The 118,457-nt window shown below is 38.8% G+C and overlaps 1 protein-coding gene and 1 long non-coding RNA gene across 11 annotated transcripts; one reads left to right on the top strand and one right to left on the bottom strand.

Annotated features, from left to right (window-relative positions):
* Positions 1-7,959: 7,959 nt before the first annotated feature.
* On the bottom strand, positions 7,960-96,801 carry CD86 (CD86 molecule). Of its 10 annotated transcripts, none has more exons than XM_060198292.1 (8): positions 96,318-96,413; positions 49,526-49,570; positions 48,977-49,014; positions 30,520-30,864; positions 29,024-29,335; positions 24,047-24,184; positions 10,978-11,028; positions 7,960-9,597 (listed from the first exon to the last, which is right to left on the bottom strand). In XM_060198292.1, the coding sequence occupies exons 3-8, from the start codon at positions 49,008-49,010 to the stop codon at positions 9,506-9,508; spliced, it is 972 nt and encodes a 323-aa protein (XP_060054275.1). In that variant the 5' UTR covers positions 49,011-49,014; positions 49,526-49,570; positions 96,318-96,413; the 3' UTR covers positions 7,960-9,505. The 10 variants fall into 10 exon arrangements, with proteins under 10 accessions (XP_060054275.1, XP_060054277.1, XP_060054274.1 ...); XM_060198294.1 differs by lacking the exon at positions 96,318-96,413 and adding an exon at positions 64,696-64,762; XM_060198291.1 differs by lacking the exon at positions 96,318-96,413 and adding an exon at positions 64,209-64,622.
* Positions 54,083-55,093, top strand: LOC132540237 (uncharacterized). The gene is made up of 2 exons (XR_009551444.1): positions 54,083-54,272; positions 54,887-55,093. It is a non-coding gene; the product is annotated as an uncharacterized LOC132540237 (long non-coding RNA).
* Positions 96,802-118,457: the final 21,656 nt, after the last annotated feature.

Genomic DNA, 118,457 nt, shown 5'->3' on the forward strand with positions numbered 1-118,457 from the left:
TTTTTTTTTTTCTACCAGAGTTACTGCTGGAGCCCAGCAACTGCACAATGAATCCACTACTCCTAGTGGATTTTTTTTTTTTTTAAATAGAAACTGAGAGGGAAGGGGAAGATAGAAATGTTAGAGGGGGTCGGGTTGTGGATCACTGAGTTAAGTGCACATGGTAGGAAGCACAAAAACCTGCAAAAGGACCCAAGTTTGAGCCCCAGCTCCCCACCTGCGGAGGGGTCACTTCATAAGCAGTGAAGCAGTTCTGCAGGTGTCTATCTTTCTCTCCCTCTCTATCTTCCCCTCCCCTTTCTCTGTCCTATCTAATAAAACAGAATAAATGACCACCAGGAGCATTGGATTTGTATTGCAGGTACTGAGACCCAGTAATAACCCTAGAGGCAAAAAAAAAAAGAGGGAGAGATGATAGATAGATAGATAGATAATAGAAGGACAGATTTGCAGCACTGCTTTAGTGCTTGTGAATTCCCCCCTCACTGCAGGTGGGGACCAGGGTCATTGTGCTTGGTAATATGTGCATTCCTATTCAGTGCACCACTGCCTGGCAGAGAGATAATTATGCATCTGGTGACTGACAGGTAAAAATGGGACAATTTCTGATGAGAGCAATAGTTACCTTAAAAATAGTGTTGTCAGGGCTTTGGGGTGGGGGTGGTGTGGCATACCCAGTAGGGTGCACATGCCCAAGACTTTGGGTTAAAGTCTGTGATTCCCAGCTGCAGGGAGGAGGTTTCATGAGCGGTGAAGCAGTGCTGTAGGTGTTTCTCTCCACCCCCACATTCCCTCTCAATTTCTCTTGGTCTCCATCAAAAATTTAAAAATGAAGAAAAAAAGGGGTGGGGGCTTGCTACAGGAGAGGTGGATTTTTCCTGCAGGCACCCAGGCACTGAGCCCCAGCAATAACCCTGGTGGCAATAAAAAGAAAGAAAAAAAGAAAAATAGGATTGTCTCCTTAGCATATAAAAATAACAGGATATAGGAGATTAAGATATTAAAATTATTAATTATATAACTTCAATTAAATTTATCTGGGCATTTTGCTCTTTACCTGGCAACCCTTCTTATCAAGCACTGTGTCATTTGAGTCTGTATAGTCTTTAAGTAGCAAGGCATCTCTGCCTTCTGAGGGAGAGTTAGTCACTTTTATAGGCACAGAGGATTCAGGCCACTCAAAGTCTCATTAAATCCCCATCCTGATCTTCAGCTGTGCCACCACTCAGGCTACAGGAAATAAGCGTTTTGAAATGCTGTCAAGAGATACTCTGACAACTTGTTCTGCTTAAAAAATGTTGCTTAATAGCACTGAGCCTGTGATTTTCTCTCTGCAAAGAATCACTAGTGATTACCAACAACTACCTAATTTCACTATTTTCATTAAGACTACTTACTCCTTTAATCTCTCAACTACCAGAGACTGTAGTTCTTAAACATGTCAGCACATTGGAATCACCAGAGAGCTTCTAAATATACCAGTGCTGGTGTCCCAGCCCCAGAAAATGAGATGTAATAAGTCTTTGGTCTAGTTTAAGGAAGCTTTAAGAAATCCTCAGGTGACTTTAATGCTAGGGTGCTATACCAGTCAGTGCATTCTCTTGTATCTTTATCCTGTTATAGCTTATTACAGGCATGTTTCAGCTAGCTACCACCACAGCATCCAAGCAGAGTTGTGAAATTATAAAATCTACCTACTTCCCAGTACCTTTCTGGCTATCAACTCTCTTAGCTAGGTTTCCTTAGAAGCACAGCTGCAGGTACAGAATCTTACCCAAGTGACTTGCTGGAACTGTTTTCAGGGAAGAGAGAGGGAATAGTGGCAAGGATGGGGCTGGGGGGAGGGGGCAGGTTATACCAGCAAGACCTACTACCTGTAAAATTTGATGTCATGGGGAAACTCTAAAATATAAATTCTACTGCAGTTGGTAAGACAAACTTTTGTACCCTTATATTGGTTGATCATTGGCTAAGACCTGCTCACAGGGTGAAAGAAGACTAGATTGCAGATTTTTTCTAATTAAATAAATTTATTTTTATTCCTTTATAATTAGTGATTTAATGGAGTTTTACAACATTTTAAGAATTCACAAAACAACTGATAAGAGGGTTGAGTAGATTTTTGAAGAAAACAAAGTCTCTTCTTACTCAGCTTATCTGATTCATACTTAACCTGAAGATGGAAGCAGTAATGATGATAACATGCAGACTCTATATCTGATGCAAATCTTTTCCTGGAATCTCTTTCTTTTGTTATTTATTTATTTATTGGAGACAAGGGGATTTAACCCGGGTCCTTGTGCAAGGTGATGTGTATGTTCAACTGAATGTGCCACCACCTGGCCCTTTTTATTCCTTATTGAGGTTCAGTTCATATAACATTATAGTAGTTTCAGGTGTAAAAATAGCAACTATGTTCATTTCCATAAACTACATATGGAATAATGTATTTGTATATTTCTGACATTTTGTATACTATTAAATGATCACCATGATCATTAACTTTTTAATAACTTTTAAATTTTTTATTAGTAATTTAACAATGATCGACAAGATTTTGGGATAAGAGGGTTACAATGCCATACAATTCCCACCACCAGAGGTTTTTTTTTTTTTTTTATGAAATGAAAAGACTGGTAAGACCATAGGATAAGAGGGGTACAATTCTACAAAATCCCCATACCGGAACTCTGCATCCCATACCCTCCCTTGAAAGCTTTCCTATTCTTTATCCCTCTGGGAGTATGGGCCCAGGGTCATTATGGGGTTGCAGAAGGTGGAAGGTCTGGAATTGCTTCTCCACTGAACACAGGTGTTGGCAGGCCGATCCATACTCCCAGCCTGTCTTTCTCTTTCCTTAGTGGGGCAAGGCTCCGGGGATGCGGAATTCCAGGACACATTGGTGGGGTCATCTGCCCAGGGAAGTCAGGTTGGTATCATGGTAGCATCTGTAATTTGGTGGCTGAAAATCTTTGAGATATAAAGCAGAACAAATTGTTTAATAATCAGAAACCTATGAGTTTCTTTCTATTCAGGGAAATAGAAAGTGATACAAAGAAGTGGAAAGATATCCCACTTCATGGACTGGAAGAATTAACATCATCAGAATGAATAGTCTACCCAGAATCATATACAAATTTAATGTGATACCCATCAAGATCCCACCCAATTTTTCTAGGAGAATAGAACAAAAGCTACAAATGTTTATCTGGAACCAGAAAAAACCTAGAATAACCAAAATAATCTTGGGAAAAAGAAACAGAAATGGAGGCATCACACTCCCAGATCTCAAACTATATTATAAGGTCATTGTGATCAAAATTGCCTGGTACTAGAACAACAATAGGTACACAGATCAGTGGGATAGAATGAAAGCCTAGAAATAAACCCCCACACCTATGAACATCTAATTTTTGAGAAGGGTTTCAAACTATTAAATGGAAAATGAGGGTCTTTTCAATAAATGGTACTGGAGAAAGTGGGTTCAAACATGGCAAAGAATTAAACTGAACCACTATATCTCACCAGAAACAAAGGTAAACTCCAAATAGATTAAGGACTTGGAAGTTAAACCAGAAACTATCAAATACTTAGAGGAAAATGCTGTTGGAACTCTTTCCCATCTAAATCTCAAGGGTATCTTTGATGATACAGACCCAATTGCAAGGAAGACTAAAACAAAAATAAACCAGTGGGACTACATCATTGAAAAGCTTCTTCACAGCAAAAGAAACCATAACTGAAACACAGAGACCCTTCACAGAATGGGGGAAGATCTTTACATGCCATACGTCAGACAACAGGCTAATAACCAAAATATAAAAAGAGCTCACTAAAGTCAGCAGCAAAAAAGCAAATGGCCCCATCCAAAAATGGGGAGAGGATATGAACAGAATATTAACTATACAAGACACAAAAGGCCAACAGACAGATGAAAAGTTGCTCCAAGTCATTGATTATCAGAGAAAAGCAAATGAAGACAACAATGATATACCACCTCACCCCTGTAAGAATGTCATACATCAGAAATGATAGCAACAACAAATACTAGAGATGTTGTGGGGATAAAGGAATACTTCTGCATAGCTAGTAGGAATGTAAATTGATGACTTCTGGTATTATACATAATTATAGTTTTTTTTTCTTGTGGAGAGAAGTTTTAAGATTTATTTTTTTTAGAAGAACAAATAACAGATGCTCTCACTTATAGAGGAAACTTAAGAAACAAGGACAGAAAGGGAAAACAAAGTGAAACATGGACTGCATGTGGTGTATAGAATTAAAGCAAAGGATTCTGGGGATGCAGGGGGAGGGAAAATTTGGGAAGGGCATCGGAGTCCTGACACATGATGGCAGAAAAGAATCCAAATTGGGAATTGAGAGTGTTTTGCAAATATCTATCACAGGGAGATGAGAAATTGTACCCATCTATCAACAAAGGACGTAAGCTATCAACCTCCCAAGAAAATAATTTGAAAATTTTTTTACTCTTTTAACAACTTTCAACTACATAATACAATATTAATTGTAGTCACTATGTTGTATATTACAAGGAATACTTGTTTCTTTAGAATAAATTATTTCCAAGTACCAGTAGTTTTTCCTGATATTATCAGATTTTTCCTTGTGATCACATACACTTACATATTGGTATAAAATGATTTATATTTGAAATCATCTTCTCATCCTGATCCAGTACAATTCTTGTTCACTGCTGTGATACTATAATACAGAAGGAGGCAATACAGGAAATGTTTTCCTTCTCACATATCCTTTCTCAGAAAGTTAGCAGTCTAATATGAGAGTAAGTCAAGAAACATAAATGGATGAAATATAGGACATAGGAAATTATGTTTAAATCGACTGTTGCTCATCAGACCCAGGTTGCCACTTGCTCCGATTGGAGAAGTTTTGAAAATGTCTGTCTAGGGATAGTATAGGACTCTATAACTACATATACTTTTTCTTGTAGAGAGGGAAGATAGACATAGGGAAGACTGGTGAAAACTCTTTTGTTATAAGACCCATAATTATGTTGGTATATGAGTAAGCCTGAAAACTGATACAATACAGAAGTGTGTGTTTGATCTGAAGGATAACTCTAAAGACTCAATCACTCTCAATCAGACTTGTCAGAAGCTCTATACTTAAGATGTTTAGACTGCTTAGCAACAGAACAAAACCAAATCTGCTTAAGTAGAGGGAAAAAGTACAGTGCATATATATGTGTGTTTGCATCTACGCACATATGTACATTTGTGAAAGGATACATTTTTGAAAGAGTTACTGGAGGTTGGCATTGCCTCTAGGTGACAAGAGAAAAGGAATGGTAAACTTTAATTTCACTATCTCTTTTTCCTTTTGATGTTTTGGACAGAATGAAGGGTAAGAGAGACAGCAGAATTGCATCATTTGGGTGGTGATTATCATATTTATCATATGTGAAAATAAAGACCTGAGAGGGGAAAGAAAAGGTGGAAGCTAAAAAGGGAGAGCCTTGTCTAACTTGGTGATGGCCAAATGGGGCAATAAATGCTGAGGGCAAACTCTAAGAGTAGTCTGAGATGACTACTGGTCCCCATCTGCAGGGGTAAATCTTCATGAGTGATGAAGTAGAGCTGCTGGTGTCTCCTCTGTCTCTCCTCTATCTCCTCCTCTTAATTTCTCTCTGTATCTACCCAGTATAAATAAACAAAATTTAAAAAAAGAATATTGATATGTTAAAATGACTTCAGAATGGCAAAATGGAGAATGGTGAGTCACAAAAGCTAAACAAGTAATGGGGGGAAAGAAAAAGCTGGAGGCAGAAAATGTATTTCACTTTCCCTCTGACCAAAAACCCATTTTACTGATGATACTGTAGGCTGTGTCATTCATAGCAACTGGCCTTATGATATGATGGAAGATTTCTGCAAAATTCAGTGATGGGTCCTATAGAAGCACCATATGGAGGTCTGAAGCAATGTAGTGTGAAATGTGGTATAGGCTCAACCTGTAGCTAACCAAAATGCTGTCCCTTCTCTAACCAGAAAATAGGAGACTACAGAATAAAGAGATGCTGTGGGTGATGCTTTCTTTTCTTTTTTTTATTTAAGAAAGGATTAATTAACAAAACCATAGAGTAGGAGGGGTACAACTCTACACAATTCCCACCAGTGGGTGATGCTTTCTGAAATTCCCCCACCCTACCCTCAAAATCTGCCACATAATAAGCAAATCAGTGGGTTAATCACTTTGACCCCTGTGTGTCCAGACTTCCTCACTAGCAGAATGAGTATATCTCAATGCCTACATCACAGGATTAATGATGAGTTAAAAAGTTTTAATAGTGCCTGGTAGAAGGCAGACACTAGTAATACCTGATAGTACTGTAATTGTACCTAATCATCTTTTAACTTTTCTTAGCATTCTTCCCCTAGACTTTGGACACAGAACTTCTAGAGAACAGGTATAAAGATATGTTTTCACTAGGGAACATGCAAATATTTCATTCAATACATAGCAGTCTCATAACAGAAAGTTTTAGTTAAGGACTCTTCAAGCTTTTTATGAACTTTTCCATAGGGGCAGTACCAGCTTGAGATTTTTTTTTTCCTCCAGGGTTATCACTGAGGCTCAGTGTCAACACTACGAATCCACTGCTCCTGTGGCTATTTTTTCTTTTTTTTTTTTCTTTTTTTGTTTTTGGATATGACAGAGAGAAGTTGAGAGGGGAGGGGAAGATAGAAAGGAGGAGAGAAAGATAGACACCTATAGACCTGCTTCACCACCTATGAAGTGACCCCTCTGTAGGTGGGGAGCCGGGGGCTGGAATCGGGATCCTTAAGAGGGTTCTTACGCTTCATACTATGTGTGCTTAACCCAGTGCACTACCACCTGGCCTCCAGATTTTTTTTTTTTCTTACCAGAGGACTGTTCAACTCTGGATTGTGATGGTGTGGGGGAATTGAACCTGGGAATTCAAAGCCTAAAGCATGAGAGCCTCTTTGCATAACCACTATGCTATCTTCCCCACCTGAGCTGCACCAGTTCGTACAAATGAAAATGGAGATATCTTATGATGCAGCAACATTACTTCTAGGCATATATCCAAAGAAAAGGAAAACACTAACCCAAGCTTTGCTTATAGGTAGAATATAAATGACTAAAATAAATTAACTTTCAAAAAAATATGATAGCCTGTCACTTGGACTTTGTGAGAAATGTGATGGCTGGAGGGTGGAGGTTAGGATGAAGGAGTGGCATAGAACTTTAGTGGAGGGTATGGTGATTCACCATACCACATGTGGGTATAAAATTATATGCATGTAATCTTATAACTCTATAAAATACTGTTAAATCACCAATATTTTTATCAGTAATTTTTTTAAAAGATAGTTTTGAAGTTGTTGGGATCATAACTGTCTAGAATCTGTTGGTGAATAAGTTAGGCATACCCCTGACAAGCCTAAACAATTTTTGATTTGTTTTATTTTCCAGAATTTCCCTAGTGCTTATCACATATCATATTTTTAATTAGGATATAATTGACATAGAACATATTTCTTCTAATGCATAACAACGATACATATGTTCATGCTAAATTTAGTTACTATCTATTATAATACATAATTATAACTTTTCCTTGTTAAAAGAGCTTTTAAGATTTATTCTCAGCTGCATTCAAGTATACTTCAATATACTTCAAGTATACAATATACTTCTATGTACTGATTTTGCTTCAGTTGATTTATCATTGGATTACAATGCTATATAACCTTAGGGGTATTTATAACTTTACATCTCTATCAATGTAAAGACTCATTCACCTACCACCAAAGTTCTGGTGTCATCTCACTATCCAAAAGACTTATGTACCCATTCCTCCCACTTCCTTTTAAGTTTCACTCTGTAAACTACTATAGTTTTTCAATGAATCTATAAGTTAACTTTTTAATATGCATTGATTTTATAATCAAGTTACTTTCAAATAATATTTTAATTAAGCTTTTGTTTGATTTACATATAGTCATTTGATTAAAAATGACACAATATAAAAAGTTACAAACTCAAAAGCAGGTATCATTTCCATAAGTCCAAATTTCCCTTCTCTCTTACCAGATCTATAAACCACAAGGATTATTTATATAGTACAAGAACTTTTTCTGTAGCTCAGACCTTTCAATGTGCTCTTTCAGTTTGGACTACTGTTGCTCTATTCCTTAGAGATATTGCCTTACAGTTAGGCTCGCTTAACTTACATCTACTTAGTTATTCCCTTCCCTGTGCTCATTTCCCCCAGTGTTAACACTGAAACATAAAGTCCTTAGATACAGGCCTGCTAGTCTTCCTTTGATACAGCAAAAATCTTCTTACATCTGTGGGTTATAAAAGCCACTAGTGATTTACATCTGTGCTCTCCAAATTCCATTTTATTATCTGAAAGAGACTGTTGGCCTTTTCTATTTATTTCACTACTAAAATGACAGCTCTGCCTTCTCAACTCTGCTTCCAGTTAGATGAAACATCTCAATTTAGGTATCATCAAAACTGCTCAACTAGGGAAACTGTTCTTTGTCATAAGTCCCTTTGAACAGAATATTGCTTATCCAAGACATAACAAGGGATTGAACAGACTGGATACTCATGTACATCTCTGTTGGTCAAGAGATTTCTTTTATTCCTCTCTGGAGTATGTGTTGGCTTTTGCCTAGTTGACTCTATGCTTTCATCACAGTCTTTTTAAAAGGCTACATGATACACAGTGCTCTAATGCTTTATCCAGAGCTCTCTATTAAGGCATAGTTATAACATTACTGGGTAGCTGATTTTCTTCAAAACTAGCAACAGCCTACATAGAAATGGCTCTAGGGCCTGTCTTTGTTTCTCCTAATTTCTCAGATTTTGAGCTGGTTTGATAATTGTTACTAGCATATAAGACTACCACTTTCCTTACAGACCCTCACTGAACAACAAGGAATCCTTAGTAGAGGGAGTAAATTATTAACACAGCAAAGTTAGTATAAAATATACTGTACAACACTAAAAGGCCAGTGTAACACTATAAAATCAGTTACATAAATATATAATTCCCACCCACACTAAATAGGCAGTTTTTCGTTAACAGATACATATGATAGACTGAAGCACAACCTTAAAATTTAGAATAATGTATAAAGTATTACTCTAAATACATAGTCCATGATTTTTGGAGTACTGCATAAATAACAATTTATAAAACCTATTTGTTACTCCTCAAACATTAGTCTTGAACCAAAAACAGCCAGGTGGTAATGATCCACAGGTGTGCTTTAAAATGAAAAAGAAGTCAGTTTGTTTTGTGGCTTAGGGAACAAAGCTGGGATTATAGGTAGTCTATTTCACATAGGAGGAATAATAGAATTCTTATTACTATTAGTGGGAATGTTTTTCCTGGGAAGGTTTAGAGACATAAGAAAAGGAAATTTTGAAAAATTTGAAAAGGAAAATGTACAAAAAAAATATCCACGTGGACTTTACTCTTTAATTAAGAATGTGTAGCATTTTTGTGGCTTTCAGCTATCTTCAGAATATTAATAATATGTTGGGCTTCAGTGGGTATGTCAGGTATTTGCACATCTATTCTGGAAAAAAAAAGAAAGAAAAAAATAGGTGAGCTTTCACAGTACACACATCTACTTTTTCTATGTATGCATATATATATTATCATATTTATTTATTATTAGATAGAGACAGAAAGAAATTGAGGGGGAGATAAAGAGACAGAGAGATACCTGCAGCCTTGCTTTACCACTCGTGAAGCTTCCCCTCTGCAGGTGGAGACTAGGGGCTGGGACCAGAGCCCTTACACACTGTATTGTGTGTGCTTATTTGGGTACACTATTGCTTGCCCCCCCTTTTATATATTTTAACAGCAAGGAAGAAAATAGAAGACTACACTGCAATAGGAATGAAAGGAACCAAACTACTGAAGAGACATTCATACTTCCTTTAATAACTGCCCTGTAATTTTTTTCTGGACTTGCTCTTGTCCTGATTCCCCAATGCCTTCCTGTCACAGGATCTTCCAGATAAGTTATGAGCCAAATCTGACAGGGCAGGCAAGATCTCAGCACATTGCATCACCAAATCAAATACCTAGACACATAATGGCTGGTATATCTAGGCAGGAGCTGGGAACTCTGGGGTCTTTGTGACCAGACTTTTTTTTTTTTAATATAGAGAGTAAAATAAGATCACGATGCAAAGAGGTTTGTTTTGACCTGATGTTATGAAGAAAAAAGTGCGGGGGTGCAGATGACACTCAGCAGTCTGCTATAATCCAATTTGGAAATGGTGTTTTTGTGGAACTAGGTCTTTCAGATGCGCAGTTTCACAGATTCCAGGCTGCTTGTTTATTCAGAGAAAGAGGGATAGATACCATAGCACTTGAGGTCCACCTCCCCCAGACTATGATACCCAAACCTGGACCATGTGCTGGATAAGGATGCACCCTAACTGGTGAGCTACCTCTGCAAAGCTAAAAAAGGTATTTAAGAAAGTATTGTTTGAATCAATATTTTATTAGTGATTAAGTGGCAAAAGAAAATTCTGAGCAAAGGGCACAGTAGATGCAGACACTAGCTCAGTAGAGACATATTATTACTCCTTGCTTACTTGTTTCAGACATATAGGTCACCTACCAGACCAGGCACTGTCCCAGGTACTGGGTTGCCAGGATAAATAAGATGCAGTTTGTGTTCACCACATCAAACTCCCTTGATATTGACTTGACCATTACTGAATGTCATATTCCTTGGACACTATACTTTTAGTACTCTGCCATCCATAGATGGGCAGCTAGGGCATTTCCACATAGGCCCTACCTAGCCTCACTTTCCTCTTTTCCATTAATTCACATTTGCTGGAGTTTCAGCATCCCTCTGACTCAAGCCTGTTCAAATCAGAGAACTTTGGGGGTTCTTAATTCTTTCAACATTGTCTAGATTCAGAACTTACCTTTTTGGGAACCGTTATTCTCTCTCTCTCCTCCATCCACTTGAATGGTTTCTGAAAGAGACCAAAACCAACCTCAAATAATGTTATTTCCTGTGCATACTTACTAAGTGAATGTTCAAGGAGGCTCTAAAGTCCTAGGATGCAGAGAGATAAATCACAGTGGCCTTATATGTGGAATAGATCACTACTTCTACAATACAACTTCAGGAAGATTGTGAAGGAGCTCCTTTTATCTAAGAAGTAGAACCCTTCCCTTGTTTACTGTACCTTCCATTCTGTTGGAAACTGGTCTTTCATTGACAGCTTTATTCTTTGCTAAAATTAAAGGTATTACTCGGGGAGTGGACAGTGGAACACCCAGCAAAGCATACATGTTTCAGTTAGGAAGGACATGGGTTCAAGCCTCTCTTCCCACCTGCAGCAGAGTGGGAGATAGGGGAACTTCAGAAACAAACGTTTTCTTTCTCTCTCCCTCTCTTTTTTCCCTTTCCTTCTCAGTTTCTCTCTGTCTCTATCCAACAGATAAGTATTTTAAATGATACTATTGGGGGGCAGTAGTGCACAGGTTAAGTGCACATAATATGAAGCACAAGCACTGGCGTAAGGATCCCGGGTCTAGTCCTGGGTTCCCCACATGCAGGGCCGGGGAGGGGGGGGTGTCACCTCTCAAGCAGTGAAGCAGGCCTGCAGGTATCTATTTTTCTCTCCCCATCTCTTGTCTTCTCCTTCTCTCTCAATTTCTCTCTGTCTTATCCAACAACAACAATTATAACAGTAACAACAATGGAAAAAGGATGGCTTCCAAGAGCAGTGGGCACTGAGCCCCAGCGATAACTCTGGAGGCAACAACAACAACAACAACTAAGAAGGGTAACACATCTATTAATTTTAGCGGTGAGAAAGGCCCCTAATCCTTGTCTAAAAGATTTTAGAAAATGGAGGAAAAGGAAATATTGAAGATACTAATGCATAAATAGGCTTGCAAGCTGGCACTATTAAATATATTCCATGTTTCATGGATACCTCATGTGAGAAGTCTCTAGCTGGCTAGAGCTTTCAAAGCCAAAGCGGCTTTGTATGTATGAACTTACTACTGATGGAGTATAGTGTGTAAATTCCTCTAGGTAATTGCTGTGATAGTGCTATTGTCCCACTCATTTTCATAGTGTGGGAGTAATTATGGACTGTATGAATCCTTTCTACAACATGTCTAGCAATTTTTTTATATTTATTTTATTTATTTATTCTCTTTTGTTGCCCTTGTTGTTTTATTGTTGTAGTTATTATTGTTGTTGTCGTTGTTGGATAGGACAGAGAGAAATGGAGAGAGGGAGGGGAAGACAGAGAGGAGGAGAGAAAGACAGACGCCTGCAGACCTGCTTCACCGCCTGTGAAGCGACTCCCCTGCAGGTGGGGAGCCGGGGTTCAAACCGGGATCCTTATGCCGGTCCTTGTGCTTTGCGCCACCTGCGCTTAGCCCGCTGCACTACAGCCCGACTCCCTGTCTAGCAGTTTTTTAAATTTTATTTATGTATTTTCCCTTTTGTTGCCCTTGTTGTCTTTTTATTGTTGTAGTTATTATTGTTATTGTTATTGATGCCGTTGTTAGATAGGACAGAGAGAAATGGAGAGAGGAGGGGAAGACAGAGAGGTGGAGAGAAAGACACCTGTAGACCTGCTTCACCGCCTGTGAAACAACACCCCTGTGAAGCCACCGCCTGCAGGTGGAGATCCGGGGCTCCTACCAGGATCCTTCCACCGGTCCTTGTGCTTTGCGCCACGTGCGCTTAACCCGCTGCGCTATCACCAGACTCCCCTCTAGCAATTTTAAAGTCTTACCATGAACAGTGCTTGTGTTTGTTTCAGCGCACGCATGTGTATGAGCGTGTGCGTGTATGAGCGTGTGCGTGTACGTGTGTATGTGTGTGTGTGTGTGTGTGTGTAAAGAATTAGTTTGGGTGGGGGGAGGGTTGGGCGGTGGTACACCCGGTTAAGCACACATATTATGAAGTGCAAGGACCTGCTCAGGGATCCAGATTCTAGCCCCCACTCTCCACTTGCAGGAGGGATGCTTCAGCAGTGGTGAAGCAGGTCTGCAGGTGTCTTTCTCATCCTCTCTCTCTTCCCCTCCTCTCTCAATTTCTCTATCTTATTCAATAAAATGGAAAAATGGCTGCCCTGGAGGCAAAAAACAAACAAAAAATAAGAATCAGTTTAAGGAAATATAGTTAATACATAACAAAATTCAATAACTTTCAGCATATATTTTGGTGGATTTAATAAATACACAGTCATGTAACTGCCAACATAACCAAAATACAAAACCTAAAACATTCTCTCTTGTCCCTTTTCAGTCAATCTATGTTCCCTACTTCGTTCCCTGGTAAGCTCTGATCTGTTTGTTGCTACAACTGCTTTGCTTCCTCTAGAACTGCATGTAAATAGAATTATATAAAGTGTAGCCTTTTTGTGTCTGGCTTCTTTTTTGTTTGCTTCTTTCTTGTTTGTTTTTTATTAGTGATTTAATAATGATTAACAAGACTGTAAGATAACAGGGGTAAGATACAGTTCCCACCAGAAGAGTTCCATGTCCTGTTCCCTCCATTGGAAGCTTTCCTATTCTTTATCTCTCTGGAAATCTATACAAAAATTCTCTTTGGGGTGTAGAATGTGGAGTTCTGGCTTCTGTAATTGTTTCTCTGATGGATATGGATGTTCTTAGGTCAATCCATAGTCCCATCCTGTTTCTATCTTTCCCTAGTGGGGTAGGGCTCTGGGGTAGTGAGACTTCTGGACACATTGGTGAGATTGTCTGCCCACAGAAGTCAGAATGTGCACCTGGCTCAGAACATAACGCTGGTGAAATTTCTTCTTACTTTTGTTTGCTACTAGTAGTCCACTTCTTCCTACAGCTCAGCAGTATTCTTTTATATCTATTCACTGGCTGATGGAAATTCAAGAAATTAGATTTTCAGTATTATGAAGAAAATTTCAGTGGTGTGTGTGTATATTTGCATAGACATGTTTTTCTTCCGTTGGGGTAAATATGTAGGATTGTTGGTCTTATGAAGAAAATTTCAGTGGGGTGTGTGTATTTGCATAGACATGTTTTTCTTCCTTTGGGGTAAATATGTAGGATTGTTGGGTTGTATAGTATGAGAATTTCAGTTTCACATCATTTCTAGCAGTTAATAATTATCAGATTTTTTTAGTCTAGCCGTTCTTTGTAGGTGTTTACTAGTATTTCATTGTTGTTTTAATTTGTATTTTCCTAGTGGCTAATGATATTGTATTCATATGACTGTTCATTGTTCATTTGTATTTATTATTCTGTGAATTGTCTGTTCTAGTCTTTTGCTGCTTTCCTTTTCAAAAATGGATTGTCCTCTTATTACTGAGTAGTAATATATAACTATATATTCTGGATATGACTTTTATCTATTTCACAAACATTTCCTCCTAGACTGCAACTTGACTTTTCATTTTCTTGCTGATGCCTATGGCCAGACATCCCTGAACACTCCTGATTTAAATTTCTTTTTAAAAAATATTTGTTTATTCCCTTTTGTTGCCCTTGTTGTCTTGTTGTTGTCGTTATTGTTGTTGAATAGGACAGTTAGAAATGGAGAGAGGAGGGGAAGACAGAGAGGAAGAGAGAAAGATAGACACTTGCAGACCTGCTTCACCACTTGTGATGCGACTCCTCTGCAGGTGGGGAGCAGGGAGCTGGAACCGGGATTCTTACACCGGTCCTTGTGCTTTGTGCCACCTGCACTTAACCCGTTGCACTACCACCTGACTCCCTGATTTAAATTTCTTAACCAAGTTAATGAGCAGAGGTCTTTTAATTTTGATGCTACCTCATTTTTATCAATTTTATCTTTGTGTGATATGGCTTGTGCTATATCCCATCTAATATTTACATAACCCAGGGTTATGAAGATTTTATCTTTTGTTTTTCCTTCAAATATTTATATTTTATGTCCTGTACTTAGATCTATGATCTACTTCAAGTTATTCCATTGTTTATGTTCTTATTTTTCTAAAGGATCTAACCGTTGCAGCATTTTTTACTGACAACACTGTCCTATAATATCTGCATGGAATTGTCTGGGCACTTTTGTCAATAGCAGTTTGACCATATATGCTGTTTTTCTATTTACTTCTTTCCTTTTATTTCTATCTTTCTAATTCTCCTTCTTTTTTTTTTTTCCCCTAGCACTGCTCAGCTCTAACTTACAATGGTACAGGGAGTTGAACCTGGGATCTCAGAGTCTCAAGTATGAGAGTCTCTTTGCAGAACTGCTATGCTGAGCTGGTTTTAAAATTCTGTTTTCTTCCACTAATTAATGTGTCATGCTTCTTATGAGTATTGCATTGTCTTGATTACAATGACTGCAGAAAAAATACCCTCAAAATTAAGTAGAAAAATTGTCCAACTTTTTTCTTATTTATCAAAATTGTTTCAGCTATTAGAAAGTTCTTTGCATATTCACATAACTTTCATAATTAACTCTTAATTTCTACTAAAGATCAATTTGCAGAAAATTGGTATATAACTATTTAGTCTTCTGGTTTCTTGAACATGAGATATTTCATCATTTCTTTCTGTCTACTTTAATTTATGCTAAATTTTTGTAGCTTCAGACTCTGTACAGTTTTTGGTGACATTTATCCCCAAATTATTCAATATTATTGATGCTACTTTACATGGTATTTACTTTTTTTAGTATCCATTAAACTACAGAAATACAAATTATTTTTATTTTTGTGCATTGACCTTGTGTATAATAAGTATACTACACTCACTTTACCACTTCAGCATATGAGGTGACAGAATAAACCTGAGGCTCCAGGTGTGCAAGCCTCGTGTTCTGCCTGGATCACTCAGTGATGTTTTAAAAATTAATTTTATCCTTAGGTTCACCTATGAACATGATCATGTAATTTGCAAAAGAAAGGTATAAAAATTAAACAAAATATCCACAGGAAGGTTTTCTTTCCCTTTTTTCCTTTTCAAAATGTATGCCTTTTATTTCTTTTTCTAGATTTGTTGCATCGGCTAGGACCTCTAATATAACACTGAACAAAAGTAGTGACATATCTGTCCTAACTATGAATAGATAAAGGCCCTAGGTCAGATTGATAGGCTTAACAGCTAATGGAATTTATATACTTTCTTCATATTTGGGAAATACTCTCTGTCTTAATCCAGCTTTCTAGTCCTATTCTCAACTCTGATACCATCTCCCTGACAATACTTTTAGTCCACCTGCATGTTAGCTAGAGGGCTCAGGAAAAAACTACTAAAATCATGGGTCCCTTGGAACACACCTAATATAGATTCCTATCTTCTTCCTACATGAGGACCTCTAATTTCATCTGCTTTATTCCTACCTTTGGGTTCCTATTTATTAAAGAATTGTACTGTTTTATATCTCACCACCTTTCAGCCACCAAGTTGCAGACACTACTATGATGCAATCCTGATTTCCCTGGACAGATGACCTCACCAGTGTGTCCCAGAACTTCATCTCTCTAGAGCCCTATCCCACAGGCTGTGACCTGTCAACATCCATGTCCATCAGAGAAGCAATTACATAAGCCAGAGCTCCCATCTTCTGCACCCCAAAAAGAATTTTGGTATGGACTTCCAGAGGGATAATGAATAGGGAAGCTTCAAGTGGAGGGAATAGGACACAGAACTCTGGTGGTGAAAACTGTGTGGAATGGTACCCCTATTATCTTATTTATTTTAATTTTAATTTTTATTTATAAAAAGGAAACACTGACAAAAACCATAAGATAAGAGGGATACAATTCGACACAATTCCTACCACCAGAACCCCATATCCCATCCCCTGAATCTTGTTAATCATTATTTAATCACTAAAAAAAAAAGTAGTGACACCTTTGCTTTATTTCTAATCTTAGACTAAAAAGCATTTAGTCATCACTATATTGATGCTAAAGAGGATCAGTATGATGCTAACTAAAGTGTTTTGGTAAATGTCCTTTGTAAGGTTTATTAGATGTCCTTTATCAGGCTATGAAAGTTCCTTGACATTCCTATTTTTATGAGATTTTCCTTCTTAAAATTACAAAAGAGTAATTAATTTGGGGCAGTAGTGCAGCGGGTTAAGTGCATGTGGTGCAAAGAGCAAGGACTGGCAGAGGATCCCGGTTCGAGCCTTGACTCCCCACCTGCGTGGGCGTCACTTCATAGGTGGTGAAGTAGGTCTGCAGGTTTCTATCTTTCTCTCCCCCTCTCTGTCTTCCCCTCCTCTCTCCATTTCTCTCTGTCTTATCCAACAACGACAACATCAACAACAATAACTACAGCAACAATAAAAACAAGGGCAACAAAAAGGAAATAAATAAATATTTTAAAAATCTTTTTTTAAAAAAGTGTAAATAATTTTACCAAATGCTTTTCCTGTGCATTGGGATGATGATGTAGTTCTTCCTTTCAGCCTATCAATTTGGTGAATTTTATGGCTTTATTTTTAATTTTTAAAATTTATTTATTTATATAATGGAAACACTGACAAGAACATAGGATAAGAGGGGTACAATTCCTACCACCAGAGCTCTGTATCCCACCCCCTCCCCTGATAGTTTTCCTATTCTTTAATCCCCTGGGAGTGCGGACCCAGGGTCATTATGGGGTGCAGAAGGTGGAAGGTCTGGCTTCTGTAATTGCTTCTGCTCTGATCATGGGCGTTGACAGGTTGATCCATACTCCCAGCCTGTCTCTCTCTTTCCCTAGTGGGGCAGGGATCTGAGGAAGCGGAGCTCCAGGATGTTTAACCTACTTTATATTCCTGGAATAAGCCCTACTTGACTTGCATATCTTTAATATACTGCTATATTTTAGGTTTCTAATTTTATAAGGGATTTTGACATCTATGTTCACAAATGATGTTTGTAGTGTTCTTTCAATGTAATTTTTAAACTAGCTTTGATGTTACAGGAGCTCCTATTTCACAGCAACTTGGAAACTAAGTGCAGCAAGTTGGTGTAGGAGAAACAATCATAAGTTTCAATATATCTTTTCTCTTCTCTCAGAATCCACAATTTTCTGATACCCACTGTTTCACATATTTTGTCTGATTTCTACCTGCTTATGAGATGAGAACAATTCTTATAGCAGTTAATCTTTCATAAGACAAGTTTGTCTGCAATAAAAATTTAAAAGTTTTAAATTTTACAAAATCCTCTATTTTGGAGGTCTGGGTGGTGACACACCCAGTTGAGTTCATGCATTACCATACACAGGGATTGGGTTCAAGGTGCCAGTCCAACCTTCAGGGAAAGCTTCATAAGCTTCATGAGTGGTAAAACAATGCTGCCAGTCTAATCTTATCTATCCCTCTATCTATATCTATCTATCATCTCTATATCCTTCTCTGTTTCTCTCTGTCCTATCAAATACAAGAAAAAAGAAAAAACTTAAAGAAAAATCTCTATTATTTTTTTAGAAATACAATTAGAAATAATAACCCTATAATATTAAATATCCCTGTATACCTTCTAAGATGTCCTTTGGAAAAAATTAAGCATGATTTTTGATATCTCTTCAGGTACTTCAGGGCAGTAAGTACTCATGTCCTCCCCAAGGATTTTGATTTTTATTTTTTCTAAACATCCTGGGTTATTATTATTCTTTATTTGATTAAGCCTCCAGACACTTTGTAAATCTGGGTAGGTTCTATTTTTGTGAAAGCTACATTTGAAAGCAATGATGGTGTTTATAGTTGAATATTTCAAATGTCTGTAAACCAACACAGGATACTTAAATTATTTTAATACTCATAGCAAAATCAACACTATTAAAAATAATATTTCTATTTTAAAATGAAAGACAATAAAGGGGCAGGCTCCAGACTTTGGGATTTGATTATAAATTTAGCACTTTGAAGGGCATATGTGATATCATCACCTTCCTATTTTTAAACCTTTGAAGGTTTTTAACCAAATGATGGCTTAAAAAGACACATTTTGTAAAAAGCATTTGCTCTTTAAAAAAAAATATCTGAAAGAGCTGCAAACTTGCCTATATTTCCCAGAGGGAAGAAAGTTAAATAACAATAATCATTAGTTACTAGAAGACTATTACATATGGATTTCAGTGATAAAAGACCCATATGAAGAAGTAAAATGTCAGGAGGAGCTATTTTATCATTTCTCCACAATAGGTAGAGAATAACTGCTGATTCAAAAAAAAAAAGTCTCTGTGTTTTAAGGTTATATTTTCTCATGCCACCAAACTTGGTTATATCAAGGAACTTTGAAAGCTCAGGGCATAACAAATACCACGTTCGATCCTTGGCATTCCAGCATGTCAGAGTGATGCTCTGGTTCTTGTTAATAAATAAATATTTTCTCATGCCTTGCCTGCCCTCTGATTAAAACACACACACACACACACACACACACACAGAGAGAGAGAGAGAGAGAGAGAGAGAGAGACAGAGGGAGACAGAGACAGAGACAGAGAAGAAAGGAGGGAGGAGAGACCAGAAATCAATTAGAGTAACTATGGCATTTCCCCTCTATTCATTCAACAGCTGAAATAGAGTAAATATATATGGATGAGATATAGCAAAACTATTACTAGGGGATGTGTGGTGGCTCAACTGGTTGAGTGAACATGTTACAATACACAGGGACTTGGTTCAAGACCCCTGTCCCCACCTGCAGGGGAGAAACTATGCAAGTGGTAGAGTAGGGCTGTAGGTGTTTCTCTGTCTCTCTTCCTCTCTATCTCCCCCTTTCCTCTAGATTTCTGGCTGTCTCTATCCAATAAGTAAATAAATAAATATAATAAAATTGAAAAAACTATTACTGACCAAACATGGAAAATGATTTTGATGTCAAGTTACTTAGTCTGAAGGCCATCTCCTCTGAATGAAAAAAAAAAAAAAAAAGATAGATATTGAATTAGGAGAAACTTCATTTGAGAAGGAATTCCTTTTAGTTATCAGCAAACTTGTATATATGCAGATGGATCATCACTGTTTTCATGTTAGCAGAATTTAGTTCCTTGTAACTGTAGGATGGAAATCCCCACCCATTCCATACAGCTCCTACCACCAGAGCTCTGTGTTTCCATCCCTTCCGTTGGATAATTCACCCAGGGTCATAAATATGGGTTGACAATTATTTCTACAACTATCTGTTCATCTATCTCTCTATATATATCTATCTTTTTTATTTCTGTGGTCCTGCCTTATCTTCCTTTTTAAGTGACAGCTACACCTTTTACTACTTCTGAATGTCTTTCCTTTTTTTCTCTGCTCTCTCTGGGCCTTGATGGAATTAGGTTTCAGAGCCCTCTAGTCATTTTTGTCTAACATTTCTCCCCCTCTGGGAGGCCACCAATATTTTTTATCATATTTTTGGGTTTTATGGTTTTTATGGTGGGGATATTTTTCTTTTGACTTCTGATCCTAACCACTCATAGCTCAATTTGACCATATACTATGAATTTCTTGAACCTTCTTCTCATGTGCACATACACATCATTTTTTTCTCCATACTTATATTCCTCTCTCATCTCTTAAATTTTTCTAGTGTCTCTTAGGAAAATAAATGTTGTTACTTTATTTTTCTTTATCCCTTACTCTTACAAAATTATATTATTATTATGAGAGAAATATGAAAGCATCATTCAGCCATAAACAATGGCAGGGACCAAAACCAGGGCCCCATGTATGTAAGACAACCCCTTTCAAATCTCTATTCTTTTTTGTTTCCTTTGTAAACTAATTATCCTAATGTGAAAAAAATTATAAAGTAGCTTATTCCCAAACAGAAGATTACTTCTGTGCATTTAGCTAGTTCTAAGTGGCAATGAGATTAAAGAAAAAAGAATCTGAAAATTCTCACCTTAAAGTGTCAAAACCTAGGCAAGCATCATTTATTTATATATCTGACCCTGTTCCCTAAATTCTGCACATTTATGTCACAGAACTCTCTCAACATAATCTGTACTTTGGAAGTTTAGATGCTTCTGTCATATGCTTTTTAATAATTTATTAAAATTCACAGTCACTCTTCAATTTCTTTTAAAATGCAACAAAATAAAATGACTGTTGAGGCTATATATCTATTTTCTAGATAAATCTTAAAATCAGCACACTGAAATCTTGATGAGATGCTGGCCAGAAGCATTACTTGCCTTGTGCTTTTTTAATATAAGTGAGTGCCAACCAAACTTCTACGGGAAGCAATTACCGAGGAAACTACAACATTATTCTATCTTTTATCTAAACACACCAAACCACAAAGAGGCCTAGGGTTAGTATAAAGTCAGAGACCACTTTGTCCTCCATGAAACACAGGCCACTTTTATAACAGAAATCAGTGGGAAGGCTACTCAGTTCAACGTATTTTAAATACATGGTAAAACTGTGGAAACAAGCAGGGGTCCAACATTATGGAGCCAGCTAGGTAAATTAAAGTTTATCCATATGATGAAGTCGTCATAGCCAAAGGATGAAAAAGTAGGAGATATTTGGATGTATCAATAGGGCTATGTGTGGCTTGGAGGGATAGAGAGGACTGGACCTGGAAGAAAAAGGGGTCAATCATGTACAAATGTAGACAGATAGTTGTAGAGACGATAGTCAATCCATGTATGCAACCTTGGGAGAACTGCAGTGGTTTGCAATGAAGGGACTTAGGATTCAGAACTCTGGTGGTGGGAACAGTATGTAATTATACCCCTGTTAGCATGTAATTTTGTAAATCAATATGGAACTGCTCATAAAAAAGTTTTAATAAAAAATTCTCATAGCTATTAAAGATGATGCTATAGAACAAAATTTCATGACATTGGTCAGGGAGAGTGCAAACTTTATCATGTGTGAGGGCCTGAGTTCTAGCTCCTGGTCTGCACTCACACAGGGCAAGATTCACAAACAATGGAGTTGTGTTACAGGTGTCTCTTTCTCTTTCTCCCCTCCAAATTTCCTCTGTCTCTATCAAGAAAATAAAAGGAAAGGAAAAAAAAAAGACTGGTGGGAACTGTGGAGTCATTGTGCAGGCACTGAACTCTAGTAGCAACTATAGAAGCAATAAACTAAGAAACAAATATTCATGACATTCAAATATTTCTCCATAAATTTAATAGAGAGAGAGAGGCACATGCAACATTTTCCAAACTGAAAAATAGGGATATACTAAACTGTTGTCTGTTTAGTTATTTTTCCATACTAGTCAAACTATATGCTTCTTTATTTTCAGTATATTTGGCAATGAATATGTAATACTTGGTAATCAGTGAGTGATTTTAAAAAAATTATTAGGGGCTAAGAGGTGGTGCACCTGGTTGAGCGCACATGTTAACAATGCTCAAGGACCCAGGTTCGAGCCCCCAGTCTCCACCTGCAGGGGGAAAGCTTTGCGAGTGGTGAAGCAGGATTGCAGATGTTTCTCTGTCTTTCTCCCTCTCTATCACCCCTTCCCTCTCAATTTATGATTCTCTCTATCCAAGAAAGAAATAAATATAATAAAAATGTATTATTGATTTAATATTGATTTACAAAATTATAAGATAACAGGGGTCCAATGCAACGATTGCCACCTCAACATGCTTCAGCTCAGACTGTGTCCAGAGACTTCAGGTGTGAAATGACAACCCTTCAGCTTTATTACTCGGGTGAGAGCTTTCCTTTCATAGTATTCTCTAATTCCATCCCAGGTGGATCACTTTCTAACAAAGTCCCAAAACCTAGATATAGACTAGGTTCTGTGAGAGAGAGCATATGTTCACACGTATCCATAAACTAGTGCAAAATATATACCTGAAAGCAGAAGTACACTAGAGTTTGCAATGGGTACCCCCCTAACACTTCCTCTCCACTATTGCAACCTTTGGGTCCATGATTGTTCAACAATTTGTTTGGCTTTGTATGTTAACTCTTTTCAGCCACCAGGTTCCAGATGCCATCAGGATGCTGGCCAGGCACCAATGTGTCCTGGAGCTCCTCTTCCCCAGAGACCTACCCTCCTAGAGAAAGAGAGAGGCAGACTGGGAGTATGGACTGACCAGTCAACGTCCATGTTCAGCGGGGAAGCAATTACAGAAGCCAGACCTTCCACCTTCTGCAACCCACAAACGACCCTGGGTCCATGCTCCCAGAGGGATAGAGAATGGGAAAGCTATCAAGCGAGGGGATGGGATATGGAGATTGGGTGGTGGGAACTGTGTGGAGTTGTACCCCTCCTACCCTATGGTTTTGTTAATTTATCCTTTCTTAAATAAAAAATAAATTTAAAAAAAGATAATGGGTCGATTTATGACTGTATCCAATAAATAAATAAATAAATAAATATAATAAAATGTATATTGATTTAATATGGATTTACAAAATTATAAGATAACAGGGGGTATAATTTCACACAGTTCCCACCACCAGAGTTCTGTGTCCCTATTCCCTCCATTGGGAATTGCATTACTCCCAGAAGCACAGATATGGGTTGACTATTATTTCTTTTATAAAATTTTTAAATTATTTTTATTTATTTATTGGATAGAGAGAGCCAGAAATTGAGAGGGAAGTGGGAGACAGGGGGGAGAGAAAGAAAGAGAGACACCTGCAACACTGCTTCACCACTTGCAAAGCTTTCCCCCTATAGGTGGGGAACCAGGGGCTTGAACCTGGGTACTTGCAAATTGTTATCGTGTGCACTCAACCAGATGCACTACCACCTAGCCCCATTGACTTTTACTTCTATAACTATCTATCTATATTTGCCCACTTATTTTCTGTGGTCCTGCCTTCTCTTCTTTTTAAGTCACGCCTACTACTTCTGAGTGCCCTTGCCTTTTTTTTTTTTTCTTAAGGAAAAAAACAGATAACCATCTCTGTCTGGAAACCAGAAATACAATTACAAACCTGAAACTAGAAGTATTGTCTTTCCTAGAAGTCCAGGGCAACATTATTATCTGTGGAATCCCATCTATATGGACTCCAAATCCAGAGAGGGCATCTGACCAGGCAGCAGCAAAATGCAATAAATGCAGTCTGCAGGAAGGTAAGTGCTAACTCACCCCGTTCACCAGAAAGGCCAGATTGCTTTTTCTTCCTTTTCCTCAGAAAGAGCACCATCACACACATGGTGACCAAAATTGCAGGCACAGCAACTTTCCAGAGGATGTTTTCTGCATCAGGAAGGACTGTCTCAGGTAGCTCTATATCTGGAAATGACCATATAGTTTAAACCAGTCAGGAGGGTTGTTTATTAAAACTTTACAATTATTGTCACTCTTTCTCTACCTACTTCTCTATTAGAGGAAATGAAGATCCACTATATAAGGGCGTAGAAGCTCCTAGTCTCTTTATTTTTATAACAAATTATTCTAAAAATGACCTGGAGAGTGGGGGTGGGGGTGGGGGTGAGAGAGAACTCATCCAATAGAGCATGGCCTTTATCAAGTGTGAAAGCCTGGGTTTAAGTCCTGGCACTACAAAGGAATACTTAGAAGATGCCAGGAGAGGCCCATGGATGGTGGGGCAATGCTATACTTTCTCTATTGTCCTCTACTTTCTTTTTCCCCTTTCTTACTAAATTAAAATAAAGAGGGAGAAAAAAAACTGAAAGAAAGAAAGCAAAGATAGGCAGTCAGGGGATGAACTCAAGGTCAATTACATACAGGATACCACTGAAGTATTTTATGGACAGTTTTTTCCTCCCTCTTTCTTCCTTTCTCTTTATCTCTCTTTCTATCTCTCTCTTTTGTCTCCTTCTTTTCTTTCTCCTCCTTCACCAGAGCACTTCTTAGCTCAGGGTTATGATGGTGCCTGGGACTGAACCTGACACCCTGAAGCCTCAAGCATGAAGGTCATTTGCATAGTGAAGAAGTTATGCCCTACCCCCCTTGACTCTGCATAAAAAAAAAATAATAGAAACAGAAAAGAAAAAAAATGGTGGAGTGAAGAAAAGATAGTCAAGGAGTTTTACCCTTCAATTCTTTGTTTTCAAAGACTCTTACTGTTATCAAATGACTTGCATTTCTCTGAAAGGTGACTGCAGATAATTTCACTCAGAAATGCCATATAAAGAAATAAGGCATATTAAAAAAAAGTAGCCAAACCATTTCTAAGACTTTGTGAAAACTATATTGTGGGGTAAGGGAAGAGGGGAAAGAGAATAGTGGTGATGGTGTGGTGTGGAATTATATCTCTATAATCTTATAAACTATTATTAAATCACTGATAAAAATAAATCAAAAAGAAAAGAATCTCCCAGTCTGGGACCTCAATGGCAATTAAGTACCAAGCCAGTGTCTCAGGGCAAATGAGTTGCCTTTCTTTCTTAATGGCTATGATAACAATGGCTAGGATATAGAAGAGATTCAGCCTGGCCCTTGGCTCTAGGGTGTTGACTAAGGGATCTAAATGAAGAGGTTAAATACCATCTGCAGTGAAGTGTACCTTTTTTTTTTTTTTTCAGCCCTATAGCTAATTAGGCCCAGGAAGTTTCCATGGTAATAATTCTTCCATCCACTAACATTTCTGGACCAAGCTCCAGACATTTCTCACTAGGACAAGTTTAACATCTCTCTTGCAGGTTTCCACTTTTCTGTGTTTAAAAATGTCTACTGCCAGCACAGCATACTTCATCCATTATAACTTTTTTTTTCCACCAGGGTTATTGCTGGGGATTGGTGCCTGCACTACAAATGCCCTGTTCCCGATGACCATTTTTTCCTTTTTAATTTTCTTTCTATTTTTTTAATTAGGTAAGACAGAGAAAAAAATGAGAGAGTATGGGGAGATAGAGAGAGGGAGAGAATGATAGACACCTGTAGACCTGCCTCACCACTTGTGAAGTGGACCCCCGTGTAGGTAGGGAGTGGGAGCTTGAACCCAGGTCCTTGCTGCATGGTAATATGTGTGCTTAACCACTTGCACCACAACCTGGCCACCCAGTAAGCCTTTTAGCATGTCTTACCTACTAGAAAACAGGCACAGAACCTGCTGCTGGGAAGTCAGGATGTCCTTACATGAGGAATCTAAGTATTAGTGTGTTGAAAAAACATTTTTCGAGGGGTGGCATAGAACAGAATACCTCTCACTTTACAGTAATTTATGGAGGCATTTCTGGTCATTAATCTCAAATACAGGAAAATGGGGTTAGCTGACTTCCCATTACCATAACCACAACTTGTGGGCCAACGCCCTGCTCCTGGAATTTTAAGAGAAGGAGTTGTTAGCATTGTAGACCAGTTGTCTATCCTAGGCTTTTTCTGTAATAGCCTGTTTGGCATTCCCAGTAAAAGCAGGCATACTTGTGAACATGGAGCCTGCTACCTTTTAGGATATTCAAGAGGATTCCTTGACTAGATGCTTAGTCTGCCTCATCAGGACATAAAATATGGATATGAAGAGGAAAGACCCTTCTTCTTGAGACAGCCAGAACTGAAATGTTTCTGATGGATGTAGAAAGCTGGGAAGGTTTTTGACAGTAGTTGAAAAGCAGCTGAAAAGTGAGACATCATGGAGCCCTCCTACTAGAAAAACTCAATTCACTTATAGACTGGAAGAGCTATGGCAAAAGGTCACAGGAAGTGCCGTATATGATGTTGGTGTCCTAAGAAAGTGAAGGACTTTGGTAGTAGTTTGGGAGAGACTTTTGTCAAGCCAAAAGAGGCCACAGAAGAATTGCTGGATGGCATTACCATTAATGGACCCTCAGAGACAGAGGTGCCTTAGAGAATAGAAATAAGTACTAGGCAAGAAGACTGATCCACTGGCATGTGTGGTTGGTAAGACTGACCCAAGAAGGAGTTTATAAGAATGTGTTCAAATGCCAAGTTGTGTTTGAGTGTTAGGATACCAACAGGAAAAGAACAGTCAAGTCAGGAGAGGACAAACCAAGGGGCAGATCTAGGGTGAGGCCAGGGCAAGAGAAGGCATATGGAAAGGAGGGGTTAAATTTTTTAGGGACAACCTAAGAGCTCATAAAGTACGTGACCTTCCTCCGGGGCTACTGTACATCTTCCTTTGGTGGGAGGAGGACCAGAGAAAATATTTCAAAGGTGAGGGACCCTTTTGGATAATAGCACCCCCACCATTTAAAAACAGCCACAAGACTAGGGAAGGGAAAAATATTTTGATTGAGGAATCCCATTCTTAGTATTATGCAGTATTATTTAATAAAGCTTTTCTATTCACATCGTTTTCTCAGCAGCATTGGGCAGTGGACTTTCCTGCCCTGTTTCAGAGTCAGAACAGTCAGTGATGGGGGAAGGATGGGTACATATTCTCCTTTATTTCAGGAGAAAATTCACAGCCACAGCTTCTTAATGGGGGTTTCAAATATAGATGCTTTCCCTTCTCCTATTGGCAAGTATTACTTAGTTTCAACATTTTTCTCAAGCTAGACTGGTCCCTGAAATATATCACTAACATACTAGAAGCATTTCCACTAAGGTTTTATTTGAGCCTCTACCACCCCAAATCAAAATTTTTCTCACTGTTCAGAAAGTCACCACAAATCTGAAGGGCTATCATTTCTTTATCATGCTTATTCAGTTCAATTATTTCTCTTTATTTTCTTTATTTATTTACCAGAGCACTGCTCAGCTCAGGATTATGGTGGTGCTGAGGACTGAACCTGAGAGCTGGGAAGTATCAGGCACAAAATTCCATTTGTGCAGGCATTATGCTATCTTCTCAGCCCCCAGTTATTTATTTTGTGGTATTTAAGGATCCACTTCCTTTAGGAAGATTTTACTGACTGTCCAGGAACTTGCCCACCTCTGAATGCCAACAAAACATCAGTAACTCTTAAGTTAACTTTAGTAATATGTTTCAGTGGGATCTAATCCAGATTCTGATTTATCTTTTTGAAATTCAGTTTTCTATGTGTGTACATCATAGAATTCTGATTGGAAGGTTCTCAAAGGGAGACAGCATGCTTTACATCCTTTAGCTTTTATCCTTGCAAATGCAAATCTCTGTCATGGTTCTAAAGTCATAACAGGTGTTATACGTACAAGTGTAGTGTGTGTTTGTGTGTTCTAATGAGTGGGAGAACAATAATCTGAAGGAACCCTGAATTTTCCACTCATAATAATGCCAAATTTTGGAATGATAATTCAAAGATTTATATTTAAATTTGTTAGAAGTTAGGAGCCCATAAAGTACCTGTCCTTTCTCCTTGAGTACTGTACATCTTCCTTTGGAGGGAGGAGGACCAGGGAAAATATTCCAAAGGTGAAAAACCATTTTGGATAATAGCACCCCCACCATTTAAAAACAGCTAGGTTAGTTTCTGGTCTAAAATTATGCTTTCTCAAGTGCAGGAGAGGTTCATAGTTAATCCCTGCAGTGCTCAGATGAAGTAGGTGTCCTCTTCCTACTTTCTAACAATCAGATGTCAGGCTTAGAAAAAAAAAAAAAACTAGTATAGACATGGACCCTTCTGGAATATAACTAAAATAGGCCTACTTACTATCTACAAAACGGAGACCCCCCCTGCAACTCATCATCTGAACTATTCCAGCCTTTAGGTTCATGATTGTTCAACAATTTGTTTGGCTTTATATGTTAACTCTTTTTCCAGCCACCAGGTCCCAGATGCTAAGAGGATGCCAACTGGACTTCCCTTGTCAGAGGACCCCACCAATGTGTCCTGGAGCCCCGCTTCCCGAGCCCTGCCCCACTAGGGAAAGAGAGACAGGCTGGGAGTATGGATCGACCTATCAACACCCAGGTTCAGCAGGGAAGCAATTACAGATGCTTCCACCTTCTGCACCTTATAATGACTCTGGGTCCATACTCCCAGAGGGATAAAGAACAGGAAAGCTATCAGGGTAAAGGATGGGTTATGGAGTTATGGTGGTGGGAATGGTGTGGAGTTGTACCCCCTCTTATCCTATGGTTTTTGTCAGTGTTTCCTTTTTATAAATAAAAATAAACAAAAAAGTCTAGTATAAGTTTTCCTGGCAAGAAGAGAATGTTTGATGATCTGTTTTGGCCATTTGTGTATAATACCCAGTATAAAATACAGTCTTGGGAAGTAGCTTTACCTATGATGAGAGGTGGGGAGTGAAGTTGGGCAACTGTTGGTTCAGGTTGCAGGATACAGGAGATATTTATACTGCTTGCTCCATGAGGTACTGGAAAAGACAAGCTGATAGAGACATCATACAATCCTGTGATGTTATTTTGAGATTTCACCATAGAAGTTTCAGGCACATTAGTTGAGTTCTCTGTTTTTATCAAAAACCACATATCAACAGGGTCTGGGTAGCCATGTATAGACGAGCAGGTCAAATTTATGATGTCAGGATTTTCTGTTATATTGGAAAGAGGCTTTATCTCAGGTTGACTGTAGTTAGCTGGAAGTAGAATAAAGATATGAGAAAAAGAGAGGAATAAGTCTAAATGTAAATGCATCTAGAAAAAAAACAGCAAATAACTAGGTACCTGATATAAGAGCTCACTGGTAGCACACCTGGGAGCCTTAACATCTCTAAAGTGTGAGCCTCCATCCATGGGGAGAACTACATAACAACCCATTTGTTTTTCAGTAATGAAGTTTCAAGTTATGTTTACTATCATTTGTATACTTAGGACCTTCCTAAGTCAATGTGGGGGGGGTGAGGGGTGTACAGCTTTCTTAGAAACAGGAGGGCTGAAATGCTAAATCCTGAATGCTACTCAGGAATAAGAAGGAGCAGACTTTGATTCACGCAACAATTTGGATGTAAGTATCCATTATTAAATGGTATCATGCAGTATGGCTCCATATATGTGACATTCTCAAAATGACATGACGACAGGAGACAAAACAGGGTAATGAGTCTGGAGAAAGAATAACTATGTAAGGGTAGCATGAGGAATATTTTTTATCATAGTGGAAATGCTTTGTATCATATTTAGAATGGTTGTTATGTATCTATACATGAATTAAAGTTAACAAAACTATACCAAAATAATTTTATGGAAGTACAATATAAAAAATTTCTAGTGTCATAGAATTTCAAGTCCTGAAAAATGAGTTACTGGTTTGTTAGCTTTGGAGTTATGTGCATCACGTTTATTTTCTTTCTTTCTTTCTATCAGGCTCACAGCTGGGAAGAATAATAATTTATAAGCATTGTCCAAGAAGCTGAAAGGAAAATCTAAATTACTTCATTGTCACTCTTGCTGGACATTTCAGACAAAGACATGAGCAAGAAATCTTGGATCAAAGAAGAAAATGAATATAAAACATATTTGAGGCCTATGCGGTTGCATAAACTTAGTAGTGGAGAAATAGCTCATAATTTTCACTTGACCACATCCCATCTATTTGACTATCTTTAGTTTGCTCTAATGTAGATTTTTGCTGGTCCTTTAGAAGCAAAGTATAAAAACATACAAAGACTTTTCAGTAGCTCTACTCTCAGGTCTTGTATTCTTTTCCAGTGGGATTCCCAGAAGTGCCTGGTCTCTGCTTTCTCCCCCTACCCAGGTTTCTCTGCTTATTGACATTTCATGTGAGGATGTCAGGCATCTAAACATACCATTGACTACATACCAATCACTGACAGCTCAGAAATCATCTGGTGAATGAGCATCAATCCTGTGGACCTTTTATGATGGATAAAACAGTAATAGGTGCCTCTGTCCTTGATTTGAACATTGTGGAGCTGTAGGGTCCAAGTATTCTGGTCAAAACTTGTGCGACCTTTATAACTGTCATGAACATTGCTAGTTTTCTCAATGCCATTATATAGCTCAAAGAGAACCTGATTTTTTTGGTCCTGCAAAAATAGTATCATCTCATTCAGGCTTCTGTTTTGAGGATTTTTAAACTGGCATGGCAGCTCTCCGGTCTCATTAAAATAGGCCTGAGTCTTCACCGCAGCATTCACTCTCCTTGCTGGAAGAGAGAAGGTGGAGGTTAAGGGAGGAGAAACAAGAGGGAAGGAACAAGTTCATTTTTCCTTTACACATAATTCAGAGGCTACCTTATCAGGAAAAGACATGAAGAACTAGATGTTAAACTATGTAAATGTGCATACATTACTGGCATCTGGAAAGTGGAAATTTTGTCCTCATAGTACAACTTAGTAAATGTGTGACCTTGTACAAACTGCTACTGCTATCAGGATCAGTTTCCTTATCTCTTTATTGGAGAGGTGGACTAAATGTTCTAAGAGGTTTTCCAGTACTCTGGTTCTGTGAGTTTAAATCCTGAAATAGGGAAAACCAACAGTTAGACAACACTTGTACCCATCTGTTATCTTCCTATAGCCAGAATGTTGATGTTCTTTAAAGTAGCTGTTACAGGCTTCATTACTTCTACACCATTATTAAAAGCTTCCTTTTCCCTTCCTTCTCCCCTTATTCCTTTGGTTTGCCAGGGTGAAAATCTTCTCGATAATAGCAACAAATTTGTTGTTTCTCCCTTTCATTAAACCTCAGTAGTTGGAAATCACACTGAGTGATATCTTTGAAATTCATTGTTTTCTTGATAGAGCCACTCTCATAACTCCTGTTGCTGCCACAGTCAGTGCATCTAAGAATATAAAACAGTTAGGAAAGGACATAGATAATCAACTAAAGTCTCTGTTCTCATTGATCTTTTGAAGGAATTTCAGGAATCAGAAAGAGAACCAGGTAAGCATAATGGCTATTTTGTAATTGTCATAGTCAAAGAGCATTGAAGGTGCAAAATAAAATGCTGGAAATCAGATGTAGAAGTGAGGAAGAGCTTCTGGAATATTAAGAAAAACCTCCATGTACTACAGACTTGCTTTTCCCAGTATGCTTTGCTCCTAGGAAAGTTCAGAGAAAATCTTTTATCCTTGTGGCATAATATGCCTTGCGGGTATATTAAAATGAGAAATGTGGCAACCTAACTTTTAGCTTTGATGATGCCTTCTCCTTTTGGAAACAGACTTTTTTGTTTCTAGAATGAGTAATGTTGGTTTACAAGACTGTATACTTTGGGGGTAGAATTTCACCCTTATCAAAATATGTACTGTCACACACCACCAAAATGAAAATATTGCTCCACTGTAGTCCATTGGATCCCCTCTACCCTTTCAACTTCTGACTTCTTCCTTTTTTTAACCTCAGTTCTGTAAGCAGAGTGTAAGGAATTTTGTTTGACTTTTTCCCCTCACTCTTTGAATGTAAGGAGCTTAAAGAGGGCTTCATTGGATCTATTATAGATCACAGAATTATATGAGACCAAGAAATAGTAGGAGTGGTGGGTGATAAATGCCAGGTGGGGGAGGATGCTATTTATTAGTTAATATTAAGTTAGATGCCTCACTGGGGAGGGAGTGACGGTGGAATGTAAATATAGCTTCATCATTTAGGATTTTGTTTAAAAGGATGTTGACACTGGGGCTGAGAAATATCTCACCAGGGAAAAATGAATGCCTTGCATGGGTACCATCTGGGTTCAACCCCTGGCATCACATAGGAATGTCATGACAATGAGGTGCTAGTCTCTCTCTCTATCTCTCTCTTTCTGTCTCTTTCAAAATATTGGCCCAGGAGCAGTGAAATCATGCATGTGTGAGACCCCAGGTTGACCAAGAAAAAAAAAAAAGCTGTCACTAGGAGGAATAGGAAGATAGGTTAGTGAAACAGATGAAAAAGATTTCATTTAGATGTTATTTGGGTATCTGGTAGGAGCAATTAGTAGTAATAAATTCCTAAAAGAGAATAGAAGAGCAAGTAACAGTGGCACGTACTTGGTAAAAATGAACTGTATCTAGTCTGGCCCCATAAGAACACACAATCAAGGTGTTAGTGGCAGTCTTGAACTCTAAGAAAGAAAGACTTGACTTGAGGCATTAGTGGTGGTTGACATAACTTTGAATCACTGCCTGTTAACACTACCCTCACTAAAACACTATGAAGAACTTGAAAGTACCAAATGCAGCATGTGTGCAGGATGTATATTTCCATACTGGGGGTGAAGGGGGAACTATCTACATATCTGAAGAGTGAAAACAGAACCTAAGAAAAGTTTACTGTATTCAACAATTATTTTACAAGGCACTCCTGGAAGTAATGCTACCTTATTTCCCTGACCTCTGAAAGAAAACACAAGAGTGCCACCTACTGTCGTTCTAGTTTTATCACTGACTTGCTCTATGATGTAGGGATAGGCTAGTAGAGAAGCCAAACACACAGTTGGAATTTTTGCTAATTAACAGTCAGTGTTGGCACTAAGCAGCTGTCAGTTGTATCTTCTGGACCTGGAAATGATTTCAAACTTGACTTCTTTCTTCTTGACTTACAGTTGCTCTCAGTAAAGCCTGATGGTATCTTTCTCCTACCCATCTACTCTCTCCACTCACAACTGCTCTGACCCAGATCCTTTCTCCTAAACAGTATAAAGACTTTTCTTCCATTCATATAACTGCTTCCTTCTTTACTTACCAAACAAACTGTGATCTATGTTCTAAAGGTATTGCCACTATGCTTATATCTATACTATTCACAATCCTGAAGGAGTAGAAACAACTAAAATGCCCATGTCAGATGCCTGTATAAAAAAGTTATGGGGATGGTCCAGGAGGTGGTGCAGTGGAAAAGGCATTGGACTCTCAAGCATGAGGTCCAGAGTTCAATCCCTGGCAGCACATGTACCAGAGTGAGGTCTGGTTCTTTCTCTCTCTCTCTCTGGTCATTTCTCATGAATAAATAAATAAAATCTTTAAAAGAAGAAGAAGAAGTTATGGGGTATATATGCCATGGAATACTACTGAGCATTAAAAAACAAAAAGATGATATTGTGTCCTTTGGGACAAAATGAATGGAACTGGAGATGATTATTCTTAGTGAAGTAAGTAAAGATGTAAAAGACAACTATGTAATGCTTTTGCTCATATGTGCAATATAGAAAACTGAAAGACATAAAATTGCAAAAAAAAAAAAAAACTGACCAAAATGTCGCTAAGACTTTGTGAGAATTATGATGGCTATCCTTGGGAGTAAGGGAAATAGGACTTTGGTGGTGGTTGGATGTGGAACTATATTCCCGTCATAATCCTATAAACCATTATTGAATCACTAATAATTAAAAAGATATATAAAGGCATTGGAATCACCTAAGGGTTGGTAAGAACTTTAAACTCAGGTCCAACCTCAGACCACAGACTGAGACCTGCCTTTCGACGGGAGCTCCAGTTAAACAAGTTGCCATAAGAGAATCACTACTTCCATCTCCAGAGTGAAACAGAGAAGATAATGATAGGAAGCAAATGTTTCCACCCATTCCTGCCCAAACTCTTTCTCTTCTCTCTTCAGCCTGGGGTGGAAAACACGTTGAAGCCCATCTGAGAGGAACTGAAAGTACTTCACATTTTATACTCCACAGCTTCTCATCAACCACTGGTTTCCCTGACATGACTCAGAGATACAAATGCTAATCCCCTTTCTAACTATTTGTGGAAAGATTAAGCTCAAATTCTACTTTCCCAAAGTATTTTTAAGGCCTTCGCCATTCTGATGTTAGGCCACAAGGTTAGTATACTCACTGTGGCTACATTTGTGCATAAGCACTTAGAATTCTTTCCCTTCTACCATGTGTGCATAATATAAATGGTCTTGATTTACTTAAAACTAGTTGCTACAATGATATCAGAAGTCAAGAATTTTATCACTCCCTGAGCAGTTCAAGAAATCTGTTTCAAAGAATACTTTAGGACTTCCCAGCAATATACTGCTTGGATGTGCTACAAAAATCTACTAATCCTATGAGGTCTCCAACCTCAGCTGGAATTTACATCTCCCCTGAGCATTACTCCAAACATACCTTCTTCATGTGATTATGCTTATGGGCATTCATATTATTTTTTCTTTTGCTAAACTTCTTCCAAAGCTTCACCAGGCCCTCTGGAAACCTCATTCCATTGTAATAAATTTTCTTTGATCTAAACATCTTGATCAAATGCTAGCTGCCTTTAAGGTCATGATTTCACTAAACATAGTTATGTCCAAAGGATGTCACTTGGCCAACATCACTGCTTGTCTTATCTGACCTCATAGGAACCTTGAGCAGTGCCATTGGTCTTTTTCAATATTGCCTTCTCTCAATGCTATTTGCAATCCATATTTGACACTACATTCTTACATATTTTAGTATTATATTATTATTATATTTTAGTATTATATGCAGAGTCTTTTTTATTAGTGATTTAGTAATGATTGACAAGATTGTGGGATAAGAGGGGTACAATTCCACACAATTCCCCCCACCAGAGTTCCACATCCCATCCCCTCCACTGGAGCCTTCCTTATTTACCCCTCTGGGAGCATGGACCAAAGATCTTTATGGGGTGAAGAAGGTGGAAGGTCTGACTTCTATAATTGCTTCCCTGGTGGACCTGAGTGTTGACAAGTCAATTTATATTCCCAGCCTGTTTCTATCTTTCCCTAGTAGGGTAAGACTCTGAGGAAGTGGGGCTCCAGGACTCGTTGGTGAGGTCATCTGCTCAGGGAAGTTAGATCGTCATCATGGTAGCATCACATCATATGCAGAGTCTTTTTTTCCCCCAACCAATTAGTATTATACTGTGGATGGCTTCAGCATGAATGAGTTCACCAGCAACCTTGCGTCAAAGTTCTTTGATGATCCTTTCTATTACAAAGACCCTCCACTCCCCAAGAGCTATTTCAGTTAGTCCCTCTTTCACAACATAATCCTGATCCTTTTCACTAAGAATGGCTCTGTCCCTAGAACCTTCAACCTCAGTGTCCTTATTCCTATCCACAAGATGTCTTCCTCAAAGACATGCTCTTAAGCACTCTACCTACAGCTAATCTTTTACTTCAACATGACCCCAGCTCTATTCAGTCTAACTCCTATATTGCAGTGTTTTTCAAAAGAACTCTGCAATGATGGGAATTTACTTATGCTGACCAATATAGTAACCACCAACCACTATGACCAATGAAACTTATATGATAATTAGGGATGGCAAGTAATGGATTGTTAATCTTATTTAGTTTGAACTTAAATATAAATAGTTACACTTGGTTAGTGGCTATCATATTTAATTAGCATGGCACTTGTATATTTTTTTCATTTTCTATTTGTGATTAATAATTGGTTACAAGGTTGTAAGGTTACAGGTTATAGTTCCACGTCACACCCACCACCAAATTTCTCTGTCTCTACCCTCCTATCTCCCAAAGATAACCACCATTGTTCTCACAAAGTATTAGAAACAGCTTGTTTGCTTCTGATTTTTTATATATTTGTTTCTCAGGTTCATGTGTATCAGTTCTCTAGATTCTACATATGAGTGAAATTATCTGGTAGTGGTGTTTCATCTATTATTCTATTAAGCACAATCGCCTCTAATTCTATCCACTTGTCCAAAAGGACAATTTTTTTTTTTCATTGCAGAGTAGTACTTCATGGAATATATATCAAATAACTAATTTAGCCAGTTATCCGTTGATGGATTTTTTAGCTACTTCCACTTGCAAATAAAATTTTCTTCAAAATATTTATATATTAACATCAGAGAAGAAAGAAAACCAGAGCATCACTCTGTGGGATCAAACCTGGGACATCATGCTTTTAAGTCCAATAACTCTAGGCACTGTGCCACTTCCTGGATCTACCTGCCAACACTCCCCCCCAAAACACACTTTTTTTTTGCATGATTACACAGTAGGTGTTGTCCCAAAGATTCTCAAGATTTGAGGCTTGCGCATATACAGCTCAATTACTCATTTAAGTGTTTTTCCCAAGCAGTGACAGTTTTCAGGTCTACCATGCTGTGTTATTATTCTCAAGTTGGATAGTTTCTGGTACCAGTTTAAAAGGAACTTTTGGGCTGGGGGTGGGCGATCACAGTGGTGGTATGCTAAATTTTCATGCCTGAAACTCCAAAACTCCCAGATTTAATCGACAGTACCAGCATATGGCAAAGATGAACAGAGTTCTACTGTCTTTTCTTTCATAAACATAATGAAATCTGGGGCTGTGCACTGGCTCAAGTCCCCAGTCCCCATCGGCAGGGGGTAAGCTTCACAAGTGGGTGATGCAAGTCCTGGTATATCTTTTCAATCATCTGCAAACAACTTCAATAACTTACTCACTCTTTGATGCAAAATCCATCCTAGAAACACACTACATTTGTTCTACGTATCTGTTCTTACAACTGAATGGCACTGTGGGAAGATCTGATGCTGTGATAATTTTCTCTCTCTCTACCTCTATCACTCTCTCTGCCTCTAAGTGAACAACCCTCCCACTGAGAGTAGTAAAATTGCATATGAACATGACTTTAGGTCATTAAAAATAAGTACATAAATAGAAAAAATTAACAAAGATGTTCAGGGAGATAGTACAGAGGTAGCCTACCTATCAGCCTTGCATGTCTGAGGCCCCAGAGGTTCTGGGTCCAATATCGTATCACCATAGTCCAATCTCTGGTATCACCATATGCCAGAGTTGAGCAGTGATTTGCTCTCAGTCTTATGAGATAAAAAAATGTTAAAAAGGGAAAAGAGCATAGAACACCTATAAAACAATGACCATTAAACTAGAAACTCCTTAACTACAATAAAACTAAAGAAAACAGTGGAACAATGACTTCTGTATGAATAAGACACACAAGAGAGAAAAAGGAAAGGTTATTGAAATATTCTGATTCAGTGGAATAATACAGTTTTAAAACTTGTCAAAATAACAAATTAGCTAGAAACTTTAGAAAGCATGTATGCACATAATATTCAATAAAACATGTTCAGAGATTTGCATGTATAATAATATGACTTTTTTACTCTCTTATCTTTTACTTTGTAGTATTAAAGTGATTTTGAATCAGTGTAAAGAATTGAACACTTTTCAATAGAGATATGGAGGTGGGAGGTGGTGCACCTGGCTAAGCACACATATCACCATGGGCAAGGACCTGGTTCAAGTCCCTACTCATGCACATCTGCATGGGAATGCTTCACAAGTGGTGAAGCTGGTCTGTGGATTTCTCTCTCTCTCTCTCTCTCTCTCTCTTTCTCTCTCTCTCTCTTTCTCCCCCTCTTTTTGCCACCAGGGTTATGGCTGGGACTCTGTGCCTGCACTGTGAATCCACCACTCCCAGTGGCCATTTTTTAAATTTTAATTTTGACAAAACAGAGAGAAATTGAGGGGGGGGAGTTAGAGAGGGGTAGAGAGTGAAAATTCTGGAAACAATTCTAAGATCACTTCTCACACACACAAAAAAATAAGTAAACCACAGTCTCTCAAAAACTTACTATTTCCCAGTGGAAATTTCCAGAAGAAATTCTCTCTTTCTTACCAATTTTACTCTTACTTCCAAACAACCCCCCACTTATTCTAGTCAATGACTATATTACATTAAATTAAATTGTCTGATACCCAGTCTATCTGGAAACTATGATATGCTAAAATGATAATTTGGTTTTTTCATATGTGTGTGCATATATGTATATACATGTATGTGTATATGTTTTAAGAACCCTGAATCAATACCTTAATTGAAAGAAGTGATTCCATGGACTTTTGGAGGTGTGGCTATTGACTAGCAGCTGCCTCATTTTTTTCTCTTCCTAAGCAACTAGGAAAAGGAACAAAAATCACTGGAAAACTCAACAAAATACAACCAGGATCTCTTCAAACTCACCAAGCCACAGGTGAGTAGAGACTTGTGTGGCTCAGACAGAAAGGGGTAAGGAAGCGATTCCTGAAACTAAAAGGTCATATTCAGGGTTGGCTGGTGCCAGACTGGTAGCTGAGGCACACACCACTTCTGGGTGTAATTAAAAAAAAAAAGATAATTTAAAAGAAAGAAAGAGAAAAAGAAAATTACCTAAGCCACAGATGAGTGCAGACACATGTGGCTTGAAAACTGAAAGGGGGTGAGTGAAAGATTCCCAGAACTAAAAGTCAGGACCGAGATGGCAGGCACCAAATTATATTGGTGGCTGAGACACACCACTTCTGGGTTTGAGTTTAAGCAACAAAATTACTGTAATAATAATAATAATAATAATAATAATAATAATAATAATACACCCTAAAAACTCAATTTACAACTATGACTTCTCGGCTCTCCATTGCTGTTGTCCCAGAGAGGCTGGAACAGCAGCAGGAGACCCTATATTTACATTAAGGTCACAAAACCAGCCCAGTGACTAAAGATAGAAATATTCCCTCTCCCACCAAGATATATAAACAAGGAATTGAATACCTTAGCCACAGTGCCTCCTGCTGACACAACAATGAAATCCACACTAAATGAAGAAACAGAGAAATACACAGATAGCAATGAGAGAAACCCGAAATGACCAGACAGAAACAGATCTAGAAAAAATGATGGAGATAGAGTTCAGAAAACTCATTATGAAATCAATTCAAGAACTAAGCAATAAATTACAAAGTATAGAAGAAAAAACAGAACAACAGGGCCAAAAGGACTCTGAATGTAGTTGATGTTGAGGTAAGAGGCCTCAGAAGTTGATTTAACCAGGTGGAGGAGAGAACATCAACACCAGAAGACACAACCAACACACTGAATTTAAAACTCCTGGAGAGGAAAGGTTTCAGAAAAATGAAACACTTCTCAATGAAATAGCAGGTTCTATCAGAAAGGTGAACATCAGAGTTATTGGATTCCTGAGGAAGAAGAGAGCAAGGGAAAGAAATAAAGAGAGAGAGAGAAAGCAAAATCAAAGAAATATTAACAGATTATTTTCCAAAACCCAAGCAATGTTCAAAATGTAGAAATCCAATAATATGAACACACACTAAATTTCTGAATCCAAAATGACACACACCAAGACCCATTATTGTAAGATTATCCAAAACCAAGGACAAGGAAAAAAAATATTGCAAGCTTCTAGGGATAGGGAGAAAGTCACATACAAAGGAAGAACCATCAGGCTTTCATTAGATTTCTCATCACAAACCCTAGAGGCAAGGAGGGAGTGGAATGGCATATTCAAAGTATTAAAAGATAAGAATTGCCAGTTACAAATTATGTATCCAGATAAATTATCCTTGAAATGTGAGGGAGAAATAAAGGTATTTTCAAAGATTCAGGAACTGAAGAAATTTGCCACTACCAATGCTGCCTTGCAAAAAATCCTGAGAGGTGTCCAACATGAAAAGGAGAGATATATTTGGAGATTCGACTCCCAGACATGGGAAATGAAAATAAGATTAAATAAATGGGATTATGTGAAACTAAAAATCTCCTACATTAGGATGACCAGGCAGGGAGAAGATATTTACACATCATACATCAGACAAACAATTGATATCAAACATCTAAACAGAAATAGTACAGATCTACAAAAGAAGCAAAAAGAACCCAATAAAAAAAGTGGGCCAAAGAACTAAACAGTTTTCTCCCATCCAAGTACTAACCAGGCCCGACCCTGCTTAGCTTCCGAGATCAGACGAGATCGGGCGTGTTCAGGGTGGTATGGCCGTAGACGAACTAAACAGTTTTCTAAGGAAGAGATACACATGACCCACAGACACATGAGGAAATGCTCCACTTCATTAAAATTATGAGATCTCACACCTGAGAGAATGGGTTACATCAACAAACCAGGAAATGAGGAGAGTTGGAGAGGTTGTGAAGAAAAGGGAACCTTGCTTCACTGCTAGTGAGAATGCAAACTTGTACAGCCCCTTTAGAAGACTGCATGGAGAGTGCTTAAACAGATAAAAATGGAAGTACCTTGTGATCCAGCAATACCACTTGAGCATTTATCTAGTGGACACTCAAGCACTAATTAAAGGGACTTATGCACCCCTGTGTTCATAGCTGCATTATCCACAATAGCCAGAGAGTTGAAGCGGCCTAGATGCCTATCATCAGATGACTGACTGAAGAAGTTATGAGATATATATTCCATGGAATATTATTCTGCAGTCAAAAAATATGATGTGTCTTTTGGGACAAAATGGATAGAACTGAAGGTGATTTTGCTTAGTGAAAAAGTAAAGAGAAGAAAGACAACTACCAGATGATTTCATTCATATGTAGAATCTAGAGATCTGATTTACGTAAACTTGCCAAAAACAAAAACAAAACATCCAAAGAAAACAGACACAAGCAAACTGTTTGTAAGATTCATAAGAACTTGAGGAGGTGGGAGGGTAGGGATACAGAACTTTGATGGTGGCTGTGGTGTGGAACTGTACATTGTAATCTTACAATCTGGTAACAAACTATTAATAACAAGTAAAAAAAAATTAAAAAGAGAAGTGTTTCCAACAGAACAATTAACCCCCATGATCTGATCTTTTTATTTGTTTTGGAAATTAAAAATGGGTCTTGACTACTCACCTCTAGGTGATAGTTTTAGTGACCATTATCAACAGTAGCGGAAAACAGTAGTTAAAGTAACCACATAAGCAAGGTTCATACAATCATCCATGTAGGGGAGGGAAGGGCAACTACAGTGTCAAATTTCCAAGACTAGGGAAGGGCACAAAAGGTATGAAAGAGAAGAATAAGGAGAAAGAGAGTCATTTCACTGTACTCCTTAATATCTGCCATCTAATGAATTATTCAATCCTGCGTTTTTGTTGTGGATTATCTGGGCCAATTACATCTCCTTTCTCCCTTTGAGTACCTGCCTTTATTTGGCCAGGTCCCTGATCACCTGTCCAGTAAACTGAGGTGTGCCCTGAGAAGAAAATCAGATGAAATTCAAATAGATTATTTGTATTAATTTAAAAAATAAGAATGTAATTTTTTTTAATAGTTGTATTTAATGCTTTGTGAAATAAAGGCAATTCTCTTTTAACTTATGCCACCACTTTCCTATCCCATTTTAAATATGTACTGCCAAAAATAGAATCACTGTACGTGTGGGGCCTCATTTCTGGGCTCTCAATTCTATTCCACTGGTCAGTGTGTCTGTTCATGTTCCAGTACCAAGCAGTTTTGATGACAATGGCCGTATAATACAGTTTGAGATCTGGGAGTGTGATGCCTCCTGTTCTGTTCTTTTTTCTCAAGATTGTTTTGGCAATTCTAGGTCTTTTCTGGTTCCAGATAAACATTTGTAGCATTTTTTCTATTCTCCTAAAAAATGTGCTTGGGATCTTGATGGGGATAGCATTAAATTTGTAGATGGCTCTGGGTAGTATATTCATTTTGATGATGTTAATTCTTCCAACCCATGAACATGGAATATCTTTCCACTTCTTTGTGTCTTTTTCAATTTCTTTGAGTAGTGACTCATAATTTTCAGTATACAAGTCTTTCACTTCTTTGGTTAGGTTTATTCCTAGATATTTTATTGTTTTTGTTGCTATAGAAAAAGGAACTGATTTCTGGATTTCAATTTCTTCTAACTTAGTGTTTGCATAGAGGAATGCCACTGACTTTTGAATGTTAATTTTATAGCCTGACACCTTACTGTATTGCCTGATGATTTCCAAAAGCTTCTTGCTGGATTCCTTAGGTTTTTCCATGTATACTATCATGTCATCTGCAAATAAGGAGAGTTTGACTTCTTCTCTTCCAATCTGTATGCCTTTAATTCCTTGCTCCTGCCTGATTGCTATGGCAAGAACTTCCAACACTATGTTGAATAGTAATGGTGATAGTGGGCAGCCCTGTCTAGTACCTGATCTGAGGGGAAATGCTTCCAGTTTTTCACCATTGAGTATGATGTTGGCTGTAGGTTTGCTATATATAGACTCCACTATCTTCAGGAATTTTCCATCTATTCCTAATCTTTGACAAAGGGGCCCAGACTATTACATGGGGGAAGCAGAGTCTCTTCAACAAATGGTGTTGGAAATAATGGGTTGAAACATGCAGAAGAATGAAACTGAATCACTGTATTTCACCAAATACAAAAGTAAATTCCAAGTGGATCAAGGACTTGGATGTTAGACCACAAACTATCAGATACTTAGAGGAAAATATTGGAAGAACTTTTTTCCGCATAAATTTTAAAGACATTTTCAATGAAACGAATCCAATTACAAAGAAGACTAAGGCAAGTATAAACCTATGGGACTACATCAAATTAAAAAGCTTCTTCACAGCAAAAGAAACCACTACCCAACTCAAGAGACCCCTCACAGAATGGGAGAAGATCTTTACATGCCATACATCAGATAAGAGTTTAATAACCAACATATATAAAGAGCTTGCCAGACTCAACAACAAGACAACAAATAACCCCATCCAAAAATGGGGGGAGGACTTGCACAGAATATTCACCACAGAAGAGATCCTAAAGGCCGAGAAACACATGAAAAAATGCTCCAAGTCTCTGATTGTCAGAGAAATGCAAATCAAGACAACAATGAGATATCACTTCACTCCTGTGAGAATGTCACACATCAGAAAAGGTAACAGCAGCAAATGCTGGAGAGGGTGTGGGGTCAAAGGAACCCTCCTGCACTGCTGGTGGGAATGTCAATTGGTCCAACCTCTGTGGAGAACAGTCTGGAGAACTCTCAGAAGGCTAGAAATGGACCTACCCTATGACCCTGCAATTCCCCTCCTGGGGATATATCCTAAGGAACCCAACACACCCATCCAAAAAGATCTGTGTACACATATGTTCTTGGCAGCACAATTTGTAATAGCCAAAACCTGGAAGCAACCCAGGTGTCCAACAACAGATGAGTGGCTGAGCAAGTTGTGGTATATATACACAATGGAATACTACTCAGCTGTAAAAAATGGTGACTTCACCGTTTTCAGCCGGTCTTGGATGGACCTTGAAAAAATCATGTTGAGTGAAATAAGTCAGAAACAGAAGGATGAATACGGGATGATCTCACTCTCAGGCCGAAGTTGAAAAACAAGATTAGAAAAGAAAACACAAGTCGAACCTGAAATGGAATTGGAGTATTACACCAAAGTAAAAGACTCTGGGGTGGGTGGGTGTGTGGGGAGAATACAGGTCCATGAAAAATGATGAATGAAATAGTGGGGGTTGTATTGTTAAATGGGAATCTGGGGAATGTTATGCATGTAAAAAAAAAAAAAAAAAGAAGTAGAAACGCAAAGCAGAAATTGACTGAGTTTGGAGTATGGCACCAAAGTAAGAAAGCAGTACACTAGAGTTTGCAGTGAGTACCTCCCTAATACTTCCTCTCCACTTTTCCAAGCTTTGGGTCCATGATTGCTCAACAATTTGTTTGGCTTTGTATGTTAACTCTCTTTTCAGTCACCAGGTTCCAGGTGTCTTCAGGATGCCGGCCAGATTTCCCTGGATTGAAGACCCCACCAATATGTCCTGGAGCTCAGCTTCCCCAGAGACCCACCCTACTAGGGAAAGAGAGGGGCAGACTGGGAGTATGGACCGACCAGTCAACGCCCATGTTCAGCGGGGAAGCAATTACAGAAGCCAGACCTTCTACCTTCTGCAACCCACAATGACCCTGGGTCCATGCTCCCAGAGGGATAGAGAATGGGAAAGCTATCGGGGGAGGGGTGGGATATGGAGATTGGGCGGTGGGAATTGTGTGGAGTTGTACCCCTCCTACCCTATGGTTTTGTTAATTAATCCTTTCTTAAATAAATATAAAAAAGAGAAAAAAAAATAGAATCACTGGTTTTTCTCACCAATACAAAACTCAAACAGCTACTACTTAGGGGAATAATTTTTAAAATTTCAATAGCAATAACTTTCTTTTTAATTTTTTTATTATCTCTATTCATTTATTGGATAAAGACAGACAGAAATCAAGAAGAAGAGGGATAATAGGGAAAGAGACACTTGAAGCATTGCTTCACCACTCAAAAACTTTCCCCCTGCAGGTGGGGACCAGGGGCTCAAACCCAGGTCCTTGCACATTATAGCATGTGCATTCAACCAGGTGTGTCATCACCTGGCCCCGTGGTAACTTTCTTTTCAAGTGCTGATCACTGTTCAAACCATTTCAAAGACAAGGTAAAGGCAAAAGAGACTTGATAGGGCTCCTCAACTTTGTTTACTTTCATTACTCAAAGTTAAAAACCTTTGGGAGGAAATGGTATCTCAGTTTATGTTTTCTTTTTGTTCTCACCAGAGTTTCACTGATATGGTAATATTTTTTGAGAAAAAGGGAGAGAGGGAGAGAGAGATTGAAAGAGAAAGAAAAAAGAGACAAAGAGAGGAATCGACTACAGCATAGAATTTCCTAATTATTAAACAAAATTTTCTGCTTTATATCTTAATGCTTTTCAACCACCAAGTTGCAGATTCTACCATGACACCAACTTGACTTCCCTGGATAGACAACCTTACCAGTGTGTCTTGAAACCCCACGTCCCCAGAGCCCTACTCCACTAGGGAAAGGTAGAGACAGGCTCAGGGTATGAATATACCTGTCAGTGTCCATGTCCTGTGGAGAAGCAATTATGGAAGCTAGACTTCTGCACTCCATAAAGATCTTTGGTCCATACTCTCAAATGAATAAGTAATAGGGAAGGTTTCAATGGAGGAGATGGGGTATAGAACTCTGGTGGTGGGAATTGTATGGTATTTGTACCCCTCTTAGCCCACAATCTTGTCGATTATTATTAAATCACTAATAAAGAAATAATAAAAAAAAAGAAAAGAAGAGAAGGCAGGACCTTAGAGAAAAATGGGCAAATACATCCAAATATAGGCAGATGGTTATTGAGGTAATAGTCATCCTATTTCTGTAACCTTGGGAGAACTACTGCAGTTCCTAATGGACGGAATGGGAATACAGAATTCTGATGGTGGGAGCAATGTGGAATTATGCCCCTGTTGTCTTAGAATTTTGTAAATCAAAATTAATTCACTAATAAAAATTTTTTTTAAAGAATTGTCCCCCAGGGCCATAGCCATATGGTTCTGAGGGCTTAAATCAGGGTTGTGCACATGACAAATCCAGCACCTTCCCAGGTGAACTGTTATGCTGGGTTATATATATACATATTTTTTTTTTCCAGGGCTTGGTGCCTGCACTACAAATTCACTGCTTCTGGCGGCCATTTTTCCTTTTTTTTTTTAATTGGATAGGACCGAGAAATTGAGAGAAGAGGGGGAGATAGAGTGGGAGAGAGAAAAATAGGCACCTGCAGACTTTTTTTGAAGTGACTCCTGTGCAGGTGGGGAGTTGGGAACCTGAACTGGGATCCTTGCATGGGGCCTTATGCTTCATAAGTGTGCTTTACCCAGTGTACCACCACCCAACCCCCTTAGTATATATTTTCTAAAAGTTTGTTTCTATGTCATTTTCACTTCTTCTCTCTCAAGTCATAAGAGATGGTTTGTTTACTGAGAGGAGGACTGTGACCCAAGTTTTAAGAACCAGTAAAGTGCAGCTTACTTAGTGTAAAAATGATGAAGTTATTTCCTTTGCAATATTTTTTCTGTTTTTATTATTATTATTTTATTTATAAAATAGAAAATATTGATGACCATAGGATAAGAGGGGTACAATTCCACCCAATTTCCACCACTAGAGTTCCATATCCCATCCCTTCCCTTGTAAGTTTTCCCATTCTTTATCCCTCTGGGAGTATGGACCCAGGGTCATTATGGGGTGCAGAAGGTGGAAGATATGGCTTCTGTAATTGCTTCTCTGCTGGACATGGGCATTAGCAGGTTGATCCATTCCTAAAACTCATCTGCTATATTCTTTCATTTAAGTTCCTGACTATGAAACAATTTGTTCTGTTTATATCTTAATGCTTTTTCAGCCACCAAGTTGCAAATGCTACCATGATGCCAACCTGACTTCACCAGACAGAAGACTTCACCTATGTACCCTGGACCCTCCCACCAGAGCCCTGCCCCACTAGTGAAAGATAGGAATGGGCTGGAAGTATGGATCAACCTTTGCAATGTCTTGGACAGAACTTGAAAGTGTTATGTTGAGGGAGATAACCCAGAAAGAGAAGGACAAATACCAAGTGGTCTCACTAATAGGCAGAACTTAAGAAACAAGGACGGTAAGGGAAAACATAAGGTGAAACTTGGACTGGTTGTGGTATATTGCACTAAAGCAAAGGATTCTAAGCAAGGAGTGAAAAGGATATGAAGAAGGGGCATAGGGTCCTGGTGTGTGATGGGGTAGGGAGCCTACGTTTGAAGAGCAAGTATCTTCCAGACATGTAGATACCTAGATACCTATCATGGGCAGATGATGGATTATACCTATGTGTCAATAACTGTACTATAAACCATTAATCACCCCCCAATAAAGTATTTAAAAAAAAGAAAAGGAAAAGAATGTGGTGGTGTCAATGTGGGCTTGGTTTGGGCACAAATGTTATTCATCAAAATTGTTTGGGTTTCCAAGGAATAAACCCCATCAGTTACAGATAGCTTCTAGCAAAACTTATAAGAAATAGTAGAGATGAATAGATGGTGAACCTATGCTGCTTGTTGTGAATCCAACAACAAAGTAGTTTTGCTACTCCTGGACACATTAGCTAACATCTTTGAGCTTTACTTTCCACATTTGTAAAAGAGAGGGGCCATAACAATACCTAAAGCAGAGTTATGCTGGCATTTAAATGAGCCAGTACTCAAAAAGTACTTAGAGCAGCACCTGACGCAATGTAAGTGCTACCAATTTAAGTGTCAAATAATTAACTCTTATTTAATTAAACTTATTAAAAGAAAGGTAAGAGAGTTCTTATTGGATAGTGTTTTCCAGAGCCTTACCAATGTTTACCCTTTTTTGCTTGCCCTCACATATCTTCTACCTCCCTGAAAGCCAAGGCAGCAGGTCCTTGGTCCTGAGAGGTGAACACTGCTGTAATAGTCTAAGTCAGAAAAGTTATCAGTTGTTATATTTGTAGACTTCACACACAGAGACTCCACAAGCTTGAAGATGCCAAGCAGAAAAGAAAAAAAAAAAAAACACGAAAGGCCTGTCCTAGCCAGCTTGGGTCTGAGAGCACATCTCCCCCTTGGCCTCTGACTCCTTATTATCCATAGTAGGCCAAAGACCTGGTGTGTGACCATCTAGAGGAGGGGACTCTGGCCACTTCTGTAAATTCCTTGTAACCAAATTGCAGACTTAGTTTATTTCCTTCCCTGTTGTTTTCACACCAGCTCAAAGGGTGGGAAAATAAACAACAGGTAGGAGCTGGCCAGGAGAAATTTAAGGCACTTAGTCACAGGATGTGTGGCAGGAATCTTGGTCAACTCCAGTTTTCTGATGAAGAAACTCAAAGAAGAGATGTGCCTGATGATTCTCAAGTGGGGTGGGAAGGGGAGGCTTTGTGAATAAAGACAGAATTCAATATAAAATACCAGTGATCATTATAACGTCACCCATTCCAAGGAGAGAATGTAAAGGAGAGAAAAGTCACAGTGGAAAGAGAGTTTCTAATTTGGTGTGGTTAAAATGTCTTACTTGGGAACATTTTGCCAAAGCATGAGACATGCCCTGGAGGAAGAATCAGAAAGGACTGGTGCAAGTGAGACACCCTGAAGCTCAAGGTCCTAAATTTCATTGTAAATTGGCTGAAGCAACTAGCAGAAGATTAATGGAAGAGGGCACATTTCTTGGTCCTACCAGTAAGCAGTGGTAACTATGACCTATGACTCTGGGCTGGTAGAAAAGGTAGTGGAAGGGAAGAGGGAAGGTAAAGAATGTGGCAGCCAAGGCTTCCTATAGGAAGGAGACTTTTGGAAGCTAGTCAGTTGTTTTCTGAAAGACTGGCAATGCCAGAAATGAAAACAGAGATCAGAAGGAAATATTTGTAGAGCAAACAGGTGGAACTTTCTCCTGGTTACAGCACCACTGGACAGGTCAGTCTACCCTACTCTGTGGCATGCAAGTTCATGTTTATGAGATGGTAAAAGCACAGCAAGCAGGGGCCTCATTCTCTCTCCCAGGCCAGACTTGACCTGTTTTAATTATGATGCTACCTTCTTCTCCAATGAAGTCTATTTTTCCCCTTTACATCCATGCTGTGCAAAACTGGATAGAAAGTGAGTACAACACAAGTCTTAATCCCAGGTTTGCAATGGTCAAGTTCATCCGAAAACAGTAGGAGCATTCTAAGATTTTATAAAGCAAAACAGTGTCTTACCATAGAGCAGGATGACCATCACAATGAGTTTCATAATGCTAGAGTTAAAACAGAAAAGATAAAACTTGATTAGAAAATGAAACTGAAAAATAAAAATAAAATGATAGTTGGAGTTTGAGAATCACTTAGGGCTCATATGGGTGATGGAGACCATGCTACGTATTTCCCAAGTCATTTCCTTTTACTATTGACATCACAGTTATACCCTATTTCCTGGCCTCCTTTGCAGTTAGATGAGCCATGTGATAGGGCTGCTGCCTGTGGAGTTGCAGGTAGAAAATATGGTGTCCCTTTCAGCACCAGCTGCTAATGCTTCCTTTCCTTCTCTTCCTTCTCCTACTTTCTTGAATGAAGATAATGCATTTGCTTTCTTGAATAAAGAGGAATTTCCCATTTATTCTAATCTCAACCAAAAAAGTCTAATAGGGAAGCATAAAATAAGGAATGAGGGATAATGTTAAAAATAGATAAAGCAAATCAAATACAGAAATATGACATGGAGTCAAGTATAAAATCAATGCTAAGTGATTACCATAGAAATCTACCCACCTTGCATGGTGTGGGACTCAAGTTTGGCTTGTAATGTTTGAGCAGCTACAGTGAAAAGAAAACCTTTATTGGTAAATTGATTTACAGAGCTTTCCAAAAGAGAAAAATAAACTAGTGCTCAGGAGAAGATGCACAGCTATATCTAATCTGGTAGAAATGTTTTTCTTGGCAATGGTTTGTTTAGAAGTTAGACCTTTTTGGATTTTGTCAGGCATCCACCCTCTATATACATTCACAGTACCCAGCAAAAAGCTATTTTTAAAATTTTGTATTAATGATTTAATAGTTATTTACAAAATTATAAGATAATAGGGATATAACTCCACACTGTTCTTACCACCAGAGCTCTGTGTCCCCACCCCCTCAAATGGAAATTGCCATAGTGATACCCAGGTCACAGATATGTAGCATAGAATTTTAAGCTAAAAAAGTTTATTTTATTTTTTCCTTCTAGTATCTTTTTTAAAATTAATTTTTAATGGAATATAGCTGTGCACAGTACCAAATTTAAAAAGTAAAAGTAATGAACATTGGAAATAGTGGTAATCTTTTGCCCAACTCTTTTTTAAGGTAGACTAATAGAGCATTGTATGCGTATTTCACACTTTTATCTATTTTATATTTAAAATTTTAAATAGGTGTGCATATTTCACATTTTATATATCTATAAAACATATTTATTTTTCTGTTGATGTAAATTTGAGTGGTTTCTACCTTTTGGCTTTTGTAAATAATCCTATAAACATGGTATATAAATATCTCTGAAAATCTGAAATAAATACCTCTTTGAAACTCTGCTTACATGAGCTGCTGATGGTGCACTTGGCTGAGTGCACATGTTGCAATATGCAAGGACATAGATTCAATCCTCCAGCTCCTCCCAGCAGGGGGAAAGTGTCTACAGCAGTGAAGTAGTGCTGCAGGTATCTCTCTGTCTCTCTCTACTTCTATCTCTATTTCCTTCCCTCTGTATTTCTAGCTGTTTCTGTCTAATAAATAAATAAAGATAATATTTTTCAGATTTATTTATTTAAAAAACTGCTTTTACTTCTTTTGGGTATATTATCAGAAGTGGAATTATTGGATCATACTTTGTAATTCTGTTTTTTTTTTTTTTAAGTGACTACCATATTATTTTCTTTAACAGCAGCACTGTTTTCTGTTACCACATAGTATAGACTTTCAACTTCTTCATAGTATTGTCAAAACTTTTCTTCTGTTTTTATATAGTGTTTGTCCTAGTGGGTAGGAAGTTCTTATAACTTTTAAATGAATACTTTCATTATAGCATCTTTTCATTTCCTTTTCTCATACTGTCTATACATTTCTTTGTCTATTTTTAATTTGGTTCTTTAGCCTTTTTATTTTTCTTGTTGACTTGTAGGAGCTGTTTTATACTAAAATTAATACTAATGACAGTGAGTTGTATACTTCAGTTATTGAAGTATATAAATATATATACTAAACAGATGTTCAGTATATATATCTATATACTGAACATCTGTTCAATATATAAATTTCACACTGGCTCCTGATTGCTCTCTCCCTTCCTTCCAGCAATTTCAATAGGTTTCAAAACTTGGGAATTGTCTCTTGGACCAAAGTTGGCATCATTCAGTGGTAGAGTTTGGAAATCTTACCATATTATTCCCTTACACTATCTTGTACCACATCACTATCACCATTCTACTTACCATGGAATCTAAGAGCTAGAAACTGCCATCTAATGTAGGAATCTCACATTTTTTAAAACCAAAAACCATTATCTTAACTGTATGTTTTTCCTTGGGATAATGTATCAAACAGGGACACATAGTCAAACTGTATTTTACTACAAACTTAGGGCATCACCTTTATTCAAATAATCACATGAAATTGTTATGTCCTTGGGAAACATGGACAAAAAGTCTCTGTAATTCACATAGCAGGCAGGAGCACTGGGTTTGACAAGGAAGTCAAAACCGTTTTTTAATTCTCTAATTCAAAATTCTCTCTTCCCTAGTGAAAAGCTACTTTTTAAAAAATTTCTTTATTGGGGGATTAATGTTTTATAGTCGATAGTAAATAAATACAATAGTTTGTACATGCATAACATGTCTTAGTTTTCCACATAACAATACAAGCCCCACTAGATCACCCTTTTCCAGGACCTGTACTTTCCCTTCCACCCACCGCAGAGTCTTTTACTTTGGTGCAACACATCAATTCCAGTTCAGGTTTAACTTGTGTTTTCTCTTCTTATCTTGTTTTTCAAGTTCTGCCTGAGAGTGACATCATCCCATATTCATCCTTCTGTTTCTGACTTACTTCACTTTAACATGATTTTTTCAAGCTCCATCCAAGATCGGCTGAAAACGGTGAAATCACTATTTTTAATAGCTGAGCAGTATTCCATTGTGTATATATACCACAACTTACTCAGCCACTCATCTGTTGTTGGATACCTGGGTTGCTTCCAGGTTTTGATTACTGAAAATTATGCTGCTATGAACATAGGTATACACAGATCTTTTTTGGATGGGTGTATTGGGTTCCTTAGGACATATCCCCAGGAGAGGAATTGCAGGGTCATAGGGTAAGTCCATTTCTATCCTTCTGAGAGTTCTCCAGACTGCTCTCCACAGAGGTTGGATCAATTTACATTCTCACCAGCAGTGCAGAAGGTTCCTTTGACCCCACAACCTCTACAGCATTTGTTGCTGTTACCTTTTCTGATGTATGACATTTTCACAGGAGTGAAGTGGTATCTCATGATTGTCTTTATTTGAATTTTCTGACAATCAAAGACTTGGAGCATTTTTCATGTGTTTCATAAGCCTGACCTGTGGTAAAAAAAATACTATATCTATTATTATATATATATAGTATTTTACATTATATCTTTATATTATTTATATATAGTAATAACATATATTATGCTTGCCTCCTGCCCCTGTAGGTGAGGTCATTGTACATTTTCACTTTGTGTGATTTCCTTTGCTATCTCTTGTAGGTTTGGTTTAGTGGTGATGAGTTCTTTCAGCTGCTGATCTTCTGAAAAGCCAATTTTTCCTCCTTGAAACCTGATTGATAATGTAGCAGGATAAAGTATTCTTGGGTGGGGTCCTTTTGAAGTAGAAACTCTTGTTTTTGAAGGAGAGAACAAAAGAAAAATTACAGAACAGAGTTGAGATTTAACCCCATGCAGCTTCACGGCATTCTTTTAATACGGTTGAGATCCTTTTTAAAATGTTCCAGCCTGTTTCAGCTATGGTGTGGAAAGAGATGGACAGGATTCAGAATCTAATGCATCCCCAAGGCCAGGTGTGAGGATTGTTCCTAAGATCCAGGTGAGATATTGAGGGACAGTGGCTGAGAAGATAGATGCCATTTACATCAGGGGAGTTTCTATCCTGAGCTCCCATTCATCCCACAAATACTGCCCACACCCTTCATTATGTACAAGGCAGAGAGTTCTCTTCTCTACTCCAGTCCTAAACAGGTGCACAATTTCTGGCATAGATATAGCTCCCAGGTCACATACAAAGCCCACCTAGATGAGTTCTGGGAAAATCTGAGCATGCGAATAGGAAAAAGAGGCAATAGAGTAGGGATGTTTTGCATCTGAAGTCTGAAGGAGTTTATGTGATTCAGCTTAAGCATAAGACAGTAAGTAGAAATGGGGTGGTGGCTGGGGGGCAGCATACCTGGCAGAGTGCAAATGAAACAATCCACAAGGATCTCAGTTCAAATTCCCTAGTTCTCGTCTGTGTGTGTTGGGGTTGAACAGTGAAGCAGTGCCTCAGGTGTCTCTATCTCCCTCAATCCATCTCTCTCTCCTCTCAATTTCTCTCTGACTTTGTCCAAAATAAATACAATAGATAAATAAATAAGGGATGGAATGGTGGTAACCAGAAATAGAGTGAGTCAGGCAAGTGTAGATACGATACGGAAAGTGAGAGGAGGCTTCCAAAGCAGAAGCTGGGGGAGTAACAAAGTTCCCTATTTTACTGCTTTGTTTAGATTATTTTTAGTAATCTGAGTTCCCAAGGAAATGCTAAATTTAAATTTAAATGATAAATTTGTGTCTAAGGAAGGTTGTTTACTGAGACTTTCTGACCAATATTTGCTAAATATACTCAGGCTTTCTCTAGAGGTTATGGGAGAATGTAAAGATGTGTGGGGCTTGATCCCTCAATAATTTATTTTTATGTTTTTATCTATTTGTTTATTTGACTATGATATTTATTATTTCTTATCAGAGAATAGCTAATTTCAGTCTTCCAGGAAATGAACCTGAGACATAGTATAGTCAGACATCAGAAGCTTTTGCATGAGCATTATATTAACTCCCCATATCCCTTATTACTTTCTGAAAAGAAAGGTATAATGTCCACAGAAAACTGAAATTTCAGCTTAGGACCAGTGAGGAAGGCAGTAGGCACATGACACATACAAAAGTCCTTGCTCTGAGCAAAGGACACATTGACATTGTAACTTCTGTGGAAGGAGGACTCAATTAGCCTCAGTCCAATAGCTCCAGGAAGCCCTTTGCTTTGGCCAGATTTACTTGTTGACTGGACTAGTTGGGCTTGCTGGACTGGCACTGTCAATTCAGTGAGTAGAGCATGAAGTCCAAAAGTACAGGCTTCCCTGATCCTCAGCTTGCCTCCAAGAATGACAGCTGACATAGATTATTTCTCAGAGCACCAGAAACTGAAGCAAAACATTTAGAGTGGATATCACTACTTTTGATCTGCTGAAATGGGTAGGTTTATTTCCTTTTTAACAAAGTTTCTAAACCTCAAAATAAAAAGGCTGCTGGGAAGTGACCGCATCTGTTTTTTAACAAGGCTTGTGACAGAGTGTCGCATGATTTTTTCAGAGCAGTATGGAGAAATGTAGAGTCAATAGTGATACAGTTCCTTGTGTTACTTTTGATTCATTCATTCCACAAATATTTATGGAGTCAGAAACTGTGCTAGGGGGCTCACTATAATGATGTGGTAGATTGAAGATGGACTTAAAATCTTTTCTACTCTCCTGTAAGGAGATGATCTTCTCTCTACTCCTGAAATATAGGCTGACCTCAGAGACATAGAAGAGATATTTTTTATCATCACCAGGGGATTCACTGGTCCAAGTCAATTTTTGTCAGATAGAAATAGAGAAAGAGAAAAATAAAGGAAAAGAAGCCATAGCATCAAATCTTCTTCCAGTGTGATGGGTACCTGGGTCAAACACAAGGGAAAGTAGGAACACTATCCAGGTGAGCTATCTTGCTGATCCTAGAAGAGATATCCGAGCCTTCTGAAACTATCACTAAGTCATAAAAGGCCTTGAAGCTTCTTTTTCTCATGAAATACTTTTTCATTTTTCTAGGGCTCTGAGCCACCACTTATGATAACCTACTACCCTGAGAGCAACATGGTGAAGAGGTTACCAGTCCCAGCTTAGCCTCGTCTCTTCTAGTCATCTCTGCCACATCATGTAAAAAAAAAAAAATCTCAGATCCTCTAGACTGGTACGTCAGCAAAAGACTAATCTGCCCACCACCTTTTATTACAATAAAGTTTTGTCACAATGTCATCTTATTTATATAATTGATGTCTAAGGCTAATCTTGTGCAACAAAAGTAGAATTGAGTAGTTGTGACAGAGACTACATAACCTACAAAGCTGAAAATATTTTATCAATTTAATTTTTTTTAATTTATTGCCACCAGGGTTATAGATGGCACTTAGTACCTACATAACTCCATCATTCCCAGAGGCCATATTTTGTACAGAGGATAAGAAACAGAGAGAACTAGAGAAGATGAGAGAGAGGGAGGGAGAAAGAGAACTAGAGAAGGTGAGAGGGGGAGAAAGAGAGAGAGAGAGAGAAGAGATCCCTGCAGCATTGGTCAAATACATGTGAAGCTTCCCTCTTTTGCAGGTAGGGATTGGGAGCTTAAACTCAGGTTCTTGCGCATAGTAACATGTGTACTTTGTTGGTTGAATACCACCTGGGCTCACTGTTTTCTTAAAGTATTTATTTATTTATTTTAAGAGAGATCATGAAAAAGGAGGGACAGAAAAAGAGGACCAGACCACTACCCAGGTCTGGTGTAAGCTTGTCCTACAGTCTTTGTGCCCTCAAACATGAAAGTTAGTATTCTAGAAAGCTAAGCTACCTCCTAAACCTTCTATTAAAAAAATTACTGGAGGCCTGGAGGTGGCACAACTAGTAGAGTGTGCATGTTAAAGGACACAAGACCCTGACCCCCACCTGCAGTGGGGAAGCTTCAGAATCACTGAAGCAGTGATTCCCTCCTTTTCTCTCCAGTCCCCTTTCAATTTCTCTTTGTGTATGTCCAAAGTAAATAAATAAATATATGTATCAAAAGAAAAAAATTTCTGACCCCTACTCTTGTGCAGGTCATATGTGTAATTAAAAAACAGGGACCGGCGTAAGGATCCCGGTTCAAGCCCCCGGCTCCCCACCTGCAGGGGAGTCGCTTCACAGGCGGTGAAGCAGGTCTGCAGGTGTCTGTCTTTCTCTCCCCTTCTCTGTCTTCCCCTCCTCTCTCCATTTCTCTCTGTCCTATCCAACAACTAATTGCGTCAACAAGGGCAATAATAATAACCACAACGAAGCTACAACAAGGGCAACAAAAGGGGGAAAAATAAATAAAATAAATAGTTAAAACTAATTTAAATAGCATATTTTATTTAATCAAATATATCTAAAATATTATTCTTAATGTAATAAATATATAACATCAATTGATATTTTACCTTTTTCTGTACAAAAAAACCTGTATTTTATATGTACAGCACAGCTCGATTAGTAGTAGTTGCATCTGAAGTAATCAGTAGTTACAAGTAATTGGTGGCTACTAAATTGGACCATGCAACTTTAGACAAGTTCATTTAATAGCTTATTACCAAGTAACCACAACTAGTACCACCAAAAACAACAGAATAATCTAGAACCTTATCTAAATTTCTAGCCTGCAATACTGTGAGAGATGATAAAATATCCATTGTTTTAAGTTGCTAAGCTTGAACATACTCAATAGGTGCTAAGAAGGTGAAGAGTTGTGGGGGTAACATGGAAAGGTTCTAAGCAAAAAGAATAGCATGTACAAGGTCCCCAAAGAAGAATGGCACATAAGAGAAAGTCACTGTGGCTAAAATGGATAGAGACAAGAATGGGGAGGTCAGCAGCAGCTAGGTCATGCCTGTTTTGTGAGTCAGAGAAGGATTTGGGTCTTTATTCTGAAAACAATGTGAACCATTAGACAAGTAAGAGGAGTGGCATAACTAAGTGTACACTTTGTAAATATGACCCTGGCTACTGTTTAGCAAATGGATTTTAGAGAAGGCAGAATATAGTTTTGAAAACCATTAATTGTATTCTGTAGTGGTTTAAGTGAAAGTAGATGGCCACGTGGGTTAGGGTGCTAGCAACAAAAATAGAAAAAAATAGGTAAGGGGGAGATAGATTCAAGTACTATTTAAGAGTAGAATGAACAGTATATAATCATGGATTAAATATGGGAGAATGAGGACTTCCGGAGGCAAGGCTATGGAGTAGGGGCCATTTCACTTTGTGTTCCTGATTAACTAGAAGAAAAAAGAAAGACAACAACAACAAAAAAATACCTGAAAATGCAACAAAATACAATGAGGATTTCTTCAGAAACTCACTAAGCTAATACACCAAAGCCTCCAAGTTGTGGATGCTACTACAATTTCATTCTGAACTTCCTGGCCAGATGACCTCACCAATGTGTCTCAGAACCTCTCCAGAGCCCTACCTGACTAGGGAAAATTAGAAACAGGCTGGGGGCAAGGATCAACCCGCCAAGGTCCATGTCTGGTAGAGAAACAATTACAGAAGCCAGGCCTTCCACCTTCTGCACCCCATAAAGAATGTTGGTCCATACTCCCAGAGAGGTAAATGTTAGAGAAAGATGACTAGAGGGCTCTGAACTCTAATTCTATCAGTACCCAGAGAGAGAAGGGGTGGGGGGAAAGGAGAGGAAGGATTCTCAGAAGTAGTAGGTGTGATTTAAAGAGGAAGAGAAGGCAGGATCACAGAAAAAATGGATATATATGTATATAAATAAATAATAGTCAACTCAACTCATATCTTTGATCTTGGGAGAACTAATGCAGTTACCAATGGAGAGAATGGGGACATAAAACTCTGGTGTTAAAACAAAAACAAAAAACGTCTGGTAGTGAGAAAGGAACTATACTCCTGTTACCTTATAAAATTTAAATCACTAATAAAAAATTAAAATAAATAAATATAGGGTAATGATTAAAAAATACTGACTGATTCACTTATTCAGCGCTTTTTTTTTTTTTGCCTCAGGGTTATTGCTGGGGCTCGGTGCCTACACTATGAATCCACTGCTCCTAGAGGCCATTTTTCCCATTTTGTTGCCCTTGTTGTTGTCATTATTATTGTTGTCATTGCTTTTGTTGTTGTTAAATAGAACAGAGAGAAATTGAGAGAGAAGGAGAGACAGAGAGGGGTAGAGAAAGAGAGACACCTGCAGACCTGCTTCACCACCTGTGAAGTGACCCCCCTGCAAGCGAGGAGCTGGAGCTTAAACTGGGATCCTTTTGATGGTCCTTGTGCTTCGAATCATGTGTGCCTAATCTGTTGAACTACTGCCCAGCCCCCCATTCAGATTTTTAGTGGCAGAAATTATTATTTTTTAAGATACTGTAGATGTTATAGGACTTTTTTTTTTACTTTCACACATATAGTAAAATTATGAATGAATTCACAGAGATCATATTTCTGCTTTCAAATGTGCAGCTGACACAAAAATTAGTCAGATAGCCAGTAAGATAGCCAGCTAAATTAGTATTCATAAAACCCAAAATGAGAGTTTGATCCTAATATGATGAATCTCATGAAGATATATGTAAAGATCTGCATTTAGGTCCTGAAATTACTATGAAGTGGAATATGTGGACAATAGAGATAGAATTTATCCATAGTAAGTGTAAAACTGACATGAATGTGAGTGTTGTGAAGCAAACCAGAACTCAATTAACCTTCATGCAGCATCTAGTCACAGCATTCTGTGCTAATCAGACCATATCTCTTGTGGTATCATATTCAAGAAGGTCAGTTCTACTTGAATAACACTAACAAATTCGAGCTTATCAAGAGGAAGAGTAGTATGAGAGAATAATGAAATTATGCCAAATGAGGAACAGTGAAAGGGCTGGAGGTAATAACCTTGGGGGAGAGAAGTCTACAAATACATAGTGGTCAGATGCAACTTTTTAAGGGCTTTCCTGTTGAATGAAACATGCACTGTTTCTGAAGGGTAAGAAGTTGAAAGTTGCAGGGTTCCACTGAGGTAATGAAGAATGTTGAATATTGTGCTACTGCCAAGGCCTAGACTTAAAATTTTTTAACTATTTTTTAATTTTATTTTAATAAGAGAGAAGAAGAGGGAGTCGGGCTGTAGCGCAGCGGGTTAAGCGCAGGTGGCGCAAAGCACAAGGACCGGCATAAGGATCCCGGTTCGAACCCCGGCTCCCCACCTGCAGGGGAGTCGCTTCACAGGCAGTGAAGCAGGTCTGCAGGTGTCTATCTTTCCTCCTCTCTGTCTTCCCCTCCTCTCTCCATTTCTCTCTGTCCTATCCAACAACAACAACAATAATAACTACAACAATAAAACAAGGGCAACAAAAGGGAATAAATAAATAAAATAAATATAAAAAAAGAGAGAAGAAGAAGGTGGAAGAGGAGGAAGAGAAGGAGGAGAAGGAGGAGGAGGAGGAAGAAGAAGAAGAAGACGAAGAAGAAGAAGAAGAAGACGATGAAGAAGAAGACGAAGAAGAAGGAGAAGGAGAATAGAACACTGTTCAGCTCAATGCCAGGGACATAACAATTTAGTGCTCCCTGGCCCAAGGCCTAGGGTGTGTGTGTGTGTGTGTGTGTGTGTGTGTGTGTGTGTGTGTGTGTGTATGTGCATTCTTCATTACCAGAATTGCCCAAGCAAAAACTGGGCAATAGTATAGAGGACAAAGGTTAGGAAAGGCTCTTGGGTTGAGCTGAAGGGGGTGGGGTGCTTGAACTTTATAACTTCCAAGTTTACCTTTAAAATTTTAACCAATTTTCTATGAAGGAGGAAAGTCTCACACATATTGCCATTAAACAAATCATTAAGATATCTGGAATTTAAAAAGAAAAATAAAACCTACATAAACCACTTTCCCTTTTCTCCCATGGAATCCCTGCCTCTCATTTTTAGCATAGTAAGGTTAGGAAAATAGCTCCCTTGAATAGTGTGATGCTTTGCCATGTGTGCAACTCAGACTTAAGCCTGGCCTGTGACATATTTAAGAAAGCATCAGTATGGTAGTCTCCATCATTCTCACTTTGCTTCTCTACTTCCGTCTCTCCCTACCTCCAACCCCACATATATATATGAAAAAGGAAGAGAAAGGGAAGAAAGAAAAGAAAACCCTGGCTCATTTTCAGCATAACAAACAGTAACAGTATGCTATATTGAAAGGATCTTGCTATCCTAGAGGGTCTGCTGAATTGACTACAAGAGGACAAAGGCCACAGAATGTGAGCAAAGGTCACATAGGCTCCTAAGCTAAATATGGGCCCCAGACCAAATCAAATTGATGGGGTTTACAGTCAACAATATTTATACACCTTTCCCATATTAGGGAGCTACTCTCTTCCCTGATTCAGCTTTCTGTTCCTTTTCCAGCCATGGCTTTGAGATCTCCCCAGACAATAAGTTGGATCCACCTCATATCAGATTTCAGGATCCGTGGGGAAAAAAAAACTAGTATAGCCATAGGCCCTTTGGAATATAACTAAAATATGCCTACTATCTATCTACAAAATGGAGGATCACCCAACACTTCATCTGCACTATCACAGACTTTAAGTTCATGATTGTTCAACAATTTGTTTAGCTTTGTATGTTAACTCTCTTTTCAGCCACCAGGCTCCAGATGCTAGCATGATGCTGACCAGACTTCCCTGGACAGACAACCCTACCAATGTATCCTGGAGCCCTGCTTCCCTAGATCCCTGCCTGACTAGGGAAAGAGAGAGGCAGGCTGGGAGTATGGATCAACTAGTCAACGCCCATGTTCAGCAGGGAAGCAATTACAGAAGCCAGACCTTCCACCTTCTGCACCCCACAGTGACCTTGGGTCCATACTCCCAGAGGGTTAAAGAATAAGAAAGCCATTAGGGGAGGGATACGGAGATTCGGTGGTGGGAATTGTGTGGAGTTTTACCCCTTTTATCCTATGGTTTTGTCAATGTTTCCTTTTTATAAATAAATAATAAAAATAACAAAGAATAAGATGGACATGAGTAATGCTTTGGTGGAACTGTAAGCACTTCCTTATGGACATCAGAGACAGCTGGCTGTGACTATGCATCACCCACCCTGAGCTATGAGATCCCTTGTCAACCACATATCCTTCTAGTGTAGGTTGGATCATCTGCCTGTCTTGGTGTCAATCTCTTCTTGAAACTAATCCTTTGTAAGTCCCATGTGTGGAAAATGTTCTTACCTAACACTTACTTTTCTTTTATTAACTCTCCTTTCTCACACCTCATAACTGTCCACAGAAGAGCAGCATCAGAGAAGACATGTTGGTACAAACTCAGAAGGACATTCTCCAACATTGTATCTAACTAAAGTAACAAAATTAAGAGTCTATTCCCCTCACTACCTTTAAAAAAGGAGCATGGAAGAATATTGTCCTTTGATTTTTTTTTCCAGTTACCAACAGCAAATGTGTGTATAAGATAGTTACCTAATTCTAGTCATATTCAGAATCTAACTTGTCTGATTCAAGAAAGCCTCCCCACTCTTCAAATTATCAGTAACTTTAGAAACCATTTTTTTTTCCTTTTTGCCAAAAGAAGGCCGAAGATTAAGAATCAAGCAGTTTTATAGGTTCCTCTTCTGGGTCTGTGTTCCTCCCATTAAGAACTCTTTCTACCACAAGCAAATCCCACAGAGCTCACTAAAAGTCCAGGCCCTATGAAAGAGCTTTTTTTCTTTTCTCTCAGAACCAGAGTCATGGTCAAAGAGAGAAAGCCAAAGTTTCAAGGACAACTTGAGGGACATCTACCTCTCCCTGTTCTGTACCCTGGTGCTTGGAATTCCCAAATTACTCATTCCTTAGCCTAAGGCATTTTTGAAAGCCCCTATTAAATGCAAATAGCCACTTAAAGGGAGAAATTAGGTTTTTGTTTCTTTGTTCTTTTATAGTCAATAAGAGTTAAGTTCAAGTTAATTTATCTAAATCAGAAATTGAATCCAAGAAGAAATCATGCTCATGAAAGGAGAGAGAATAACAAATGATGGGTCTTTCATAGCTCGATGGGAAGATAAAAAGTGCTGTGGACAACACTTTTCTACCTACCACCCCAATACTCTGTGTTATTGTCGCTAGGACTTCACTACTCCAGGCTCACTTTCTCAGACAGAGAGTGATAGAAGAAAAGTGGCTGGGTGGGTGGTGGCACAACCAGTAGATCTCACATGTTACAATGCACAAGGACCCCAGTTCAAGCCACTGGTCCCCACCTGCAGGAGTAAAACTTCATGAGCAGTGAAGCAATGCTGCAGATATCTCTCTCTCTCTCTCTTTGTTTTATCTACCTTTTCCTCTCAAGTTCTTTCTGTCTCTACCTAAGTAAAATAAATAAATAAATAAATAAATATTAAAAAGGGAAAGAGACAAGGAAATACACCACATCACTGAAGCCTCCTCCAGTGCAGTGGAGGCTGCCCAAAATATTTTACTGACCACAAAAGATAAATTGTCACCACTTGCTCAAACTCTGAACAATTTATTCATGAATCTTCTTGCCATTCTTCTTGCTTAGTTTAGATATGTTTCACTTTAGTTCTATCTCCTCATAACTCCAATAATATGGCCCTGAGATCTCTAAGCTCAACTATTTGCTCTATCTGATTTTTGAAACACTGAAGTTGAAAACTTGATTTTCTCCTAAAGAATCTGGCTTGGTTGGCCTTTTCAACTAACACATTCTTCTACTCACAGCTATATCTCAACACCTTTAAAGTCAATTTTCACCTCTACTGAGAAGAGACATGTTTAGAGATTTTATAGCTACCAAAGTATTAAGTTCAATGACATGTTTATTAAACAGTAAGCACAATCACATAGAACTATTTTATTCCCTTCAAAGCATTGTTTCTATACAGTCATTTTAGTGTGACTATTTAATGAACACAGTCTATTCATGAGATCAGAAATGCAAGAATACAGAGATCATGTTTCTTTTTTAATTTTTTATTATCTTTATTTATTTATTGGTTAGAGACAGCCAGAAATTGAGAGGGAAGGAGGAGATAGAGAGGAAGAGAGACAGAGAGACACCTGCAGCCCTGCTTCACCGCTCATGAAGCTTTCCCCCTGCAGGTGGGGATCAGGGGCTTGAACCTGGGTCCTTGCACACTGTAACATTTGTACTCAACCAGGTGTGCCACCACCAGGCCCCTAGAAACCATGTTTCTTAATCTTCCTGATAAAACTTTAATTTTCAGAAATCTGGAAGAATACATTTAACATACACAATGGAAGCTGGGAAGGTGGCTTAGGGATAGAAGAGCAAGACCTGTCTGTGAGAGGTCCCAAGTTTGATCCCCAGTACCACATGCTCCAGAGTGACACTTGGCATTTCTTTTTCTTTCTTTCTCTGAATTAATTAATAAATAGACTTTTAAACACACACAAATGAACACAAACTTATAAAAGCTAACACTATATATGCCATAGCTCACATTAATGGCATCTGCAGCTGCAAATAAAAGACATAATACAGAACTTCAAACTTGTGCACATAATTACTCATTTTTGTACAGAGCCTTCACCCCAAAATTGAGACTGCATGTTGAAGGACTAATTCATCTCCTTAGTTATTATAATTTGAGTGGAGTGGGAAGTTCCCTTGGACAAAAATTATATTCACCAGTCTTTCCAGAACATTAAATAACTATTAGTGGAGACACTATTTTAAACACATTTGCAAATGCAAATATGTTCATGGTATTCAGAACACGATAACCACTGCTTGAGCTCTTTTTTTTTTTTCAATATAAGATTTTTTCTTTCTAAATGAACTAATGGTCTCTGGTACCAATAGGGGTTAACATTGGATGAGGCACTTGGATGGGAAGCATAAATACGAAAAGATTTTTAAACAGAAGAAAAATGTCAAACCAAAGACAAAATATAAGCAAAATGATTAAAATAAAAGACCTACAGAGACCACTACAGGGAGACTGTGGATGTTGCCCCATTCTCTGGACTTCTCACCATACAAGGGACCCAGGCAAGGTTAATATTCTTGAATAATTTCTGAAGCAAAGTGACAAGGATCCCACAGCACTCTCGGACCAAAGGTGATTGTCACTTGTCTGCTAAGCAATAACTTCTATTTCCTGCCTGCCTTCCTAATTTACCAAAGCATATTAAGAGACTTACTGAAAAAGGCACGCTCGTAAAATTTCCTGCTTTGAATGTAACTGGTCTGAGAAGCCAAATTGCAAGGGTCTGAAGCACATACTCCATGCTCCCTCTTACCCACTCCCTAGCTGGTGATCAGCCCTGAATCTCTGCCCCAGATACAACTTTACCCCATACGAAGTTCCCAAAGTATAAGAACATACCTGTCATAAATTCCCCTCCAGTACAGCTCCCAGACGCCAGGTACATAAACCCAGTGGCATTCCCAAGGAAGACAGAAGCAAGGTATCAGTAACCAGTTAGGAGGAGCCTTTGTGATCTCCCCATGCCTCTTAGTGTGGCTTGCAGAGAAACAAAAATGTCAGCACTGCAGAGGCTAGAGCTCAAGTAGAGAAAGGGGAACTGACTAGCAAGAAACACCACCACAGACAGAAGCAATGTTCTCGCTGGTTCCAGATAACTTTTGCTGGCAGGTGGGCATTTCCACTGATGAGAATATACACCCTTGGAGAGTGAGTGAGTGTAAAGCCCTGAGGAAAACCCCCAAAGACAGCCCCAGCCACAAGCAAGAAAAGGATATCTTCCCTGACAATAGACAGAGATCCAGAAGTGCTGCTGTGTCTGACTCCACAGGAAAAGATAGAGCTCAGTCCCTAGGCAACCATGTGGCAGATGCCATGTCTGGCTCACCAGGGCTGCAGGAGATTGTCCTCAATGGGGTGCTTTGCCTTCACCTCAAATCATGGACTGAATCCTTCTTTACATATTCTGCTAGAAGGCGATTAACACACATAACCTTGAATAAATAATAAACTTTTTGATTTTGAACTTAGAATTATGAAGCAATAGACACTGTTCTAAGTGCTTGAGACAGGTCACACAGCCCCTGTGTTCATATTATCTTAGTCTAGTATTATTTTGTCTTGTTCAGAATGTTTCCATTATTTCTGTTCACTATTCCTGGAAGTGGGTAGGTGGGTACTCTTGTGTCTAGGAAGAAGTTCCAAGCAGAAGTGTGAATGCCAAGTAGATTTTTCCTCCCAAACCTAGTACTTTAAAAGGCATTGACATAAATAATCCTCTTCCAAATACATGGTTTCTTCCTTTCTATTTTTTCCCCCTGACCCAGTCAGGCCCTCTGTTCCATGAGAGTGGGGCTGAGGGCATTTGTTATGCTTCCAGATGTGTTGCTAATTGTGCCCTCTGTGATAGGGAAATGAAAAATGGCAAAGTAGAAACTGCCTGCTGTGGGTTGAGGAGACCCAGCCAGGCAAGGAGACCAGGGGCAGGGGAAGTAACACTTGTTTGGAATTAATGGTCCAAGGTCAAATTCTGGCCTGACTACAAAACCCTAAGGCTATTACTGAGCATCTCCAAGTCTCAATCTCCTCAATTATGAAATGTGACTAATAAGAGTCTCCATGTTGCATTGTTGTAGATAATACAATGACACCTCCATTCTCATTGTTAACTGGTTCCAGATGGCATGAGTGACAACCAGTACCAAAGGATTGGTGGCACTGGAGTTGAAGGGAGGAACCCCTTTATATAGTGGGGGGTTGGGTCCAAGGTAAGCCTGTCTGAACATCCCCCGCTTCCCCCACTTGCTCCCCAGGCCCACCTTGTTATGTGAGAGGATCCAGAGAAGGTGTGGTCTACAGAAGTAGTTCCAGTCTGTCTGGGGCAACTGCAACATATAGTTGAGACACACCCCTCTCACCCCCTCCCTCAACTGACCCTACTGCTGTTCCTGCCCCTTCTCCTACATCCCTGCATTCCTGGTCCCCAGCAATCTCGCTCTTCCCACCTCTGCCCCCATATCTCTGCTCCTAACAGCCCTGCAAAGTGTGCCAGCAAACGCCCAGTGCTAAAGCGTTTTTTTTTTTTCATTGTAGAAATGCATGGAATACTAAATCCTAGGAGTTCCAAAGTCCACCAGTGCTAAGCTTCACATTAAGTCACTTGGCTCAGAGGGTGCTACATATGATTTAGTCTTTATTATTACTTTCCTATCTTTTTTTCTTTTTTTTTTTTCAGAAACTCCAATACTCACTCTGGCCTTTCCACAAAAATCTACCTACTATCACCAGAGAGGTGATGCTCACTCTTGCCCAGACTAATCTGTAAACCTGTTCACCCTTCACCTAGGCCTCTTCTAAATGCCGTGGGCTCCTCGCATGCAGGTTCTGGACCCTGACTCACAGGTCATCACTTCCTCACTGTCCTTCCATGAGCATACCTTGGAAACTTCATCCTTTATTCAGATAGGCCCTACCTGGGGTTTTCCTCTGGATTTTACAATTATGTAGTTTTTTTTTTTCCTTTCTTTTTATTGGAAAGAGTCCATTTGGTTTCTTTATTGTATCACATGAAATTACCCACCTATCAGAGCACAGAAGAATTAATTCATATCTCACTCAGTTTTCATATTCCCTTCCTTCCCTTCTACTTCCTTTACACTAAATTAGAAAATCTACTATCAAAATATGTGAATAATATTTCCCAAATTTCAGTCATTCCAGCCACTAGTGCTACTTTAAATCTATGTAAAATCTATACTATTTACTTTTGTGATTTTTTTAAATTTCTTTATTGGGGGATTAATGGTTTACAGTTGACAGTAAAATACAATAGATTGTACATTTCCAAGTTTTCCACATAACAATTCAACCTCCACTAGGTCCCCCTCTGCCATCATGTTCCAGGACCTGAACCCTCCCCCCAACCTCAGAGTTATTTACTTTGGTGTAATACACCAACTAAATCTGTATTATTTTTAATGATACTTTGCTCTTACTTTACCTAAGATTATTTAAAGTAAATCTCCATGTCAATACTAATTTTTTAAAAAGTGTTTCATTCACCATAAATGGATAAATAAAAATACCATGTCACACTTGGCTTTAGAATCACAGAGAACTGGGAGTCAGGGAGTAGCGCAGCAGGTTAAGCACAGGTGGCGCAAAGCGCAAGGACTGGTGTAAGGATTCCGGCTTAAGCCCCTGGCTCCCCACCTGCAGGAGAGTAGCTTCACAAGCAGTGAAGCAGGTCTGCAGGTGTCTGTCTATCTTTCTCTCCCCTTCTCTGTCTTCCCTTCCTCTCTCCATTTCTCTATCTGTCCTATCCAAGAACAACAACATCAGTAACAACAACAATAATAACTACAACAAGGGCAAAAAAAGGGGAATAAATAAATAAATATTAAAAAAGAATCACAGAGAACTGTGTTCAGATCTTGGTTTCACTAATTAATGCCTGTGTGGTTTTTAGAGAAGTTACTTAACCTCTCTGAACTTTAATTTTCTCACAAAATACTAAATATTTATTTAATGCCTAACAAAGATCCTAGCATATAGTAGACATTGAACTAAGACTTGGTGCCTGCATGACTCCACCACTCCCAGCAACTATATATATCTTTAAGTAGAGTGTGAAAAACAGAAAGAGGGAAAGGTGGGAAGAGAAAGCGAGAGTAAGAGAATGGGGACACCACAACACTGCTCCATTGTTTGTGAAACTTTCTCCCTGCAGGTGATTCTATATGGAGGCCCTGGGCTCAAACCTGTGTCATCCCACATAGTAATGCATATGCTCTCTGTTGAGTAAGCCACCTACCTGCTGGCTCCCTATAGTAATTTTTGGAGTTTTGTTTGTTTGGGGTTTTCTATGCCCCTTCTCTCAAGTATTCCTAGTACTGCTGCCACACTAACATGGAAGTAGAGAGACATAAGCAATAAGGCAGGCAGAAGAACCTAAGGACAATGTTGTGTCCTGGAATTTACTGTATGGCTTAATTAGAATTTTGTGGCTGATTAAGATACTTCAAAAGTCATTATAGCTTCTCACTTAGGCAAGTACCCCATCAGTGTCATCTCTGATGTTTATCCAGCCTTTACTTTCTTACTTAACTTCGAAAACTTAATACCTAATAAAACAGACCTGATAAAAGAAAGTTCTTTATATAGTTTTAAATCTACCACTTCCCACAATTTCAGCCCTATAAGTATCATCTAGTTAGCCTGTTCTATTTTCTAAAATTCCTAGAGGAAAAAAAACTGTATATATTATAACAGCAGATATTATATATCTCCTTAATATTATTTCTCTCAGTAAAACAACCACAGTATCTTCAATTGTTCCTCAATGATATAATCCCCACAGCTCTAGTCAACTCAGCAGCTTTCTCACTGGCACAGATCTCTCTGAACTTGTCAGAATAGCTCTTTGCTGAGATGGCCTATAGAATGGAATGGGCAGTACCAAGATCACTTTCATTAATGAGTCAGAAATTAAATTAACCTGTAAACAGTTGTATTGAGAAGTTGTATGGCCATAATATTTTTTTTTTTTTAGCATATCAAGTAAGATCGCAACTCCTTGGTCCCATCTTGGTTGTGTGTTAGTATTCAGGACAAGTATTCAGTCAATCAAAAAGTTACTCTAAATCTGATCTATATTCTCCATTATATTTGTAATCCTTCAAAGCCTTGTGCTTTCAGAACAAATGACAAGGAGACCTTATCCAAGCATCATTAGTCAGGGACTCAGAGGGCTTGAGGGGTCAGCAGTATCAAACACAGAGAAGAGGTGGAACAGAATGAAGACATCAGTTCCTTGTGTTTAGTGAAGAGGAAGTTGCTGGTAACCTCAGAAAGCTGCTTTCTGAGTGAGGCTTCTTCCTCCACTGCCTCATTCCCGGATGTTCTCAGGACTGAGGAGACCAAAGCTATAAGGAAAAAGCAGCAGGAGGTGCAGATGGTAGTTGGGCAAAGGAAGCAGATGCTTTTCTGATATCCTTGCTCAACTTTGTCTAAGAGATAGTTCCTTGAGATTTCCAAGATAAGATTTACTCTGAGAGACAAAATTAGAAAATTGTGGACATTTGAAAATATCCAAACACTTGAATGTTCCAGTCTCAGCTATGTATTTTTTTGTTATATATGAATGGTTTTACTTTCTGTAGCCAGTGATCAAGAGGCAGCCTACAAGTATTCCAGGTGGTGATCCCTGAATTAAGGTACAATAATTCCCATAAATTGCTGTTGTAACACTATATTTATTTATTTACTGGGGGATTAATGATTTACATTCAACAGTAAATACAATAGAATATACATGTATAACATTTCTCAGTTTTCTACATAACAATACAAGCCCCACTAGGTCCTCTGTCATCCTTTTGGGACCTGTACTCTCCCCCTTTCCCCAACCCTCTCCAGAGTCTTTTACTTTGGTGCGATATACCAACTCCAGTTCAGGTTCTACTTGTGTTTTCTCTTCTGATCTTGTTTTTCAACTTCTGCCTGAGAGTGAGATCATCCCATATTCATCCTTCTGTTTCTGACTTATTTCACTTAACATGATTTCTTCAAGCTCCATCCAAGATGGGCTGAAAATAGTGAAGTCACCATTTTAAATAGCCGAGTAATATTCCATTGTGTATATATACCACATCTTGTTCAGCCACTCATCTGTTATTGGGCATCTGGGTTACTTCCAGGTTTTGTCTATTACAAATTGAGCAGCACTATTTATTGAACTATATGTTAGGATATGTTTTCTTCATATATACTTCAGTAAGGGAGAAAACAGGAGAAAGTTAGTCAAAATATTTCTGGACTTCTGTGAAAGTCCATGAAAGAACACAGATGTCCTAGGGAAAGGAATGAGAAGATATGCTTTAGAGATGCAAGAGGGAGAGAAAAGCAGAAATGTATGAGTTCTGCAAGAATTAGAGCCCAAATCCCAAAACCCAAGTGAATAGCAACCTCAGGGTGGTGGTTCTTGCCTACAGAAGCAATGCCCTCCCAGGCAGTTTCCAGCACCAGTATATTGACTATGGCATTATGAGAACTGAGAGCTTCCAGATTTCATAGCCCTCTGTGGGACTAGATAGTAATGTTCCTGATGGGAGTCACAGACTAGGGAATTGAAGTCCTTTCATCACTTTCTAGATCCGACAAGTTTTATTTTTTGGTGTTCTGCTTCCTATCCCCACCCCAACCAGAATTATCACTGGGAGTTGATGCCTGCAAGATGGCTCTACCATTCCCAGTGACCATTTGTTTTCCTTTTTCTTTTTGGGTAAAAGTGAGACAAAGAGAGATTAAGAGGGAGAGAAAGACAGAGATATATCTGAAGCACTGTCCCATCACTCATAAAATTTCCCCAACCTCTGCATGTGTGACCCAGGGGCTTGAACCTTGGTCCTTGAGCATGGTACTCTATGTGCTCTAACACCACCTCCTCAGGTAAACTTTCTGAATTCTAACTGGGCTTCAGCAGGGGAAGGAAACTCCTACACAAATACTATGGAGTCTTTTGTACAACTGGCAAGAAGCTTAGAAGTAGAATTAAGACTAATCAAGAGAAATGGGGAAAATTATTATATACTTGTATTCAAGGACAGAAGTTAATACTGTATGCATAGAATAATCCTTACACATCAGAGGGTAGGATGGAGAGGGGTAGGTAGGATTGAACCGTTAATGCAGTTCTTGAATATTTCTTAATTTAAAAGTACTGTAGCACAGCACTGAGTCCTGTTCTCATTTCCAGCTCTGTTGTACAAGTTCTAATAACAAAGTCAGTCACATATCTCAAGATGTGACACTCTCTTTATATATATATATATATATATATATATATATATATATATATATATATTCCCTTTTGTTGCCCTTGTTTTATTGTAGTAGTTGTTGTTATTGCTGTCACTGTTGGATAGGACAAAGAGAAATTGAGAGAGGAGGGGAAGACAGAGAGAGGGAGAGAAAGATAGACACCTGCAGACCTGCTTTACCTCCTGTAAAGAGACTCCTCTGTAGGTGGGGAGCCTGGGGCTCCAACCGGGATCCTTATGCCAGTCCTTGCACTTTGCACCACTTGTGCTTAACCGGCTACCGCCTGACTCCCCTGACACTCACCTTTTAGTAAAACTTTGATGTACTCACAGATAGAGCTCACCTGAGAGGAAGTATAAAACATTTTTCTGTGAAATTTTATTTTTACTGCTCTAGCAGATTTGTAATTTTAGCACCTTTACTCCTTAAAGCATAAATATGGCGTAACTGCTGAGATAATAAAAAGACAAGTCACTGACTGGGAGAAAATACTTGGAAAACATTTATCTGATAAAGAACAAGCATTCAAAATGTACTAGGAACTCTTAAAACTCAATAAAACTGACAACTCAGTTTAAATGTAGGCAAAAGTTCTAAACATATACCTCCCCAAACAAGGCATACAGATGGCAAGTAACAATGTCAAAGGACAGTATCAGGGGCCAGGCAGTGGCAAGCCTGGTTAAGCATTCACACTACTGTGTGATAAAACTCCGGTTCAAGCCCTTATCCCCACCTTCAGGATGAAAGCTTCATGAGTGGTAAAGCAGGGCTTCAGGTGTATCTCTGTCTCTCTCCCTCTCTATCTCCCTTTCCCTTCTCAATTTCTTTCTGTCTCTATCCAACAATAAATAAATAAAATTTTAAAAGACAGTATCATATGTTTTAGTAAATGGTAAATTAAAACAATTATAAGTTATTACCACACATCTATTAAAATGGCTAACTTTATTTTCTCCTTTTATAATTTTTTATTTGTTATTATTAGTATGTTACAAGATTGTAAGATTACAATGTATAGTTCCACACCACACCCACAACCAAAGTTCTGTATTACCACCCTTCTACCTCCCAAAGATAATCATCATAATTCTCACAAGCCTTACAGTTTGCTTGCTTCTATTTTGTTTGAATTTTTTTTTGGCAAGTTCATGTAAGTCAGATCTCTAGATTCCACATATGAGTGAAACCATCTGGTAGCGGTCTTATTCTCTTTACTTACTTCAGTAGGCATAATCACCTCCAGTTATACCCCCAAGGACACACTCATCTTTTTTTATCTCAGGGTAACAGTCCATGGAGTATATATCCCACAACTTATTTTTTAATTATTTTTTATTTTAATTTTATTTATTTTTTATTGGATAGAGACAGAGAGAAATTAAGAGGGCAGGAGGAGATAGAGAGGGAGAGATAGAGAGACACCTGCAGCCCTGAAGCTTTCCTCATGAAGCTTTCCTTCTGCAGGTGGGGACCAGGGGCTTGAACCCGGGCCCTTGCACACTGTAGTGTGTGCTCTTAATCAGGTGCACCACCACCTGGCCCCTTATCCCATAATTTCTTTAGCCAGTCATCTGTTGATGGGCATTTAGGCTGCTTCTACTTCTTGACTATAGTGAATAATGCAGCTATGAGCATAGGAGTACATATATCCCTTCTAATTAATTGTTTACTGGATGAATACCTAATAGTGGTATTTCTGGATCATAAAGTAATTCCACTTTTATTTGTCTAAGTACTGTCTATACAGTTTTCCAAGCGGGATGTACCAGTTTGCATTCCCACCAGCAGTGAAGCACAGTTCCCTCTTTTCCACAACCTCTCCAACACCTGTCATTTCCTGGTTTGTTGATGTAAATCATAGAATGGCTAACTAAAAAAATTAAAATAAAGGGAGTCGGGCGGTAGCGCAGTGGGTTAAGTGCACCTGGCACAAAGCGCAAGGACCAGTGTAAGGATCCCGGTTGGAGCCCCTGGCTCCCCACCTGCAGGGGAGTCTCTTCACAGGCGGTGAAGCTGGTCTGCAGGTGTGTATCTTTCTCTCCCCTTCTCTGTCTTCCCCTCCTCTCTCCATTTCTTTCTGTCCTATCCAAAAACAGTGACATTAATGACAATAATAACTACAACAATAAAACAAGGGCAGCAAAAAGGAATAAATAAATATTAAAAAATAAAACAAAATAAAAAATAAAAACAAACTATAAGACCAAATGCTATTGACAGCAACTGTCATTCATTGTTATAGGAGTGCAAAATGATATAGACATGTTATGTCTATATGAATATGTTCAGCAAATTTCTTGCAAAACTTATAATAAGCCTACCTACAATATGATTCAGCATTCTTGCTCCTCGGTACTCACCCAAAATGAGTTAAAAATGTACATCTACATAAAACCTGCACACAATTTTTTATAGCAGTTTTGTCTCATAGCCAACAAAACTGGAAGTAACTAATTTACCATCTATGGTTAAATGTATTAAATAGAGTATATCTATGCAGTGGGATATAATTCTGTGCTGAAAAGAAGGGAACTCTCAAGCCACAAAAAAAAAAAAAAAACACGCCAAGAAAACATAAATGTCCACTGCTTGATGGAAAAGCTAGTACGAATAGCTGCATCCCATCTGATTCAAACTACATGCCACTTTGGAAAGGACAAATCTATGAAGAAAGCAAAAGATCAGTAGTTGCCAGAGAAGATGAGAAAGGAAGAATAAGGGGAGACCAGAGGATTTTTAGAATAGCAACATTATTATAAATTTCAAAAACCGTAAGATGCTGGAACACAAAGAGGGAAATGTCATGGAGTGTATCACTGTCATTTTATTAATTGTAAGAAATATACCACACTAAAGAAAGGTGGTAAAAATAGGGGAAACTATGTGCAGGGGAAGGAGTCTATGGGAATTCTTTGTACTATCTGCTTACTTTTTCAGTAAATTTAAAGCTGTTCTAAAAATAGCATCTATTAATTTAAAAAATAATAACTCAAGTCCTAACCACATGTACTGATTCCTGGTAAAGCAACTATATAAGTGATGTGACATTTTTAGAGGACTTCTAGACTAGTGGGTAAGAACATTAGCATCAGTTTCACAGTCCAAAGGTTCATACCTCCCTGTTGCACAGTTGTAAGCAAATGCCACACATAAAATATTGTGAAAACTCTCCAGGTGCATATTTCTGCCATCTACGTAAATATTTTTCTGCATCTGTCTGAGACAATCATATTCCAATTTCTTAGGTGAATTAAATAAAATATCCCATTATTTTCTTTTTTACTTTTTTTTAGTACTTTTTTTATATTTATTTTATTTATTCCCTTGTTGTTTTATTGTTGAAGTTATTATTGTTGTTGTTGTTGTTGGATAGGACAGAGAGAAATGGAGAGAGGGAGGGGAAGACAGAGAGGAGGAGAGAAAGATAGACACCTGCAGACCTGCTTCACCGCCTGTGAAGCAACTCCCCTGCAGGTGGGGAGCCGGGGTTCGAACCGGGATCCTTATGCCAGTCCTTGTGCTTTGCGCCACCTGCGCTTAACCCGCTGCACTACAGCCCGACTCCCATCCCATTATTTTCTGAAGTCCAGATCAGCAAAAAAAAAAAAAGCTTTCAGTTCCATATTTCTGGGGAACATTCTTAGAAATGTAGTAAGGTTCTTGTTTTCTTTGAGGGGGAGATAGAACTTAAAAGCAAATTTCATACATTAGAGCACTAGAGGGCGAATCTTTTTCTTTGAGTTTGCAACCTCACATCTATATCCATTAAGGCATCTCCAGGCTTTCAAGGGAGAGACCCTCAATCATATAGCCTTTTGTGCATGTCCCTCTGTAGTTCTGTACTGGCTCATATTATTTCCTGGCTTCCCTGGACTACCTGTTTTTAATCACTTTCTCATGATGCAAATTCATGCCCATCACTCATGCATCTACTTAAAAAAGAGCAAAGCAACTTGTATTGTTTTATAATGTGCATCCTACCAACTGCTGAACACAGTAACTAGGACCCAATAACAGACTTTTACCCAAATGTCCTCTAAGGAGAAGTCAGAAAGGCAAGGGGCATAATTCTGTTAAAAATAATTCTTTTTTTTTTTTTTTGCATAAGATTCTTATTTGTGCTTTCAAAATTATATGGTAGCTTAATGAAACATACCTTCAGCAGCATAATAAATGTATATGGATTGATTACATTAGCATAAGAGGAAGGTTGGAGAAATGTGTACAAAGAGAAAACATCAGGACACATGCATTTTAGAGAAAGAAGTCCTGATGCATCAGCAATGGGTGTGGCCTTTAGATGGGCTATTACTTTAGTGGTATGGACAAGTAAGGAAGATGAGGAAAGCGAGGCTCAAGCTAAGAACAACAATCCCACCAGGTGAGAGCCAACCTTCCCTTACCCAGGGTGTGAGAAAGGATTCTATAATTATTCATCTATAATATAGTGGTGACCTGACAGGGTGCCAGTGGGAGTTGGTTGAATCTAAGTTTTGGGGAAATGTGACATTTACAACTTAGTGAATGGAGATACTTAATCTTTCTTCTTGTAGAAGAAACTCCCTCATAAAGGACAAACCCCAGGGCCAGTGATAAACTGAGCTGCAGGTCAGAAAGCAAGGCTAATCTAGAGAAGAGCTTCAGATGGTACAGCTCAGGGGATCATGATTCACCCTTATAGACACCAGAGACTAGGATTATAGCAGCCAACTACATCCAAAGCACCCTCCTGCCAACAAATATCCAACTACAAATGTACTTCTTTTTGATCTCCAGTGTCACCTGTGGAACATTAACTCCCCAATTCAGAGTACTGTGATCTTAGAATTTAAAACCTAGTTTCTTAGGGTTATACACTTACACTTTCTCAGAAACTGTTTCTTTCACAAACTGGTTGGCATCTTTCCATTTCCTTTATAACTTCACTTAGAAATCAAATGAGGTAGTATTCTAAATACAACTGTTGCTTGAAGAGTTAAGTCCATGTGTTTTTTCCTATGTATGCTGAGGAGGTCATATAATACATAACAGAACTAACACATTTTAACAAATAAGTATATTTCAAGTTTAGGGAAGCATGAAGAGCTGTGAAAGCACCTTTTTATGCAAAATATTTATATAAGAGTATAAATAAAATGTGCACCACAAAGTAAAATAGACTGGGGCATACAGAACATGGTCAACATGATTAAACTTGTTTAAAAATAATAGCCACTGAATTTTTTTAAAGCTTCCATTTTATAACTAGAGCTGGAGGAGAGATCATTGTACACATAAAGGTTCACTTCCCTGTGGCGACTTTCTAGCCAAAAACAATGTACACAAGACTTCAGTGAACCCTTACAATATGTATTTATCAATCTGGGTTTTCAGTTTTTAAGTTGGTAGCACAGAACTATAGATGTGTAATGTTTGCACCTCTCTTCCCATACCTTCATCTGAAAGACTCTTGAAATCCACAATCACATCAAGGTATTGCTACTTGATAGAAATTTTTCAGTAAAATAAGATGCTATTCTTCCTACTCTTCAGCAATATGACTTAGGAATAGCTTCTTTTGAAAAGTGCCTCAGATAGCCTTTTGAAAAGTGCCTCAGATAGCCTCAGATAGCCTATTTTGAAAAGTGCCTCAGATAGTCTGGTCTAAGAATAAAAACAATCTCAAATGAATATTGCCTTGATTGGTTGCCTTTTTTTTGTGGAAAGAAGGATTTTATTTCTTTTTTAAATTTATTTACTTAATAAAGGAGACATTAACAAAACCGTAGGATAGGAGGGGTACAACTCCACACAAATCCCACCATCCAATCTTCATGTGAGGAGCTCAGACATTTTTTAGGACAGCATTTTTTAAAAATTGTTTTAGTGAAGAAATACTGATTTATAAAACTGTTATCACAGGAGTACATTTTCACATCTCCCTAAAATAAGTGTCAGCACATCTTATCTAAAAGGACAACATTTATAAACCAATTTGATCTTTGTATTTCATTGATTAGAGGTGAAATATTGCATTTGTCATTACACTTGAGTTGCATTTTCACTGTGTGTGGCCTATTTGCATACAAACAAAAGAGCTTATTTTTAAAAGAGGGTTTCTTTGTTTTTATTTTGGTCCTTTGGGATGACTGTAGTAAGAAAGGATCAAGCCATTTTCATAGCTTGGATTTCACGTGTTGTTATTCTTTACCTCCTCATCCTCACCAACCATTTCTAATTTATTGGCACCCAGTTCTGAGGTCTTTGTCTTATCTAGATAATTACAATAGTTTCTGGACTGGTTTCCTCTCAGTATCATTTACCTTGTCATTATCTTTCATAAAAAAAAAAAAAAAAAAAAAAACTGATTATGAAGCTCACTGGCTTGAGAGATTTGCTCCTTTTTCCTTATAAGAGAGTGGTTGTGTTTCTTAGCAAGACATTCTTAAATAGCTTAGCAAGGCCTTTTACAGACTGAATCCAGTTTTTCTTTGTTGCTTTTATCAGTCAATCCATTTAATATTTCCTCCAGTCACACTTAAATTGTAAACTATTCCTTGACCTTCCCAGGCTCTTTCAAGACATTCCCTCTCTCTATCTGCAAAGCTTCATTTCACAATCCCTTTGAGGTCCAGAACTCACTATTGAAACCTTTTCTGACCTCTTTCCCTCTTCTTTTTATCATATCTGTATCTCCCACCCTTTGAAATTACTTTATTGAATCTTCCACTATAACAGTTTCCTCATTGTAAAATTTTTCTGCTGTGCTCCAAAAGAAGAGGGAACATGTTTCATTCCTGTTTGTATTCCCAGTACTTAGCATAACATCATAAACAACAGTCATAAAGTTAATATTTATTAGTTGATTGCCTATAAGCTATATTCTTGATTAAGTACTTTAAATATCACTTCATTAAGTCTACACAATAAGAATAAGCATATTGAGTTTTACAGATGAGGAAACCAAGTTTCAGAGAGGCTAAATCACTTGCCCAAGGATACAAAACTAATGAACTCCAGATTTTAAGGCATATAGAATTGAAACAGTTTTAATTTCTACCAATAATGTTTTAAGGCTGAATTAGCATGTCACAAATGTTAGTATACTTTTTTTTTAATTCTAATTTCTGTAGGTTTGGTTTGGCAGTTTGAGTAAATCTCTCTACTCTGCTGTATTTATTAACTGTGTGACCTTGAATAAGTCACCAAACCTCTACTTCCTGTTTCTCCTCCAGGAGAGAAAAAAAATACATAACTCACACAGCCACTTAATAATTTGAGGATATCATTGCTCATCACAGAATTGCTTAGTTCTTCCTGCTCTAACCAAGAGCTTCATGTTTCTCCATTTCCTCACTTAATCCTGACTCTCTGAAAATGTAAAGCTAAGCCTTCTAATGGACAAAGAGACTAAGTATTAGAAAAGTGAATAACCTGCACAATTTTCCTTTAATATAAGGGAAATATTCTTCCTAAGGAGTTCCAGAACTGAAATGGGGCCTTTTTGCCATATCTGAAAAGTATATGAAGGGATCAGTCAAGCACCGGTCATGAAAAAGACAAGAGGCTTTAAAGAGACTGGATTTGGTTTATTTTCCCTTTTTTCTGGCAGCCATGAATGATCAATATGCCAGGGAATTCTACTGGAAATAGAATCTTAGATGAAACATTGAATGTGCACATTAATTTTTCAGCGCCCTGTTGTCAAATTCTCTATGACCCACAAATGTCTACCTTCTTCTCCCCTGAATCCTTAGTCAGGTTCCCTGATCTCTTCATTTCACTTTCTCCCAACTCCTAGGCAAAAATCTGTGGCCACTTCTTACCCAGTCAGGAGGAAAGAAAGTAAATGCTGTTCTCAGACAGCGTCTTATGGTGTTCAGCCTTTCAAAACCCCCTAGCTTCTGTATTCCCACCTCTCACCTATCTCCTTCCATTTGGTTATCTCTCCTCACCTACTGGTGCCTTAGACACCAGACTTTCACTTGCTAGACACAAGTGTTTCCTGAGTTCTGGTAGATAATGTAAATGAGCAAAGCTGACCATATGGGAGGACCCCACTGGAAGCCAGAAAGCTGCCAGATTCACCAGTCGTTACCATATGAGAATGTGGGTTACCATGTTTTTCTGATTTTCCAGAGGAACTGGAAAGAAATTTTATGTGAACTCTCCATACTTTTAAAACACTGGAAATTAATTATAATGATGTTCTTTTCTTTTAAAGACTATTATCTGAACACACACCTTACATATGATAAAGCCATCCTAGATAATTACTGAAAAGAAAGTAGACTGTGTATGTACTGGTTTGTTATGAGGTCCCTCTCTCACTACTTTTCAATCCTCTGATCCCACTTGCCTGGATTGACTTGTATCTAAATAAAGTTTTTAAGAGTTTGCAGTTTCATATCTTAACACTTGTTTCAATGTTATCTCAATTCCTGAGGTAAAGCACAGTAGCTAAACTTATGTAATTTATATTCCCTGAGGCAATGGGACCCTGAGGGCTTTTTAACTATAAAGTAGATTTTTTAGTTTAATCACTCACTCCTGGCCAAGAGATAAAATAGGGTGGGGGACAGACAGCACAGTGGTTATGCAAAGAGACTCCCACACCCTGAGGGTCCAAAGCCCTGTGCCCAGTTCAGCTCTGCCAATAGCCAGAACCAAGTAGGGTGGCACTCCTTGGCCCTGTGAGTTTCTAAACAAATCTTGTTTGTACTCTGTGGGTTCTGAGGCAATTATTCACTGTGTCTCCCAATTCATAATGAAAACAATGTAGAAAGGCTCCCCCTATACAGCCCCACCTCCAGACCACTGGGAATGTAAATCTCCTAAATTGTCTGGTCAGTTCTCTGCCCCACCCACCCACCTCATGTCAGCACAGGGCCTCCCCACTGCTGCTCTAGCCTCCAGAGACAGTAGCAGTGGGGATTCACAGTTGCAAGTGGTGAGGCTTAGGGGATCCTCTCCTTCTTTCAACAGTCTTTTTTTTTTTTTTTTATGAAACTCAGATAAGAGATGGTACCTCAGTTGGCAAACTGCTGGACTGTTACCAGCCGCTCCTGAGCAGGTAAGGGCTTTTAGCCCCAGGAATCTCTCCTTAATCCCCTCTCTGTCCAGAAGCCACAGGTGTTTGCACTCACCAGTGATTTGGTGGATTCCCAAAGTAATCCTAGTCTTGTCTTGTTCATTCTCAGATGATCCTCTTTGCTATTCCTACTTGATCTCCTAGTTGATCAGAGGAAAGTAAAACACAGCTGCTGCTACTCTGTAGCCCCTTCCCTTTTATATATATATTAAAGAGAGGATGAGGATGTAGATAGGGAAAGAGACAGACACCTGAAGCCCTGCTTCACTTGTGAATATTTCACCCTGAAAATGGGGACCAGGGCCTTGAACCTGGGTCCTTGCAAACTGTAATGTGTTTGCTTAACCAGGTGTGCCACCGCCTGACCCCTTTATTTATATTTTTTAATTGCCACCAGGGTTTTCACTGGGACTCTGTGACTGCACTATGCTTCTTAGTGACCATACCCCCCCTTTTTTATAGGACAGAGAGAAATTGAGAGGAGGAGGAGGAGATAGAGAGACAACAAGTGCACTACTTGACTGATTGTGAAGCTTTCTCCCACCAAGGCTTGAACCTAGATCCTTCCACAGAGTAATATTTGCACTCAATTGGGTGCATCACCATCCAGTCCATATAGCAGGCCTCCTAATTATAGATAAAAGAGTGATAATTAGAGATAAAAGAGAGGAAAGCTTCCAATGGAGGGGATGGGATATGGAACTCTGGTGGTGGGAATTGTGCGGAATTATACCCCTCTTATCCTATAGTCTTGTCAATCATTATTAAATCAATAAAGTGAGAGAGAGGGAGGGAGAGAGAGAGAGAGAAGACTTACTGCCGATGAGTTACATGAAAGTCAAACATCAAAGCCACTTAAAATTTATTCTATGTTGTTTCCTAAAATCTTTCAGATAAATTCCTGTCTTATTATTGGCAATCATACACATATATTTATAAAACTTTGCTTCTGTATAGGACCTCTATTTGACTCAGCATCTTTTCTCACTGTTAAAAAACAAAAACCTTCTTAAGTAAACTAATATATAAATATCCCATTCCTGCCCTTTCTAATCCTTTATTCACTACTATATGTTTCCCTTATATCATATATCTAAACTACTCCATTTTCAGTGATCTCTCAAAATGTGTTTTGCACTATTCAGAGATCAAAACTAGTGCCTTGGATCAAAGCAGCCCCTCCAGACATTGAGACATTATGTTAAAACAAATTTTTCACCTATAAATATACCTTTCTGACTTCTCTAAAAAAAAAAAAAAAAAAAAAAAAAGACTGGCTGTACTGGACCACATTGCTGCACACAGGACTTAGTGGTGACCAACAACGTCTTTCAAGATGAGGCCTATTGGCTGGTGTAACACAACTTCCACTATTTATAAGTCATGAGGTTGCAATAAGCCACAGACCATCATCACTCAGTTCTCTTATCTCGGGTTCTCCATAAGCATTTACACTTGTCACTCCTGACTTGAGTCTGTACCTCACCACCAGATTACATTTAACCTATTTCTATCATGTTTAACAAATCACTGTCTATTTAGCAATATTAATTTAAAATTTAAAAAACTATTTCTGTTGTCCTAGCAATCTAGAGTCAACTACTTTTGGATATTTTGACATATTTCCTACCTAGCTATCTGATTTGTATGCAAATTTGTGTTCATAATTCCATAACCTTTATTTTACTTATTGGATAGAAACAAATAGAAATCAAGAGGGAAGGAGGTGATAGAGAGGGAGAGAGACAAAAAGACACTTTCTTTTTATTTTATTTTATTTATAAAAAGGAAACATTGACTAAACCATAGGATAAGAGGGGTACAACTTCACACAATTCCCACCACCAAAACTCTGTATCCATCCCCTCCCCTGATGGCTTTCCTATTCTTTAACCCTCTGAGTGTATGGACCTAAGGTCATTGTGGGGTGCAGAAGGTGGAAGGTCTGGCTTCTGTAATTGCTTCCCTGCTGAACATGGGCATTGAAGGGTCTATCCATACTCCCAGCCTGAAAGAGACACTTTCTACACTGCTTCACCACTTGCAAAGCTTTTCCCCTGTAGATGAGGACTGGGGGCTCGAACCCAGGCCCTTGCTCACTGTAACATGTACACTCAGCCAGACATGTCACCACCTGGCTCCTTTAATTTTTAATTTACTTTACCATTCACCTGCTATGAAAAAATTTAGTTTGACTCTTATATTTCATTATGTTAAAATACTGTAATAAACTTTTATTTTTAATTCTGTTTCCATATCTTACTAGTAACTTATTTGGATTAAGGTAAAATTACTAGAGCAAGATGTAGAAGAACTTTTTATGATAAAGAAAAATGGTAGTTATATATCTTCTAGAGTTAGAGATAAAAATTTAAGTGCATTATTCTAATGAGTAATGAGCAAAAAAGTTCTTTATAAGTTAAAGGAAGACAAAATATATGAGATCATGAAAACTAAAAACAGAGGTCATTTGTGAGAACTTGTATTTCATTCCCGGTGCCTCATATTCTAAAGGGGTATTCCAATCTCTCTTTTTCTCATAAAATAAATAAATAAATAAATAAATAAATAAATATAATGTTTAAAAAGTTTGTATAAACAAATACCCATCCTGATACCACCTGTGTACTCTACATCCTTGGTCAAGTTTTCAGTTTATTTAGCATCTTTGTTCCATAACTGTGATATTTTAATACTTTTAAAATTATTATTATTATTATTATTATTATTATTGTTACTAATACTATTACTATTGTTATTATTACTTCCAGGGTTATTGCTGGGACTCAGTTCTGGCAATATGAATTCACTGCTCCTGGAAGCCATTTTTTCCCATTTTCTTGGGTAAAGGGATATTGAGAGAATACATATTTAAAGTATACTAAAGAGGGAGCTGGGTGGTAACGCAGCAAGTTAAGCGCACATGGTGCAAAGTGCAAGGACCAGTGTTGGTCTGCTAAATTCTGCTTCTAAGACCTCTTCTGTTGAATGTTGGTCTGCTTCTAAATTCTGCTTCTAAGACCTCTTCTGTTGCACTGCTTACACTGTGGTCTATTTACATAATCACTATGTTACCTGGGAACCGCCCTGCCTGCAGGGCATTGGTTTAATCCCCACTGGTTCCATCACTTTTTCCTTCTCCCCACCCCTTATCCTATGTACATCCTCTTCTGACCTGACACTTCCACTTCAGGAGATATATATATAGGACAGGACTAGCTAGATCAAACTGCATCCCCGCTCATCAATAAAGATTGAACTGTGTCCCAGCTCAGCCATGAATCCCTGGTCTTCTCTCTCCCACCTGGGAAGCTAGATTGGCAACCAAGGACAGGCGGAAGGATTATGGTTCGAGCCCCAGCTCCCCACCTGCAGGGGTCACTTCACAGGCAGTGAAGCAGGTCTGCAGGTGTCTATGTTTCTCCCCACCTCTCTGTCCTATCCAACAATGATGACAGCAATAACAACAACAATTACAATAACTACAATAAAACAACAAGGGCAACAAAAGGGAAAATAAATATAAAAAATCTTTTAAAAAATAATTTAAAAAATATAAAATAGACTAAAGATAAGTAAATAGATCTTTTGTCCTCAATGAGCTAGTTACAGTGGTAAATACATTGTTTTTTTTTAAGTATCAGTCAAAGGTGCAAAGTTTCACAGTTGCATGAAGGTACTGTTTTCTATTTGCTAATAGCTGATACTATATATTAAATAAGTCCCAGAGTCTTGAGTCTGTTTTGAACTGGTGTCAAATAACAAACAGTAAGTCATTATGTACTTACTAGTAGTATCACCTTGTGGAAGCTTTCTAACTAACTTCAGTGCCCTCATCTGTAAGATATGCTAACTAGCTTTCACAGATGCCATGGAGATCATTAGAATGTACAGTGATATAGTCTTATGGAAATAAAATATTTTAGATATCACATTCTTTTATTATTTCTTACATTTTTAATTGTTTTCAATTTCTTTTGCTCTACCTTTTTCTGATTCACTTCAGTTAGGAGGTTTTTAAATTGCTGTTTCTTTAATATTTGTTGAGAGTCAGCAGTGTATTATTTACATTATGTTTTAAATCAGTAAATCACTGGCATCTGTTCAGTGATCTTACCAACAAATCTATTCCTGCAATTCTAATTAACTCTATCCCCTCTGAAGATTCCTACAGGCGCTTCCGCCAAGCCATCTTCAAAGCAGCTTCCCAAGCCATTCCTCGTGGGAGACGTGCTAACTATACGCCTTGTCTTGATGCTGAATGCGAGCAACTACTAAAGCAGTATGATGAGTCGGGTGACCCAGATGTGGCTGACCATCTCATTGCCTCCCTGGATGCAGCACGCCAAGCCCGCTGGCAACAACTCACGGAAAGTCTGAACTTCACCCACTCAAGTAGGAAGGCCTGGAAGCTTCTTCACAGACTGGGTGCCGGTAGCCAACCCTCTCCCATCTCCCATCCTCCTGTATCTCCAAACTCAGTGGCCAGTCACCTAACTCAAGTTGGACGTGCTAAAATCGACCCAGTCTGGAAAAGAGAAATTTCCCATGAGTGGTCATCCCACTTCCGGTTATCTTGTCCATCTCCAAAACTCTCTCCCTTTACACTGTCTGAACTGGAAGACGCTTTGAAGAGGGTTAAACCGGGAACAGCTGCTGGCTATGATAACATCACCCCAGAACTCATTCTTAACCTGGGCCCCACGGCAAAGAAGTGGCTCGCTTCATTCCTGTCCCACATCTTGGAATCTGAGTCTATGCCAAAAGTTTGGCGTCATGCGAAGATAACAGCGGTTTTGAAACCAAAGAAAGACCCAGCACTGGCCGCCAGCTATAGAACAATTTCTCTCCTCTCCGTGTGTTACAAACTCCTTGAGAGGCTGCTTCTGTCACGTATTTCTCATCTCACAGAGAAATTCCTATCACCAGCCCAAGCTGGTTTCCGCCCAGGAAGATATACCTGCGAACAAGCCCTGGCCCTCTCAACTTACATTGAAAATGGATTCCAGAAGAATTTAAAGACAGGTGCTGTCTTTGTTGATCTCACAGAAGCCTATGACACGGTATGGCACCGTGGTCTCCTAGTCAAGATCTCAAGATGCCTGGCTCCATGGGTGGCCAACACTATATCGTTTCTTCTCCAAAACAGAAGATTCCGGGTGCATCTGGGTGACAAGTCTAGCAGATGGAGACTTGTCTCAAGTGGCCTCCCCCAGGGCTCTGTTCTGGCTCCTATGCTATTTAATATTTACATCAATGACCTCCCAGAAACTTCTTCAAGGAAGTTCATCTATGCCGATGACATCTGCTGTGCAACTCAGGCATCAAAGTTCGACATCCTTGAGGAAACACTCACAAAAGACATGTCTCTGATATCTGATTACTGTAAAAAATGGCGACTAATCCCTAGCACTGCAAAAACGGTATCATCTGTTTTCCATCTACACCATGCCTCGGCCTCGCGTGAGCTTAATGTGCAGCTTGGCGATACGAGAATCCGGCATGAAGACCAGCCAGTCTATCTTGGCGTTACTCTCGATCACACTCTGTCATTTCACAAACATCTCATAAAAACTGCAGCAAAGGTGGGCGCGAGGAATCACATCATTGCAAGACTGGCCAGCTCCTCATGGGACGCGAGCGCTTCCACACTACGATCATCATCTCTGGCATTATGCTATTCCACTGCAGAATACTGTGCCTCAGTATGGTTCTGTAGCCCCCATGTCCACTTGGTCAATTCCAAATTATATTCCTCCATGAGGATAATTTCTGGAACCATCCATTCCACCCCGGTCCCATGGCTGCCAGTTCTTAGCAACATCACCCCGCCAGATATTCGTCGGGATGCAGCATCATCTAAGTTCGTTTCCCACATCTACGCTCCACCGGACCTGCCAATATACACGGATATCTTCGCCCACCCTGTCCAACGCTTGACGTCTCCTCACCCAATCTGGTCCCCTATGCCTACACTGAACTTCTCTGTTCCAGTCTCTTGGAAACAGAGTTGGCAGTCAGCTGAGGTAAAGAACAAACACCTCATCACAGACCCCTGCAAGCGTCAACCCGGCTTTGACCTAGCACGTTATTTATTATTGGGCCCTCCTCAATCGCTATCGAACAGGCCATGGCCGGTGCGCCGCTATGTTCCATCGCTGGGGAGCCAGAGACGACCCGAACTGCCCCTGTGGCTACAGACAGACTATGACCCACATAGTCAACGACTGCCACCTCTCCAGATTCAAAGGAGGTCTCAAAACTTTACATCAGGCTCAACCTGATGCTGTTGACTGGCTACGGAAGAAGGACAAATGCTAGAAGAAGAAGAAAGTAAATCACTGAGTCAACATGAGAGCTCACTTGGATATTATGCCTAAATTGTAACACACTCAACTTCAGTTTAAGTGCAGCCCCCACTACACTGCAGGAAGATTTGGTACTTGATATCTCTATCTATCTGTCTACCTATCTACCTATTATCTGAAAAAGTCAGCCCGGAGCAGTGAAGCTCTGGAGGTGAAAAAAAAAAATCAATAAGTTATTAACCGCATTGTATTTCTTTTGTCATTTCATTATTTTATCTATTCCTAGTTAAGCTGTACAAATAGTATGACAGTTATTTCTTCTCTCCACTGTGTTTTAAAGTTTTTAAGTTCTTGATAAAGCTGTATTGCTTGTTTTGTTGAAAATGATGATTTAGATGCATATTTTGGGTAGTTATTTATTTCAGATTTCACTAATAGTTGGTTTCTAGTAAACTTGAAACAAATTGATTTACTAATTAAATGCCCCCTTTTTGGTTGTTGTTCAACTTTATTTTATTAGTGATTTAGTAACCATTTATAACATTATAGAATTACAGGGGCCCTTTGGAATATAACTAAAATGTGCCTACTAGCTATCTACAAAATGGAGGGAACACCCCCCCCCAACACTTCATCTGCACTATTCCAGCCTTTAGGTTCATGATTGCTCAATAATTTGTTTGGCTTTGTATGCTAACTCTCTTTTCAGCCACCAGGTTCCAGATGCTAGCATGATGCCAATCAGACTTCCCTTGGCAGACGACCCCACCAATATATCCTGGAGCTCCGCTTCCCCAGAGCCCCACCCTACTAGGGAAAGAGAGAGGCAGGCTGGGAGTATGGATTGACCAGTCAATGCCCATGTTCAGCAGGGAAGCAATTACAGAAGCCAGACCTTCCACCTTCTGCATCCCACAATGACCTTGGGTCCATACTCTCAGAGGGTTAAAGAGTAGGAAAGCTATCAGGGGAGGGGAGGGGATATGGAGAGCTGGTGGTGGGAATTGTGTGGAATTGTACCCCTCTTATGCTATGGTTTTGTTAATGTCTCCTTTTTATAAAGAAAGAAAGAAAAAAAGAAAGAGAGAGAGAGAAAGGAAGGAAGGAAGGAAGGAAGGAAGGAAGGAAGGAAGGAAAGGAAGGAAGGAAGGAAGGAAGAAAGAAAGAAAGAAAGAAAGAAAGAAAGAAAGAAAGAAAGAAAGAAAGAAAAAAAGAATTACAGGGGTATAGTTACACACCATACCCACCACCAAAGTTCTGTGCCCCACCCTCCACAATGAGTATTACATAGTTCTCACAAAGTCTTAGAGAAAGCTTGAACACTTTTTTTTGCAATATCATGCATTTCAATTACTTTTATTCTACATATGAATTGCTCATTCTTTGTAAAATTTTTATTAAATCTTTTTGATCAGATCAATGTTATCCCCAATAACAAAGAACTGTGACAAGGGACCAGGTGTTGATGTACCTGGTTGTTACCATGCACAAGGACCTGGGTTCAAACCCTTAGCCCCCCACCTGTTAGGAGAAGCAATGATGCCAGTGTCTCTCTTTCTCTCTCCCTATCTTCCCCTCCCCTCTCAAATTTTCTCTGTACTATCAACACACACACATACACACACACACATATATAAATATATGAAGGACTAGGGAGACAGCATAATGATTATACAGAAGATTTTCATGCCTGAGGTCTGAGATCCCAAGTTCAATCCCTAGCCCCACCATAAACCAGAACTGATCAGTGATTTAGTATCTCTCTCTTTCTCTCTTTCACTAAAACAAGTAAAAAAAATAATAGTAATAAAAGTCTTAAGTAAATAAATAAAAAAAAAAAAAGAGGACAAAATGGCCACTAGGAGCAGTGTATTAGTAGTGCAGGCACCAAGTCCCAGTGATAACCCGAGTGGTAATAAATAAATAAATAAATAAATTGTAATATTTGGGTTGGTTGGCCAATAATATCCCTGAGCTATCAAAAGAAAATTTTAGATTTTTAACACTTATTATGTAAGTAATTTAGTACTTCTATATTTCAATTCCATTGAGTTTTACTTTATTGATATAACTTATGCATGATCCCCAAAATTCCATTCAGGTTCACTTTCTTCTTTCAGTCACCAGACTCACCACAGACTTCATCTCTGAGAAGTGTCAATAACAACTTTCTTAAAGCTTAACCAAACAGAAAAGACTCTCTTGATACCAAAAATCCAACATGTAAGTGACAACTGTAAAAATCCCTTTCTTCTTGGAATCCAAAACCAGTTTTAGAAAGAAAAGGAAGTATTGACTTTTGTTCTCCTGTGTTTAACTATCAAGATTGAGAAAGAAATCCAAAGAACACAAAGACGATTGTTTGAAAAAGTTTATCCACACTAATGTTCACCACAGCACTGTTTGTAATAGCCAGTATTTGGAATGCTACACAAATGTAATGGATAAATAAATTGTGGCATAAAAACACAATGAAATATTACTCAGTTGTAAGAAAAGATGAGATCTTCTCTTTTGCTACAACATGGTTGGAATTAGAGGGAATAATGTTAAGTAAGAATAAAACAACATGAGAAAGATGAATGCCAGATACTCTCATTCATAGGTGGGACTTAAGAAGCAAAGCAAAGGAAAATGCAAGGAAAGAAATGAGTGAATGAATGAATGGTGGTCTGTTTCAGTATATCCAAGAACACAGAAGAGTGATGGTCGGAAAGAATTGAACTGGTGTTAGGGACCAAGTAACCTAAGGTAGGTGGTGATGACAGTTTGGTGGTGGGTGAAGTGTGCTGACCCCTAACTTGGGGAGATGTGAAAATGTACTCTTGTAGTGATGACAAGGATGGTAAATCAGCATGTCCTCAATAAAGTGGTTACGTAAATAAATGGAGATGAGGCTGAGTCTAGTTTATGACTCTAGGTTGCTTCCACATAGTTCTTAATGTGCACTAAAGGTGACTTTGGTTCAGTGACGAGATCCTTTTTCATCACTAAATATTTTGCAGAGAAGACTATCTCTACCGTCTCTGAGTCTTAAGCTCTAAAAGATTTTCTCCCTTGTCTCAACAAGAAATACTCTGGAAAGGTCATTGAGGGCCTCAGGAGTGACATTTCAGTCATTTTCTTACTTCACCATTCTACAGAATTTGACATTGTGACTGTCCTTCACTTTGGGAAATATTTTTCTCCTCTTAGCTTAGGTGATCTAACCCTTTTTTGGTTTCTTACCACTTCTCTGGTACTCTTATCCACAGTTTCTCTTGCTCTTTTTTGTTTTTCTCTAAATAAAAGTAGACAGCTTACAAGCTATCTTTTTTCTTTTAAATATATATTGTTAAGGATATGAAATCAGGGTAGTTATGGTGGATCAAATGGAAGGCATACATTTGGGATAAAGTCTAAGTACTCGTTTTTGATAGATGTGGAACTTGGGAGACTGTGGCATCTTTCACAAAATGGAAGATACAGGAAGTGTATTGGGTTTGGACAAGAGAGAGAAAAAGAATAGAATGCACATTCTGAATTTTTGGCTTTCTAAGCTATGAGACAATATGTTTTTGTTGTTGAAACCATTCAACTTTGTGTAGTTTGTTATCACTGTCCTAATAAATGTATTGAGTATGAATAATATTTTTTTAAGAATGCACACAGAGAAAGAAACTGTGATACAGGGCTAGAGAGCATGGCAGTTATGCAAAGGGACTCTCATGGCTGAGGTTCCAAAGTTCTAGGTTCAATCCCTTGTACCACCATAAACTAGAGCTGAGAAGTGAGCAGTACTCTGGTAAATAAAATTATATATATATAATATAAATTTTAAATAATTATATATAAATACATGTAATTTTATATATTATATATAAACAAAATTATAGTTATATATTTATAATTATACCTATTCTATATAAACAAAATTATATATAATATAAATATAAATTTTAAATAACTATATATAAATAATTATATACATATATAACTTTATATATATTATATATATATATATATATATATAATTTTGTTTACCAGAGTACTGCTCACTGTGCAGTCATTGCAGACGTCGTAGTTAAATTGCAGTCATGAAGTAGACCCTAGTTTGGCATGTGTTTTCTTTTTTTCCTTCAGAGCATTTCTTAGGTCTGGATGATGATGGTGTGGGGGGTTGAACCTGGGATTTTGAAGCCTCAGGCATGAGAGTCTCTTTACATAATCATTATGCTATCTAACCTCCACCTAGACCCTAGCTCAGTATGACTGATGTCCATATAAAAGAATAATTTTGGACACACTAACAGACAGAAATAGAATTGGGGGAAAGAGAGGAAATTCCATGCCAAGACAAAGGCAGAAATTGGGATGATGCTTCCACAAACCAAGAAATACCAAATCACTGGCAAAACACTATCAAGCTAGAGAAGCCTAGAATAAATATTTTCTCACAGCTAGAGAGGTTGTGGGGACAAAGGAACCTTCCAGCAATGCTGATAGGAATGTAAATTAGTCCAACCCCTGTGGAGAACAGTCTGGAGAACTCTCAGAAGGCTAAAAATTAGACCTACCCTAAGACCCTGCAATTCCTCTACTGGGGGTATATCCTAAGGAACCAAACACAACCATCCAAAAGATTTGTGTATACCTATGCTCATAGCAGCACAATTTGTAATAACCAAAACCTGTAAGCAAACCAGGTGTCCAACAACAGATGAGCAAGTTCTGGTATATACACATGATGGAATGTTACTCAGCTATTTAAAAAATGGTGATTTCACCATTTTCAGCCCATCTTGGATGGAACTTGAAGAAATCATGTTAAGTGAAATAAGTCAAAAACAGAAGGATGAATATGGGATGATCTCAGGCTCAGGCAGAAGTTGAAAAACAAGATCAGAAGAGAAAACACAAGTAGAACTTGAACTAGAATTGGTGTATTGCACCAAAGTAAAAGACTCTGGGGTGGGTGGGTAGGGGGGGTTTCGTGTCCTGGAACATGATGGCAGAGGACCTAATGGGGGTTATATTGTTATGTGGAAAACTGGGAAATGTTATGCATGTACAAACAATTGTATTTACTGTCAAATGTAAAACATTAATGCCCTAAAAAATAAATTAAAGGGAGTCAGGGTAGCACAGCAGGTTAAGCGCACCTGGCATGAAACACAAGGACTGGCTGTAAGGATCCCAGTTCAAGCCCCAGGCTCCCCACCTGCAGGGGAGTTGCTTCACAATTAGTGAAGCAGGTCAGCAGGTGTCTGTTTTTCTTTTCCCCCTTTCTGTCTTCCCCTCCTCTCTCCATTTCTCTCTGTCCTATCCAACAACAACAACATCAATAACAGCAATAATAACTAAAACAATTTAAAAAGGACAGCAAAAGGGAATAAATATTTTAAAAATAATAAAAATTAAAAATAAATTTTTAAAAATCTTCCTCACAGTTTTCAGAATGAATCAACCTGCTAACACAATGTAGACTTCAGAGTGCTGAGACAATAAATTTCTGTTACTTAATAAAAAATATATATTGTTCTAAGCACTTCTCATGATTGAGCCTCATCAGAGTCTCACAAGCACCTATGACAATTACAACAGATAAAAATCTGAAGATACAGAGGTTAACCAGCTTGTCCAAGGTCATGCAACTAGAAAGCAGAAGACACTGAGGGATTTAGGTCCCAGCAGGCTGTTTTCAAAGTGTGATCACTTAACAACTATACTATTCTTCCTCCCTTGGTGTAGCCTGCTCTAGAATAACGCTGTCATATCTATAAAATAAGGAAATCAATGTGCTAGTCTCTTCTGTATGTTCTCTGAAAGAAGTCCAATAAGGATTTAATTGTGAATTATGGGTAAAGTGATTATTTTTTTAAAGAAGAGTCAGAGACTAAAAGAGAGAGAATTTAAACACAAAGAGTCAAACTCTTACAATGGAATTCTACAAATTATGATCATATACCAATAGACAACTACCTGATTGTTGGGTCCTTTTCTTTTTTTCTTTATTAGGGAGATTAATGTTTTATAGTCAACAGTAAAATACAGCAGTTTGTACATGTATAACATTTCTCAGTTTCCCACATAACAATCTAATCCCCCCACCCAGGTCCTCTTCTGCCATCATGTTCCAGGACCTGAACACTATTCCCTCCTGCTGCCTTCCTTAAAGTCTTATTTGGGGGGCAATGCATGAGTTTCTTTTTCTTAACTATCTAGCTCAACAGAAACAAGTGCTGGAGAGAATGTGGTGAAAAGGAACCATTTTACACTGTTGGTAAGAATGTAAATCAGTCCAGTCTCTGGCAAGCAGTCTGGAGCACCTCAAAGTATTAAAAATAATACATACAATCCTCTCCTAGGTATTTAGTTTTTAGTATATAGTCCATTCCTCTCCTAGGTATTTCTCCAAAGAACACAAAAACACATATCTTATGAGATCTGTGTATACCTATGTTCATAGCAACTCTATTTGTAGTAGCCAAAATTTGGAAATGACCCAATGTACAATAACAAACAAGTATTTAAGAAAGTTGTGGTGTATATAAGGAATAATGAAATTATTATTAATGAAATGTTAAGTGAGATAAGGCAGAAGAAGGGCAAATATTGGATGGATGGTTTCATTCATAGGTGAAACTTAAGAAACAAAGAGAGGGACATATAAAACAAAAGACTAGCTTTGGTTTACTGCAGCAGATCCAAGGACTCTAAAAAGGGACGGAGGTTCAAGACCCATTGTCCTATGATAGGAGATAATGATTAGTGGTGGGTATGGTGTGTTGACACCTATGGGGGAGATAAGAAACTGTACACATGTGACAACAGAAGTCCTATAACTCATCATTTCCCCAATAAAATAATTTTTAAAATAGGAAGTTGTGTATAGACACAGTGGAATACTACTTGTTAGAGGAAATGATGAAATTTACTCATATGCTACACTTGGATGGAACTTGCAGGAATTTTGCAAGTGAAATATGCCAGAAGGAGAAGGGAAAATTGTTGAATAATCTCACTCACAGCTAGAACTTAAAAAACAAATAAACAAAAAAGAGAAAAATACAGAGTGAAACTTTAATTAGTTGTGGTCTATCTTGATAGATCCAAGGAATCTAAAGGGGAGAGCGGCGCAGGGGTTGAGGACTCAGTTTCTCATGATAGAGAGCAATGGTAGTGGGTGTGTTGTTTGACACTTATTAAGGGAGGTAAGAAATTATACTCACAGCGCATGTGGCACAGAGCACAAGGACCGGCATAAGGATCCTGGTTAGAGACCCCGGCTCCCCACCTGCTGGGGGGGGTTTGCTTCAAAGGCGGTGAAGCAGGTCTGCAGGTATCTGTCTTTCCCCCTCTCTGTCTTCCCCTCCCCTCTCCATTTCTCTCTGTCCTATCCAACAACAACAACATCAGTAAGAACAACAATAATAACTACAACAATAAAACAACAAGGTCAACAAAAAGGTCAACAAAAATAAATAAATGAATGAATAAATATTTTTAATAAGAAAGAAATTATACTCACAAAACAACAATGGGGTGGGGATCAAAAATAAATAAAAGGAAAAAAGGAAAAAGAAAAAAAAGAAATTATACTCACATAGTAATGACAGTCTTATAAATCAGAATTTCCTCCATGAAGTGATTTGAAAAAGTATATCTCATTTAATTTTTGAATCACATTTAAGATGTGATTCAATTTCAAAATCACAAAGAAGATAAAGTGATCTATATTTCAGAACATTTTGTGTACATGTGTCATGTTTAAAAAATATCAGAACTTTACATACTTATCTTTTATTCCTTAATTTAAACACATTGAGAATTACTCGATAGCAAGGTAAAATACAGGGGAAGATGTCAATAAACTTGGGATCCATTTTAAAAGCATATCTGAGGATATTAAAGGGTGTCGGCTATAAGGAGATTAAAAGGGACTAGAACCCCAGTGCCCTATGGTGGAGAGAGATGGCACTTTTGTGGTGGAACAGGTGTGTTGGCACATATTTAGGGAGATATGAAATTATACCCCTGTGACATCAGTCTTATAAAACAACATTTCCTCAACACAAATAAATAAAAAGACTTGTATTGTTCTATAATATAATATTTAATGATTGCATAATATTCCATTATGGTTATTGCATAACTAGCTAATTGTCTATTTTTAGACATTGAGGGTTTTTAGGCTTCCCACAAGTAGAAACAACAGCAAGAAAAATATTCATACCACTAAAACTTCACCTGATTATATCCTTTGTAGAAAGTTCTAAAAATTGAACTTGTTTGGATGAAAGGAATATACATTTTTAAGAGCTTATTACACGTATCGCTAACTTTTTGTCCAAAAAGATCATATTACTGGGAGTCAGATGGTAGCGCAGTGGGTTAAGCGCACATGGCGTGAAGCATAAGGGCCAGCTTAAGGATCCCAGTTCAAGCCCCCAGCTCCCCACCTGCAGCGGAGTTGCTTCCTTCACAAGTGGTGAAGCTGGTCTGCAATTGTTAATCTTTATCTCTCCCTCTCTGTCTTCCCCTTCTCTCTCCATTTCTCTCTGTCCTTTCTAACAACAACAACATCATCAACAACAATAATAACTACAACAATAAAAATGGCAAGAAAAGGGAAAAATAAATAAATATTTTTTAAAAAGATCATATTACCACCAGCAGATAGTAAGGACACAAATGGACCTCCCTTCCTAACAATATGTAGAATTCTGCTTGCCTACTTGAAAAAAAAATTTTGATAAAAAATAAAATGGTAGTTCACTGTTTTTATTTGCATGTTTTTATTTCTAGTGATACTAAATATCATCAATTAGCTATTTAAATTTAAAAATCTCTTGTTCATGACCAATTATTAGACACTGAAACAGAATATTACAGTCATATAAATAGTGACCTGTGATTCTAGTGTGATCTGTAGGCAGTGTTAGCATAATTAAGTGGTATTACTTCTAGGTTCCATAAAATATATAAATACTAAAGAATTTTTTTTCTCATATGTGAAACATTCCAAATTTCTACTGGAGGAGAAAGAAATTTTCTTCATTTGAATATTAAAAAGGAGATATTAGGTGAAATTTTCATTCTAATCTTCTGAAATAAAAATAGAAAAGTGATTTCCCAGCACAATAGGTATTGAGTAGGTGAGGGTTACCTGGATTTTCAGGCAGTAATAAATGACTCTAGCAGCCATGTCCGTGAGAAACATGGGTAGGACGTCTTCCAAAAAATCCCTGCTACTGGGGCCTGCCACAGATTGAAGCTTTGTGGTGGGAGTCAGGCAGTGGCACACCCTGGTGAGCACACATGCACAAGGACCTGAGTTTAAGCCCCTGGTCCCCACCTACAGGGAGAGCTTCACAAGTAGTAAAGCAGAGCTACTGGTACATCTTTCTCTATCCTCTATCTCCCCCTTCTCTCTTGATTTCTCTCTGCCTCTATCCAATAAGTAAATAAAATAATTAACAATTAAATATGGTATAGAGCAAAGCAGAGAGATAGATTTGGTTCTTACTAGTGTGCAAATTTGAGGAAGATATTTCGCCCCTTTATGTTACCGCTCTGTCTCAGTCTGAAAGTCATAGCAGAGATTTAAATGCAGTGAAATAGCACAAGAAGACAGGATACTATGTATGTTCAATACCCAAGAGTAAGTGGTATTACTTGACTTCTTTCCACTACCTCATACTACTCAGAATCTCCCATGGCTAGTTTATGACTCATTATCTAGCTTCTGTGTTTTCTTCTTTATATCTGCGCTTCCTCTTCTTTTTCTTTGACAAGTTTCCTAATGTTTCTATCTTATTCTCTCACCCTCAGGTCAAACTGATCTCAATAATTCTCACCTTTGGGTGGCAAATATCTTTGTTTGTAAAATGTTTTTCAAAGGACCAGGGAGGTGGCTCATTAGTAGAGCATTACTTTGCAAGTGTGAGATTCTGGGCTTGGTTCCCAGCACAGTATGAAAGTGACAAAAGACAAAAACATGAGAACTTCAAGGATGGTGGTACATGGTAGTGTTCTGTTCTCTCTCTGTCACTTCCATTCTCATAAAAAAGAAAAATTAAGATGAAATTACAAGTTTTCCCACCTTGAAGCCATGGAGTCAGTAGACTATAAACTCTCAAAATGGAAGCTTTAGTTAACTTCACAGTATAGACTACTTTTCTAACTATTTCTGTTTTGGCCCTTATATTCAAATACCCTTAACACATACCAGAATTTTGGGAATTAAAGAAAAAAACAGCACAATCTTCAACTGAGATCACTTAGCTCATAATTGCCAATCATAAAATAATAAGAAGGATCACTCACCATTCAAGATCCATCTTGCTTGCTTTTGCTGTTGGCCCAATGACTGGGAATGACCCTGCTTTTCTGTGTTGTCTGTGTTAGTCCCAGTGAGAGTAGAAGGAGGAGCAAACCCTTCCACGCCTGTGAAAACTTCCTTCTCAATGGCCATATACCATGTAACTTTTTTTAATAAAGGCTGTTCCTCTTTTTTTCTACAGATTTTGCTGACACTTGTGGAAGAAATTTAACTCTTTCCTTGCATTTGAATTTGGTGACATCAATCTAAGTGTAACTTTAAAAGTCATCCAGTGGTTTGAGTTTAAGATGTGACATCAAAATAAGCCTGGCTAAAAACCCCTCCCTTGAAATTACTTTTTAAAAAGGCCTAGAAAATCAGATAATTAAAAAGAGAACAAATCTCAGTACTATAAAATACAATAAAATAACATACAACAATTGACTACTATTATTATTACTATTTTGTCATGGCCAGAACTTCATGGCTCTAAGCTCTTTTTCAGAGAGAGAGAGACTGAAGTTTCCTTCAGTGCAATGAGTGCCTGACATAGACCTGAGCTATGTGAAATAATGATTAACGAGTCTATTGGGTAAGAGGGGTACAACTCCACATAATTTCCACCACCAGAGTTTCTCATTCCATCCCCTCCATTGGAAGTTTTCTATTTTTATCTCTCTGGGACTATGGACCCAGGATCATTATGGGATACAGAAGGTGAAAGGTCTGGCTTCTGTAACTGCTTCTCCACTGGACATGGGCATTGGCAAGTCAGTCCATACTATTAGCCTGTTTATATCTCTCCCTAAAGGGGCAGGGCTCTGGAGAGGTAGGGTTCCAGGACACACTGGTGAGGTCCTCTGCCCAGGAAAGTCATGATGACCTCGTGGTAGCATCTGCAACTTGGTGGCTGAAAAGCATTAAGATAAAAAGTAGAAAAAATTGTTTGATAGTCAAGAACCTAAAGGTAAGAATATAGCAGATGAGATTTGGGGGTCTCTATTTTAGAAAAGGCTAGTAGGTCTATTTTTTATTTTATATTTTATATACCAATGGGCCCATGACTTTACTAATTTTTATCTGAGCCCAACAGCTAACATGCAAGTGGTCTAGGAGTATTGTCTGAGAAGATGGTGTCAGAGTTGGAAATAGGACTAGAAAGATGGATTAGGGAAGAAAGTATCTCTTGAATATGGAAAAAGTCTATACATACTGTTAACTGTAAACTCCATCAATCTTACCTGGGGCCCATATTCAGCACAGGAGCTTGTGTAACCTCTGTATCCCTGTAGGTCTGAGCTCGCATTCCATGGTCTGGTCACAGATAGGAACATTCTAGGCTGCACTCATTGCAGGACAAGTCTTCCTCAAGTGGCAGAGTATGTTGACCCAGCCTTGCTTTAGAAAGTGGGGCCATCCTTACCATTGTTATTCCACATTCAGGGCAAGGAACTGTAGCAGCTCACAAGCGAGTCCACTCTGTTGCTTCTGATGGAGATGACAAACAATGGTAGAGAAAGGGATCTATTAGAAGTCTAGTCCCCAGACTATTAAATGGGGAAAGCAGAGTCTCAACAAATGGTGTTGGAAACAATGGGTTGAAACATGCAGAAGAATGAAACTGAACCACTGTATTTCACCAAATACAAAAGTAAATTCCAAGTGGATCAAGGACTTGGATGTTAGACCACAAACTATCAGATACTTAGAAGAAAATATTGGCAGAACTCTTTTCCGCATAAATTTTAAAGACATCTTCAATGAAACAAATCCAATTATAAAGAAGACTAAGGCAAGTATAAACCTATGGGACTACATCAAATTAAAAGGCTTCTGCACAGCAAAAGAAGCCACTACCCAAACCAAGAGACCCCTCACAGAATGAGAGAAGATCTTTACATGCTATACATCAGACAAGAGGCTAATACCTAAAATGTATAAAGAGCTTGCCAAACTCAACCACAAGAAAACAAATAACCTTATCCAAAAATGAGGACAGGACATGGACAGAATATTCACCACAGAAGAGAAACATATGAAAAAAATGTTTCAAGTCTTTGATTGTCAGAGAAATGCAAATAAAGACAACAACGAGATACCACTTCACTCCTGTGAGAATGTCATGCATCAGAAAAGGTAACAGCAGCAAATGCTGAAGAGGTGGGGTGAAAGGAACCCTCCTACACTGCTGGTTGGAATGTAAATTGGTCCAACCTCTGTGGAGAGCAGTCTGAAGAACTCTCAGAAGGCTAGAAATGGACCTACCCTATGACCCTGCAAATCCTCTCCTGGGGATATATCCTAAAGAACCCAACATATCCATCCAAAAAGATCTGTGTACACATATGTTCTTAGTAGCACAATTTGTAATAGCCAAAACCTGGAAGCAACCCAGATGTCCAACAACAGATGAATGGTTGAGCAAGTTGTGGTCTATATACACAATGGAACACCACTCAGCTATAAAAAATGGTGACTTCACCGTTTTCAGCTGATCTTGGATGGACCTTGAAAAATTCATGTTAAGTGAAATAAGCCAGAAACAGAAGGATGAATATGGGATGATCTCACTCTCAGGAAGAAGTTGAAAAACAAGATCAGAAGAGAAAACACAAGTAGAACCTGAGCTTGGAATTGGCATGCTGCACCAAAGTAAAAGACTCTGGGGTGGGGGTGGAGGGGAGAATACAGGTCCAAAAAGGATGACAGAGGACCTAGTGGGGGTTGTATTGTTATATGGAAAACTGGGAAATGTTATGCATGTACAAACTATTGTATTTACTGGTGATTGTAAAGCATTAATTCCCAAAAAAAGAAATTTAAAAATAAAAGGAAGTCGTCTAGTCCCATCATATTTATATGGTAATCCCAGGATTCCCTGACTAGGGCCCCAGATGATGGGAGTGGCCTGGTAGTAACCAAGAGCCATCATTAAAGTATGCCAGTATCTCGCCCTATCCAGCTTTTGTAGTCTTTATCTGACAAGGCTAGCCTTAGAGTGCTTGAGGAAAGTGAAATAGGAGGTAAGTGAGTGTCAGTATGAACATTTTAAATTCCAAAGACTATGAAAGCTAAAAAAAAAGTCAAAAATAGCCTAATTTTTCCAAATGTATTTGCTTCTTATGTTTCTGATGTTTGTGTTCCCAGTTTTATTCTATCATTGGGGTACTACACCAAAGTAAAAGACTCTGGGGAAGCAATGGTAGAAGAAGGGCTTGGGGGAATGTTGGGGTCACTGGTTAGGGGGGAGAGCAGTTTTCACACACCCATCATGCAGAGCAGAGGAATGGTGCCCATGTTATAAACCATCAACCCCTCCATAAGCTAGGAAAAAAAGGAGTTGACTATAGAGAAAGATAAGCCAGTTTGGCCTCTTATTCAACCCTAAATTTTAGAATATCATAGAATAATATCTAAGAATTTTGAGGTGACATCCTCTACCTAATTAAGTATAAAGTGAATATAAATATATTACTAAGAAAACAACAATACTAACATCAAGATAACACTCCTAAATAAATTAAAGATGTATTCCAAAATACTAAAACATGTTAAAATACAGACTCCTGTGCTAAATATGAATATATATAAGCCCTGGGTCAGATCAATGGAGTAAACAGTTCATTGTATTTATATATTTTCTTCAAAGTTGGGAGCTACTGTCTGCCCTAATCCACCTTTCTAGCCCTATTCTTAACTCTGACACCATCTACCCAGGCAATATTTTTAGTCCACTTCTATGTTAATTGTCAAACTCAAGCAAAAACTACTATTCATGAGCACCTTGGAACATATATAAAATATACTTCCTAGCTTTGTTTCCACCCTAAGATCCCTATTCTCATCCTAAGTTTTGGTTCCTGTTTATTAAATATTCTGTCTTGGTTTATATCTTATCCCCTTTCAGCCACCTAGTTGCAGATGCTACTACAATCCCATCCTGACTTTCCTGGTCAGATGACCTCACCAATATGAACCTCACCTCTCCAGAACCCTACCCCACTAGGGAAAGAAAACAGGCTGTGGGGTGTGGATCGGCCTGTCAACACCCATGCCTAGTGGAGAAGTAGTTACAGAAGCCAGAACTCCCACCTTCTGCACCCCAAATAGAATTTTGGTCCATACACCCAGAGGGGTGAAATGTTAGGGAAAAATGACCAGAGGGTTCTAAACTCCAATTCCATCAGGACCCAGAGAAAGAAGACGGAGAAAAAAATGGAAGGACACTTAGAAATAATAGGTGTAGGTGTGACTTTAGAAAGGAAGAGATGGTGGGATCATAGAAAAATGGGTAAATATATATATATATAATTATAGATAGATATAGATAGTTATAGAAATAAAGTCAATCCATATCTGTGACCAGAGGAGAACTATTGTAGTTTCCAAGGAGGGAATGGAGACACAGGATTGTGATGGTGGGAATGGTGTGAAATTATATCCTTGTTACCTCATAATTTTGTAAATCAATACTAAATAACTAATAAAAATTAAGGCTAAAATTGAAAATCTGTAGTTGACTTTTTAAAAAGTGGTGAGATTTGAGTTCCAAGGCCAAGAAAATTTCCTAAATCAATTTCTTAAAGATATGTTCCAGAATACTAAGAAATAAATTAAACTTGAAAGCCAAGAATGAAGAAGACACGGTTGAGGGAACAGTGATGAACTTTGAACTGTAGCACCAGTTATATACAAAAAGCCAATCAATTGTCAATTAGTTCAGAAGATAAAAACATTGAAAAATAATAGAAAGAGCCTATACAATTGAGAAAGAGGATTCTGAGAAAATGGCAGAGTAGGAAGCATCATGTAGTCTTTCTACCTAGTCAACAATTGCACTAACGGAAGCCAGAGGAAGTCTACAAATTTTACTATACATTTTGGTTTTAATTTTGGCCTGTTTCAGCTCTAGTAGCAGCTACCCTCCCTGTTCTACATGGCAAGCACCCACACACATATATCTGGAGCAGTTACACAAAACTTCCAGGAGCTAGAGTCGGCAAAAATTATCTTGTCCCCAAGTATCTGGATCTATGATATGACTCCTGGCTGCTACCACAATTTTTTTAAGAAAACAGAGGCAGACAACTTCCATACAGTTTTGTTCTATGTTCAATATAAAGAATACATTAACTTTTTTTTATTGGGGAATTAATTTTTTACATTACATTTTTACATTTTTTACATTAAGTACAATGGTTTGTACATGCATAACATTCCCCAGTTTCCCATATAACAACATAACCCCCACTAGGTCCTCTGAATCCTTCTTGGACCTGTATTTTCCCCACCCACCCGTCCCAGAGTCTTTTACTTTGGTGCAATACGCCAATTCCATTTCAGGTTCTACTTGTGTTTTATTTTCTGATCTTGTTTTTCAACTTCTGCCTGAGAGTGAGATCATCCCATATTCAGCCTTCTGTTTCTGACTTATTTCACTCAACATGAATTTTTCAAGGACCATCCAAGATTGGCTGAAAATGGTGAAGTCACCATTTTTTACAGCTGAGTAGTATTCCATTGTGTATATAGACCACAACTTGCTCAGCCACTCATCTGTTGTTGGACACCTGGGTTGCTTCCAGGTTTTGGCTATTACAAATTGTGCTGCCAAGAACATATGTGTACACAGATCTTTTTGGATGGATATGTTGGGTTCCTTAGGATATATCCCCAGGAGAGGAATTGCAGGGTCATAGGGTAGGTCCATTTCTAGCCTTCTGAGAGTTCTTCAGACTGCTCTCCACAGAGGTTGGACCAATTTACATTCCAACCAGGAGGGTTCCTTTGACCCCACAACCTCTCCAGCATTTGCTGCTGTTACCTTTTCTGATGCATGATGTTCTCACAGGAGTGAAGTGGTATCTCATTGTTGTCTTTACTTGCATTTCTCTGACAATCAGAGACTTGGAGCATTTTTTCATGTGTTTCTTGGCCTTTTGGATATCTTTTCTGGTGAATATTCTGTCCATGTCCTCCCCCCATTTTTGGATGGAGTTATTTGTTGTCTTGTTGAGTTTGGCAAGCTTTTTATATATGTTGGTTATTAACCTCTTATCTGATGTATGGAATGTAAAGATCTCCTCTCATTCTGTGAGGGGTCTCTTGGTTTGGGTCATGGTTTCTTTTGCTATGAAGAAGCTTTTTAATTTGATGTAGTCCCATAGGTTTATACCTGCCTTAGTCTTCTTTATAAGTGGATTTGTTTCATTGAAGATGTCTTTAAAATTTATGCGGAAAAGAGTTCTGCCAATATTTTCTTCTAAGTATCTGATAGTTTGTGGTCTAACATCCAATTCCTTGATCCACTTGGAATTTACTTTTGTATTTGGTGAAATACAGTGGTTCAGTTTCATTCTTCTGCATGTTTCAACCCATTGTTTCCAACACCATTTGTTGAAGAAACTCTGCTTTCCCCATTTAATAGTCTGAGCCCCTTTGTCAAAAATTAGATGTCCATAGGTGTGGGGGTTACATTAACTTTTTAAAAATATTTATTTATTTCCTTTTTGTTGCCCTTGATTTTATTGTTGTTGTAGTTATTATTGTTATTGATGTCATCATTGTTGGATAGGACAGAGAGAAATGGAGAGAGGAGGGAAGACAGAGAGGAGGAGAGAAAGATAGACACCTGAAGACCTGCTTCATCACTTGTGAAGTGACTTCCCTGCAGGTGGGAAGCCCAAGGCTTGAACTGTGTCCTTACGCCAGTCCTTGTGCTTTGTACCTTGTGCACTTAACCCATGCTACTGCCTGACCACCACCCCCCTTTTTTAAAAGTTTTAAACTGTCACTAAGACTCTGTGAAAACTATGGGGATGAAGGGGAAGTGAGTGGGGGAGAGAAGGCACAGAACTGTGATGTGGAGTGTGGAGTGTGGAACTGCACCCCTGTTATATGATCTTATAAACCATTATTAAATCACTAATAAAATATTTTTATAGGGACCGGGTGGTGGCACACAAGGTTGAGCACATAGGTTACAATGCGCAAGGACCTCCAGATTTGCTTCACCATTCATGAAGTGTCCCACCTACAGGTGGGAAGCAGGGGCTTGGACCCAGGTTTTTGTGCATGGTAATGTGTGCATTAACTGGGTACACCATTGCCCAGCCCCCCTAATGAAATATTTTTAAAAGACTAATAATATTACTAGAAAAATAAATAATACAGGCTGAGAGAGAAAGAGAAACCACAGCTTCCTTAGGTTGAGATTAAGCCTGGGTCATGCACATAGCAAACCAGTGCACTGTTCAAATGAGCTATTATGTCACTGGCTATTGCTTCTTTAGAGAAATGAAAAGAGATGTAGTTTTTTTTTAGCTTTTTTTCTTTTAATTTCTTTATTGGGAGATTAATGGCTTACAGTCAACAGTAAAATGTAAGTTTGTACATGCTTAACATTTCTCAGTTTTCCACATTTCCATTCAACCAACCCCCACTAGGTAGGTCCTCTTCTGACATCATGTTCCAGGACCTGAACCTGCCCCTCCAACTCCAACCCAGAGTCTTTTACTTTGGTGTAATACACCAGAGCAGCCAGTGTAGTTAAATATGTTCTCACTGTTGCAAATCCCTCCTCCTTTCACTGAAGTGACTTACTATCTAAGCTGAAGAGATAGCCTGTTGGATAGTGTGAGCCTTGACAAACACACTCCTCATGTCCAAGCCCTGGCACCACATGGGAAGATGTATGGTTCTGCTCTCTGCCTCCCTATACCCCACCTCTCTGTCTGAATGAAAAGGTGGCCAGGGCAGTTAAGTCATACATGTGTGAGGCCCTAGCTACACAAAGGTGGGGGAGGGAGAGTCTTCTAGGCATTATAAAAATCTGGCATGTTGGGAGTCGGGCGGTAGCACAATGGTTAAGTGCAGGTGGCGCAAAGCACAATGACCGGCGAGAGGATCCTGGTTCAAGCCCCCGGCTCCCCACCTGCAGGGGAGTCGTTTCACAAGCAGTGAAGCAGGTCTGCAGGTGTCTATCTTTCTCTTCCCTCTCTATCTCCCCCTCCTCTCTCCATTTCTCTCTGTCCTATCCTACAACGAAGACATCAATAACAACAACAATAATAACTACAACAATAAAACAACAAAGGCAAAAAAAGGGAAAAATGAATAAATAAATATATATATAAAATTGATTTAAAAAAATTTAAAAAAAATCTCGCATGTTTTCTTACCCTTCATTTTTTTTTTTGCCCTTTTTTTAGAGGTCATATATTGAATACCAGGAAATTCAAAAGCAACTACATACATGGAAGCAATTAGTGACTTTGAATGCCCAAAGGGAAATCATAGGCACAGAAAGCCTGAGAAGACCTTAAGTATATACCTCAGTGGAGACTTTAGCATAGAGATAACCTATACTAACAGCTAAAAAGCAGTAGACAAAAACAATATCTCAAATCATCAAACACCAAGGAAGGTATATAAATCTGATCTCAGGCAGGGATTGTAGTTATGCAGAGACTCTAGTGCCTGAGGCTCTGAAGTCCCAGGTTCAATCCCCTGTACTATCACAAAACCAGAGCTGCTCCGTGTTCTGGTGTGACTCTGCTAGCCGGTAAACTTTTAGACCCCTCTACAGCCATGAGCAACCTTTACCAGAGCTTATAATTGTTTATCTTATGGGACTAAACTTTGATAACCATATTCAGACTTTATAGACCTAGTGTACACTTAACCCTTAATGATAATTGCTTATTTTGCCTTTTACCTGTTTCACCTTAATAAACCGTGTATTGATTAAACCAGTTCCCAGCTCCCGCTGTGAATTCTTCTATATGCACCACAAGCAGCCCCAACCCCATACCTCTTTTTAAGTTAATTTACAACAAATGGCACCTCAACGTGTTGCAATTTTTGTCTCACTCCTATTTTAGTTATTTGACTTTAATTTCACCCTAACCATTTTTTGCACTATGCAGTTTAACTTTATCTCCCACATATTGAGTTACTATGGTCCACTTTGATTTTTCCCACTGTGGGTCCCAAAAAGTGTTTCAAAGTTTTAACCCCGCCTCCATGTGGCTCTGAATTTAATTTGCTCCAACGTGTTTCTGTGGTTACCCGCTCCTTTTTTTTGTTTGTTTTTTGTTGTTAGTTTTTCTGCTCAAGGCAATTTTTTTTCCTTGACTTTTATTTACTACACGTGTTAAATCTTTTATTCTTACCCCCATGCCCTTTACTACTTGACTTTAACCTTACTAGGGACCCAACAAACATGCTAACTCTTGGTAAGTGACCGACAATTAATTTTAACCTTTCTTTTGCTCTCACTTTTTTAAACTGCCACAATGGGTATATTACATTCTAAAGAAGACAGTTTTCACCTCAGACAGTTGAAAGAAACTTTAAAGATATGCAAAATTCAGTGTTCCAGCCGAGAATTAAGAAAGTTATTGAATGTTATAGAGGTGGTCTCTGGACCTCTTCTCAAGAATATAGCTATATCAGTTGAGATATGGATAAAAATTGGAGATTATTTTTAAAAAATTAGAGATTACTGAAAAATATTGGTCTAGTCACAGCAAAACAACTTTGGACTTATCAGCACTGCTTTTCTGCTTTAAATCAATTACAGGCTTCTTTGCAGGACTAATCCCTAAATCCTTCTTCTCCTCAGATTTCCAATTCCAATTCTTCTTCCTCCTCTTCTCAGACACAAACTGTTTCTGTCACGCCTGAAAGCCAGACATTCTCACATTTTTCTACTGAGCCTAAACCAGCTAACCCGCCTTTATATGGAACTTATCTATACTGTCTTGCTATTCCATACACCACCCCACTACCACAATCTTTGATCCATGGAAATCCTTTCCTTAGCCCAGATCCCCCTGTTGCATCCATGCAGCCTCTGGAGCTTCCACCTTCACCCTCTGTGGTGCCCCACCTCCACCCCCTCTTCCAGTGTGTTCACCACCCTCCCTTTCACACACACTTCAGCAGGCTACCCCTCTGTGATGCCACACCATTTAACACATCCTTACAACTACCACCTCTTCCTACTGTGCCATGTGACTCACTCAACCCTTTTCTAACTCCTCCTCATTCTCCCTTGATCTCACCTGCTATAGACCCAGATTTGCCCGCTACCAGTGATAAAACCAGAAAAATTCCTGTTGGGGGAGGCCTTAAATTTGATGCTTTTCCCATGCTCCCTACACGAGAAGGAACTGAGATGGAATATAAAGGTTGGCCAGATCAGGTTCCCAGAGATATTTCACCCAGTCAGTTAGTTAGTGGGTGATAGTGCCGTTACTTCTCCCACTGAACATATGAATATTACAAAAAATGACAGGCACCTTGCTGTGCAATCAGCAGTCAGAATAAGTGGTAAGTTACCTAGCACTCATGTAGAGTCTTTCAGCTCTGTTTTTCAGGAAGCCACAGAACCCTACAGAGAATTTGTGGACAGGTTACAAGAAGCTATCACTAGACAAGTAGACAATAAAGAAGCAGCCAGAATTTTAATTAAGCGACTAGCCTATGAAAATGCAAACCAAGATTGTAAAGAAATTCTTGGGCCACTTGAGGATCTAGATTTAAGTGTTGATCAGATGATAAAAGCATGTACTGAGGTACAGTCTCAAACCCATAAAGTATATGTAATGGCTACATTTAATCAGGCCACATATGTGACGGACTCAGTACACCCCATGCAAAACAAGGTTTGTTTTAAATGTAATAATGAGGGCTATTTACAAAAGAATTGCAAAATGAATCTCAAATGGTTTGATTACAAGGTATCTGGAGATGACAGATATTTAAAACCTCCCTTAACCAAATGCCCACTCTGTAAAAGAGGCTTTCACTGGGCAATCCACTGTCCATCCAAGGCTTATGCAGGAGACAATTCTCTGCCAGATTACAAAAAGCAGGGTCCTGGCCCTCCAGCCTGCAGAGCTATGAGGACTATTGGGTGACTCTAGGACAGTCACTTGCTACAGGCATAAATCTTAATAGATTGCTTAACTGTGTAACTTGTCTTTAACCTTCTAGTTTCTAGGAAAGTGATTTATTTGAGTATGAGGTATGTATTATGTATTGACACAAGTTTATCCTAAAACCATTGTTGATTGTGGTATGCTGTTATACACACCTGAGTCATTTAACCAGAAGTGAAGGAATGGAAACTGTATCCACTAGTGTTTGGTGTCCTTTCCCCATAGCTTTTACAGATGTTTTGCTACTGTGCTCTAGTTAACCTCTCTAGTTCAAGCACATTCTAGAACCTAAGTGTTGAGCTCTAATTAAATGATTGGATATTTCTCTGGTATAGCATGAGTCATTGTTTCTTTATGCCTAGACTGGTGTGACTCCTCTGTTTATGGGTGTTTAACTCAGTATATCTTTTTTAATGTTGATTCTGAAAAATGGATGTTTCACACATCTCTAAGTTTGCTAAGTTGAAATGTATTCCTATTTCTGTGGACACTGTTACAGGCTTTATATTCGACCTCTCACACAGAAAGCAACCCATGTTTGTGAACACTTTCTCTGCCTTTGCTGCTGAGGTATTCCTTATTAGACTGATTATGACCATGCTAGATGAGTAATTGTGGAAGGCCATATGTTACCCGTAAAGGGCTATTTCTCAGACATGAACAGAATACAAGGAGCTTTATATATATAATTTTGTACTGCATAATTTTAATCAGATAGCTGCTAAATGTTACTTTTCTCCACAGAGCTATTTCTTCTCCAGAGGATGCCTCATGATTTGTCTAGTCTTTGTGATTGAAATAAAATTACTAACTTGAGGCATAGGGTGTGTTTGTTCTAGTTTCTCATTCACAGGTCCTGCTTGGACCCAAGCTGAGCAGATGAGCCCCTCTCATCTGTGAACTCCTCACAAGAACACGAGCTGACGTATGGATTGCAGCAGTCTAACACCCTGGATATGCCACGATTGCCACCCAGGAGCTACTTGAACTTGGGGATGCCACTGTAAGATTCTGTTCTGAGACTCCCTGAGTGATGGACCATCTCTGGGTTGGAAACAGATACTAGACCACAGGTCTTCAGGCTAACAGGGCCTTATCTGATACCCAGTTATTGCGCCCGCACTCTGGGGGGTGAAGGAAGAGCTTGCAGGGGCAACCCTAGAATCACTGAAGATTTGCTTATTTCTCCTATGCTCATACAGACTGTACATCTTGTCCATGTCTATAATCAAAAGTGGGGAATTGTGGTGACACTATATGCCCTGACACAGTGGTGACATCAGCTTTAGTGACAGAAGGCTGACACAGAGTGTGCAGTGATCTCCTGGTCAGATGCCTCTCAACGGAGGTGCCCCAGGCATCCATCTGCCATGTCTACTTCTCCTGGGAACAGAGCACATGTGACTCTGCTAGCCGGTAAACTTTTAGACCCCTCTACAGCCATGAGCAACCTTTACCAGAGCTTATAATTGTTTATCTTATGGGACTAAACTTTGGTAACCATATTCAGACTTTATAGACCTAGTGTACGCTTAACCCTTGATGATAATTGCTTATTTTGCCTTTTACCTGTTTCACCTTAATAAACCATGTATTGATTAAACCAGTTCTCTAAAGAATTCCCGCTGTGAATTCTTCTATATGTGCCACAAGCAGCCCTAACCCCCATACCTCTTTTTAATTTAATTTACAACACTATGGTAAATAATAATAATAATAAATAAAATAAATAAATATGATCTCTAAAGTTTCTATAACTCTAGATTCATATGAACAATTTTTTTTCTTGATTTCTATCATCTCATCTTTTTTCTTCTTTTTTTAAAAAAATTTTTATTAATGATTTAATATAGATTTACCCAATTACAGACAGGGGAGACAGCATAATGGTTATGCAAACAGACTCTCATGCCTGAGGATCCTAAATCCCAGGTTCAGTCCCCTGCACCACCATAAGCCAGGGCTGAGCAGTGCTCTGGTGTTTCTCTCTCCTTCTCTCTCTCTCTCTCTTTGCATCTCTCTCAAAAATAAAATAAATTAAAATAAAAAAGATTTACCCAATTACATGTCAACATTCCTACTATCAGACTTCTACCACCAGAGTTCTGAATCCCCAGTCCCTCCATTGCAAACCACAGCAGTTCTCCTATGGTTGTATACATGAGCTAAATATAATCTATACAACTATCTGCCTACATTGGCACATAATTGTTATCTTTTTCTTCCAGGTCCCATTCCCTCTTCCCCTCCAAGCCATACATAACCCTATTACTACATCTAAAGGTCTCTCCTTTTTTCCTCCTGATGGAGCTGAAGTTCAGAGTCCACTTAGCCTCTCCTCTTATCACTTCTCCCCCACTGGGAGTATGGATCAAAGTTGTTTTTGTGGTGCAGAAGGTAGGAGTTCTGGCTTCTGTAATTGCTTCTCCAGTGGACATGGGTGTTGGCAGTTCAGTCCATACCCCCAGCCTGTTTCTATCTTTCCCTAGTGGGCTAAAGCACTGGAAAAGTGAGGTTCCAGGACATCCTGACGGTCGTCTGCCCGGAGAAGTCAGGATAGAATCATGATAGCATCTGCAACTTGTTGTCTGGAATGTGGCAGGATATACAGTGAGACAAAATTGTTAATGAACAGGAAGAAAAAAAACAGGAACAAAGCATATGAAATTAGGGATCTTAGGGTTAGAAGGGAGCTAGGAAATCCATTTTTTGGCATGTTTCTGGGGCCCACAACTATGGTAGTTTTTGCTTGAGCTTGACAGCTAACATAAAGTTAGATTAAAATATTGTCTGAAAAAATTGGTGTCAGAGTAGAGAAAAGTACTAGAAAGTTGGATTAGGGCACAGTTGGACTAGGGCTCCCATTCTTGAGAAAAATTCTATGAATAAAATTAACAGTTTACCTCATTCACCTGATCCAGGGACCATGTATATAATATATATGTGTATATATATTTAGCATATGAGCCTGTGTAACCTCTAAGTCCCTATTGGTCTGAGTTTGCATGGTCACAGCTGCAAACATTGCAGACTACACATATCTCAGGTCCAGTCTTCCTTGAATGGCAGGGCAGGATATCCCAGCCTCCCTTCAGAGACTGGGGCAGTCCCTATCATCACTAATTTGTGACAAATGTCAGTTTTCAACAATAACAACAACAGCAACAACAACAAAAAGACAAAGATACAAAGAAATGGAAAATATGATCCATTTACTTAAAAAAAAAAGAGGGGAAAAAAGCAAAAGCAGGAATTGCCTCTGATAAATACTTCATGTCAATTCTACTTGATAGAGAATTTCCAAAATTTTAGCCTTGGAATATGTGCTTATAATATGATTGTGGTGTGTTTGTAAGAAGTCCTCAACACAGAACAGAATAACTGACAATTAAAGTTTAAGAGAAGAGGGTGGAGCCAAGATGACAACTTGGAAGCAGCTGTGGGCATGAGCTCCAACAACAACAGTTGGAAATGATAGAATACCTGGCTATCAGCAGGATGGGGAATAAGGGGTTCTAAGCATGATACCAAGGAGGTGACTTTAGCTCAATTTGGGTTAGAAAATAGAGAAAAAAGAAAGGAAATTTTTTTATTATTTCTGAAGCACACTCCTCTCCCTCCTCCACCCCATAACCAGACCTCTGGGGCTGGAGAGCTGCTACTAGCAGGCTCTCTGCTGAGCTTTTTTCTTTACCAAGATTCCTGGCTCACCAGGGGTGTCATTCCAATCCTATTCCTTTCTGAATCCCTTTGCTCTTTTTTCTTCTGTATAAGCGGCTTAGGCCCAATTGGAGCTACAAATAGCTGACCAAGCAGAGCCTCACCTCACCTGGGAAAGACTGCCTGGAGGTTTATTTTTGTTTGTTTTTTTTGTTTATTTGTTTGGTCTTTTTAACAATTGGCTGCCTCTGCTCAGGGTGCATGAGCCAATCGGGAGCCTTCCAAGCTGCAGACCGACTGTTAGCATTTTTTACTCTGTTCTATTTTATTATTACTATTATATATAGTATGTCCCTTTCCCTCCCTCCTTCAGGTTGACCAAAATTAACTCTTAGTGTATTTTCCATTGCTAAGTTACTGGGTATATTATCCATTGTGAGAGGAACTTGTTTCACACTTCCTACCTCCTCTATCCACTCTCCCCCTTCTCCCTCCTCCTAGCTAAATAAATAAATAAATAAATAAAATAAAAAATTATTTCCTTTCACTGCTTTTATTTACTGTTTTATTCTTTTCTTTTTTCTTTTCTTTCCTTTTTTTTCACATTCGTGTCTTACTTTCTCCCTTCCTCCTTCTTCTGCTTTCTGAATTCACTGATACTCATTTGTGAATTATTTGGGGAAAGAAATCTGGCTCAGAGTGGACTCTCTTTGTGTGTGTCTCAGCTCTACTTCCCTTCCTCCTCTTGCTAACGCTAGAATTTACAGTGGAGAGTAGATTTGCATAACTGTCTATTCTTGCTATCCCTTTTTTCCTTTCTCTTTCTTTTTCATTTGGATTTGGTTGCTATTTTTTTCTTGAACTTGAGACATTATTTGGCTAACTGGTAATGGTTAAACTTCTTCAATCCTTGCTTCAGTTACTATTGTAATTTTTTAGATTGGTGATTGCATTTGTCACAAAGGTATTTAGTATAGCGTGTACTCAAAACACAACAACTGAGGAACAACAGAACATAGAAATAAAAAACACATCAATAAAAAAATGGTTAGGGAGTTGAGCGGTAGCACAGTGGGTTCTGTGCACATGGTGAAAAGTGCACGGACTGGCATGAGGATCCCGGTTTGAGCCTCCAGCTCCACACTTGCAGGGGAGTCACTTCACAAGCGGTGAAGCAAGTCTGCAAGTGTCTATCTTTCTCTCCCCCTCTCTGTCTTCCCCTCCTCTCTCCATTTCTCTCTGTCCTATCCAAAACATGATGACATCAATAACAACAACAATAACAATCACAACAATAAAACAACAAGGGTAACAAAAGGGAACAAATAAATAAAATAAAATAAAAATTTCTTAAAAATAATTAAACCAAGAACAAACAAAACTGCTACTACAATGGATGAAGAAAAGAGCCCAGAAGAAACTACAAATCAGTCAGAAGTAACCATAGATAAAAAAAGTATGCAAGGAATAATAAACTTGTTAATCACAGAAATGAAAACAACTTTGGAGGAATAAGCCAGCAGAATTAGGGGAACAACGGATGAGACCCTCAAAGAAAACACTAGCTACCTCAAGGTAATTAGAGAACTAAAAGCTGAAATAGCTGAACTGAAGAAAGAAGCTGAGGGAAGGGAAAGACTAACAGAAGCAGAAAACAGAATTAGCCAGACAGAGGATGAGCTAGATAAAACAAAGAAGGAAGTGAAAGAGCTCAAAAAGAGATTGAGAGACACTGAAAACAACAACAGAGACATATGGGATGATCTCAAAAGAAATAACATTTGTATCATTGGCCTGCCAGAGGAAGAAAGAGAGGAAGGGGAAGTAAACATTCTAGAGGAAATTATAGAAGAAAACTTCCCAGACCTGAACAATAGAAAGAACATTAAGATTCAAGAGATAGTCCCAAACAGAATCAACCCAGACCTGAAGACATCAAGACACATCATAGTTACAATGAAAAGAAGTAAGGATAAAGAAAGGATCCTAAATTCTGCAAGAGAAAAACAAAAGTCACATACAGGGGAAAACCCGTAAGACTATCAGCAGAATTCCCCACTCAAACTCTAAAAGCCAGAAGAGAATGGCAAGATATCTATCAAGCCCTGAATGAAAAAGGGTTTCAACCAAGGATAATTTATCCTGCTAGACTTTCATTCAAACTAGATGGAGGGATCAAAACCTTCTTAGACAGACAACAGTTAAAAGAGGCAACCATCACCAAGACTGCTCTGAAAGAGATTCTAAAAGAGCTCTTATAAACAAGAACATCACTGTAATATTTATAATATATCAGAGCAAATAAAAAATTGTTGAATAATGGCACTATAATACATTAAATCCATAATATCATTAAATGTCAATGGCTTAAACTCACCCATCAAAAGGCATGGAGTGGGAGGATGAATCAGAAAATATAACCCAAACATATGCTGCTTGCAAGAATCCCATCTGACCCAACAAGATAAACAGAGACTTAAAGTGAAAGGATGGAAAAATATCATACAGGCTAATAGACCATAAAAAAGGCAGGAGCACCCATTCTCATCTCTGACACAATAGATTTTAAATTAAATAAAGTAATAAAAGATAGACAAGGGCTTTACAAAATGATTAGAGGATCAATCAGCCAAGAAGACTTAACAATTACTAACTCTATGCACCCAATGAGGAACCATCTAAATACATCAAGCACCCACTGAAAGAACTTCAAAAGTACATCAATAGTAATACAATAATAGTGGGAAACTTTAAAACCCCAAGATTAAACAAGATTGACAAACCCTTAACCAGACACACTAAAAAAAAAAGGAGGAAGACACAAATTAATAGAATTGTAAATGATAGAGGAGATATCACAACTGACACCACAGAAATCCATAAAATCATGCGAAACTTCTAGGAAGAACTATATGCCACCAAGCTAGAAAATCTGGAAGAAATGTAAGAATTCCTAGAAACATATTCCCTTCCAAAACTGAAACAACAAGAACAACAAAACCTAAATACACCAATCACAGACAAAGAAATCGAAACAGTTATTAAGAATCTCCCCAACAACAAAAGTCCTGGACCAGATGGCTTCACAAATGAATTCTACAAAACCTTCAGGAAACAGTTAATACCCATACTTCTAAAGCTTTTCCCTAAGATTGAAGAAACAGGAACACTCCCTTCCACCTTCTATTAAGCCAACATCACCCTGATATCAAAAGCAGTAGGGACACAACAAAAAAGGAAAGCTACAGACCAATATCTCTGATGAACATAGATGCCAAAATATTAAACAAGATCTTGGCCAACCGGATACAACAGTATATCAAAAAGATCGTTCATCACAACCAAGTGAGATTTATCCCAGGAATGCAAGGCTGGTTCAACATATGTAAGTTAATCAATGTCATTCACCACATAAGTAAAGGCAAAGCCAAAAACCACATAGAAATCTCTTTTCAGCCACCAGGTTCCAGAGGCCAGCAGGAAGCCGACCAGACTTCCCTGGACTGAGGACCCCATCAATATGTCCTGGAGCTACACTTCCCTAGGGACCCACCTTACTAGGGAGAGAGGCAGACTGGTAGTATGGATCAACCAGTCAACGTCCATGTTCAGCAGGGAAGTAATTACAGAAGCCAGACCTTCTACCTTCTGCAACCCTCAATGACCCTGGGTCCATGCTCCCAGAGGGATAGAGAATGGGAAAGCTATCAGGGGAGGGGGGGGTTATGGAGATTGGGTGGTGGGAATTGTGTGGAGTTGTACCCCTCCTAGCCTATGTTTTTGTTAATGTCTCCTTTCTTAAACAAATAAATTTTTAAAAGTCTAAGAATGGGGGGTCGGGCGGTGGCACAGCGGGTTAAGCACACGTGAGGGAAAGCGTAAGGACCATCATAAGGATCCCAGTTTGAGCCCCTGGTTCCCCACCTGTGGGGTAGTCGCTTCACAGGCGGTGAAGCAGGTCTGCAGGTGTCTATCTTTTTCTCCTCCTCTCTGTCTTCCCATCCTCTGTCCATTTCTCTCTGTCCTATCCAACAATGAACAACATCAACAATAACAATAATAACCACAAAAAGGCTACAACAACAAGGGCAACAAAAGGGGAAAAAATGGCCTCCAGGAGCAGTGGATCAGGGTGCAGGCACTGAGCCCTAGCAATAACCCTGGAGGGAAAAGAAAGGAAGAAAGAAAGAAAGAACAAAAGAAAAAAAGAAAGAGAAAGAAAAAAGTTTAAGAATGTGTAGAAAGACTGAGTACATGCAGAAACTTTGAGACAGAGCAGGTGGTTGTGTAAAAGTAGATTAAAGTAAGTGAAAACAAAAATTGAGACAGAGAAGATTGGGCTGACCCTTATAAGCAGAAGTCCAATGAAGTAAGATGTTTGACATAAAAAAAAGCAAATGTGCCAAAGGCATATACAGTAAGCAAGGTTACTGCCATATTTTGTTTTTAACTGCCTGTCACATCAGCTTCTGTAACCCTGACTAGTTTCTCCCTCCTAAAGTGTGCTGGGAAATTGTGCAGATGCAGTCACATCTGCCATGCTGTGCCCTCAGGGCACTGTTGATTCCCCACGATAGTTGGAGTGCTTTGGTTACTTCTCCCCCTTCCCATTCTCATGAAAGTTATTATACTACCCTGGAGTGCTATGGTTACTCTTCCCCCTTCCCATCCTCGTGAGAGCTATTCCCATAAAAGCCCTTCTTCTTCCGCACCTCACTCTCTTGCCAGCCCTTCACTTCGGTGGTTAGACACAGGGAAGGTTGCTGTGTGAGGAGGCCATTTTTGCTACCTCCACATGGCCCAAGCTGCTTCTCTCTCACCCAACTCTGAGGTGCCAATAAAGATTTGTGTTCCCTCTTCGCTCCAGATCTCCTCTTTCTCTTCTTCATGGCGCAGCTCAACATCTGGTGCCCAACGTGTCCCACACTCACACCCCACTGGGTGGCCTGGCCTGAGGTCCAGAAAAGCCACCCAGACACAAGTAAGTGGCAGCCACCTGACTCTGTGGCCCTGCATTTCCCCCCCACTATGGGATTTTTTCTGCTTTACTAGGAGGCGTCCCAAACATTCTATTCTTTTCTCATGGGACAGGCTCTCTATCTCAGAGATGCTTTAGTTGGAGCTGCACCATGGGTTCTCTTGGCTATGTTTGCAACTCTCAGCATATGTATAAGGGGTCCTGCCAAAAGGTTAAGAGACCTTGAGGCTGAGATACAAGAGTTAAAGGATATGTTCTCAGCACTTAAACACCCTAAGTCTTCTGCAGTTTACCCCAAGAGTTCTCTTCCAGCAGACACCTGTTCAGTTTCTCCAGCATCTGCTATCCCAGCAGCTTCCATTTCCATGACTCCTCCCCCTGCTGATACCTGATCATTAAGAGACCTTGAGGCTGAGATACAAAAGTTAAAAGAGATGTTCTCAGCACTTAACCACCCTAATTCCTCTACAGTTTGCCCCAAGAGTTCTCTTCCGGCAGCTCTGACAGCTGCCATCCCAGCAGCTTCCACTTCTGTGACTCCTTCCCCCGCGTCATCAAACCAAGTCCACACCTTCCCAGTAAATGTGGTCCCCAATAGACAAAACCCTCCGGTGTGGCATCCATACTACTCCAAAGAACTCAGAGAACTCAGGCAGGCAGTGAAGGAGGACGGGTTCATTCCCCATGGACCAAGTCCATTTTATGAGGCTTTTTCCAGCACCTTAATACCCCCCAAGATTGGAGGGACTTAGCTCGTGCTGCACTCCCAGACCCCCTCTACCTGCAATGGGAGGCATGTTTTCATGATGAATGCTCAAAACAATCCCAGAAAAATAGTCACAAACAGCTAGAATGGAATTTTAATGCATTGTTTGGAGCAGGAGAGTTTGAAACTGGAATTCAGCAGGCAGAAGCCAAGTTTCCAACCGGTTATTTTGAACAGGTACACATCTGTGCAACACAAGCATGGGAGAGGTTAAGCCCATCCACAGGAGAGGCCTCAGTCCCCACTAACTCCCTTCACCAAACGATGAATCCTTAGCTGACTTCATTTCCAGGGTGCAGTCAACCTTAGAGAGAAAGATTTATAATCCTGAAGTCCGTTCTCTCCTCCTGCGTTCTATTGTCTGGGAAGGCATGATTCCAGAATTCCATCAGGCATGCCTCAGTCTTAAACACCAACACCCAGATAATTGGATTTTAGTGACACATGAACTTAGACCAGGTTCTTATGGGGCACCCATTATGACACAGGCTTATGCAGTCACCCCACATAATCAAAATGAGGCCTGCTTTCAGTGCAGTCACCAAGGCCATTGGATTGGCGTAACCAATGTCCAGATAAGCTGCGACCACGCCTCCAGTCAGGGCAACCACACCTCCAGTGAGGGCAATCACGCCTCCAGTTAGGGAAACCATGCCTCCAGTCAGGGCAATACTGCCTTCAGTCAGGGAGCCAGAGGCCACGAACACCTTGTCCTAGATGTCAGAAAAGTTTTCATTGGAAGAGAGATTGTTGGTCTAAGTTTCATAAAGATGGCATGCCCCTGAATGGTACAAATTCGGGGCCTGAGATTTTGTGGACCACTCCTGTTTTAGAACGAGGTCTCTCTACTATGACAGTAAGGATTGGCAATATTCCTTTTAAATATTTGATTGACACGGGGGCAGAAAAGATGATTTTAAGGCAAGCAGAGGTTCCCTAAAATTGGGAACTCCTCCCAGGACCCTGTTTACACGGAGTTGGAGGGTTGACCCAAGCCTTTCCCACACGAGATTCGCTCATGTGGGAAAACCCTGAAGGGACTACCGGACACTTCCACCCTTTGGTAGCTGATATTAGCACCAACCTACTGGTAAGGGATCTTCTGGAATGTCTTGATGTTACGATATCCACAGATACCTCTGCAGAGTGTAACACCTGCTCCTGCGAGACTAGATCTAATCAGCACCCCCAATACTAACTACCACTGTTCGTAACCAAACTCCCTGTTTAGACTGGCTTTCTAATGAGCCTGTCTGGGTGGAACAGTGGCCTTTGCCTAGGGGTAAGCTAGAAATTTTAAAAGAGCTCATCTGAGAGCAGTTGTCCTTGGGACACATTCGTCATCCCAGAAGCCCATGGAATACTCCTGTATTTGTGATTAAAAAGCACTCAGGAAAATGGTGCCTCCTCCAAGATCTCCATGCCGTAAATAAAACCATGCAGGTCTGGGGCTCCCCCAAAGGAGTTTTCCTCTTGCTTCTGCAGTTCCCACGGGAATTCCAATCATAGCTATTGATATACAAGATTGTTTTTTCTCTATTCCCTTGCATCCGCAAGATTGTAAACGTTTTGCCTTCTCTGTTCCTTCTATTAATAAAGCTAGCCCTGCCGATAGATTTGAATGGGTGGTGCTGCCCCAGGGCATGGCCAATAGTCCTACAGTTTGTCAAGAGGCTGTTAAATCTGCCCTTTTCCCATATATTCATAAGGGCCTTAATGTTTTTCACTACATGGATGACGTCTTAATATGGGGAGAATTAGATACAGATATCTGTGCCCTATGTGATTTTCTCAT

Source organism: Erinaceus europaeus, chromosome 9 (assembly GCF_950295315.1).
Source record: "Erinaceus europaeus chromosome 9, mEriEur2.1, whole genome shotgun sequence".
Lineage (NCBI taxonomy): Eukaryota > Metazoa > Chordata > Mammalia > Eulipotyphla > Erinaceidae > Erinaceus > Erinaceus europaeus.

What these genes read in the sequence shown, in the direction of transcription:
- CD86 (XM_060198287.1), bottom strand. Translation starts at nt 96,465, where the DNA reads ATGGCCATTGAGAAGGAAGTTTTCACAGGCGTGGAAGGGTTTGCTCCT. An exon ending in TTCTGAGCTGTCAGTGATTG is followed by an intron (nt 29,336 to 30,519) that starts GTATGTAGTCAA and finishes TTCTACTTCCAG; the next exon opens with CTAACTACAGTCAACCTGAG. An exon ending in CTCCCCACCTCTCATCATAG is followed by an intron (nt 24,185 to 29,023) that starts GTAAAGCTACTT and finishes GGTCATTTCCAG; the next exon opens with ATATAGAGCTACCTGAGACA.